At 45.8% G+C, this 103634-nt stretch overlaps 2 protein-coding genes and 1 pseudogene across 3 annotated transcripts; 2 read left to right on the top strand and 1 right to left on the bottom strand.

Annotated features, from left to right (window-relative positions):
• Positions 1 to 18507: 18507 nt before the first annotated feature.
• slc22a17 (solute carrier family 22 member 17) lies at positions 18508 to 75447 on the bottom strand. The gene is given in 11 exon segments (XM_083654668.1): positions 18508 to 21320; positions 23237 to 23348; positions 25618 to 25841; positions 26128 to 26233; positions 27375 to 27499; positions 28123 to 28288; positions 29843 to 29997; positions 47026 to 47129; positions 67369 to 67735; positions 67737 to 67921; positions 74888 to 75447. Coding segments are annotated over 10 exon segments (1749 nt in total). The 5' UTR covers positions 67850 to 67921; positions 74888 to 75447; the 3' UTR covers positions 18508 to 21043.
• Positions 38430 to 44489, top strand: LOC310791236 (polyubiquitin-B; the record flags this gene model as incomplete). Its single annotated transcript, XM_083652915.1, has 2 exons — positions 38430 to 39108; positions 44482 to 44489. The coding sequence occupies 2 exons, from the start codon at positions 38430 to 38432 to the stop codon at positions 44487 to 44489; spliced, it is 687 nt and encodes a 228-aa protein (XP_083509041.1).
• Positions 48520 to 49924, top strand: LOC310791225 (adenylosuccinate lyase pseudogene; annotated as a pseudogene). Its single transcript has one exon. The product of its transcript is annotated as an adenylosuccinate lyase pseudogene (transcript).
• Positions 75448 to 103634: the final 28187 nt, after the last annotated feature.

Genomic DNA, 103634 nt, shown 5'->3' with positions numbered 1-103634 from the left:
CCCAATTTGGGCCGTTTGAAGCCAGATTTGGGCCGTTTGAAGCCCTATTTGGGTCGTTTAAAGCCAGATTTGGGCCGTTTGAAGCCTGATTTGGGCCGTTTGAAGCCCAATTTGGGCCAAGTCCAATTTTACAATGAGATGCACCCACTTTAAACCTGAATAAAGTAATAAAACCACTAGTAAACCAGTAGGCGGCGCCTGGCCTGCTGTTCAGTGAGTGGCCTGGCCTGGCCTGCAAAAAAAAAAAAAAAAAAAAAAAAAAATTTTTTTTTTTTTTTTTGGCAGGCTGAAATATTAGGGGAGGTCCGGACCTCCCCGTCCTCATAGCTAGCTACGGCCCTGATTGTGCAGCATGGCCAAGTTGCGCATTCGGCGATTAATCGGCCCTAATTACCTCATTAAAAAATCCGGCTCCGTTAGGTCACCTGCAGGCAGTGGCGCTGGAAGTACTTTTAGGTAGGGGGTGCTGTAAGGAAGGGACTCTCGCTGAAGAAAATTTTACGTTTTTTGGACTTTTAGCCATATTTAGAGGAATATTTTATTTTAAATTAACATTAGGATTATACTGTTATATGTCATTATTCAGTATCTTCTCCTTTCCTCACTCACTTTCATGTAACCACCTGCTCTCCCTTTAGTCGTTTTACACTACAACAGACAGCAACACAGGCATAAACATTGAACTTATTATTATTATTATGGAAAACCAGATTATGATGAAAATCAAACACTTTTGAAGAGAGTGCGTATGAAATAAGATTAGAGCTGGGAAGCACAAACTGTTTTTAATGCATTTTGTTGGTGGTATAAACACAAGACAGCCAAATCCAACAATTTCGACGCGCTCCCCTCCGGAAGAGCCTTTTGACGGGAGGAGTGGAGCTCAGCGAGCCGCAGGCAGCCAGCTGCCTTCGTGTTGCCGAGCGGAGAGTGCAGCACGGCGGCCTGGAATCTCCGAAGTGCGACCCCTGACAACCAAGCTCTCGGATGCGCGCGCCATTATCGCTGCTGTAAATACAATATCCCTGGAATGCGCGTTTTAACGAGCCAGTTACATTTCTTTGCATTCTTAGAGATTATAGTTTTTGTTTTTTGTTCATGTTTCTAACAATTGGCCAAGTTAGTAGTTAGTTTATGGGATAGGAATTCTACCAGTTGACAGGCACTAGGCGCCATTTTCTACTTCATTTGGAAGAGAAAATTATCCAGAAATGAAGATTTGATTGACAGCTGCATGTCGTGATATAATTGGTTGAAATGGGGTAGAAATTTGATAGTACTAGGTGACGTCAGCAAACTGTACATTACTGTTATCAATGAAATCTTGAAAAATGAACTTTTGATGTGAAAAAGTGTGAAAAACTAAAGAAATTAGATTGTTGTGATTTTGTTTGCATACATTATTAAATAGGTGCACTGCATACCCAGTGCACCTATTACCCATTTGAACTAAAAGAAAAGAAATGTCATTTTTGGGTTCAGCTCGACTTTAAGGTTAAACAGCACAGCAGGCTCATGGAGGAAGGTGTCCTCAATTTTATCGCCCTTTGGCGGGTTCTGGGGATGGATGTCAGCCTCCTTTAGAGTTAATGTCTGCAATGAGAGCAACAAGCATACATTTAAACAATTTCCTTAATCTTCAGGTTCAGTAGGCTTTGCAATTATTCTGCCTTCCAGGCATTTATATTGATATAGTGTGGTTTCTGGCGCCCTCTATAGCATTTAGTTTGATTTTACAGAGGTTTCTAGCACCTTCTGGATGAGGTGAGGTTCTAGCGCCCTCTAGATGGTTGTTGCATGTGAAGTTCTAGCACCTTCCGGATGAATGTCGCCTAATTTGAATGTTTGCATGCTCATTGGTTGTTTGGGATCACATGGTCTGTAGTTTGCATGCTCATTGGTTGTTTGAAGTCACATGGTCCACTAGTGACATGTTAAGAGCGGCCGTGCCTTCCTCTGAAGCTAGGTAACCTCTCTAGTCAAGACCTTACCAGAGCACAGGACATTCATCTGCTGCCATCCTCGTTGTTGTGCCATATAAAGCATTGTCTGTAAGTTGGGCTCTTTTAATAAGCATTTAGCCTTTATCCTCACTAGTGCTGTGTTTATGTAGCTGTTTAATTAGTCATTTGGTTTGACTCCCTTGTTTGATTTATATTTTATGGCATTACATAACATTTAGTACAGAATTGTGCACTTTGATACTTGCCTCTGTTTACCTGTAACGAACATTACAGTAATATACTGTACTCAGTTTCACTCCGTTTTCACGTCTACATGCACCTGAGTCTGCAATAAATATTTAGTGGTTGGAGGCTATATCCTGGCTCTTCTTCTTCCTCTTCTTCCATGTCTTCTGTGAATGGAGTTTGGCTAGCTGTCTACTTTTGGTTGCTACATCTCAGGGCCGGCGCCAGGATGAAATGACTGAGGGGGCGGTTATAACTGGGGAGGGGGCTGATTTTTATTTTTTTTATATGATATTTTTATATCGTAAATCCCGCTATGCCTATTTCTGGACTTTTTAACCATAATAACCTCTGAAGCGCAATAACAACACAAGAAAGACTACTATTCAAAATCAAATAAAACATTTATTTCACAGCAGCAGATTAAGGCATTAATAGAGCTGAGCTTTGCATAACGTGAAATGCAGGACCTGTCTGGAGCACTCTGAACATATATGTCTATATGAAAAGTCATAGAATAAACAATTGCTGCAAAAATCGACAAAAAAATAAACAAAATAATAGCCAGTCAGTGCCAGGTTCATTAAATTAAAGAAATAAAGTGATCAGATGCGTTGTCTCCATCTTTCTGCTCATGGCATGCTGTGTGCTTGGGTGCAGCTGATTTCTCTCTCTGTGTGTGTGTGTGTGTGTGTGTGTGTGTCTGTCTGTTTTAATCACGTCATGATCACTACAACATGCAGTGAGGTTCAAATTTAATAAATAGCTACATCTCTGACACCTTGTGACAACCAAAGCACAGCAAATAGCGCTTCCCTGCCAATTCTGAAACAGAGCTATGTTTACAGGGGGTAGCCTACATCAACTTAAACTGATCAAATTTGATGAAGACTGCAGAAACAGCAGCCGAAACATGTCAGGTACAAACATTGCCTAACTGGCCTTTATAGATGAACTATTCTTTAATTATTATTATTTTTATTTTTATTTTTTAGTGAGGGGGCAGAAAATTGAACTGAGGGGGCAAAGCCAGCTACAACTTTTTGAAGGAATAGAGTAGTACTTGTCGAAAGTAGTTAGAGAAGTGTTTTTTTTTAGGAGAGAGAGATGTTAGTTCAAGATCTGATGGGCCCAGGTGGAGCCCGAAAAGGTGTGTTTTTAGTCTTTGCCAAAAGATGGACAGTGATTCGGCCATCCTGACCGAAGGGGGGAGCTCGTTCCACCATTGTGGTGCCAGGGACGAGAAGAGTCACTGGCCACTCACGTCCTGCACTGGTGGAGGAGCGGAGGGAGCGGTGTGAGGTTTGGAGCCTGACCATAGATTGTAGGTACAGAGGAGCTGTCTGGTGTACTGCCCTGTAGGCCAGTACCAGTGTTGATGCATGCGAAGATGGGAAGCCAGGAAAGGTCCCGGAAGAGGGGAGTGACATGAGAGAATTTGGGTTGGTTGAACACCAGATGGGCTGCAGCGCTCTGAGTGAGCTGAAGCGGCCAGATGTCAGCAGCAGGTAGGCCGGCCAGGAGCACGTTGCAGTAGTCCAGGCGAGAGATGATAAGTGACTGGACCAGGAGTTGTGTCGCTTCCCATGTGAGAAACGGACGGATTTTGCGGATGTTGTACAGGGTGAACCTACAGGAGCGTGCTGACGCTGCGATGTAGGCCAAGCAGGACAGCTGGTTGTCAAGGATCACCCCGAGGTTCTTAGCTGTTTGAGAGGGAAGCACAGTAGTGTTGTCAATGGAGATGGAGAGGTCTGTGAGAGGGCAGTATTTCCCTGGGAGGAAGAGTAGCTCTGTCTTACCAAGATTGAGCTTGAGGTGGTGGGCAGACATCCAGTCACCAATGTCTTTGAGACATGCAGAGATGCGTGCCTCGATTTGGGTGTCTGAGGGGGGCAAGTAGAGGTAGAGCTGAGTGGCATAGGCGTAGCAGTGATAAGAAAAGCCATGAGATGAGATCACATGGCCAAGAGATCTGATATAGAGAAGGAAAAGTAAGGGGCCCAGGACTGAGCCCTGGGGGACACCGGTGGTAAAGGCCTAAACATGGTCGTCCGTCCGCCTCGAATTGGAGCCATCTCGCCGTCTGGCGGCGCCAGCGAGCCCTACATGCTCGGACGCCACTACGCCCTCCCTCCTCCCACCCCCCCCCCCCTCCTCCTGTGGAAGCTCCGTGTGAAAATGGCGGAGATTGTGTGCCAGGCAGTCTGAATGAAATTGAATGTAACGTTCCCAATTCTATGTATTAAATTCTAAAAAACGACCCTCAACATTTGGGAAGGCTAAGCCACACAACTAGTTCGTTATAATCTAACGTCATGCTTTGAAAGGCGACTTTACAAAGATGAGCCAAGGCAACGGCCAATCACAACTCTCGTGCAGATGACGTCACGCACGTATCGTCGCCATTGAGTCACATTTTCGAGCAGCCCCCGTCAGTCGACGGCGGCCCCTCCCCGTAGGACGGCGCTCCACCCGCCGTCCTACGGGGAGGGCGGGGCGAGGCTCTGACGGACGACCATGTTTAGGCCTTAAGAGGGCAGGATCTGGAGACAGACCCTCTCCATAAGACCTGGTATGAGCAGTTAGAGAGATAGGAAGCAAACCAGGAGTGTGCAGATCCTGAGATGCCTAGGTCAGAAACAATAGAGAGAAGGATTTGGTGGTTAACTGTATCAAAAGCAGCAGACAGGTCAAGGAGGACAAGGACAGAGGAGAGAGATGAGGCCTTAGCAGTGTGAATGGCCTTTGTGACTGCAAGGAGAGCTATCTCAGTAGAGTGAGAAGCCTTGGAACCAGACTGCAGAAGGTCCAGGAGGTCGTTCTGGGAGAGATAGAGAAAGTTGATTGGAAGCTGCTCGTTCGAGGGTTTTGGAAAGGAATGAGAGAAGAGAGACAGGTCTGTAGTTCTGGAAAGTAGTAGGGTCAAGGGAGGGTTTCTTAAGCAGAGGCTTGACCCTAGCAGTCTTTATTGTAGCAGGAACAAGACCTGATGACAGCGAGGAATTGATAAGGGTAGTGAGGAAGGGAGATATGTCAGGGGAGATGGTTTGGAGAAGAGAGGAAGGGATGGGATTGAGGGGACAGGAGGAGGCTCGGTTAGACCTGACAAGTTTAAGCACTTCTCTGGGAGAGAAGGAAGCAAACCCAGGGACGGGGCAGAGAAGCAGGTTTGGAGTCAGGAGTACTATTATTGATAGTACCTGAAGGATGGAAGGAAGAGCTGATGTCATCCACCTTCTTAGCAAAGAAGGTTACAGAATCATCGGCAGAGAGGGAGGAGGGAAGGTTGAGGAGGGTGGAGAAGGAGGAAAATAGTTTACTGGGGTTGGAGGCAGAGGACTGGATTTCAGAGATGAAGGACGTTTTTGCTTTTGAGACAGCAGAGGTGAAGTTGGAATGGATAAGGTGAAAGGAAGAGAGATCTTCATGGTGATGTGATTTTCTCCATTTCCTCTCAGCAGGCTTAGTGGTGAGTGGGCAGAGAGAATCAAGAGCGGAGGAGAGAGAGGATAGAAGAGTAGTGGAAGCCTCCTCAGTGGACAGGAGAGATAACTCCTTGGCTGAGGGAAGCAAGGAGAGGACAGCAGAAGAGAGGGAGTTAGGTGAGAGAGTTTTTAGGTTGCGTCGGGTGGTGATAAAGTGATGGTGATAAATTCAGAGGATATTGGATTAAATAGCACAGTGAACAAACCTGAGAACCTTTTCTTACTTCCTCACTTTTATAATTTATCCAAGTAATTTCTATTACATAAATAATCACACAAGGATGAACACCTCTCACCCTGTGCAAGTCAAGTGTTAGTTGAATTTAATGAAACTATTACGAATATTATAGATGTATGAAATCTTTGTGCTATAGACTCATTACAAATCACTACCAGCCATACATCTATATTGGACAAGTTGCAACTAATAATATAAAAATCTACAAGACAGAGACAGGAGGGGATCTAAATAGGCATATAGAGGTGTTGGAAACTGTTGAGTCAAGGAGGGATGTCCAGCTGCTTTAGCTGTGACCACCAGGGGCCTCGAGACCACTTCACACCTCAGGTTTAGCTGTGACCACCAGGGGCCTCGAGACCACTTCACACCTCAGGTTTAGCTGTGACCACCAGGGGGCCTCGAGACCACTTCACACCTCAGGTTTAGTTGTGACCACCAGGGGGCCTCGAGACCACTTCCTACAGAAACAATGTTCAATTCTCACTGATGACACTACATGGCCCAACAAGTATTATTTCATGGGCTGTTGAGTTGGTCTGATATAGCTTGTCAGTAGTATAGTATTTTGAAATGATTGGACTCACTTGAACCCATTCTCCTCCTGACCTCTTTTGTCTCTGTAGAGTAGTAGACAGAAGGCTCTTTCACACACAGATCACACAAAATTGCAGTTTAGGAGTCCCGCAAAGCCAGCCGCCTCGCCACAGAAATTGCTTTCACACAGAGCCAAGCAGCACGGCCACATTCCCGTGCTGCGGTGTACTTTCAGGTGAAATCCCCCGCTCCCGGATTGAAAGGCGAGCGGAGGGATTTCCAGCTCCTCCTAGCCCAAATGAATATTTTCATAGGTATGATGAACAAATTCATTCAACAACAAGACTTCCCTCCTTCTCCTAGTCCGCTGAGCAGGGAGGATAGGTGCACTCGCATGGTGGGCGGGCTCACCTTTTAACACATTCACTGCCAGCCTTTTTTTTTTACTGTAGGTAGCTTTTGCCAGAGGGTTTTTTTGAGGATTCTGGCTCATTTTACAAGAGCCAAGGATAATTTTCTGCTTGGACTTTGTGAACACAAAGTTCACAAAAGTACTAATAGAATGTGTGCTTTCTCTGTCTAAAAGAGTTAGTTTGTAGAGTTAGTAGTTATGTAGATATTAGCCGTTGAGTACAGCATGGTTTTAGCGTCTGAGACAAAAAGCTGAGATAATCGCAGTTTTGTGAAATTCAATATCAAACAGTCACTTTAACCATTTATTTTTGGCATCAGTGAGACATCAGACATAAACAATATAGTTCTGAACAGTAATTTCCTCCATAGCAGCACCCGCACCCCCTCTCCTTACAACTCCTCCCTCCGTGGGCGTGTCTGGTGGATTTCAGCAGCGTTTGTCAGTCACAAGCCAGTCTCTCCTGCCTGTCTGAGCAGTGAGCAGCAGCCTCCCTCTCTGGCGGCCCCTCGTCGGCGAGCGTGGATGTGGCTTAATCCGTTCTTGGATTTTCGGTTGAGAGCTTTGACGAAGCCTTGTGTGACTCTAGGCTTTATGCTGCGCGCTTCAAAGTGTGCTTTCCACCCAGTCCACCTTTGGAACCCCCCACCGCCGTGCGCCCGTGTGAAAGGTTTTCGCCTACAGTATGAGAATGAGGCTCGTTCGCTTCTGGGTCCTCGGTTGAGCTCAGCTGGAATGCGTGCGTTTCTGGCCAAACAACACTCAATAGTCTGAGCACCGTCGCCACTCAGTGGGTCGGCGGAATGGATTGCACACGCCCGGCGGCTCTAACAGTATAATAGAAGATGCAAAAGGGCCAGATCAACGATCCACCGTCAAAAAAAAAAAATCGATTCTGAAAACGTGTTAACACGTTGTTGGCAGTCAACAGCTGGATTCTGAAAACGTGTTTACACGTTGTTGGCAGTGAATGTGTTAATATCAAAACGGGCTCCGCCGCGGAGTGCATCTGCCGACTTTCTGGCAGCGAAGTGTTGCATTAATTGCATTCAAGGAAAGCCAACTTTATTTATACAACACATTTCATAGAAGTAAATTCACTGACTAAGCAGATCGATATGGTGTCACCTTGTGTAATTCATTCAACAACCAAACATCGCTGATGTATGCCAGCCAACGAGGTGCAGCTGTGGAGGTGCAGAAAACACGAAAGTGAAGCATTCGCACTGTTCCGCCTTGTTGCTCCGACGCTTTCAAGTGAGGCAGGTTGCCTGCTAAACCGGCGCTGTGACAAGCTTTGCTCCCGGGACAAAAGGCGTATAACAATTTACCACCAACGCGCGTTCATGACTTTCACATCGGAGGAGCGGATCCTATTTTCCGTGCATTTTTCGGCTTTCAAGGCCGGTGTGAAAGAGCCTAGACAGACGAAGACCTCCGCCATCTTTGACACATAGGCCTTCTTGAGGAGGTGAATGTCTGTGTCAGGCAACGGAGCCAGGCAAATTACATTTGACCCCAAAGTCCAGTTCATTTGATTAGCCACAGGACACAGTACAAAGTTATGCCAAATAAACCACTTACATTATTTTTAATTGCGCTTTTTCACAGAATTAGCCGTTCATCTTTTGTGATTTTTCAAACTTTTCATCTACCCCCAAGCTACAATATGACTTCTATAGACATTTATAGACTTGCCTTTATGTGATCTGTTTTATCCCATTACTCACGCTGGTTTTACCCTTACCTTTTTCTCTTGTGGTGCCTTCTTGATTTAACTTAATGATTTATGGGTATGCTTGCTTTTATTTGATTGTTAAAGCATTTTATGAACTTCAAAAGTCTTACACAATTTAAGTTTATTAAACCATCCTTTGGGACTGACTATAACTTTTTTGTATGTTGTGATTTATCAAGTAAACACGGTTTTAATGGCTACTCCATGTAGGGCAGTAGGTCAGGGATGGATGATGAGGGTGTTGCCTGAGAATAGAGCTAACAGACTGCATGTTAGTGCCTACACCAGTCTGTCATCATGTACCGTATGTAAATATGATGTATGTTAGTGCCTACACCAGTCTGTCATCATGTACCGTATGTAAATATGATGCATGTTAGTGCCTACACCAGTCTGTCATCATGTACCGTATGTAAATATGAAAAAAGTGCTGTTTTGGGTTGTCCAGATCAAGACACAGGCAATAATTTGTTCTCATCAAACATTCATTATTGTTATCTGCCTAAAGAAATTAGTTTGGTGTGCCTTTATTTAGGTAATATTGACCTGTTTTCTCATTTAGGCAAGTTCTGGCACCAATTGCCTCAACTGCATGTTTGCCAATGTTGATAGCTAGATAGATAGATTTTTCTTTTTCTTTTTTAAGAATTACATTTTTAACATGGCCATTGTTCTCCCTCTAGCAAGCTTACTTTACGTTCTAGGATCAGCAGTAGGCTATTTCACATATAGACAAGTTACAGCATCAGCAGCAATACTTACAGTGGGCTACCTAGCAGAACAATGCATGATATTGTATAACAAAAATAACACATTACTTTGATAAATGTGTAAGCTTAACTGATGTAGCTGGATGAAGCAGAAACCATCTTGGTATTAAATGCAATTTGCGATGTAATACCTACCCCATACACACTGCACTAGTTCACAAGAAGAGCCCCTGTTTATGCCCACTGTTTGCATTAATTGGCCATACTGGATTGACATAGCTGTCTTACAGCGACTGCATAAAGACTTTACACCGCTTACTGACTAGAACATATGTAATGTACTCCAGTGGGACGCCTACAGGGTTGAGCCTGGAAGTGTTGAGTGCACTGTAGCTGTTGCTGTCCTTCACGCTGGGGAACAATGAGGTGTAACCTGAACTGTCTTGTTCACTGCACATGCTCTCCTTCCGTTTGTCCTTCAGTACAAAGATAACTCACTGACTTTCCAACACATGACGTGCCCATAAAAGTCTGATCACTGTGATGCATTTTACCCATAGCGTACTTTCCATGACATGCTTTATCAAATTCAGTAGGTGACCACTCTGTCCCGAACACCAATGCCACTGTGGCTTTTGCAATATTAATACTTTTGATTCTAGTTGAAATCGAAAACTCATATCAGCAAGCAAACCTACCCTACGATTAATGTTGTTCTTGGGAGTTTTACCTTGTTCTCATTGAGGGTTTAACGATGTGGGGTTTTGATTTATTGTTTCGTAATGTGGGCTTTTTGAAGCCCTTTGGGACTGTACTGTGATTAAAGGCTATACAAATGAGCTTGACGTGACTGATTAGGTGGTCAGGGAATACCTTTGACAGATGACATGCTGGGGATGAGAGGTTACATCAGCAAGTAAAAGGTCAAGATGCCATGTCAGTCAGCAGTCAGGATAGAATTTCCTCACACCATCTCTATTTATTTGACCTAAACATTTCAGTTGTTTAACCTTTGGAGGTATAAAAGGAAACCAGACCATTGCACTGGGCTGCAATGTTCTGGTTTAGCTCTGATCAAGGAGCATATTTAGTATGCATCCAAATACTGCTCAGATTAATACCACCCCCCCTCCCCGCCACATAAGTAACTATACTTCTTTCCTAATACTCCATGCATCTGAATTTCTGAGGTTTATTTGGTGACTGAGGAATAGCTGTTTTACGACCACACAGGGCTGAATCATCAGTAAGTAAACAGTGTTAAATGGGACCTATTATGCTTTTCGTTATTTAGTGTCATATGTTTCATTTTCATTTATTGTTTATTTGCATAGGGACAGATACACATACATATAACATTTAGCAAGAAACATCTGATGTCATGTATCACAACATTTGTAGCCTAAGCTAATTTGCAATTCCCGTCCCTAGATGTTATTAAAAGCACCTATTAACGCAAAGTACAGTAAAATACAGTAAAATATACAATAAACATAAGGATATCATAAAATCAGTCAGTCAATCACTCAATCAATCAAAACAACATAAACAGTGATACGCAAAGGATATAGAAAGGTCATCATGTTTACACCCACACACCCACAGACATAGGGTGAATAAGCCACTGACTTGTCTTATCGCTATTCTGCCTTATTGCCTATTGCTGCTTAGTATTGCTTATTGATGCCTAATTATTATTGCCTATTGCTCATTGCTTGTTGCCTATTTGTACTATGTCGTAAACGGAGTCCACAGCACAAGAATTTCACACGTGATACTTGTACCATGGAGTGACAATAAAAATCTTGAATCTTGAACATAGTCATTCGTGGGAACATTGGTAATTAGTCTTCAGGAACTGCTTTAGGTTGGTTTTAAAATGATCCCAACTACGATCCTGTTTAATGTGTGTGGGCAGTGAGTTCCACATTTGAACCCCCTGTACAGAGAGGGCTGTTTGTCCTAGAGAGGTTTTTTGAAACAGCACTTTGCAGTTCCCTGTGACAGCACCTGTGGTGGTTGTGCCCGAAGCCTCCAGAGGTTTCACCATGTCGCAGAGAACACGGGGTGCCTGATCATGGATACATTTATAGATGAGTTTTATATTAGCGAAACCAATAAAGTCATCAAAACTTAAAATATTTAGTTTCTCAATGACTCGGCAGTGGTGGAACCTAATTGGCTTCCTGTCAAGAAGTTTTATTGCACAATTGTATATCATCTTAAGAGGTCTGATTACAGTCGGACTAGCTTGGGATCACAGTTATACAATAACTCAGGTATAGAAAATCCTTGAGTGCATATAAATGTTTGCAGCATAAAATGGTAGAGAGTTCATAACCATTCTGAACATATATAGTTTTGCTTTTTCCACTCTGCTCACCATCTGAATATGTTTCTCAAATTTTAGAAGAGTATCTAACATCAGGCCAAAATATTTAACCTCAGATACCTGGTCAATAGATTAAGCATTCATTTTTAGATCCATTTTATTTACTTCATTCACTTGATGACCGTCTCCTAGACGAGAAACAAATTGACACGGTTTTCTCAATGTTCAGTGTTAGACAAGAATGTTTGAGCCATACTGCTCCCGATTCTAGATGTTTTGTCAATTGTGTAGAAATTGAGGTAGTGGTCCGACCAGACACATATATGACAGTATAATCTGCATACATCTGGAGACCTGCTCCTGGGCGTGATTCTGGAAGATCGTTCCGACCGGGAATGGACCCCTGTGGGATTCCCGTTTTGCACCCTAGTAAAGCTGATTGTTGGATGTTTATATTAAGCGACCAGATAAACTGGTATACCGTAAGATAAATTACAAGTTTTTTTAACTGTGAATCATGCAAAGCTACACTAGTGGAACCCCAGATTAAAATAATAATAAAATATAGAGATGGAGTCGTGAACTCATTATCATTTACTAAGTAAAAGGAAGGAAACTGGAGCAGCTCAGACATTCTTCCTTTTACTTCATGCTGCGTCCCTCCTCTGTGATGCACCGGACCTGCCTGCCTGCAATAGCTGAAGCGCGTTGGGACTCCCTCTACCTGTTATCATTTACTGTTGTAATTACAACTTGTCTAACCACCAAACCCTTCCTGAAAACCTTTCTCCATTTCTAGGGAAGAGCTAGTCATATAAACTCTATAATACTCTAATATTATAGTCTATATAGAGCAGGGGTGGGCAATTATTTTTCATGGGGGGCCACATGAGAAACCCAGATTGTTGCCGGGGGCCGAACAAATATTGTCATGCCGTAACCCAGGAATGGGTAACTTTGATGATAGAGAGGGCCACAAAAAATTTCCTCGCTACCAGGTTTTGCTGAGGGCCGAACGGCACCAGCGCGAACAATTTGGTGCATTTGAAGCCAGGTTTAGAGGAATAACTAATTTTAAATTAACAGTTGTGATGTCATTATTCAGTCTTAACCACCAATATTTGATCCCTTTCTCACTCACTCCTATGTCACCACCTGCTCTCAGGGCTTGAAATTAACTTTTTTGACCACCTGCCAATATCGCTGCTAGATTTTAAAGTTACCAGCCAATTAGAATTTCCACTAGCTGAAATGTTTTTCTTGAAATAAACCAGAATATGAGTGGGTTAATTTAAGTATCAGTAAGTGTCCCGGGATGATCAAAGCCTGTGTTGAGGGTCACACGAACAAAAATGCAGTCTTGAAGCTAAATAAATCCAAAACCAATGAGTTATTTGAGTTATTTAAATTTCTACTTCAATGTAGCCTTTTAGTCATAAAGATTATTGAAAGATTCCATATTCCAGACTGAAATGCTATAACAGAAGTGGAGTATTGGCCAGAATATGACATGAACATTTGGACACTTATTCAGTGGGTATCTTGCATGTTGTGTTCAGGTGCACTGTGTGTGTAAAAAAAAAAAAAAAAATTTTTTTTTTTTTTTTTTTTTTTTTCAATTCCATCGCGGGCCACACAGGTGGCGCCCGCGGGCCGCCGTATTTTGCCCATGTGTGATATAGAGTATATATGGAGTATACATTTTTGCCTTCCTACTTAAGGTTAGGCAAGTACACTCCCTGTACTTCATTCACAGCATGTCAAACACATCAGACATACTACCAAATACAATAAATAGAAATGCTGAACACCTCAGTGAAGAGTTCCTTTGCAGCTATTACTTTACTTCATACACTGAGGGCCAGTTGGCCTCAGTCTTGCAGAGCCTCACCTCCAGGACAGCTGGCAGATCTTATTTTCACAGGGAGAGGAAGGTGGATTAGAGATCAAACAGCAGTTCACACTGAGATATGTTCAGATATGTGTAACACTTATATGCACTATTATGTTACTATGTGTAGAGTATGCACTGGTTCAGAATGCAGACAGGCCTGTAGAGACATGAGAGCTTGACTCTGGCCTGAAAATACAAGACCTAAAAATAAATACAAACAAACAGAGTCTGAGAGGTGCTTTCGTGAGCCAAAAGTGGACTGAGGCAATCATTTACTACTAATAAATTGCTAAGAGTAGTGAGGTCTCTAGACCATATTTCAAGCAGAAGGCCATTCGTGCATAATCTAATCCGATCACCCCCTGACGTCAGTCAAGTTCTAGTATGACGTGGTCAGTCAAAGTCTTAGTATGACGTCTGTAATGACGTCAGATATGACGTCAGTTAATTCTCATATATATAGCAAGGGTTCTACGCCACCTCTCTCTCTCTGGCCGATCATAGCAGCAGCTAGCTTCACGGCAGTCCATCTCCCCTGAAGCCGTCCTCCGAATCGTTGTTTTGCGTTGTTTTGCACCATATCTGCAGACCGAATCAGCACCCCCAAGCCTTCTCTACCCGTGGATATTCCCCGCAGATCTCTCAACGTTCCCCACTCCACTCCTGGCATGTCGAGTTCCGAACCAGAGCAGTCCATGGACAGCGACGACAGCTTAGACATCGGTACCCTGTTCCGGATCGGCCACGGAGCGTACTTGCCTTCCGAGGCATCTGACGAAGACGTTGGCGAAGCGGCCGGACCACAGGCTGCCAACGCGGCCACGAGGAGGAGGCCCGGCGCGCGTTCCCGTGGCACGGGGCGCGCCACTGCGACGGCCCGTGGGAGGAGAGCAGAGGACGAAGCGCCGCGCCGTGGACGCCCAAGAACGCGTGCGAGCGTGCCGGAGGGAGAGGCCGCTCGGCGCAGACGTGCGAGAGGCCGCGGACGAAGATCAGTCGAGGCAGCTGCCCCGAGAGCTGGGAGCCGCCGGGGAAATGCAGGCCGCGGGGCCGCCGCGAGACGCCACGTCCTTCCTGGTCGCACTGACCTCCAGGCCGCCGCCCCGGAAGCGGAAACGGCCCCATTCGTAGCTCCGCCGAGCCGACGGGTCGTCAAGAGCCATTCTGCTGTCCCTGCTAGATGCTAGCAGATCAGTAGAAGCTCGTCTGAGGGCCCTGGAAACCCTCCCCCCCCCATTCCCCCCACGTTCGCCGCAGCCCAGCTGGCGCAGCAGCCGATCCTGCCCATGCAGCAAGCCGACGTGCCCCCCACCACCACCCAACCCGCCCAGATGAACACCCTGGCGTCCGCCACGCCCGCCATCCCATTTGGTATGCCTTTTGTTTCTCCCTGTGCCGATGTTTCTCCCAGGCTGAGGTCCAAGATTTTAAAGGGCAGAGACATTAATTTAGTTAGCATACTCCTGCCATCCCCCGAGTGTAAAAGGAAGGTTACGGGTGACCCGGACGCCCCTGTCTATTTAAAGTCGTCCGACCCCCGCCTGCCCAAAGACCTTTCAATAGGTGACTTCCTGAACACGTTCGGCGTCTACCGCGACGTGATTTGCGAAGTGTACCCAGAGCGCCGCCATGAGCTAGACAAATATCTAGCGCTAATAGGGGACCTCCACACCAACCACGGTAAACTATTCTACCAATACCATAAAGCATTTTCCGCTAAAGCCGCCCTGATGATCACTCAGGCTAATACGCGGCTTAACTGGTCCATCATGGACATGCAGATCTTCACGTCGTTGGTTAGCGGACGGCTGGCGAACACCTGCTACTCGTGCGGTGAACCGGGGCACTCTGCACAATTCTGCCCAAAGGCGGCCTTTCAGTCCGGCGCCGCCCCCTCCACCAGCGGGTCCTCCCAGGTGCACACCCATACCCCCAGCTCCCTTTGCAGATATTTCAATGAAAACGTGTGCACATATCCCAAATGTAATTTCCTGCACGCATGTAGCACCTGCGGGGATGCCCACCCCCGCTCCGGCTGCCCGCAAAGGATCCCCCCCCCACCAAAAAAGGGATATTGATTTACATTGCTTTGAAAACACCACATGTACTGTAGGTGTCCCTTGTGTTTTGATTAAATAAAGCGAGTTGATTGACAATTTATCTGGTCTGTGATCCGATCATTCCATCATTAAACGCCCACTAATAACAATAGTAATAATACAACTAAGAGGAAGGAAAAAAATAAAATAAAAAATAATACATACATGTTAAAAGCCGACAACCTCTGGGGGGAAGATCCGGATCTGGACTCGGATTCCGGACTCCTCGTTGTACATTTGGTTCGCCATACAAACCCCTAAGTCATCCAAGTCCAGCGCCAAGTCAAGTCACTAAGTCACCCAGGCCAAGTCGGGAACCCCTAAGTCACTAAGTCACCAACCCCTAAGTGATCCAAGTCCAGCGCCAAGTTGGGATATCACTAAGTCACCCAGGCCAAGTCGGGAACCCCTAAGTCACTAAGTCACCAACCCCTAAGGCATCCAAGTCCAGCGCCAAGTTGGGAAGCGCCAGCCGTAAGTCACTAGGTCACCTACCCCCAAGTCACTAAGTCACCCAGGCCAAGTCGGGAACCCCTAAGTCATCCAAGTCCAGCGCCAAGTTGGGATATCACTAAGTCACCCAGGCCAAGTCGGGAACCCCCAAGTCACTAAGTCACCAACCCCTAAGGCAGGGGTCACCAACCTTTTTGAGGTCGAGGGCTACCTGAAGGGTAGAGAGTCATGTCGGGGGCTACCTGTTGAAATTTGCTCGATTTACCTTTAAATAATGAGTATTATGCATTTAATCGAGACATACACTCTTTTCTTTCACTGTTGTGAAGAAGAACTCTTCCTCCCACTCCTCTTGAAATTGGTAATGTTTTTTCTTTCACTTTTCTGCCATTGTTCTTGCGTTCCATCATTTAGCTTAGCCGACTGATATAATCATTAAAACTAAACTTTGACCCCAGCCCAGGCGGATCAAAATAGTTAATCAATAATTAATTATACACAGACAATAAATTATACACAGACAATAAACGTTTTTAAAACGTATGCATTGTTAAACAAATTATTTTCTACATTTGTGTGTTATTGTGGGAAGGGAGGAGAAAAACAAATAAAAAATTAATTTTTCTGATTATATTTTTTTGTTTCGTTTTTTTGTTTTTTCTTTCTTTCCCCTGTGGCTGAGCCTGTTTGTCTGTTTTGTCTTGTTTGTGTAAAAAAAAAAAAAAAAAAAAAAAAAAATTTTTTACATTTTTCTGAACGTGGCTTGCGGGCGCCACAGCGCCACCCCGCGGGCGACTGGTCGCCCGCGGGCGACTGGTTGGCTACCACTGCCCTAAGGCATCCAAGTCCAGCGCCAAGTTGGGAAGCGCCAGCCGTAAGTCACTAGGTCACCTACCCCCAAGTCACTAAGTCACCAACCCCTAAGTCATCCTAACTTCTGGAAACAATCTACTCCCAATGGCTCGCGACATCAGGCTCAGGCCTCAGACTGGCCCCCGGCTCCCCTGTTCCTCATCGCACCTCGTCACCACATGACAAGATCCTGGTTCATCCTGCACCTCAAGCGGACGCCCCCGCTGGTCTTCATCAGCTCTCCAGCTACACCCGCCCGGAGCAGGCGGCCATACCGTGGCCCAAAGAACCCTCCTCCCTTAATCGCCGAGCATGGCAACGAACAGTGTCCCGGGCTTCTGTGCCAAAATGTCTCGTTGGTGGTGGCTCCCCGAAAAGCACAGCGCCCAGTAAGGCGCAGTAAATCTCCCGGATCATTTTTGGGGGGAAGAGAGAGTCGAGAGAGAGAGTCAGGGTCAGTCAGAAGGCCAAGTCATGCGGCGCGCAAGGCCCGACCGAGTTGGGAAGCGCCAGCCGCAAGTAGGGGGATCAAGATCGAAGGCCCGACCGAGTTGGGAAGCGCCAGCCGCAAGTAGCTGTAAGTCGTTAAAAAAGGTCGAAGGCCAGAAAAGTACAATCAACTACTAATGTACGAAGATCGAAGGCCCGACCGAGTTGGGAGTGCCAGCCGCAAATAGCTGTAAGTCGCTAAAAGGTCGAAGGCCAGAAAAGTACAATCAACTACCGGTGCCCGCAGATCTCAATTAACCTCCGGTAATCAGATCTTCCTTTTGGGGGATCTCCTAGCCTATGCAGATGCCCTCCTCTTGCCTCAAGAGCAGCGCCACCGGCTAATGGAGTCATGCGCCAAAGTATTTGCCATGCATGCCGATTGCTAAATAAAGTTTGTTAAATCCTACCAACTGGCCTCTCATGATTGAAGTGAGGTCTCTAGACCATATTTCAAGCAGAAGGCCATTCGTGCATAATCTAATCCGATCACCCCCTGACGTCAGTCAAGTTCTAGTATGACGTGGTCAGTCAAAGTCTTAGTATGACGTCTGTGATGACGTCAGATATGACGTCAGTTAATTCTCATATATATAGCAAGGGTTCTACGTCACCTCTCTCTCTCTGGCCAATCATAGCAGCAGCTAGCTTCACGGCAGTCCATCTCCCCTGAAGCCATTCTCCGAAGCGTTGTTTTGCTCCACCCACCTCCCCAGTCCGCCACCAACGAGTCGTGACTCCTGATCCCCCACTGGGGGGGGGGTCTCCTAGCCTATGCAGATGCCCTCCTCTTGCCTCAAGAGCAGCGCCACCAGCTAATGGAGTCATGCGCGCCAAAGTATTTGCCATGCATGCCGATTGCTAAATAAAGTTTGTTAAATCCTACCAACTGGCCTCTCATGATTGAAGTATTTTTCAACCATATTCTTCAAACTGAGACGGTTATAGGTTTTGGCATAAATGTCAAACTCTTATCCTTTGCTTTATGACTCATAGCTTAACTCATAACTCATATAGTTGCAGCAGATTCAGATTCGTAAGAAAAATTAGAAAATGGCAATGTCTTACTTTTTTAACCAGTTTTATTTTACATTAAATCAGGCTATAGTTAACATAATTGCATCACTGTCATCATTTAACAGATCACCAGTGTTGTCAGACATCTTATTACTAGAGTCAAGTTAATCATAGTGATAATTATCAGTGTATAAGTATTAAGACTTGAGTGCATTGTACAGAAAAAACTACCAGACAGAGGAAGACATCATCAGCAAAGGTCTTTGTCCTTCATTGTTCCTCCAGACTCATCATCATCAGACTCCAAATTAAACAAGCCCCACCTCCTCTTCCCATCATGACAGGACTGAATCTGTCTACACACAATACAGAAAAACTAAAAGAATTACCCAACACAGAAAACCAGCTCTGGTAATCCCTTAATGCCCTATGCCAGGGGTTTTCAAAGTCTGAGACTGTGGGCCTCCCACCAGACAAAGATTGGAAAAAGGCGCACCCTTGCTCAATTCCTGGATGCCTATGGGATCATGATTATATTATTTCATCCCATAGACCCTCAACAAATGAGCCATATTCCTGTTTGACATACCAGACTACACAAAACACATTAAAGGCATTTGTTTCTGACTCCGGAAAAGTAGGAAAAACAATCAAATTCCTCAAAACTACTGTACCTCTCAGCTATCTCTAACCAAATCACACATATTTAGGATATTCTATGTGATCTCCTTTTGATAACGAATGTAATATTTTTTCACTTCCATTCACTGAACCTCCCCTGAAACTGCTTGGAGCCCCCCAGGGGAGGCCCGCCTCCCACTTTGCAAACCCCTGTCCTATACAATATGGCGACAGCTGGAACACTGAAATGAAGAAATACAAACAAGTATGGAGGAGGCGAGGCTTGATTTTGGAGGGCCTCTTCAGCTGCCATTCAAGCCTTATATTCTCACATGGAGCATCATCATGGGGCCCTTTCCTTTCTCCAGGATCACAAACAGGAAAAATAACAGCTGGCATCTTGTCCAACTGACAAACTATATGCTAAACTATATTCACCACAAGTCGCCACTTCTGCTGTAGTGTGTACGTACCCGTCTATTTTCTTGCAGCTGAGACTGGTCATCTAGAGGTATTGTGTAACTATAAGTTTCTGAGGAAAGGGGAAAAAACAAGCCCTTCACTGCTTCCAAACATGCAGAGATGAGCAGATAGGAATGTTGTGACAATTAACAGCTGACTGCTATTTGCAGAAACATCAGAAAATGGCAACTTCATTCTGTCAAAATCTTTTCGAAGGATGTGTCATCTCAACCCAATTTAAGTCTTTAGCTTAATAGTTAAAAATGTGAGGCCTCTGCTTAATCCTTTGATTGTGTTAAGCAGACTTTGGTTAGGAAGGCCTCACAGTTCAGACCATTCTGCTTATTAATAACATAAATAGCATATAAATAATATTGCTGGCTCCAGGCCAGTTTTAGTAACTGCATTCATACAGTCTGATCAACACCTTACTGTGTTTGAGAACAAGGCCATTTTGTTATTTATTTATTTAGCTTCTGATCACACTATTGAGTTAACAGATGGTGCAATAATAGTGTTTAGTTGATTAAAGTTCACAAAACTTTCCCTTACATTTTAAGAGTATCGTCAAATTAACATCAAGCAATGTAAGTTCTGCCACCATCTTGCTAAGAGCTCCGTCATGCCAACTTTGCGCCACGTTTCCATTGAATAGTCAACATTTTCCAGCCACAGGGTCTGCTTTAACTAAACTCAGATCCTCCCAGAAGTTAAAGAAACTAAGTCTATGGTATTTACAAGGCATATTCCATAAAACGCACCCACCCCTCCAGTGTCTGTCACAACATGCGTCCAATCTCAGAACTGTAGTCCACAGTAGTCTTCTTTTCCCTACTTGGAGTACCAGATGGGAGGGTTTACCACATTAGCACAGCTGAGATAGGGTCAGGTAAGTTGTACATCACTGCAAAGTATACAAAACTGACTTGCGCATACTTTGCTTTGATCGCCTAAACTTCCTGGCGCTCATTACATTGTCGTACATGGCAAACACCACAAACCTTTCTAAGCAGGTTAAAACGAAGGCTAAGAATTACTTGCAACTAGCCAGGTCTGGTCTGGAGTCTCAGTAGTAAGCAGCTTTACATCTGTACCACAGACACACTCGGTTTGGAGGACGGGGAGCAGGGTCTGCTGGTGTGTCACATATCTCTGTGTGTTGGGCCAGACTTCCCCAGATGTGTGGGAACATTCGTACACATCTGAATGACAGAGAATGGGAAGCGGATGAAAGTCAGATGGCAGCCTGACCCAGCCACCTGCGTTTGGAATGACTAGAGGATGAGATGTTAGGAAGCGTAGACACGATTGTCATCACCTTCCTTTGTTGTCTGTACACAACCGTCTACAGAGGTGAACGGCTCACCCTTGCTTTTCTCTCTCGATCGGTGTCGTTCCTCCGCTGTGTGGACAAGGGATAGGCGGTGAGGCTGTGGCTGTATTACAGGTTAGGTGAGCAATCCGAACGTGGCCCGGCCTGGTGTGTTTTTCGGGGGGAGGCGGGGGGGCTCTTTAGGTTTCTGGGTTGGGCGTGGCCAGCAGGGGCACGTTGTCCCTCCTCCTGCGGCCCAGCGGGGGGCGGCGGTACTGCTCACCATCGGCCAGCGTCTGGGGCAGCGGCTTCCTCTTGCTCTCGGGCAGCAGCAGGATGGACAGCACGGCCAGCAGGGCCAGCGAGGAGTACACGACGTGGTGCAGGAAGTAGCCGTAGTGGTTCCTCAGGTCCATGAGGGGGGAGGTGAGGCGGCCCACGCAGCCCAGGGCAAGCACCGCTCCCACTGCGCTGCCCCTGCAGACAAACAGACAGACACACACACACACACACACACACACACACACACACACACACACACACGCATAAATTGATTTTTCAGCTTCAGCTGTCCATTGTTGCCCTTGGTGTAACAATTTGTGCATTATTTCTCCATCCATAAACATGAATCAATGTGTGAGCAAAATCCTGTAAATGAGCTGGTTTACAGAACTAGCCGGGGCAACACTGGTATATATTATCCCATTTAAGGCTGGGCGATATGGACCAAAAATCATAGAACAAAGAGGGAATATCCGCGCTTCAGCTGACAAAGCTTGCAGAGCTGATTTATGATAAATAATCCAGTAATGTGGATATAATGACTAAGTGGATGAAGGCAAATAATAGAATAGCTAGAACAGTCTGGTAAGTTCAGAAAATTACATCACTTTACTGTAATACAGCCGTTAAAACCAGGAAAAGACAACACTTATGCCATATAACGACATAACAATATCCAAAATCGAAGATACAGTATCTAGTCTCCAGACGCGCGGGAAGCTATCTCCCACGAGGGGGGCTGAAGCATATACCCGGACTTGCGCGCATAAACCCGCGCCGAGCACTTTGCGCGTGCACGTGTGAGGTGCGTGCGCGTGCACGTGCGAGGTGCGAGCACACGCAAAGTGCGCTGCGCGACGCGGCCTTGTGCGAGCATGCTGCGTGAAGTTGGCACTTGTATTGCACATTGTCTTAAAACTTGAATGGAATCAGGGGCGCCGATTTATGTCTGTGCCAGTGCGTGCCCATGCTTGCGCATGCCCGTCGCCCAACCCATCCCCCGATAAAGCGATAAAGCTGTAGTGACGCAAACGCACCATAGGAGATTTAACAGCGACCTACACACACACACACACACTTCACACACCACTTCAGTTCGACAGAATAGGAACAAGCGACCGAAGCATGCTGTAAACCACACTCATCTCAGCAACATAGAACATGAACAGCATCAGCATCAGCGACCGACCCACACAGACACATTGATTGAGAGATCAAAAGTTTTAACCAACATTAACATACACTACTACACCTCACCTGGAACTGGAAGTCGTAGGCTAAAAATCTCTTCATTTTGTTTTGGCTACTTGTGTTGAGATGTGTCAGTCTGTCACTCTCTCTCTGATACCGCTCAATGCACAAGTGTGTTTACTCACTACGTCAGCAGGGTCACGTGCACTGACTCATGCAGCCAATCAGATTGGGCTATGTTTTGATCAACTCGTTTTGTAACCCGGGGCCGCCAGCGAGCCTCGGGTGGGTGGAGTTTGCTAGCAAATCAATGTAAAGTGACTCGACCCCGCCCAGCCACAGCCTAGAGCCCAGAGCAGCGCACCCACGGGGAAATGAGGGGAGTGAGAGAGAGAGAGAGAGATGCCTGTGACACAGTCACTGAAGTTTCGCCAAATGAGGGTGGGGCTGGTGGGGGGGGGCTGGGGGGGGCTGCGTCAGGAAGGTGCAGGGGCTGAGGCCGCCACCAGGGGGGGCTGCAGCCCCGGCAGCTCCCCACTTCGAGCGCGGTTGCTAGTCTCATATCACGGTATTGATATATTATATATATATATTACTAAAAGAATATAAATAAAGCGGTTACGTGTTATATGTTATGTTGTATTCATCAGGATTGTCTCCTTTTAAGACTGCAGAAAACTTCTATTCATTCTTAATGGATTCTTCCTCTCTCCTCCCCCACACTATTTCCAAAGTTTTTCATGTTGTTCTGATTCCTTTCAGCGTGAGTTGCAGACTGACCTGCTCGTTTTTATCAGGAATTATTAAACACACCTTATTAACTATATATTAAACACATTTTTAGCAAAACCCCATGGAAAAGAGCACTGTACCCTGTACACCATCATCCCCACTACAAAGCTGGAGTGTTGGTATCTTACCTGATGACGGTGGGCATGATCTCAGCAGTGAAGAGGATGCAGAGAGAGGCGGTGGCCTGGGAAGAGAAGAGACCCAGCACAGAGAAAACTGTGATAGCCGCCTCGCTCAGATCTAAAGGGGGAAGGAGGACGACGTGACACAGGGAGAGATAACAGTTAGTCTGTGGGGCTTTGTGTTTGGATTCACTAGATTAAGTACAGTGTTTTCCATTTATTTTATTTCCATATTATGTGTCATAGTACCCTTTGGATTTGACCTGCTACCATTTCAGACACAAAAGAAATCTGTGAGAAATCGGACACTGAATCAACCTGCTATTTTATCATTTCCCTGACCTCCCCTGTAGCTACCATGAAGAGGTCCCTGAAGGTCTTCAACAGCCCAGTGACCCGGCCCCCACAGCCTCTGATGCATGATTAAAGCTCGCCCCCTGACACAGCTTTGATTTTGCTGCCACTGCAGTGTCCTACATAAACCGGGGTGTTATTACAACTGTCTGTCACAAGGGGGAGACTGAGACTCGGGCAATGATGGATGTGTGTTTCTAGAAAACACACAACAAAGGCAGTGAAAATGCATCATATCACATAGTTTTCCATGCCATGAGCAGAATGTACTGTTGTCTTTTCAAGGTATTTCAGGAGGCATCAATCACAGTAAAAAACTTGGAGGTAAGTATGCCCTTGCCAATAAAGGGGAGAAGACTTTGTAAGCTTTGGTCAGTGGTTCTCAAAATGGGGTCCGGGGACCTTGGGGGGTTCCAGGGGGTCCCCAGCAAAAAAGGGGAATCATTTATTTGCACTATAATTCCATCCATAAGTAACACAATGACAGAATGTATGACTATGTTGGTCATGTTTCATACACATTCTGTAAAGTAACATCTAAAAGCAATCTTATCAGATGGGGGACCCTGGGACAAAATCTTATCAAATGGGGTCCATGGTCTAATTTGTGTCAGTTTAGTTTATTGAAAATTTCTGGTACAGGACTATAGTCCTCTACACCAGACTCACACTCAGTACAAAAATAAAAAGAAGTCACGTTGTAATATACATTTAAAAAACAATACAACACAACAACATATAACATACATTAAAACAAAGTACCAGAGCCAAATACGTGGTCTCATAATAGAATCAACAGCCTGCCCTATAGTTATACAAGAAATCCTTTGTTAACCAATGTTTATCTAATCTGTTTTTGAACGTGTTAACTGAAGGGGCCTGCACCACCTCGTCTGGAAGTTCATTCCATTCTCTTACAGCACGAACTGTAAAAAAGTTTTTCCTCCTTTCAGAGCGACAGTTTGTTGGAAATAGCTTCAGGGAATTCCCTCTTAACACATATTTATTGTTCCAAAAATGGATAATAGGCTCGGCTGTGAAATCATATATTTTATGAACAAGTTTGTATACCTCGATCATGTCGCCTCTATGTCTCCTGTATACTAGAGTTGGTAATTGTAAGTATCTTAACCTCTCTTCGTATGATTTCTCATCCAGCCCTGGAATCAATTTGGTTGCTCTTCGCTGTACCTTCTCGATTTTTTCTATGTATTTCACTTTATAAGGAGACCACACAGAACTTGCATATTCCAGCTGAGATCTCACCAAAGATTTATACAGGGGTAAAAATAAATCCTTACTTAAATGCAAAAAGGTTCTTTTAATGATCGCCAACATAGAGTTAGCTTTTTTTATTTTCTCCAATATATGTGTTTGAAATTCAAGTGAGCTGTCAACTACAACTCCTATATCCCTCTCCTCCTCCACTTGTTGGATCTAGGGGATTTAGGGGTCCTTTAATGATATGGCTCTATGATCATACATTGCTAACATTATAAAGAGATTCTTAGCAGACTCATGATGCATGCTTGGAATAGATTTCTTGACTGGAATCACCTGGAATTCTGTTGCTAGGGAACAGTATAGAGTTTATTTCTTCAGTTATTGTATTAGCAAATACTGCAACAGGAAGTAGGGCGTCAATTTAGAATATTTATGTTGTGGAAATGGCCTATAAGTCTAACAAACTCAAAGACAGACACAGTTCACAAGGCCAACATGAGCTGCTACTGTCAGACTGTACCAATACATTTCACCAGCCTGGCTTCGGGGTCATTTAACCGAATTTGTCCTGTCCTGACCGAACACACTGACTTCTACCTTCATTCCAGTTAGGATTTGAGGGAACTAGCTCTTTAATCCTCCACAATGTCTGGTGAATAAAAGGGGCTGATGTAAGTGGAGTTTAACAGAGATGATGTCCACCATGTGAGCAAAATCAATTATGAATAGCTCTTCATGTTTGACCCTAGATTTACTCTGTGACATTGAAGAGAACAGTGACTTTCCCTGCCAACAACAACCCCACTCACACTCCATGAGTCCCAGGAGGATCAGAGAGGCCAGCCCTGTCATCGTCATGGCGAGGAGCAGGATCCCACGGCGACCGCACCTGTCCACCATCACCCAAAGCAACAGCCAGGCCCCACCCCCCGCACAGACGGACAGCAGGTACGTCCAATAGAAGCTGGGGGCAGTGCCTCTGACGTCACCCCGGAAAGAGCTGTAACAGTGACTAATGCCGTGGGAGATGAACCTGAGAGGGAGGGAGAAATACAGAGAGATGGAATCGTGTGCGTCCAAAAGATACATTTAAACAGCAGCTAGCATGTCTGTCAATAAAGTGAGTATGGTAGAGCTGCAGCAGCTAGCATGTCTGTCAATAAAGTGAGTATGGTAGAGCTGCAGCAGCTAGCATGTCTGTCAATAAAGTGAGTATGGTAGAGCTGCAGCAGCTAGCATGTCTGTCAATAATGTGCAAAAGCGGCGATTGGAAAAGTGCAGCATTGCTAAATGAAGGTGAAGAGTTGCAGATGACTTACGAGGTGAAGCCCAGCACACACATGTTCTTCCAGATGTTCCTGCTATGGAAGAGCTCGGGGAAGGACAGGCGGGGACGAGTGGAGGGCGTCGGCTCTGAGTCCAGCTCTGCAGCCACCAAACAGGGTTTGTCACTTTAATTCACAGCTCAGTAAAACAGGGTTTGTCACTTTAATTCACAGCTCAGTAAAACAGGGTTTTTCACTTTAATTCACAGCTCAGTAAAACAGGGGTTTTCACTTTAATTCACAGCTCAGTAAAACAGGACTCCATAAACCTGGCCTTTCATTTCATTCATGGCTCACAATGGATTAAATCACTTCTGAAAGATCATGAAAGGGGAAAATTTAAATTGGCAAGATTTTTTTACAGCTCCATAACACAAAATGGCCTAAAATACCTCAGTCTCAAGCTAAAAAAGAAAAGAAAGGAAAAGAAAAGAAAAGACAAATCAGTATTTTTCCTGGAATATACAGTTTAATAACTCTTTCCTTAGACCTTTCTGTTGGATCTCTGCTCTCATCTCTAATGTGAAAATGTGACTTTATCATTTATGTAATTTACAGGCCACCATAATTCAAGGGGACAGGAGGAATGAGAGGGCTTAGAGGTGGGGGAAGAGTGCTGAACAATGGCAGCAGCCTTGTAAAAACTGTGGCTTCTACAATGCCCACATGTGTTGCATTCAATTTTCATGTTCAGTGGAGACTTCAAAGTGAACTGAATCCAACTTTAGTCTCAATAACCAAGCACAGCTAGTTTCAGAGCTCAGATGAAGTGTTTCTTAATGGTGCCAATGACAATTCAGGAGGTTTCGTTTGAAGCGCTCAACTTGTGATGTGATATGGAGGCAGTGATGACATGTACACAAGAGCAAACTCCCAGTCCCCACAGCCTGGAAAAACATATTCACATATAAACTGTTGAAGAACCCCGTGAAGATCCTGTTCCTTTCTGAAAATGGGGCACATTTTGTGGTAGCAGGTCATTATGCTCAATTATGTTTCTTTTTTTCTCAGGGCACCAAGTGTCTCCAATAAACCATGGAATTGTAATTGAGGATAATAACCTGCCTTCATGTTTTGAAACGCACTGCAATAAGTCATACATAAATGATGCAGGTATCAACTTCAACCCGAAAACAGGGAGAAGACAACACAAGATGGTTAGTCCTTATTGTAAGGGCGAGGATGAGAAAGCAGCGTTGCTGTGACAAGACAATCAGATGTTTCATCTTCACCTAACTCACCTGTGAAGCTCTCATCGTCCCTCACATCTCTGTTGGAATTTCTTCTCTCGGTGAAGGCGTTCAAGTCCCCAGATCTCTCTGACAGAAGGAGCCAGCGAGGAGACTCTGGAAAAACCCCAGGAATGCTGCAGGAGCGGAAACACACAACACAAGTTAAGTTAAGTTAAGTTAAGTTAAGGTTAAGGTTAAAGTTAAGTGCAGCTCACTCATCTATCTTTGCCACCTTTTACCCAGCAGCACCAAAACACCTCACAAGTCTTCTGAAGGTGTAGCTACAACACAGAGTTGCTCTTTCCATTGCAAGCTAAGCATGGAAAAAACATGAGATCTGGGGCACCGCGTATTAGAATGTTTGTTTCCTTGTTAATGCAGCTTTTCTTTCATTACTAGTAAGACCTATAATTCGTGGGTAAGCTTATTTTAATCCCTGTTAATTTGGTTTTGAAACTGCAATAAAGGCGAGGGACTGGGGACCTTTAAACAAAAGTAGGCCTAATGCATTCTGACATGAGCTAAAAGGCTCAGTGTTGACGGGGGGATTGGAATCAATACGATCCAACAAAGCTCTCAGCCAGTCAGTTGGCATCAAGACACTTTAAACAAATGACCATCAAGTTCCCTCAGTCTCTGGTCCTTAGCCTGCGCTGTCTCAGAGAAACAAAACACACACACACACACACACGATATACTGTACATACATACACACACACACACACACACACACACTCTCAGTCTCTCTCTCTCCTACCTGTAGCTGAGGAACAGTGTTAGCGGGGCAGCCCCAGCCCCCAGCAGGCCCCTCCAGGAGTGGCAGCCCAGGGCCACGGCCAGCAGAAGCAGCTCCCCGGCCCACGTCATCAGGCCGGCCAGCATGGTGACCAGCAGCCTGAGAGATGGCTCGCAGAGCTCCAGGCCTGACACAGGGCAGACACGCACGCACGCACGCACGCACACACACACACACACACACACACACACACACACACACACCATCAGCACAGACACACCTCACGGTTCCCATCTGCGTGGTTTCGGCCCTTTTTCAGCTTTTCACTCTGCTGCATCTCAGGCCGGTTTTCACGCTCGGTGGCATAATGGAAAGCAGCCCGTGGACAAATGCCTTAGCTTCCGTTTAAACGACAATGTGTTTCTTTACTCTGATCTTGAACAAAAGTACAAAAGTAGAGTCTGCACGCATGTGTGATATTTCAAGCTGTATGCTCTCTACTAGGTCAGGTCAGTGGTGATGATTTTCCAACTGTCTTTAAGGGTAAATTCCACCAGCTCCGGAACAGATGCGGTACGGCTGCAAACAGACCCACACTCATGTAACCTGTCAGACATATGCAGGATCCGACAAAGATAGAACAGGTGTGTAATTTTTCCGTACCGCATGTATTGCCCATCTATTAACATGGGCGAGAGTCGATCCGGCAGTTTTACCGGATCCACAGCACAGCCGTAACGCATCTGGTGTACATTGCCTGTTAGTCTGATGAAGTTGTATTAGTGATGTATTGGTCTTCATGAATTTGTGCACCTTTCAGACTCTTTATTCTGCGCTGGCACCTGTCTTAGACAGGGATGTGCATGTTTTCACTCTGCTCAACTAGAAATAATCTATAGATACAAATAGCTGAATTTCCACACAGAAGACACAATCTAACGAAGAAGATATGCCTTAAAATAATCATAGAAGATAACATGCCCAATATTGTAATGGTGCTTATAATCTGGTAAGCTCAAACAGCAGAATATATGATCCTCATGTACAGGAACATTTTGGCTGTTAAGGCTGCCATTTAACTAGTTAGTCAACATGTGTTCATCAGTGGTTTTCATTACACTATTTCAGAACTTAAATTGGCTGGTGCAGTCCTGAATCGACCTAACCTGGCAAGGCAGCTGGATTCACGCGAGATCATGAGATCACATGACAAATGCATCTTGCCACGCTCCAATCTATTGGTTTGAATCTGAACCACCACTGGTTCGCACCAATCAGCATCCTATGAGGCAGCTACGGGCGGGCTTTGGTGTGACACCAGCGAGAGCGAGCCTGTGATAGACAGATGGTTCATCCAATCACTTGCAAAGTGCCTGCCCTTTGAAACGGTTTCCAGAGCAACTCGTTCCAAGATGGTTATGTGAAAACAAACCACCTGGCAGTGTCAGGTTAGAATCCACAAGCCATGTCTGCTGTTTCACAAAAAGCCAGTTTCATGCCCTGATCATAAATGTCACACTCTGGTGTTAATTCTCTCACTTTTGTTCTGCAATTAGAGTTTCTTTAGTGGGAGTTTGTGTATCTGTGTGTATCTGTCTGGTACAGCAGATGGACTGGACTGTCAGACACAGCCAAAACCAAGCAGCATTTGGACGGCGATGATTGGCATATTTTTAATAGATCTTTCAACTCAATGGAAAACAAACTTGGTGCCTATTTCACAGGCAGGAGAGTTACTCACGGGTGATGTACAGAGTGAGGTAGACCCCCGCACTAGCAGCTGCCAGGCAGAAACGCATGACGATAAAGATGGATGGGTACGGGGAGACGCACACCAGCACCCCAAACACCACCGACAGAGTCAGGGAGGTCAGTAGTGTCTTGGACCTGCCCAGCCTGGAGGGAAACAGAGGGACATGCACTGAAAAGGACCTGATGGATACATCAGAGGCACCTGTATCATCAAACAACACAGTGTTTCCCATACATAAAGGAATTTGTGGCGGGCCGCCACAATAATATTTTGACCGCCACAATAAGATGTTGACCAAAAAAAAAAAAAAATTTTTTTTTTTTTTTTTTTACAGTGCACCTGAACGCAACATGCAAGATATCCGCTGAATAAGTGTCCAATAAATGTTCATGTCATTCTGGCCAATACTTCTGTTATAGCATTTCAGTCTGGAATATGGAATATCTTTCAATAATCTATGATTTAGCTGCTAAATTGTCAAATACCGCCATCTGCTCGCTACCCAGGCATTTATGTATGTACTTAACCTAACTAACTTAACCTAACTAACTATCCGGTGTGCACAACACTGTCAGCCTAAACTCCGGCTGACACCCCAAAAACCTACAATCCGCTACAGAAAAATGTATATTGTTTGTTTATTAACTGGCCCCTCGCCTTCTATCATTTCACGAAAGTGGCAAAGCAAGTTGAGTATCCCTGACCTATAGGGAGAAATTTAGTTTGTCATTGTAAACCCACAGCACAGTAATGATGACATGTTCTTCATAGATCTAGCCTTTTAATTTTGCTCTTAAGCTTTCTCAAAGTACACCAAATTCATGCATTTTACTTTAAAATGTTTAAAAAAATCTTGCGGGGGGGCATGCGACCGCAGACCCCCTCCACCACAAATTCTCAAAATCCTGTGGGAAACACTGCAACATGATGGGAAAAATTAAAAATAACTTGTGATTTTCAGAAGCATTTAAACCTTTGAGGAAAAAGTGGGAAAAAATATATTTAAAAGTGTTTTCAAACATTTTGAGTGGAGAAATTATAATGATTCTATATGGTAGGCTAAATACAATTTGTATTGAGTCTAATATATGTGTGGCACAATTACTCCTTTTTTTACATTTTATTTTAAATTGTTTATAGAACAATATACAAACAAGACAAACAGGCTCAGATACAGGAAAAGAAAGGGGGGGAAACATACATAGATCATTGACATTCAACAATACAACGTGGTGCTATCACCCGCATAAGGTGCTTATGTGTTTATAAGATATATCGTGTGCCTGGGATCCCGCCTAAGGGGTCCATGGGATACCAGCCGGGCGAGCCATCCATCACCCCCAACCCCAGTCACTTATCATTCTTAACCTCGTCAAAGTAGGCCAAAAATGGGTCCCAGATATTTGAGAACCTTTTAAAGGGATACTCCACTTTTTCGGGAGGTTAGCTTATTTGCCACATCGCCCCCACATAACCAAGATACAGCATGCCTTACCGGCACTGTTTACAGTGAGCTACAGTCGTGAAGTTAGTTAGTATCCCCATAGAATGGAGGGTAATGGTACAGCTGTTAAAAATCTGCCAAAACACATCTCACAGCACCAAAATACATGTTGTTCTTCGGTTACTCACCACACAATGAAATATTAGGGGTGCTCCGATTACGTTTTTTGCCACAGATCACCGATTGCTGATCGACTATGGGAAATATCTGCCCAACCGATCAGAGCATGTGAGCGGAGCGGAGCGAGCGGGGGTATTTTGGCTTGAGCGGCGAGCGGTGACCAGGGGCCGGATTCACCAATGTGTTCTTAAGATAGATCTTAAGAAATGACATAAGAGGAAACTTTAGGAAGCTCCTAAGAAGCCTCTTAACTGCAATTCCTCAATATTTTCTTAGGAACAGTCTCATTTCTTACGAACTTCTTACATTTTCCTACTTAACTCATTCACCGCCAAAGACGTCTTTGACGTCTTATCAGAAATAGCCATCCACGCCAAAGACGTGTTTGACGTGTTTTTGTTTTTATGAGTGCAGCGCGTAGTTGAAACACTTACCCAGCCTCTGACATGTCATCTGGTCCCTATCCTCAAAGGGTAGCCGACAGCACGTTATCAAACACATACCGCAGCTGTTGTTTGAAACGAGGAAGAAGGAGGAAAAGAGGAAAAACAGAGAAACGCGCTTCCTTGTACAGAGGAAAAAACGCCATTGAAATGCCTCTCGGCGCGCTGCACTGCTGCCTTGCTGCAGGGCGAACCTGGATTGCCTAGTCAAACCCGTGACGAACATGATCGATCCGGTTCCAGCAGCGCCTGGTCCCAAAGCCAAGCCGCGGACCCGTTCCTGTGTCGTGTGACTCGTCGCAGCATTCGTCCCACTCCCAGCCCGAACGAGAGGAGGAAAACGAGCAGCAGAGGAGGCAAAACGCTGATGGGGAAGGAGGGGGAAGGAGGTGCGATCTAGCTGCAGGCAGCTGTGGACAGAACTCTCTCTCTGTGTGTGTGTGTGTGTGTGTGTGTGTGTGTGTGTGTGTGTGTGTGTGTCTGTGTCTGTGTGTCTGTCTGTCTGTCTGTCTGTCTGTCTGTCTGTGTGTCTGTCTGTACACTCACTCACACTGAGCAAACTGTATTGTTGAATGTAAAAAAAGCACTTCATATATATATATATATATATATATTTTTTTTAAATACATAAATGCCATTTTCTGCAATTTCTTTTCTCAGAGAGACATTTTGGGTGAAAACAGGGTGTATATAAATGGCTATAAGTAGAGTACAGAACATGCTAAAAGCTCACTTTTTTTTTCCTGGTGAACCCAGAGACGTACATCTTCATTTTGAGGTATTGCAAATCACTCTGGTGCTAATAGATAATTTACTGTGGGTCTTGAAAATGACCAACAATTATGAAAATCTTTGGCCTGTGCTAAATATTGGCAGTCCTAAACTGGCGGTGAATGAGTTAAGAACTTCTTAAAATAGGGTCTAACTTAATAAACTTTTTGAGGCTAGGAGATGAGGCTATAGGAGGCAACACAAAGTGCTTCCATCTACAAAACCTATTTACAGGTAGAGTAGGACAACTATAGGGCAAAGATTTAAACATTGGCTGGTGTTTGTTGTCTGTCATGTCTGTTGTAAATAAGCCTCTCGCTAATTGTCTTTGCTAGCTTATTGCTAGCAAAGACAATTAGCTAGATAGGCAGTATTATATTTCTCAACAGTAACTACAACTTCTACAACATAAATAAACAAACGGAAACTATTCTAAAACTTAAATGGTCTTTACTGAATGTTCTCAGTCATTACAGCATTACAGCAGTAACAGAGGCTTGCTGTCTCATCTTAACGTTGTTCTTCTTCGTTGGTTTTATTCTTCTTCTACTGAGCATGTAGGCATTCTGACGTTAATTTAAGAAATACTGCCGCCTAGTGGCCGCTTTTAGATAAAAACAAATACAACAGGCAGAGTGACCCAACACCAAATAAAGATGTACAATACATGTTCATCTTAATGTTAGGTGTAGCTGTGTAGACTTTGAACTAGAACCTACTTGTCTAAAATGTGTTTAAATATGATATTAGAGGCTTAACTTTTCACTGTAGGAATTTTAAGACAGGGGAAGGACCGTCTTAAAGTTAAGAAAAAAATCAAGAACAAATCTGAGAACTTTTATTTCAAGAATACCATTTATTCTTATGTTTTTTCTTAGGAAGAAACATAAGAAGAAAGTTAAGAAAATACATACGAACATTTTTTGAGAATAGCATTTTATCCTATTTTACTATTCTACTTAAGACCAAAGTTAAGAAAAAAATGGCACTTGAGAAGATTTTCTTTCTTAACTCATTGAGTGCCAGCCACTTTTGGAGAACGGACGCTCCCAGTGCCAGAGTTTCAGAGCGTTCTCAGTGATTTCTCGAGGCCCACAGAATATTGTGTGATATTACTATGTAAACACCGAACACGCACAAAGAACGATGAGACTCTCTTCTATCATCTGCAAAAAAAAGTTTATTGATCCCATTTTCCGTTCTTTAGTTATGAGCCGGAGAAGATAGGCTGTTTTGAGCAAAAAGACACTTTTCAAATTAGAAGCTGAGTTATTCCGCCTTTTGTGAAATGCAGCATTTCAAGCACATTCACTGAGTCTGAAGATAATATTTTCTGATGTAGTGACGTGGTGTAGTTGTGTGGTGCACTGCGTGCCCCACCCCCCTCTCCCCCCCTCAGCTGCAAACTCCTCCCCACACTAAACACAGCCTAACACGCACCCAGTCTATTTTCGGAGCGCTCCGTTTTTTTTGCGCCGGCTCCCAGCGCGACAAGGAAATGCCAAACCGGACTGTAGGGAAAGGTTTGGCCCTTCGGCGTCGGGTGCTGCCTTTCTGGCGGCTAATCGTGTGAAGAAACTATGCAGACAGACAGAGGCAGAGGGGCACAGTTGTGTGCGCGGATTGACTGATGTTCGCAGCCAACATCAGCTGCAAGTCAGAGCTGCAGCATGAGCGGTTTCTCTTTGATCACGGGCGTTTTTCCTGCTGTTTTCGGACCTTCCTCTAATCTGGAGAGCACTGTCGCCACCTAATGGGTCGGTAAAATAGGTTACACACATTCAACATGCCCCAAAATTTTACAGGAGATATATTAGGCTTTGATCCACGTCCCACCGTCAAAAAACGCAATTGACGACAATCGTCGTCTTTGGCACTCTACGTTAGTATTCGAATTGACGACAACTGTCGTCATTGGCACTCAATGAGTTAAGAAGGTTTTGTGAATCCGGCCCCACCGGAGCGAAAGTTGGAGTGGCACCGATCACCCGCTCAGTCCCGCTCCAGTTTCAATCACAACATGTTCGAAACAGAATGCATCGGTGCGTGGCTAATTGAGCCACATGTGAAATCTCCCAGCATGTATTGAGGGTAATACATTGACAAGAAATAGCAACCAAATCAGCCTAAATAGGCTAAGTGGTAAATATAAATAATGTTTATGTTAGCACAACATGCAATTGTAGAACATTTCAATATTGGACAAAATAAAACATAGAAATCATTGAGTTATAATATGAATGGAGGGAGTGTCCCTATCTCCTCCCTGTATGTTCTTTTGAAGCCAAAATCCGGCCAGATCACTGAACCAGAGTCTGCGCAGTAGCGCCCTTGATTGAGAACCTCTGAGAGCTCCACGCCCATCTGAACTTTCTTATGTAGAGCTACTGTTTCTAGAATGCGCACAGTGCGTTGTGTATTTATATACAGTCTAGCTCTGTAAATATGACAATTTAAGTTGTAATATTTTTTGTCTCGCCAAAAGTAACCAGGAAGATTCCCACTATGAGATCAGTTTATCAAAATGACGCCTGTACGAAAATCTGATTTTGGTTGTCGGAGATTTCAGGCCTCCCGGTCTGCTGCTGACTGCTGCTGCTGTGCTCTCAGCGCTCTCAGCGCGGGCCGGAAGTGGAGGCAGGCCTCACTCAAGACAACAGCCTCACTGGGGGGATTGCTGTGTTGACTAAGCTAGCCTAATGTTTTCGTGGCATTTTGATTAACTTTATGATTTAATTCCTTTTGGAGCAAATGTTGGTGTTACAAATCTAACCTTGACGCTTTACGCAACGTTGTTTGCTGGTGTTGTGGGTACTGCAGCCTGTAACGTTCTCCGTTGTCGGAGAGTTGTATCAGCCAGACAAGTCAGACCTCCGGGCTGCTCTCAGCCCGCAAGAGGAGCCAGGGCTGCTTGGCTCAGCCTCTCACTGGGGGAAATTCTTGACAAAAGAAATTGGGGCGCTACCCACACGTTTAGCTGTGTTGCTCATTCCATGAATGCACGATCCTTACAAGTTGTACCCCGTTGTAAAGGTGACTAATCAGGCTTTCCAACAATATAAAATACAATACCAATTAGTATTATTAAAGGGGAGAAATAATCGACCGAAATAACGTTTACGAACTTTTTTTGAGGAGTTTTATATATCGGTGATCTCATGTTTGTGTTATACTTTCTTCAAATCCATACATATTGTGGATGGCCAGTGCCACAAGATAGAAATGCATTTGCAACACTATGATTCCACTAGTCGTCTTTGTTACTGCATAGAGGTGTGCATTGTAAGTCGACGTGCAAATGAACCAATCAATCCAGCGCAGGGATGGGTCTTTATAATGATCAAAAGTAGAGTGCGCACATCCACTTAACACAGCAGGTGCAGGACTAAGAAGCAGCAATCACACAGTAGAGTCCGCACACTGCTTAAAGATATCTCCCAGTAGATTTATTCAGACGTTTCGGTCTCACGACCTTCTTCAGAATGCTGAAGAAGCCATTCTGAAGAAGGTCGTGAGAGCAAAATGTCTGAATAAATCTACTGGGAGATATCTTTAAGCAATGTGCGGACTCTATTTATTGGGTCTTTATAATGCCTACTGGAAAAAAAGCATGTTCAATGATCCTATGCTTTCACTCCTGTTTTTACTTTCATTTTCACACTCGCTCTCTTAATGACTCTCTTAATTGACTTTGATCCAGAATGCAGATATACAGTAGCAAACTTACTTTTCAGCCCACCGTCATTTGCAAGCATAGTAGCCTATGCCAAGCTTTCCTTCCTTTCTTTCTTTCTTTCTAGTTGTGCAGGGTGCCCTCCACGCTTGCAGCTATTCTGAAGAAACTCAAGTGGAGTTTCAAACTCGCTGCACCCCGCAGACATTCTCACAACCACACACACTATCAACAGGCCGTCACCATTCAATTACCTCGCTTGTGTGTGAGGTGGTCACAGGCATGAAAGGTGCAGGCTGGCAGCTCTGCAGTCCGCACAAAAGACGGACCATGCCAATTGCACACAAATTGTTTCTCTCTCTCTGTCTTTCCCTTCTCCCTGCCGCTTCCTCGTGGCCCGGCAGCAAATGCTTTGAGGACCGGCACCAGTCCCGGGCCCGGGGGTTGGGGATCCCTGTTCTAGATGGACAATGTGCTCTTTTAATTGTTATTATTGCACCATAACTCAAAACACAAGACTGTTTTGCTCTAATGCTTAAAACAATACAAATGTAAACAAACCATGTATGGCTTTCAGTACAGTATATCTAAAGCTCATGTTTAGCTCTTACAAACTGATATTCCTTGTATCAAGAGCTCTGTCAATGCCAAAAGATACTGTAAAATGTAAACAAGGGCAACTTCTGCCCAGGACCACGTGAGTCATGTCGGAACCAGGCGACCTCATGCAACTCAAGCCCATTTCTGGAAATTATATCTTTCAGCAGCCCAAGTTTGGTAGGTTTAAAGATGTTTTCGATATCTTCAATCTCTGGCAGATGTTCAGCTGTGTAACACTGGAACAGAGCCATCACCAAGGCAATGGCAGAACATACGCAGAACTTCTCAACAGAATCCGTTTCAGAGAAAAACATGAGGACCTTCTTAATGAAGACTTGGCCCTCTTAAACTGGAATTATGCTTCCCGCATCGGCGAGGACTGCGAGTGTCCGTGCGGAAAAGTGATGTCAAATCAGCAGACACGCCCCTCCGCAAGGCTCTGGTGCGGGCGGTTTTCGCCTGGCCGTGCACACCCCGAATTTTGTAACTACGCGGACAAAGTGGAGTTTTCAAGACTCCCGCTCACTTCCGCAAGCAGAAACCACACAGTATAAAAGCTTTTTGTTTCAACGTTTTCTCGTCAGGATTCCGTGTCTCTCATTTCCGTGCGGCCGGGCCAAACGTCAAGCATGTTTCCAGCTTTACAGTCAAGAGTCAAAATACCTGACAACAAGGATAAAACCACCAAAATTGGCATGACATCATCACTGATGACATCACTGATGAAATCATCACTGATGACATCATTCATTCATTCCTGACTGAATGAATGACTCACCCCAAAAAAGCCTTCTCTTGACCACGGCGCACGTGGTAAAAAGAGTATACCGGTATCTAAGACCCTCTACACTAAAAACAAAATTGTGTCTCTGCAGCTCCAGGCTTCTTCTTAGTCAGTTATTTTAATAGCTCTTTACAGTGGAATCTGCTTCCAATCTGCTTCTGAATGTCCCTCGAGCAATTGTGATATCATCGGTGATGTCAGTGATGTCATCAGTGATATCACTGGAGCAATTGTAATGTCATCAGTGATGTCAGTTGAGCAATTGTGATGTCATCGGTGATGATGTCATTGGTGTGACATGACCAGTGACATTTTTTTTTTTTTTTATGATCAGTGACATAATCAGTGATGTCATACACATTGTGACATCATCAGTGATGTCATAAATGCTTCCCTGCTGAGGTTATAAATTGGAGGACTCATAGCCAAAGCCACAGTAACAACATACAAACATGCAGATCTTTGTGAAGACCCTCACCGGTAAGACCGTCACCCTGGAGGTTGAGCCAAGTGACACCATCGAAAATGTGAAGGCCAAGATCCAGGACAAAGAAGGCATTCCCCCTGATCAGCAGAGGCTGATCTTTGCTGGCAAGCAGCTGGAAGATGGACGCACCCTGTCTGACTACAATATCCAGAAAGAATCCACTCTCCATCTTGTCCTGCGTCTGAGGGGAGGCATGCAGATCTTCGTCAAGACCCTCACCGGCAAGACCGTCACCCTGGAGGTTGAACCAAGTGACACCATCGAGAATGTGAAGGCCAAGATCCAGGACAAAGAAGGCATTCCTCCTGATCAGCAGAGGCTGATCTTTGCCGGCAAGCAGCTGGAAGATGGCCGCACGCTATCTGACTACAACATCCAGAAGGAGTCCACCCTCCATCTTGTCCTGCGTCTGAGGGGAGGCATGCAGATCTTCGTCAAGACCCTCACCGGTAAGACCGTCACCCTGGAGGTTGAGCCAAGTGACACCATCGAGAATGTGAAGGCCAAGATTCAGGACAAAGAAGGCATTCCCCCTGACCAGCAGAGGCTGATCTTTGCCGGCAAGCAGCTGGAAGATGGCCGCACCCTGTCTGACTACAACATTCAGAAGGAGTCCACCCTCCATCTTGTCCTGCGCCTGAGGGGTGGCATGCAGATCTTCGTGAAGACCCTCACTGGTAAGACCGTCACCCTGGAGGTTGAGCCAAGTGACACCATTGAGAATGTGAAGGCCAAGATCCAGGACAAAGAAGGCATTCCCCCTGAACAGCAGAGGCTGATATTTGCTGGCAAGCAGCTGGAAGATGGCCGCACCCTGTCTGACTACAATATCCAGAAAGAATCTACTCTCCATCTTGTCCTGCGTCTGAGGGGTGGCCAGAAAATCATTCAATCATCATTCAGTAAATCATTCTATGCTATTGGCTTTCCTTGGGAAGCTAAGCAGGTCTGGCTGTGGATACTCCTTGGATTGGAGACTGGAACTGAAAGTGGTGTTGGAGGGCCAGTAGGAGGTGCTCTTCCCCTCTGGTCTCATGAATAATCTTCCAATGTCCCAGGCCAGAGACACGGACTCTGTTCTGTGAGTGAGCACCGTCCTTCGGATGAGACGTTAAACCGAGGTCCTGACTCTTTGTGGTCATTAAAGATCCCATCGGCACTCTTCGTAAGAGTAGGGGTGTAACCCCGCTGCCCTGGCTAAATTTAAAAAATAAAAAATTCCTTCAATCATGTCCACCTAATCATCCCTCGTTACTTAATTGGCACATTCAGTCTTCAACTCTGCACCATGATAGCCTCTGTGTGTTGAGCCTCCCCTGATATGTGAAAATATTTGTGTATCTAATTTAGAAAGGTTCTATATAAATGCATAAATTAAAATGCAATAAATTATTATTACTAATTCAAATGTACATGTTTTGCTTATTTTTTTACTACGTGGTCACTAGGGGCCGAGGCGTCTATAAGAGGGACTGTCCATATGTCTGCCTGTCTGTCCGTGAAAGAAAGTCTTCAGGTCGCCGATGCAGTCATACAAGTTCTATTGCTGCATTCCAGAATCCAGACAACTCTGACCTTCGGATTTTCTGACCTACTAGAAAAAGTGGACTGGAACAGCACTCAAAATCAGAGCTCTGACTTGAAAGAAAGAAAGAAAGAATATTCTTCAGGTCTCCTGCCTGAAATGACATCCCCCAAATTAATCATGATAGCTCCTGAACCATAAGGCATATTTCTGGTCCCCTTTGATAGGTAACAAGTTAAGCAATGAATCCAGTGTAAGTAAACCGGCATCTATTACCTTTCTAGAGTAAATGGAGATACCAGGCTACTGAAGTCACAGTTAACAAAGACACAGACTCCTAGAGGCACAACATGGTTCAGCCTAAACAAGGGGCTGTGGCTCAGGAGGTAGAGTGGGACGTCCACTAATCAGAAGGTCGGTGGTTCGATCCCCGGCTCCTCCAGTCCGCATGTCGAAGTGTCCTTGGGCAAGACACTGAACCTCAAGGATGAGAGACTGGAGAAAGACGCACCAACAAAGAAATTCCATAAACCAGTGAAAAACATGCTGAATACATTCAGTGATATGTGTAAGAAGAGAGAAGTGAGATGAAGCGGGAGGGCAGACAGGTCCTTGTTTGGACACATCAAAGTGATGGCACAAGGGTGCAGTCTGTATCGAGGATATCCTTTCTCAACCCCTTGGACCATTCCCCTGGGCCCTGTCCACACCAGATGGATTGCTGAGAAAGACAAATTAAGCTACTTTGGTCACAAAATTGCAGAAAAATGTAGCAGTAGCAGAGCAACTCCCAGGGAACTCTGCTACAGTGGTTGATGGAATGAACTTGATCCAAAGAGTGAAAGGGAAAAATGTTCACTCCCAAGATGTATGTGTGTTGTAAATGGCCTCAGGTGTAGACCGGCAGACTGTGAGAACCAGGCATCCACCTCAGAGAGTGTGCAAAGTTCTGATAAAGATGAAGATATGGAAGACCTGGAAATTATTTAGATTATTAGGTTATTAAAGTATGTAAAACAAAGTATGATAGGTTTTGTATTATTATAAAAATGTTAATGTCTGTACTGTAGTACAGTAGTCTCAGTTGCCAGACAATTGGACAGTGCCGTTTAAGGAGAAGGAGAGCCAGCACACAGAATGTCCTTTCTTAGGTTTATTCCAGTTCACCAGGTACACAGACACGAACGTTTCAGCCTAACGGCCTTCTTCAGCGTGTGCACACTGAATAAGTGTCCAAATGTTCATGTCATTCTGGCCAATACTCCACTTCTGTTATAACATTTCAGTCTGGAATATGGAATATCTTTCAATAATCTTTATGACTAAAAGGCTAAAAGTAATCTCATGTGTAAGAAATGACTGTTCTACATTGAAGTAAAAATAATTAACTTGTTGGTTTTGGATTTTTTTTGCTTCAAGAGTGCATTTTTGTTTGTATGACCCTCAACACAGGCTTTGAGAATCCCGGGCCACTTACTGATACTTATGCTTAAATTAACCCATTCATATTCTGGTTTAATTTCAAGAAAAACATTTTGGCTAGTGGAAATTCTAATTAGCTGGTAACTTTAAAATCTAGCAGCCATATTGGCAGGTGGTCAAAAAAGTTAATTTCAAGCCCTGCAGGGAGAGCAAGTGGTGATATAGGAGTGAGTGAGAAAATGATCAAATATTGGTGTTTAAGACTGAATGATGACATCACAACTGTTAATTTAAAATTAGTTATTCCTCTAAACCTGACTTCAAATACCCCAAAAAAATTTGCGCCGGCGCCGTTCGGTCCCCAACCCTCAGCAAAATCTGGCCCTTTGGTAGCGAGGACATTTTTTTGTGGTCCTCTCTATCATCAAATTTCCTGGGTTACGGCATGACAATATTTGTTCGGCCTCTGGCAACAATCTTGGTTTCTGTGGCCCCCATGAAAAATAATTGCCCAACCCTGCCCTAGAGGCTACAATAACTCACCAGTCTTAGCAAACAGAGGCTCTGCTCCATTGTTTAGCAAATTAATGAAGGTTGTTCGCCAATTAAACTGACATCTTCTCCCTCACAATTCCCCCCAAAACTACAGCTTCCGCTGTGCCAGCTCAATCCGACAGCACCCCGACCGACAGAGACTGAATTCATTACGTCAATTATGTGGAGTACCTGGGGTGTGCTTGCCGAGCATGCGGCTCTATCATCAACTCCAGCAAAACTAAGCATGTGAAAAAAGCCTTACATTCTCTGGCATGAACGGCTAGGTCATTTGTTGTTGTTTTGCGATCTGTTCTATGGTTTTTGCATACAGTAGCAGGCACCAGAATTTACCCGCAGAAACAATTTCTTGGTGTAGTCGAAAGCCTTTTGAAATGGCATTTAGAAAACACATAGAATTGGCAAGAGGCATCTCTGCAAATCTAAAAGGGAGGGGGGTCTAGGACTCCCAAATGTTCTATCTTATTACTGGGCTTCAAACATTAGGATTATGACTAAAGCCGCTTTCACACATGCCTTGGAATTCGGGAGTTATCTAGAGGGCATCCAGATGGTGGTGTATGTGTGAACTAGGGTTGGCACGATGGACGATGGCATCGACCATCGTGATTGGCCGACCCCCCATCGACCTCTGAGCCTTCTACATCGGATCATCGTGATTAATTATCTGTTCGAAATAAATGTGTGCCGTTTTAATAATAAAAGAGGCCAAGTCATCTTACCGTAACGCGTGGGGGACGCGCCGGCGGCATTAAACAAGCGCGCCCAGTTCAGTTCAGGAAAGCCTCCACTCCCCCTCCTTCTCTGTACTGCTTCTCTGAACAGGGGGCGCTTGTTTAATGTCGCCGGGGCGTCCCCCGCGCGTGTCGGCTGTGTTGTTGTGAAAAAAATTTAAGACAAAGAAGAAACTTCACGTTCTTTCCTGTTTTCAACCCAAAGTGAGTACAAGTCTTCAACTGTGTGTGAATTTAACTCGCCTGGTTCCAAAGTTGAGAGAGAAATAGAGCAGCAGCAGCAGCAGCTAGGCTACTGCTAGCTGTTAGAGCAGTAGCTGCCGCTCACTGCTTGAGTCGCCTGGCTCTGTGCAGTAGCTAGTAGCCTGCCTGTCGGTCTCATGAAGAGCTCAGCTGTCCTGCTTTTAACGTGCATTGCAGCGGCGGATGGCATAAATGACGATGCCATCGTTCAAAACGATGTTGCACTGTAAAACAATCATGATGGATATTTTGCTGACATCGCACAACCCTAGTGTGAACACATTTTGGTGAGCTCTGCGCGCTCCCGCGATCCTCCTACTATCCGGAGGTAAGTGTACCTCGAGCCCTAGTATCAGAAGCGGATTGTCCCCCACCTCCTCCAGAGCTCCGTGAAGTAGCCAGCTCAGTGAGTGCATGAGGACAGAGACAGAAAGCCAGCGTGGCAGATTATTATTATATAAATAGTCGATGTGAATGAGCGAGCAAAAAAAAACATCATGCCGTTTCAGTTTTTCCAAATGAAGCTCAAACCTGCTCCGTGTGCGTCAGCCAACAGGCTACATGTTGCTGGATTGAAAGGCTCATGGCTCTGATCTGATTTAATTTCTGCATAGCTTTGCACAGCACACACATTTAATGAGCATTTTTGGACGCGAGGGTCGTCCCGCTTCCCAGTATTGGACATCGCTAGGTAGGGTATCTGGATCTGGTTGCGTTCATGCCTTTGATTTAACGTTTACACAGCGTTTGTGAAGATTCACGTGCAGAACCACAAATTCCAAGTAGCGTCAAGTCAGGCAGTAAACGGAAATTTCTGGGTATAACCTTCGCAATAATGGCAATTAAATAAGTAGTAAAGTAAATGCACGTGTAATGTTTTTTTGTGTGTGTTATCCGAAAGATACAGAACAGAGATAAACTGGAAGAATATCTGCTGCCTTCGAAAAGTCAATTTTAACCCGTAGTGAGTCGACCGTTCTGATTTCTTGTTACTAAGCAATACAACATTGATTTTATTTCGAAGGTAAAAACATGTAGCTTCCTGTATTCTGTATAATTCTAGTAGGTTTGACGTATTTTAGGACTGTTTTATTTTTAGCGCTTGAGACTCGAGGAAATCGATGCATCTGGGCGTGAGTTGTACGGTTGTTTAATTAATTACTAACGTTATGCGCAAACGATTATATGCCATGAATGTTAGGCAGTTATCGTCCATTATGTATTTTTATCAACTTGTTTTCAGACTCTGCATGTCCCCCGGGGTATTATTATTTTTTACATTTAACTCTATTTTCTACATTCATTCCCTTTACAGTGTTTATTTTCTGTTGTCATTACTAGCTGTTATTGCCATTTCCCTTGATAGAGAAACATTTCACATAATATTGAAAGGTTTGAAAATGCATGATTTGAATCTGGTCTTTCAAATGTGACTTTGAAAATAATCACACACCAAAGAAGATGGCATAACTGCTGTAAATTGTAGTGCACATACATGTAGACAGATTTGATAAGATAATACTTTGGGTGTGTTATTATGTGGTCCATGGACAAAAATGAGTTTATCACACCCGCATCGCCGTCTCCATCTCTTTCATGCTCACGTCGTGCGCTCATTTTTCCACATGAGTGATTGTGGCACACCACACGCTGCCAGAGAATAGCCGCGCCCACCTGAGAGTCACACACACACACACACACACACACACACACACACACACACACAGTCTGTGCTCTCGTGTGCTGCGGCACGCCGGCACCCCCAGGGTCCTAGCGCCCTTCGTGTTATCTCATACAGCAGGGGCACTCAATTAAAATTCATAGAGGTCCAGTTAGAGAAAATGTCCTCAAGCAAAGGTCCGGAACATTGTAACGTACAGTAGCTTGCGTTATGATTCAGTGCCATTGAACTTAGGCTACTTCAATGATTGCAGTAGCCTAATGGTACAATGTCTGTATGTAGTCAACGACTGACTGTTAAATCAAAATAAACATCAACAATGTTTATTTAGTTTTCATATTTAACTGGATTAATTATAAATAACTAGCCTACAATAATAATAAATACATGTTATTTTCTCATTTCAAGTAAAATAATGGCTGCATTTAAAAATAACATACAACAGAGTGCTTTGGGAAAATGTGCATCTTAAAAGTGTTTTAATTTGAGAAAGAAAATCTTCTTTTCTTCCCTTAACTCCACCTTTTCTCTTGAGAGAAGTGAGCTCCCTATCTATCTATCTATCTATCTGTCTCAGTGTCTGTCTCTATCTATCTATCTATCTATCTGTCTCAGTGTCTGTCTCTATCTATCTATCTATCTATCTATCTGCCTGCCTGTCTGTCTGTCTGCCTGTCTATCTGTGTGTCTGTCTGTCTGTCTGTCTGTCTATCGATCGTTCGCAATGCAAACGTCACATGCCGTTGGGCAGTGAATGTGTGAGTGTGCCCTCAGTCTGGATTTGAGTGTGTTTGCTCCTGTGGCGCTTTCACAGACAGGTTAGGATCGCATCGCACTGACATACTGCCTGGTTTTGAACTGCCCGTGAGAACAATGAATGAACATCTAGGAGTCTGCCTGCTCCGGATTAAAACAAAATCTTTGTTTTTGCGGTCTACTCGTTTCTTTTGAGCACACCATGTTAAATTACTTATATCTATCGCATATCTCCGTGTCTGACAATCTCTCGCCTGCAGCACCACTGGAACCGACTGGCGACTGGAACAGGCAGAATCGAATCGGATATTTGATTGGCTCAGTAGCATCACGTGTGATGATTTACAGCGCATGCATTGGTCTGTGAGCCTCCTGGCACATTAGACCAGTAAAGCGTAGAAAAGCATGTGCCGGCTCGGTGAAATGTAACAATTCTCAATGATTTGTAGGTTATAGGCGATTGGTCCGGATAGGACGGCGTCTGGGTCCGGATGCGGACCGGAGTCCGGACTTTGGGGATCGCTGTCATACAGCACACAAACACACAGGCAAGCAGACAGACAGGTCACAATATATATGCCTCTTCCCTTTAACCCGGGACAAGTGGCGTCCCGTACGGGACACGTCTCTTTTGACCCAAATACGGGATGTCCCGGCTAATACGGGACTGTTGGCAACCCTAAGTGCAGCTGTGTGGTTAGTTTTCACAACTCCCCATTGTGTGGTCATGCTCAAATTCCCCCCACCCCCGCCCCCTCTCTACTTTACACCTGGAGGTGCTCCACATGAAAGCAACATGCCTCATGTCTGAAAGGGTACACTTTACGTATCCCCCGGCTCAGGCTCAGGACAAGCAATCCTGACCTGACCCGGAGTTCATGTCTGATCACTTGATAAGGTGTGGTCGCCTCTAATTCAGTATCTTGCACTTGCAAAATAAAATTGGCGCTTTCCTCTCAATATCAACAAAAATACCTTTTGACAGAAGAATAGGGTGGAGTTGGGGGAGAGTCAGGAATAGAACTGAGAAACTAAGTTAATGGAGAGCTTTTTCTTTTCTCTTTATTTTTTTTCTTTATTTTCTTTATTTTCTTTAATGTTTTGTATTTGTATGTATGTGTGTGTACATGTTCAAATAAAAAAAAAAGCATTTCATGATCGAACCTATATCTGTAAAAATGTAATAGAATATACTGTATGTACATATAGTACTGTATGTGTGTATATATTGTCATGCTCAAATAAAACATATTTGAAACATGAAATGGCATTTAGGCCACTTGATAGTAAAACTGTTTGGAAGTGATACAGATGAATGAGTGAGGAGGGCTGGCTGTTCCTTTGGGCAGGGCGGCTTACACCAGCTATTGATTGGTAGGGGAAACAATATGGCTAATTTAATTTGAAACATTAACATCTACTGCTTCTGGTAAAAAAAATAGTGGGTGCATGTGTGCGTGCGCGTGCATCCACGAGAGAATGAAGAGTAAGGATCTTGATAATTTGATTAGAGCGTCTTGATGGCAATTGACGGCCAGAGTGCTAGTGGATTATGTTAATGTGTGTGCGTGTGCGAGTGTGTCATGTGTCTCCCATCCTGATTTATGTGGCAGTCCATGACTATATCAGACAGAGCAGCCACAGACAAACTGACACAATAACCTATTAACGGAGGAGCTTCTTGGGTTGTTTGTGTAATCTTTTCAGCAGCCGACTGTGCATCTTACTCACTCCTGCCAAAAACCTGTGTGTGTGTGTGTGTGTGTGTGTGTGTGTGTGTGTGTGTGTGTGTGTGTGTGTGTGTGTGTGTGTGTGTGTGTGTGTGTGTGTGTGTGTGTGCGTGTGTGCGAGTGTGTGCGTCTGTGCGTGTTACCTGTCAGCAGCATAGCCCAGACCCAGGCAGCCAGTCAGGACGCCCAGGATGAAACAGACTTCCTCCACTGGGACCAGCCAGTACTGAGCACACACCAGATCCCACTGGACAGCAGAGACACAGAAAGGGAGGGGGCAGAGGAGAGGTCAAGAGCCTGTCAGTTATTATCCACTCCGTTCAGTTCAAAATGCTACAAAAATAGGTGGTCATCGGGTAAGCATCACAACACGTCAGGAACAGCAGGAACAAAGGAATGGATGAAGGGAGGGAGGGATATAAGTATGGATGGATGAATAGAAGAGAGAGGGATGAGGTACAGTAAGGATAGGAGAGGTGGGCATGAGGGAGAGGGAATACCCTATACTAAATCTAGATGTACATCCATCGGGAGACCATTTTTCATTAATATTCAAATCAAGCAAATCATAAGCAATATAATGTCCACCCCCTCAAGTGCTTATATACAAATAGGGCCCATCTGAACTGGAGTTCATATCGCAATACGTCCAAGTACAAATACGAACCCGAGGAGCTCGCACAATCAATATCATCTTTTAAGTCACTTAACCTCACTCGATTTATTACAGAGTATTGCCTTCATGTGATGTCTTTTATCTATTTTTTTCCTTCTGATTTTCCACCAATTTTCTCCCCTATTGTACTTGGCCAATTGTTCCCCTGCTGCCCCGGTCGCTGCTCCACCATTTGCCGATCTGGGGAGAGCCGTAGATTAGCACCATACTTCCTCCGACACATGCATAGTTGCCAGCCGCTTCTTTTCACCTGACAGCGGGGAGCTTCACCGGCAGCACGTAGCACGTGGGAGGATCACGCTATTGCCACCAGTTCCCTACCGCCCCAAACAGGCGCCCCGACCAACCAGAGGAGGCACTACTGCAGCGACCAGGACACATACCCCTAATCCGGCTTCCCACCGGCAGACAGCCAATCGTGCCTGTATGGACACCCGTCGCCAACCAAGCCAGAGGTAACACGGGGGTGCATCTGTCTGTCTGTGTGTGTGTCTGTCTGTTAACTCCTCGCTGGGTTGTGTTATTATTATAACACATCATCAGTGTCTGTCATAAATAACTGATGACCTCACAATTCTTGACTGACAACACTGATGTCTATCATTGCTGATGCGTCCGTCTGTGTGTCTGTTCCCTCCTCGCTGGGTTGTGTTATTATTATGACATCATCTGTGTCTGTCATAAATAACTGATGACATCACAATTCTCGAGTGACATCACTGATGTCCATCCTTGCTGTCTCAATGTTGTCACTAAAATAAAAAGATAAAATATCGCTGTAGTGCCCCCCTACTACTATAATAAGGCGGCCCGGCATCACTGATGACATCACAATTGCTTGAGTGACATCACTGATGATATCACAATTGCTCAAGTGACCACTGATGACATCGCTGATGAGATCATCATCGAGGGCTGATGATGTTGATGATGCTGAGCAATGTCTGACATGGAGGGAGACATGGAGGGAGCTGATGAGTTCATGAAGTACTGCTCCCCGCTGGTGTCCAGATGCCAACAAGGAAATGGCCTACAACTTCAGTGATAGGAAGAAATTCACAACATGGAGAAAGCTGTGGATCTGCCTGGCCAAAGCTGAGAAGGCTCTGGATCTGCCCATCACGACGCACAGATCTCGGAGATGGAGAGCCACGCAGAAGACATTTACTTCACCATGGCGACCGAGGAAGAGCGTATGCTGAGGCACGACGTCATGGCTCACGTCCACACCTTCGCACATTGCTGCCCCAACGCCGATCCACCACATCCACTTCTTGCTACGTGGGAGACAATACCGATCTGATTATGTTGCGTGATGAATTTGATATCCTGTTGCCAAAGTTGGCCAGAGTGATGATTGGCAGACTGGCAAACTTTGCAGAGAAAAACGTTGATCTCCCCACGCTTGGCTTCACACACTACCAACCCCCCCCCCCCCCCCCCTAGTTGACCACAGTAGGGAAGCGGACCTGCAGGACTGGCCATGGACATGAGGAACCTTCAGTGAGCTCATGATGACCTGCGTTTCCACAGGCTCAAGGGGCACACAGGCCAGCTTCCTGCAGCTCTTCCAGGGGGACCCTAAGAAGGCGGAAGATCTTGACAGGATGGTGACGGAGATGGCTGGCTTCAAAAAGGTCTACCTGGTGACAGGACAGACGTACAGTCGTAAAGTGGACTCTGTACACCCTGGCCAGTTTGGGAGCTACTGTCCACAAGATCTGTACGGACATCCGCCTGCTGGCCAACCTGAAGGAGATCGAGGAGCCATTTGAGAAAGAGCAGATAGGTTCCAGTGCCATGCCCTACAAGAGGAACCCCATGCGTGCAGAGCGCTACTGCAGCTTGGCCCCTCACCTGGTGGCTCTGCTGGCCGACCCGCTGCAGATGGCCTCAGTCCAGCGGCTGGAGAGAATGCTGGACGACAGCGCCAACATGAGGATCTCCCTGCCCGAGTCGTTCCTGGCGGCTGACATCCTCAGCACCCTGCAGAACATCTACCCCAAAGTGATCGAGAGACATCTGCCACAAGCTGCCCTTCATGGCCACAGAGAACATCATCATGGCCATGGTGCAGGCTGGAGGGAACAGACAGGACTGCCATGAGAAGATCCGTCTGCTGTCCCAGCAGGCGGCAGCAGTGGTCATGCAGGAGGGAGGAGATAATGACCTTCTGGCCAGGGTCCAGGCTGACCCCTACTTCACCCCCATCCTGGGACAGCTGGATGCCCTTCTGGACCCCAAAACCTTCATTGGCCACCTTTCCGAGCAGGGTGGCCAGGTTCCTGACTGAGGAGATACATCCCCTTCTGGACCGCTACAAGGCTAAGATGGACATCAACATTGAGCTTGAACTCTTGACTTGACTTGACTGGTATTTAGCAGACGCCTTTTTCCAAAGCGACTTACAACATGATCATATACAGCACACAAATAAAACATAAAAAGAGAGATTAAAAGTGCGAACAATTAAAAGAGCATACATTTCAGAAACAAATAATTAAATTAAAAACACATGGAAAGATGGAGGATTCAGGAAGGGTCTATGTGAAGTCTGAAAAGATGAGTTTTTTAGTTTTCTGCGGAAAATGGGTAGTGATTCGGCAGTCCTGATGTCAGGGGGAAGTTCATTCCACCATTTTGGGGCCAGGTACGAGAAGAGTCTCGATCGAGAGCGGCTTCTGGGCCCATGTAGCAGGGGAGGGGCGAGACGTCCTGCACTAGTGGAGGGGCGGAGCGGGCGGTGAGAGGTTTGGAAAGTGACCATAGACTAAGTATGAGGGGGCTGTTTGGTGAACGGCCCTGAAAGCCAGTGCCAGAGTTTTGAATTTGATGCGTGCCAGGATGGGAAGCCAGTGAAGCTCTCGGAAAAGGGGGGTGACATGGGAAAATCTAGGTGGATTGTAGACCAGACGGGCTGCTGCGTTCTGAATGAGCTGAAGAGGTCGTATTTCCGAAGCAGGGAGGCCTGCCAAAAGGACGTTGCAATAGTCGATGCGCGACAAGACCAGTGACTGTACCAGAATTTGTGTTGCTTCTCTGGTGAGAAATGGGCGGATCTTGCGAATGTTGAAGAGGGAGAACCTGCAGGAGCGTACTGTTGCGGCAATGTAGGCAGAGAAGGTGAGTTGGTGATCGAGGATCACTCCCAGGTTCTTGGCTGGTCTCGGTTTTTTCAGGGTTGAGCTTGAGGTGGTGATCAGCCATCCAGACACCGTCTTTCAGGCAGGCAGAGATCCGTGACCCGATTGAAGTGTCAGAGGGGGGGAAGGAAATGTAAAGCTGTGTGTCGTCGGCATAGGAGTGATAGGAAAAACCGTGAGATGAGATGACGTGAACAAGTGAACCCATGTAGAGGAGGAACAGGAAAGGACCTAGAACAGAACCCTGAGGGACACCAGTGGAAAGGGTGCAAGGAATAGAAAGGGAACCTCTCCAAGAAACCCGGTAGGAGCGGTGGGAAAGATAGGAGGAGAACCAGAGTGCAGAGCCAGTGACACCCAAGTCAGAAATGGTGGAAAGAAGGATTTGGTGGTTAACAGTGTCGAAAGCAGCAGATAGGTCCAGGAGTATGAGAACAGAGGAGAGGGATGAAGCCTTGGCGGAGTGAAGTGCCTCAGTGATAGCGAGGAGAGCAGTCTCGGTTGAGTGAGCGGGTTTGAAACCAGATTGGAGAGGGTCAGACAGATGGTGCTGGGAGAGATAGGTGGAAACTTGACTGAAACTGCACGTTCGATGGTTTTGGAGAGGAAAGAGAGGAGAGAGACAGGACGGTAGTTGTGGATGGCAGACAGTAGGGTCGAGGGATGGTTTTTTGAGTAATGGTTTCACAATGGCAGTCTTTAGGATGGTTGGAAATAGACCAGAGGAAAGAGAGGAGTTAATGAATGTAGTGAGGAAAGGGGATAGGTCAGGGGAGATAGACTGTAGGAGGGCGGAGGGGATCGGGTCCAGGGGGCAGGAGGTGGCACGGTTGGATGTTATGAGTTGAAGTACTTCTTCAGAGGAGAAGGGGGAGAAGGTGGACAGACCGGGAATAGGGGGTGGAGAAACTGGATTGGAGATAGGAGAGATAAGTGGGGGGAAGGAGGAACTGATGTCGTAAACCTTCTTGGTGAAGTAAGATAGAAAGTAATCGGCAGAAAGGGCAGAAGGAGGGGGAGGGGGAGGGTTAAGGAGGGAAGAGAAGGTGGAGAATAGTTTGCTGGGGTGGAGGCGGAGGACTGGATTAAAGAAGTGAAAAAGGAGGTTTTTGAAGTAGAAACAGCAGAGGTGAAATTGGAGAGGATATGGTGATAAGCTGTGAGATAATTGGGGTTGAGGGACTTTCTCCATGCTCTTTCAGCAGCTCGAAGTTCCGTGCGGTGGGTTCGGAGGGGTTCAGTGAGCCAGGGAGCGGAGGGAGAGGGCCGGGCGGGTTTAGTGATGAGTGGACAAAGGGATCAAGGGCAGAGGAGAGAGGAGAGAGAGGATAAGAGGGTGTTGGAGGCGTCGTCAGTGGATAGGAGAGAGAATTGAGCAGGTGAGGGAAGGAGGGAGAGGGCAGCAGAGGAGAGGGACGTAGGTGGGAGTCTGGAGGTTGGGATGGGTAGTAATAGAGTGAGTCGGAGATGGATAGACGTTGGGAATAGTCTCTTAGAACAGACGAGTTGGCTTCCGCAATTTTCAAATGCTTCCGCCATACCGTCTGTACTTCGTGGGGGAGAATCATGCACCAACCGGAATGGGAAGTAGAAATGCGGGTTTTCCGCTCATTAGTCCAATCAGAATCGCAGAAAGGCGGGCCCTTCTGCTCATTAGTCCAATCAGAATCCAATATGCCGCATTTTTCGTGGACACACGTGTCGTGACTGGTCGGATTGTTAGGATGACGTCATCATTCCTACTTTGACGTCGTCATTCCTACTATGATGTCATCGATCACTGATGATGTCATGATTCATAGGCGTCTTTCATGCCTTTCGATGGCCTCGCTGGTGATGTCATAACACATGTGATGTCATATTCACATCTATAAGGGCCTGTTCCTGCAGGTCCTCGCGAGTGATTCATAAATTCTCATCAAGGATCATACCAATCTCTGCAATCTCTGCGACCGTTCCCAAACCTCGAACTGCGCAGCCCCAGCCATCAAGTTCCACAACACCCCAGCTTCTCAAGACCTACCAAGTTTCCCGTGGCACTCAACTACCCGCGAATAGATCCACATGTCCAACACCGGTCCTGACACGGATTCCGTCAAACTTCTTTCCTGTCTGAAGGTTTTTTTCCCAACTTCCTTGTGCATGTTCTGGGGGTGTAACGTACAGACTGTGTATAGCTGCATTCGCCGGATGTAGATGAGACAGTCTGTTTTAAGAGACTACGTTGGGAAGGGAGATAGGGAGGGAGAAGGTAATGAAGTAGTGATCCGATACAGGGAGGGGGGTGACACAGAGGGTGGAGGTATGGCGGGAACGGGTGAAAATGAGGTCGAGCAGGTTTCCAGCATTGTGTGTGGGGGGAGAAGCAGAGAGGGAGAGGTCGAAGGATGCAAAGAAGTTAAGGAAGGAGGGAGAGTGCAGAGTTGCCACCTGGACATTAAAATCGCCGACGAGTATGAGGGGGGTGCCGTCCTCGGGGTAGAGGGAGAGGAGGGTATCCATTTCATCAAGGAAAAAACTGAGCTGTCCAGGCGGGCGGTAGATAGTGATGATGGCGAGTTTGGTAGGTAGGGAAACAGTGACAGAGTGGGATTCAAAGGAGGAGATGGAAAGGTGCGAGGGAGGTGTAACCGTGTATGACCATTCAGAAGAAATGAGGAGACCCGTGCCACCACCTCTCCCAGAGGTTCTAGGTGTGTGAGAGAAAGAAAAGGCAGAAGAGAGAGCAGCAGGAGTGGCAGTGTTCTCTGGTAGTATCCAAGTTTCAGTGAGGGCAAGGAAGTGGAGGGATTGAGAGAGAGCATGGGCAGAAATTATTTCGGTTTTGTTGACGGCTGACTGACAGTTCCAGAGTCCTCCTGTTATATTGAAATGATTGCAGGGCTGGGGGGGGGTGTGAGGGTGGGGACAATGGGTAGGAGGTTGTTTTTGTTTATTCCCCTGTTGATAGGGGACATATCGATGCAGTGCTTAAAGCAGCTACGAGCAACTTTTTCGATTGTTATTAACTCATTCAGGGCCAATGACGTCTTTGACGTGTTATCAGGAATAGCCCAGAGGGCCAATGACGTCTTTGACGTGTTTTTGTTTTTATTGGTGCAGCGCCTGCAGCAAACACTTGCCCAGCCTGTCACACAGACACAGGTCCCTGCCTTCAAAGGGTAGCCGACAACACGCGATCAAACACATACCGCAGCTGTTTTTTTGAAATGGGGGAGGTGGCAAGAAGACAAAAGCCGTGAGAAACGCTTCCTCTTTGCAGAGTAGGAAAGAGACGCCATTGTGTACGGTTGTGACAGTGTGCTGAGTTGAGTTGAAGTTGAAGTTGAAGAGATTACAGTAGCTAGTAGCCTATAGTCGTCAGTTTAGTTAGCGTTAGTTAGTTGTAGTATAGTCTGTAGTTTAGTTTAGTTAGTTAGTTGTAGTAGTCATAGTCTAGTCAGTCATGGTGAAGTCAAAAGAAAAGACCAAACACCGCATCGCCCCTCGGCGCGGCGGTGCCCGAGCTGTTCGCCTTGCTGCTGGCCTTGCTGCTGGGCAGCGCACACTGGATGAGATGTTTGCGGTTGTCACACCCGTGACCACCATCGATCCGGTCCCAGCGCCTGGTCCCAAACCCAAGCCTCCTGTGTCCCAGCTCGAACGAGACGAGACTGAGTCAGAACTTAGTGACGAGGAGGAGATCGGGGGCAACACAACAGACATGATTCCCCAGGACGAGCCATTTTCCAGGGCGCATTTGCGAGACGAGACTGAGTCAGAACTTAGTGACGAGGAGGAGATCGAGGGCAACACAACAACAGACATGATTCCCCAGGAAGAGCCATTTTCCAGGGCGCATTTGCGCCGTGCAAAGACGCCCCGGGATTACATTGAAAGTGACTTTGACTCTCAGCCATCAACCTCCCATTCTTCTGAAGAGGAGATGGTCACACCGTCGCCAGCTGTCCATGTCGAGGGCGAGGAGGACTGGAATCCAATGCGACAGGACCCCGATGATCGTGGTAAGGAGTAATTTTGTTGTTTATATATATGCATATTGTACAGACAGTACCAGTACCAGTACCAGCTTCACGCACAAAGTCCCAGTGATGATGTCATCACACTCACACAAAGTCCCAGTAATGATGTCGTGTGTGTGTGTGTGTGTGTGTGTGTGTGTGTGTGTGTGTGTGACTACTGACTACACTGTCTCTGCATTCTATGATCGTATAGTTTACTGAGACACTAGTACACTACACTGTCTCTGTACTAAATGTGATTATATAGTTTACTGAGACACTACACTGTCTCTCTGTACTAAATGTGATTATATAGTTTACTGAGACACTAGTACAATACACTGTCTCTCTGTACTAAATGTGATTATATAGTTTACTGAGACACTACACTGTCTCTCTGTACTAAATGTGATTATATAGTTTACTGAGACACTAGTACAATACACTGTCTCTCTGTACTAAATGTGATTATATAGTTTACTGAGACACTAGTACAATACACTGTCTCTCTGTACTAAATGTGATTATATAGTTTACTGAGACACTAGTACAATACACTGTCTCTCTGTACTAAATGTGATTATATAGTTTACTGAGGATATGTTGCTTTTATTTCAGATGAGGACGAGCCGAGTGTTGCAGAACCCAGTGAGCCCACATCTAGTAAACAACCGAGATCAAAAGGTAAGATCTTGTTTCCCTCTTTTGTGTCTTTGTCCAAAATGGCTGATCTACAAGCTCACAATTATACATGTTGTGTGTGTGTTGTAAATTGTATTGTAATGTATGTATTTCTTTATTTACAGGCCGTGGTGCAGATGGAGAGCGAATGGAGGGACAGCAACCCAAGAAGAAGGGGAAAAAGAAAGACACCAAAGGTATGTTCATTTTCCCTCTTTGCCCAATATAGCTGATCTACAAGCTTGTGTGTGTGTGAGTGTGCTATAGTAATGTATTTGTATTTCTATATTTTTATAACACCTATCCTGTATCCAGAGCAGCAATGGTACTGCATGGATGAGGTGCCGTGGGAGCCGGAGGACATCCCGTTCACTGCTGTTCCTGGCCTGCTGAACAGTGCTGCTGCGCTGGAGTCGGACAAGCCGGTCGACTTCCTTGAACTCATCCTTACGGAAGAGCTGCTCCAGTATGTTGTGGACCAGACCAACTTATATGCACAGCAGACAATTGAGGCTGGCGCAACAAGTGTGAGGATCGAGGCATGGAAACCTGTTGACATTCCAGAACTGAAGGCCTACCTAGGGCTCCTTTTCCTGACTGGGCTCATTGTAAAGCCTGACCTAAAGACTTACTGGTCCACGAGCGAGGTGATGGAGACCCCCTATTTTGGTAAGACAATGTCCCGAAACAGATTCCAGATCATTACACGTTTCCTGCATTTTACTGACAACACAGCAGTGAGAAACAAGGATGACAGGTTGTTCAAAGTCCGCCCAATCTTGGATATGCTAGTGAACAAGTTCCAGGAACTCTACCAGCCAAGCCAGAACATCTCAATAGATGAAGGAACTTTACTGTGGAGAGGCAGATTGAGTTTTAAAGTTTTTAACCCACAGAAACCTGTGCGTTACGGTATAAAAAGTTATGTGTTATGTGAGTCCCAGACAGGATTTTGTTATAATTTGATGCCTTATTGTGGAGAGGGTAAATCTCTTGTAGATACAGTGTGTGGTCTCCTGTTGGGGCTGGAACAGCAGGGCTACAAACTGTATATGGATAACTTTTATAATTCTGTTACCATGTGTGATATCCTGCTAAATCTGGGGACACATGTATGTGGCACACTGCGAAAGCATAGAGGAGAACCACCAGCTGTACACCATGCTGAGAAGGCCACCCTGCAACCAGGGGGCAGAATTGCCTTCCACACTGACCGGGTGCTGTGCTTGGCATGGCGGGACACAAATGTTGTCAGAATGGTGTCCACATTTCACCAGGACGAGATGAGACAGGTCTTGACATGGAAGAAAGGTGTGAGGGGGAAGGTGGTGAAGGAGAAGCCTGTCTCTGTGATAGAGTATAACCAGTCGATGAACGGTGTTGATAGGCTAGATCAAATGATTTCGTACTATCCGTTCATCAGGAAATCCTATAAATGGACTACTAAATTTGTCATGTACATGTTCGAAATCTGCCTCCACAACGCCTTCGTCCTGTACAGAGCTAAAAACCCACAGGGCACAGTGCAGACCATGCATGCATTCCAGGAGAGTCTGATACAGGCGTGGACCACTGCCACAAAGCTCCATAGAGCTCCATATGCTGACCGTCCGAGTAGGCTGTCTGCCAACCTGGCAAAGCATTTCCCTGTCAGGAATGACCCCACCCCCAACAATGACAACCCAGCAAAGCGATGCAAAGTGTGTAAGACCAACGACAAGAGAAAGGAGACACGTTTCCAGTGCAACTTCTGCCGCATCCCCTTGTGCAGGGTCCCCTGCTTTGAGGTCTACCATGACACTCTGAACTATAAAGACTAGGGGTGTCACGATACACTAGGTTCACGATACGATACAATAGATGATATTGGGTTCACGATAACAATACGATACGATATTTTTTGCGATCGATTTGTAATTTGAGGGGGCATCTTTCATGCTAATTTGAGTAATTTCACCATTTTCATCCTCCGTGTCTGTAACGTCCCTCGTCTGTTCAAACAAAGCAATGAAAAGGAGAGCGAGCATGCAATCAGATGCAGATCAGTGCCACCATGTTCAGCTTATTTTTCTCGCGATATGAGATTTCATCTCAACGATACATATTGTCACGTTTTGATATCGCGATATATTGTGGGACGATATATTGTGACATAAAGAGTAAATTCCCCTCAGTGGTAGAACGAACTCCCCACTGAGGTCAGGACGATTTTTTTGCGATCGATTTGTAAGTTGAGGGGGCATCCTTCACGCTAATTTGAGTAATTTCACCATTTTCATCCTCAGTGTCTGTAACGTCCCTCGTCTGTTCAAACAAAGCAATGAAAAGGAGAGCGAGCATGCAATCAGATGCAGATCAGTGCCACCATGTTCAGCTTATTTTTCTCGCGATATGAGATTTCATCTCAACGATACATATTGTCATGTTTTGATATCGCGATATATTGTGGGACGATATATTGTGACATAGAGTAAATTCCCCTCAGTGGTAGAACGAACTCCCCACTGAGGTCAGGACGGCCGAATCCCTGCCCATCTTTCGCCGAAGATTGAAAACTCCTTTTCTTTTCTCAACTTTTTATTTTAGTTTTCAGTGAGTCCACCTTTGAAAAAAAAACTCACCTTTTCAAGCTCCACTTGAGTCCCTCCTGAACTAACCCTTTTGATGTAGCATCTCCCCCCCCCCTTCTCCACCCCAAACCCCCTCCCCCCATCCCCCATCTAGCATCTCCCCCCCCTTCTTCACCCCAAACCCCCCCCCCAAAAAAAAAAAAAAAAAAAAAAAAAAACATTGATGTTTTACTCTACTGCTGCAAGGGTGTATCTGTGTAGATGATGTTCCACAGTTGATTCCACTAATGTTGACAATGTGACATTGTAAGTCGCTTTGGATAATAAATGACGAAATGTAATCTAAAGAGACACACATGGGCCCCGCGCACACACATTCACACTCACACTGAGTAAACTGCATTGTTGAATGTAAAAAAAGCACTTCATGTGTATATATATATTATTATTTTTTTGTCATTTGTATCATAACGAATAGTATTTACATGTCTGATGTCAATACAGTTCAAAATAAAAGAATTGAGAGCGAGATCTGACTGAGATTGTCTTCTTTACAAAAATGCATTTTTCTCCTGTTTCTCTTCTCAAACAGACTTTTTGGGTGAAAACAGGGTGTATATAAATGGCTATAAGTAGAGTACAGAACATGCTAAAAGCTCACTTTTTTTTTCCTGGTGAACCCAGAGACGTACATCTTCATTTTGAGGTATTGCAAATCACTCTGGTGCTAATAGATAATTTACTGTGGGTCTTGAAAGATGACCAACAATTATGAAAATCTTTGGCCTGTGCTAAATATTGGCAGTCCTAAACTGGCCCTGAATGAGTTAAACAGTATAATTACAATATTGATGCATCACATCTTACCTATAATAGTAGCTGAGACCAACGCAGAGTAGTCTCGCTTGAACCCCGAGTGAATCGGCCAGTGTAGTCTGTCTGTGGCCAGGGAAGATCAGGAAGTGAAATGAAACGGTTTGCAGCAGCCACTTCGGCCATAACCACAAAATAACTTCCAAAAAACCTGTTAGAATATAACGAGAGATGTTCGCGAGAGTATGCGTGGCGTTCACATTGTTATGCTATGTTGCTAGGCAGCGCGAACGGGGTAGGCAGGCAGCTGCGTTTCACTTCCGGGTTTCACTTCCGCGTTTCACTTCCGGGTTTAGCCGGTCCGGCGGTAAGAGAGAGAGAGAGAGAGCCCCCTGTTGACGCGAGTTTAGACAGACACAGACTTAATAATCATCTAAGGGAGCAATCTCCAATTCACACGGCTTTGGTCTCAGCTACTATTATAGGTAAGATGTGATGCATCAATATTGTAATTATACTGTTTAATAACAATCGAAAAAGTTGCTTGTAGCTGCTTTAAAGTCATTACAGTGATGGGAATCAGAGGGGTTGGGTTACTGGGGGGATAAGGGTAGTGAATGGTGTTAGTGGGGTGAGCTGGAGTTATAGCGGAGGGACAAAGAAAAATGGGAGGCATAATGAAGCCTCCAGGCCTTGAGGGGGCGATCTGAACAGGTGAGGTGGAAATGGAATGGAGGGAGAGATGAGCTGGTGATAGGGGGAGCTGGTGCAGGAGATGGACAATGTATTGGCAGGCAAGGAAGAGATCGGGGAGTGATGTTACAGCGTGCTGGATGTTACATGATAACATTTGGCCCCCTCGCCGGTTTGGGTGAATCCCGTCGCTGCTAAACAGCGAGGCACGGTCCCAAAATAAGTTAAAATTATCGATAAAATGAAAGCTATGGGATCTGCACTCGGATTGAAGCCAGGTGTGCAGATGGAGGATGCGACTAAAACGTCCAGATCCCCGACCGTAGGAGGGAATGGGGCCACTGATAAAAACGGACATACCGCAGCCCTTTAAAACGTTGAAAAGTAGGTTGAAGTCGTTTTCGGTGCGCACGGACTCACGTTGGGATGTGTCGTTTGATCCCACATGGACAATTATTCGTGATATGGAGGATGGGAGAGAGGGTAGAAGGACTCGGAGTTTGTCTACAATGACAGGGACAGTGGCGCCAGGGAGACAATGGGTAATTGCTTTTAATATTAATGGAAATTCCTTACTATCGAGTCACCAATGATTAATGTGGTGGGGGGAAAAGTGGACGTGGAGGTGAGGGCTGTGTTTCGGTAGTCTGGACAGGTGGGTGGTTTGATGCAGAGACAAAGACAGGATTTGGGGGGGAGGCGGGTGACTGGTGTTGAGGAAAGCCGCCGATGGATAACAGATGGATAACAGCTGACATCAGCATTTTGCGGCGGGCAGAGGAGGTCGATGCCGGGGGGGGGGGGCCTTTGGCATAGGCTTCAGCTTGAGCGAGTGGTCAGCCGTCTCCAGTAGCGAAACAGTCGAATCCAGCTCGCCCGCATCTGAGGAGGCGACGCGGGGGCCCACAGAGACCACGGAGTCAGTTGAGTCAGCCCCAGGGAGTGCGGTGGCGGCAGCAGGGCAGGCGGAAAGCAGGGAGTCGAGGAACAGCTCTTCCTCCCGGAGCTGATGCAGGACATATCCTTCCTTCCAAAACTGACACTTTCTGGGTCAGACGGAGACAGCTGTCACAGCCGGATGGTGAGCTGAGTGAAGGCATGTGGTGGTTTCGCGAGGGCTACACAACGGTAGCCCACAGTGGAAGGTAGATGTAAACACACAGAGGGTCCTGGTTAGATCGAGACTTACCGGCACAGGCCCAAAGACTGGGCCTGCTGCGGTGGAACAACCTCCCGGTAAGCAGATTTCGTGGTCACTCCTCTGTAGAAGATGGTGTTAGCTCGCTAGCTAGGTGTGTAACTGAGAATCAAACAGGCTAGCTCCAGTAGCCGAACCCAGGTCGAGTGGTGGGCTAAAAAGCACAAAAACTTGAGGCCAGAGCATCCAATCGTTAAAAGCGTTTGCAAGGTTGGAGTAGACAGGTAAAACAACTCGGATCAATCATATGTAAAGTAAAAGGCGTCTTGGAAATGGGTAAAATAGATAAAAGTTTGGGGAGAAGCTGAGAGGTAAAATCTTGAGATACATGCACACGCACACACACACACACGCACGCACACGCACACGCACCCACACGCACCCACACACACACACACACACACACACACACACACACACACAAGCAGAATCTTCATCATGGTGTGTGGCTGTGGTGAATGCTGTACCCTAATAAAGAACAGTCACTGTAATGGGGAAAAAAATATGCTGAGGAATGGTGAAACATAAGTGCAATTGGAGACAGCGACGAACCAAACATTGGGCTTTAGGCGTAGCGGTGCCTGGCGGAGATCTGCACTCTACTGAGTACGGGCACTTTTCTACTTATTATTTTCTATTCCGACTTGATGACTGAATAGTGGTCTGTAGTCAAGTGGTTGAGTGCCAGTGCAGCTCCTTCCTGAGTCCATTCAGTGAGGCGATGGCTGAATAAATGAATGTGTGTGTGTGTGTGTGTGTGTGTGTGTGTGTGTGTGTGTGTGTGTGTGTGTGTGTGTGTGTGTGTGTGTGTGCGTGTGTGTTAGTTGTGATTGCTGGCAGCCTGAACTGAGAGGAAACGACTCAGACCCCAATTGGCGGCTGTGAAAGTCTTCCTCACATAGAGGTGTGTGTAGATGTGAAGCCCCGAGCCAGAATTTACACATTTTAGAAGGATACATTCTTAGCTTGACTTAACACTGTCTTGTGCTTCAAGTGGATTTGGTGGCCTATCCAAGTGGTTTATCTGCGCTGATAAATAATTATGTGATTATAATTCCAGGTGTAAATGGGGCTTGAGTGCAGGAGATGATCACAGGCTGAGAAAATGGATCAATCTGCCCATAGGACTCATTACAGCTAATAGGACTAACAGTACAGACACTAACGGCGTGCGCGCATGTGAGAGAGAGACTTCCTGAGCTCAGGCCTCTGCCTCTGCCTCTGTTACCGGTTGTAACAAGGCCTTGCATAACTGGAGCCCATGCATAGAAACAGAAAAGCCTGTCACATACTATCAGTCATCCTATTGCTGGGACACAGAGCCACAACGCTGTACAGCAGCCTGGACACAGAGCCACAACGCTGTACAGCAGCCTGGACACAGAGCCACAAAGCTGTACAGCAGCCTGGACACAGAGCCACAAAGCTGTACAGCAGCCTGGACACAGAGCCACAAAGCTGTACAGCAGCCTGGACACAGAGCCACAAAGCTGTACAGCAGCCTGGACACAGAGCCACAACGCTGTACAGCAGCCTGGACACAGAGCCACAAAGCTGTACAGCAGCCTGGCAGACGAAAGCATAGCAATACACTGTGCTCACTCATACGGGTGACGTGCTTTGGACAATAGGCAGGGGGAAATGTGCACAAACAGGTTCATAACTCCTCATACTGGTTTTGTGAATGAGACCCAGCCAGGCACCATTAGGTTTATGCCTTTGGGAGTGGACTTTGGACACTTCATCTTTTCACATTTCTGGCAGCAGATAGATTGAATAGCGACGATGCCTGGCTGCCACTTTTTAAGATGACCTTTATGGTGTTTCTGCTTGATAGCATACAGTGGAAACAGGAGAGATGGAATAGGCCTTTTTCACAGTGGCCATTTTGTGTGTTCCAGGTGCTGGGGCCCTAATTAGCGAGTTGGTTCAACGTGTGTTTTTAACCTGCCTTTGAGACACAAAATAGCGGCTGTGAAAAAGGCCCATAGAGAGTGGCAAATTCATGAAACAAAAGTCACAAGCCCGATTCAAACTCAAAACATGATTGCCAGTATATGGTATGCACATTAGCCCACTGACCCATTACTAGAGATGTTAAGTGGAGTTTGCCTCTGTGACATATTGATCAGTGGTAGAGGCCATGCTGGTCAGTGGACTTCCTGTTTCCTGCTTGGTAGACTGCCAGCTCAGCAAAGTAGTCGTGGAGGATCATCATGACGACAACGACGAGTAAAATACTGTCTGAGCTAAATCTGTCGGGGGGCCAAAATAGGTCTGTCTGTGTCTGTCCCTCCATGTCTCTATGCCTTCTCTATGCCTGCCCCTTCACTCTCAGCATGGGCACTATAATGATGGAAGCTACCCACACTATGTCTGTAACTACACCAAGTCACATCTGCAGACATGCTCTCCACCTAATGCTTGCCTAGGCAGGCTTTATGTTCAGCTCACCACAGTGGAGTGGAGGATTACAGTGAACTGCCCTAACACCACGGACTGGATAGCTGGGTGGGGCTCCCACATCAGTAGGCACAGAAAACAGACAGACCAGAGGGTCCAGTCTGGGCGGAGGAGTGGGTGGAGTTGGCATGGCTCATGCTAAAGACATTAGTCATCATAACCAGTGGGCAAGGCACGAGGTTTTCCCTCGGGGACAACGGATGGAAACTAGCCTTGTGCTAAATCCGGCGATTTTTACACTTTTATTATGTTCCAGATGTTTTTATCTGTTCCATGGTTATTGTGTTCATTCATTTTGCATTGTCCCGTCTAAATAAATAAATCAAATCAAATCAAATCGAGATAGGGATAGGTACGGTGGTGCAGTGGTAAGCACTATCGCCTCACAGCTCGAAGGTCGTGGGTTCGATTCCCGCCTGGGCCGATGTGAACACTGAAGGAATGCGTGCCCGTCCGCATGTCCTCGAGTGCCCACCACCCGGGTGGGGGTCGGCAAAATGGCCTTTCTGTGTGGAGTTTGCATGTTCTCCCCGTGCCTCCCGGGGGTCTCCTTCATATAGGAACCCCCTTCACAAAAACATGCAACATCCTGGTTGCTTATATGGTTCCTCCTCTGATCGTTAAGGGCGCCTGTTCAGAGGGAGGGGAACTGGTTGGAATAGCGTGAACCTCCCACGTGCTATGTCCTACCGGTGAAGCTTCCTCGGGCAGGTGAAAAGAAGCGGCTGACTTGACTGCCCATGTCTCGGAGGATGCATGGAATCAGTCTCGGCTCTCCCCAGATCGGCAGAGGTTGGAGTAGCAACCAGGATTGAGTAATTCAAATGAGCACTAAACGGGGGATAAAAATGGGATAAAAAAATCGGGGGGGAAAAAAAAAACATAAATAAAAAAATCAAATCGAGGACCAGGAAGTAACCCTGAAAACTGTAATTCCTCGAATGGCCACTTGAGGCAGGGCTCAGAAGTCCCGTCGTTCCCGTTCACGCCCTTCCCCATGTTAAAACGCCCCACTTTGTAACAGTGATTGAGCATCTTTACAGCCTGGTCCAAAACACGGTTTTGGTCTATAGCTAATCCCACCTTTTCATCTGTAGGGGGGTCATTTTTTATATAACTCGCCCGTTTGGAGTAAAATAGATGGTGGTCGCCTGTCCAGTGATCGCGCAGCTTGTCGATCACGGACCAATAGCAGGCAGAGCTGCGGCTCTGGAAAACCCCCATCTCACGCGAGCTACGCAAGGACTCAACCCATTCCCTCCCACACAGCTCCCACACCAGTAAAACACACATTGACGTTTGTGATACCACATTGACACAACTTTGACTTATATTTTTTAATAGTACAGTGTCTTTTTTTAGATCAGTTGATTTCTGGGCAATAGGCCAGCTACATAGCTAGCTGACCAAACTATTGTTGTTTTCTCTCCTATTTTTGTACTGCTTTTTACTGTTTTTCTGTGATTTTCCTGTATTGCATTGCATTTTACTATTTCTTATCATCTTTACTATGTTATTTTACTACTGCACTTTACTGTCTACAGTTTACAATTGCTTGTAATGTATTGTGTATTGTGTTTGGACCCGAGGAAGACTAGCGGTCGTTTCGGCGGCAGCTAATGGGGATCCTTTTAAATAAACAAATAAACTCTGCTGATGAAAAAACAAGATGGCGACAGCCACCACTTCAACTCAAAACGGTAGCCCAAAATCAGTGGGATCGCTCTGTCCATACTTTTTAGGTCAGTGGTCATAACAAGACCTATCCAATGGTCTTAAGTGAGAAAGCACTAACGAAATAGAAGTCATGTTATTCCTATCATCTTGGCTGTTGACCATACGTTGATTTATTTGTCTCCACACAACGGAATATCAGACAGGCCCACCACAAATAGTGTCCACATTGACTGACACGTTAATTACCTCCACCAAGGATGTTATGTCTTCGATGCTGTTTGTTTGTTTGTTTGTCAGCAGGATTACAGAAGAATTACTGCTCCGATTTTCATGAAACTTTGTGGAAGGGTGCAGCATGGGCCAAGGAAGAACCAATTACATTTTGGAGCGGATCCGAATTCGACTCACAAACCCAAATATTGGCATTGGCAGAGGAGGTCTGCGCTCTCCAAGTGCCCTTCTAGTCGAGTTTGTTGTATTGCATGGCTGCATGCACACAGCTTTTTCTTGCTCCTTTATTCTGTGTATTTTACCATCCCCTGCTAAATAACACCAAAAATAATCAAAGAACCTGTGGAGAAACACATGATAAGAACAGGATCAGCTCTTTCTTAAAGCTAGAAATCAGAGAATCAGTTTATCAGACTCTAATCTGCAACGCCATCAAGAAACAAGACCTGGAGCTGCACTGCTCTACTGACAAACCTACAGTACATAGATTCAGTTTTAGGATGGAAAACTTTGGCATCATCTTATAAAGCGAGTGGTGTGTTGATACAGGATTGTTTTTAAAACCTTAGTCTCAAGTCTTATGGCAGCAGGAGACAACACCATGTAAGGGCATCACTTACTATTGCATTGAACACATTACACCAGTGATACTCAACTTGCAGCCCAGGGGCTAGATCAGTGATACTCAACTTGCAGCCCAGGGGCTAGATCAGTGATACTCAACTGGGGGCCCGCGGGCGCCCCGTGTGGCCCGCGATGGAATTGCAAAAGAAAAAAAAAAAAATCACACTGCACTGCACCTGAACGCAACATGCAAGATACCGGCTGAATAAGTGTCCAAATGTTCATGTCATTCTGGCCAATACTCCTGCCCAATACTTATAGCATTTCAGTCTGGAATATGGAATATCTTTCAATAATCTATGATTTAGCTGCTAAATTGTCAAATACCGCCGTCTGCTCGCTACCCAGGCACTTATGTACATGTATGTACTTAACCTAACTAACTATCCGGTGTGCACAACATTGTCAGACTAAACTCCGGCTGACACCCCAAAAACCTACAATCCGCTACAGAAAAATGTATATTGATTGTTTATTAACTGGCCCCTGGCCTTCTATCATTTCACGAAAGTGGCCCCCAGGCAAAGCAAGTTGAGTATCCCTGGGCTAGATGCAGCCCGTGATAGGCCCCCTGACCATTTTCTAATTTACAATGAAAACAAACATTAAAGTTTGACTGAGGTCCAGCTAAATTGTCAAATATAGCCACCTGCTCACCGCCTAGGCACTTATATGTACTTAACTAAATTAACCTAACTAACTATCCTGTGTGTGCACAATTGTCAGACTAAACTCTGGCTGACGACTTAACGACTGCAACAGTCCGCTACAGAAAAATTAATATTAATATCAATGTTTGTTTATTAAATGGCCCCTGGCCTCCTGTCATTTAGGTAAAGTGGCCCCGGGCAAAGCAAGTTGAGTATTCCTGCATTACACCATGTATTCAGCAGTTATTCCCTGTTTTGCTGTAGCTAACCCTGCTGGGAAATACCAAGTTATGGAGGCAAGGATTCAGGCTCAAAGGTTAGAAAAGCAAGGAAAGTCCAGGTGAGGAAGGTGAATGACTAACACTCCCACCTCTCTCAAACAAGTACTGTAGTGCCCTTGAGCAAGGCACTAAACACGCTACAGCTGCAGTGGAGCTGCACAGCAGCCACCATTAGAAGACTGTGGTCATACTTGGGGATGAAACAATTACTGGTTTAATGATGAACCATGATAAAACTCCTGATGGTTAGCATTACCATTTCAAATTTTAATTATCATTAAAACAATGCTACGGTGATACTGTGTTGCCGTGATTACAGCGCTTTGAAAAACATGGTAAATACTGTCCATCATCAACCAAAGTTAGCGACAGTCTCCCGGACCCAGACGCCTTGGTGAAATGATTTCAGTGAGTGCATCAGTACTTTTTGAACATTTTCAGAACATTTTAACAATAACAATAGTACTGATAACCATGATAATTTTGGTCACTATAATTGTGATATGACATTTTCATACCGTTTCATCTCTAGTCTCACAATTGCAAATGTGTGTAGCTGTGTGAATGTGTCGCAGGGCAGTTGCTGAAAAAGAGTGGATGATCAGCAAAAGCCTAGTCTAGTGGATAAATACGGTAAAAAAAAAGAAACAGTGAGAAATCTTTTAGCATTTTAAAAGGCTCAACCCTTAATCCGTATGTAAACAAAGAAGGTCCCATAGAAAGCCAAAACACGAATAGGAAAACCATAATTAGTGTGCTGAAAAGATCCCAGGCTGGGTCTTTACCTCAGTAACGATGTTGTTCCTCAGCCCCTCTGTGATGTTGTAGTCCCAGCCGGCCTCACAGTCCACCACGGCCGACTGGCTGCCGTTGACGTACTGCTTACACTGGGACGGCCCCCCGCTGTCGCTGGGCCGCTCGCCCTTCTCCCAGGGCAGGGAGGCGTTCAACACCTGGGGGGACGCCGGCGAGAGCCCCGGCAGGCGGCAGTGGTGGGGCGGGGAGAGGGTGATGAGGGGGTCCGAGGAGAGCAGGAAGGCCAGGAAGAGGTTGGGCAGGATGGAGAGGGCGATCAGCACCCTCTGCTTCTTCCTCCCCAGAGCCAGCACCATCACCTCGCCCGTGGGAGGCAGCGAGGGGGGGGGGGGGGAGCGAGGAGGATGAGGGTGCCGGGGACGAGGGCGCCGGGGACGAGGGCAGGGACGGAGGGGGGGCGGGGCACGGGGACGGGGAGACCAGAGGCGGTGAGTCCGGTGATGTCATCATTGGGGTGGGGCGGGGGAAGGAGGTGTGGTGGTGTCGCTCCCCAGGTGGAGGAAGGCAGATATGGGAAAAGCTCTGCGGAAGAAAAAATGATATTGCATTATTTTACTGTTTAAATACACAATATACTATATATTGAATATAAGATTGAAGTATGTTGAAAGTCCCACTAAGTATTGCTTAATCTTTTGATACAACGACCAACAAAATGTGACACACAAAGGTTTAGAATTTTGAGAGTGTAAAAGGTTTGTTTGACATATAAATTATATATATATATATATATATATATATATATATATATATATATATATATATATATATATATATATATATATATATATAATTGCAAAACCCTCATCATTTTCCATCTGCAAGCCAAACTTCTATAAATCTGTCAAATATATATACTGTATAGAATGAGACAAGCATTTGTTTTGTGAATATGCTTAACATGAACTATCTAGTGACTAACCTGCACTCAGTTTGGCACTGATGACATCACATCACTGATGACATCATCACTGATCCTGATGACATCATTACCATTTCAACATCCCAAGTTTGGCACTGATAACATCATAGATGACATCATCACTGATGACAACATCACGTTATCCATTCCTGACTAACTGAATGAATGAATGAATAAATTAATGCCTGACTCACCCCCAAAACACCTTATCTTGACCACGCGCACGTGGTAAAAATACAAATCAAAATCTTGCGTTTTAGAAAATTGTTTTCACTAGATATGCCAGTTATGTGGTGCTGTCTGCTGGAGTGTATACACGACTTCTGACACTAACATGAAAGTTCACATTAACCTTGCATTTCATAGCAGATATGCGACAGAATTCCTGAGTAACAGGGGACTTATTTGGGTCACTTGACAGATGGGCTACACCAGGGGTTCCCAAACTTTTCTGTCCAAGTACCACTACTAGTAGAGCGGATAAGCACAATAATTGTGCACTTTTTTTTTTTTTTACACAAACAAGAAAAAAAAACTCAGACAGAGGAAAGAAAAGAAAAACAAAACAAACAAACAAAAAAACATACAACATTACAACATAGTGTTACCAGTCGCATAAGGTGCTTGTGCTTGTAAAAGATATTGCGCGTGGGATCCCAAGCAAGGGGTCCATGAAAGACCAGACTGGTGAGCCATAATTGTGCACTTTTTGAAAGAAATGTGAAATTTCACACATAGTGAGGGTTTATTTTCAGATTGGGAGGGAAGTCAGATTTGACCAAAATTCCAAGATGGCCACCATTTTCCCAGGTCTAATGTACAAATGTGCTTATAACAATTGTGCACTTCTTTTAAAAAGCACGACATTTCTCACATAGTGAGTGAATACCATAAGGTTTATTGTCAGATGCGGAGGGAAGGCGGATTTGACCGCAAATCCAAGATGGCCACCATTTCCCCGAGTCCAATGTACAAATGTGCTTATAAAAATTGTGCACCTTTTCAGAGAAGCATTAAGTTTCTCACATAAGCCTCTTCTAAACATGAAGTCTGGATCATGTCCGGCTAGCCAGCCCAGAGCAGGATAGTTTCCGGTTTTACCTTTCTAGACATGAGGAGTCTGTGTTTAGAAACAGCTGGAAATGGTCCGTATTCTCTCTGCCAGTGGGCGGGGGGAGAGGGTGCGGTAGCGTGTATCGATAACAAGAAATGTGATATGGAAACAGCTTTAGCGAATCTGTAACCAAACTCCATTCAAAAACATGCCGTTTTAACGGAGGATCCATTCCGACCATTCAGGCAATAACGAGGGGTGGCAATGTGCCAAAAATGAGCGCTTGCCTTTGTTACTTCAGCCAAAAGCCGCCCAGTCAAAATAGTGGTCGCACCGTCGCCAATCACTGTGGGTGATTTATTTTACAAGTGGCATTCAAGTCATATCTGACTAGTTTTCCATTTATTTCTCCCCACAAAAGTTAGGCTAGGCCTATGTCTTGATATAGGCTGTCAGTCAGTCAGCTCCTCTCCACAGCTGTGTTAGCTTGGACGCTCACAGTCACAACACTGGAGTGGCTGGCTCACAATACTTGGCTGCATCCAACTCGAGACAACTTTTTAGACCCTCCTGGAGACAATCTTTCTCAGAAGAGACTAACGTTAGCGACAAATCTGGAGACTTTTTCTGACATGGGATTAACATTACCAGCAAGCAGCAGTAAGCAGGCAATGACGATAGCTGGGTAAGTCCCGCTAGCATCGACATCGTGTATTGGCGATGTCAAAGGGTGGCGATTGACGATCTGACCGAGGTCAAGATCGCGCAACTCTAGTAGTAGGCTATCATCTCCTTGTTGCATTTTTAAACTTAAACTGGCAGATGGGGGACAAAGAAACGATTCAACTTTTACTTGTTTACTCACCTAAATTGTCTCTCTTCCAAATAATCCAGCCATGTAACTAACGCTACGTCCATTCATGAAAATAATGATCACTGGGACATTAATGGTTTGTAAAGTGCCACCACCCACCACCCACTCAGACATAACAGCTACATGATCCGGATCATGAGCTGCCAGTGTTAAACAGCCGCTTTTCCAATAATGCGGATCCTATACTAGGGGCTCAGATGGTCATGATCCGCACTCGCGGGAGTGCTCAGTGCGCATAAGCCGGCTAATTGTTTCTAAACATGCAGGCCAACCGGCTAGGAGCTGGTTATAATCCGGATTCCACTGCATGTTTAGAAGGGGCTATAGTGAGTGAATACCATAAGGTTTATTGTCAGATGTGGAGGGAAGGCGGATTTGGCCTCAAATCCAAGATGGCAGTCATTCCCCCAGGTCTAATGTACAAATGTGCTTATAACACTTGTGCAACTGCTTCAAAAAAGCATGACATTTCTCACATAGTGAGTGAATACCATAAGGTTTATTGTCAGATGTGGAGGGAAGTCAGATTTGGCCTCAAATCCAAAATAGCCGCCATTCCTGCCTAGTCTAATGTTCAAGTGTGCTCATACCATGATAAAACTTTCACAAATCTTAAACTATTTTTTGGTGAGAGTGTAGGGTCCCCTTGGTAATCTAGAACAGATTTGAAAAGTATAAGTGTAATGGTCTTTGAACTAGACCTGGTTTTATGCAGTCTAGATGGGGAAAAACAATGAAATCTTCCATTTTTCCATTTTCACAGATAGGATACAATTTTCACAAATCTCAAAGTGTTTCTTGATGAGAGTCTAATGGTCCTCTTGGAAATCTAGAACAGATTTGAAATGTGTAAGTGTAATGGTCTTTGAACTGTACCTGGTTTTATGCTGTATAGATGGGGGAAAACAATTAAATCTTCCATTTTTCCATTTTCACAGATAGGATAACATTTTCACAAATCTCAAAGTGTTTTTTGGTGAGAGTCTAGGATCTCCTTGGTGATCTAGCCCAGATTTGAAATGTGTAAATGTAATGGTCTTTGAACTGGACCTGGTTTTATGCGGTAGATGCAAAAAAACAATGAAATGAAAAGTAAAAATGGCGGCATCGTGGATTTGAGGTCAAATCTGACTTCCCTCCACATCTGAAAATAAACCTTATGGTATTCACTCACTATCTGATTTGTGAAACTTTTATCCCATTTGTGAAAACTAAAATAATGGGTGATTTCACTGAGATTTCATTGTTTTTTCGCAAACATCACGCAGCCATCACGCATCAGCAGCCCATCACGGGGGAAAGCACTCCATTTACTTCCATACACCAGCATCATTTTCCTTGAATTAAACATAGCTAAAAGCTGTTGTGTGGTGGGCTGCGCGGACAACAAATGTAAAAAAAATCTGCAATTAAAGTTTTTTTGTACTCCTGAGCAAAACAAGGAAGCCATTGAGAATTGGCAAGAAGAAAAATGTGGATCTAGCTGTCAAGGAAGTAAGTTGGAGTGTTTATCTTCCGTATATATGATCTTTGTGTGCAACACGTGACATAGGAGAATGCCAGGATTGGGGGGGAGTTTTTGTTTTCCCCCATATTGGGCGTGGTTTCTGAATGATGATGCGCTCCGCAGTGTCTCTATAAGGCTACTAGCTGGTTCAAAACGGACACACATACACACCTGTCAGTGTAACCGAATGAATGTGAGTCCTTGTGAGTCCCGAGTGGTAGCAAGTAGGTTGGTTAAACTCACTCCCCCAGTATAAAGGCACATTAATCAGCTCCGCCAAGGGAGCTAGCTCTCTTGGTGCAGTGGTTAGCGTGTCCAGTAAGCCGAAGGTCAGCAGTTCTAATCCACCCTTGGGCAAGCCCTTAACATGGGTTGCTGCAAGTACCACCTACACAACGCCGTTACACCAACATTAGGCTGTGAAAAAGAGGACCCCTTTGAAAATGTTTATTTTCGTCTGCAAAATGTAGCCTAACTTTGGAGTCTTATTTAGCTACCTTCCTGACAAACTATGACATGGTTGGTACAAATTGATTCCTTATGTCTTCTAGTTTGATGTGATACCAGAAACTTCACTCTGGCTTTAAAACTGAGCCTGCTGCAGCCTCTGAAAGTAAATGTTCAAAATTGTGATATTTCCCAAACCACGATATTTCCAAAAATTGGCCCAATGCGGCTACTCCTCAGGGTTAATGTGTATTATGTAAAAACTGTTGTGTGTAAAAAAAATAAAAAATAAAAATGCAATTCTCTGGCGAACCACCAGACGGAGCCCCACGGGTGGTCCACGGACCACAGTTTGGGAACCACACTAGACTATTTGGGCTAGTGTAGTGTAGGGTGACCAGACGTCCCCGATTTTCGGGGACAGTCCCCGATTTCGGTGCTCTGTCCCCGGCTGGAGCTGTCCCCGAAAATGTCCCCGATTTTGGCCACAAAGTCAAATAATAATACTGGCAAGAAACTCGATAACAGAGCATTTGCGGCACCACAAAAGCCTGTCATTGTGCACGTTGTGCAAAGTGCTGCCTGTGTGTGACAGAGTAGATCACAGAGTAGATGTCCTCCCTCTGCCCGTGCCGTGGTTTTCCCAGGACCCAGCCGCGCGCAACTGAAGCCCCAGAGGTGGCGAACGAGAGGCGGAGTCTGCTTGCTGCTTTTGCTACCGTCCTTGTTTACCGGACCCCATTCAGCGGGTTATCCATCCCAGTTGTTTTGAATAGTTAAAAGTACAGTAAAACTATCTGGTAAGTAAGTGCAGTAACTAACTCAAAACGTTTTTGCAGAGAAGTCAGTAACGTTTTTATGTACACCAAACTCCATTGAAAAAAATTACAATTTTTAACATGCTTGGCGATGGATCATTGTTATCTAGTCATTAGCCTACTGTTCCCTAAATTGGCCTTCAGCCATCAAAACTTTGATAACCCCTGGTTTAAATTAAACACAATAGGTCATATTTTAATTTTTAAAATTGCCTTTTAGTATTAACATGATTTTTTAAATTATTTTGTCAGCATTTAATATTAAATTAGCAGTTAATATGGTCATGTGGCCATTGAATACTTGAAACTGGTGAGCGACACCCTAAACTCAAGGAAAGTGTTTACTGAGGTAATAAATCACTACTGTAATGTTTTTGTTTTGTGTAAATAAATTATCCACCAGTTGGTGAGGTCAAAGAGAGAAGTTGTCCCTCTCTTCCTGCCACTCTACACAATGCGCCAGTAGCCTATTTCCCATGAATTACCTAGGCTGTCTAATTTGTGGTCAATTGTGCCAGATAACTAGTAACCATTGTAAACTGCTTCTTTTTCAATTGTTTCAAAATCACAAAGTTCTTCATAGATCTAGCCTCTTACTTTTGCTCTCAAAGTGCACCAGATTTATGCATTTTACTGTAAAATGTACACAATTTTCTAAAAGCCGGGGGGGCATGGCCCCCCCTGGGCCCCCCTAGCGGACCAGAAAATGTCCCCCATTTTCATCTGAGAAATCTGGTCACCTTAGTGTAGTGGGAACCACTTGGGGGCTACACTATTCCAAATATTCAACAAAAACCTGGCCAGGGATTCATACTGAACAACATAGGTATACATAAAATCAGTGTCACCAGACGTACTGCTAATATTTACACAACCTACTTTTCCCCCCATCCACAGAAAAAGCAGAGTTCAGTCAAATGAGATGTTCTTCAACTTTCTGAATCTGGGAGTAAAGTTGTTAGTGCCATCCTGGGACTCAGGCTTGTGAGTTCAAGATGGGTCAAGTTGGTAGGGACCCACCAGAAACAGGTACACCGGTCATTTTGGGTCCAGAGTCAGTCAGACCCCCTAGTTTATGAAATACTGAATGTTATCTGTTGGGTAATAGGTCTAACACAAAATTCTCAAGTCAAGAACCCCCAAATTGATAAAGGCCACACATTTCCCCATTAGATAATAAGTCCCAGTGCCCCAGTGCAAGACTGTTATCATTATTAGATATAATCCAACACATAATTGTATAGCTGTCTATTCTGTGGGTGGAGAGAATGAACCCTATATGATGTAAAAAATAATCAATAGTAGTGAAATTACCCCCTGTAATCCCTCAATGACCGGGAGGTTTAATAACAGATCCACACAAAAGGAATACAAAAACAATGTCTGAAAGAAACAGGAAAGGAAATCCTCCGTGATTTTTGTGTGCTTATTGAAAGAGCTGCCTGGTCTTTGCTATAATAAGCTGCACTCTGCACTGTGTCTGGAATGTGAACACCCTGTGCTTTCCACATGGTGCCCCTGGCTTTAGCTGCGTGTGGCTGTGTTTTCCTTGCACAGGGCCAGGAAGTCTTTACAATTTGCAAAAGGAATCCCAAAGGGTTACATAACAGGTTTGTTTCACACCGGGGAAACTACAGACGTGGAGGGAATAAGAGTCGCCGCTTGTGCCTTACCCTTTCCAATATAATTAACACCAAAATTATGCTAAATAAAGATGTGGTGAAGACAGCTGCTGGGGACAGACAGGCAGAGACACACACACACACACACACACACACACACACACACACACACACACACCTGCTCCGACACAGCTGATGCAACGTTGTCGCCTGGCTTTAAAAACAGAGCTGAAATGTCACTTACCCCTTTCAAATATTGTTGGATGTGTGTCGAAATCCTACTGCCCGGCGTCTCTCCCAGATATCCCAAACATATCGGGGTGAAGGAGGTGATAGATTGGAGAGGAGTTCAAAATTGAGCCCGATTTCACCGCATTGAATCCCCTTTTACTGCATCTCCTCTGCGTCTCGGTTCCAGTCTGCTTTGTCTATTAGTCCAATATCAACTGACATGTCTGTCCCGAGTCCCAGATACTGTGTTGCGTGCGTTACTGCCTGTGAAAAAACACAAGTGATGCCTTTGACATAGCAAGGACACAGGACTCCTGTTAGCCCCGAACAGACACGTTAACGCTAGCCGACACTGTGATGCGATGCTCCGGCTACTACATAGCTTGATGGCATGCTAGACTCCTGCTGCCCTCGCTGGTTTCTAACGTTTATTCATTGCTCGCTCCAAGTTTCTGTCTACACAAAATAATTAAATAACACATAATTATTTCCGACATCATCTTAAAGGGAAAGGCGTCGTCAATACAGCCAGTCTGGGACAAAGAGAGCGTGGAAAACTCAACTGCATTGTAACCTCGCGTCACCAGACTCTTCCCGAGGAGGGTGTGTGAGCTGTTCTGGCGGACTTCGGGAAAGATCGGATGAAATCGTAGAGGCGACGTCCCCTCACTGTGCGTACTGAAAGAAGCATTGCAACATGGGGAGCACGACATTTCTTTGCAACATTCGCCATACTCTGCCCTACTCTCTGATTGGGTATCATGGGTCTGCGCTGTTGTCCTATTGGTGCAAGGAGGCATTTTCAGGCCAAAATGGCGGCAGCACTGTTGTCCAAAAAGAAAATGGTAATGGCACTTCTTCTCTTGCCTTCTATACTCTTTGGTACTACTGTAAAGTTTCTCTATGGTTTCTAGAGAGACACAATCCTCCTAGTGGTAATGGCAGGCTGTGGCACGCACCTCAATTCTCTGTCCTTCGCATATCTCGAGAACCGGTGATCGGATCGACTTCAAACTTGGGGAATGCGCTGATGGCGACCTGACGGAGTGCAGTGCCCTGTTTTCGTGCGATTCGGACATGAAACACATTCAATATTAATACATTTGTCTTCAGTTCTGCGCTCCTTCAAGCCCTAAGCAACAGCTTTAAAGTGTAACTGACCCCCAAAACACTTTTTTTCAGCTTTTAACCAATATATATGACTTTGGGGGTGTTGTGTAAAGAATTCTGGTCAAAATTTCCACATTTGAGACCAAACTGTTACCATTGTACCATTTGTATCATTTTCAGCTGCATAAGTGCCCTCTATGGGTTGAACACTGCTTTTTTTGCCCTCAAATGAATGGGAGATTTGGTACATTGTGACATCACGGTGGGATTAGCACGTGCATCTCGGTGCATCTCCAAAGTCCTATGCCCTATAAAAGTAGGCAAGATGGAAAAACACTAAGGAGTCCTAATTTAGTTCACATTGGGGCAATGGACGCCCATATGATGAGATTTGGCCTCTCAGAGGCAAATCTGATTTTTTTATTTTTTTTAATGTAGCCTAGATATGATTTTGTCCAGAATTCCATATATATTAGGTTGAGAGATAACAGAGAATCCTGGAATCTTCTCAAGGACCACTGGTGGTCACCGGACCCCACATTGAGAACCACTCAACCACTTTGATTGTGTAGAGAGGAGAGAGAGAGGAGGACTCTTCTGTGCCCCTTTTTCACAAAAGCAGCCTACAGCCTAAAATGTATTTTCCTGGTTCACTTTTGACGGGGAGGAGAAGGCATGGTGAAGTGACACTCACCTCCGACTTATAGGCTACTGAGCTGCTGCTGCTGCACTGACGCTCTGCCCGCCTGTCTGTGACAAGCGGCTTGTCCAGTCGTATGCAGCAGTTTGCGCAAACAGATGCGGGATTCCCGCAATCCTGTATCCAATTTCAGACACTGATTGTGCCTGCAGCTCTGCTCTGCGCTCGAGAGGAAAACGCAGAGGTGGACTACACTTTTTGACAAGAATCACGAAAAAGGGAGAAACGAAAATTAAAAAGGGACTTCATGGCGGTGTATATGACAAGTTGGACAAGGGAATAACGTAGAGAAATCTCCCATTGTGATTACATGAGCGTGTTGAGAGCAGGGGGTTTGTCCTGACTGTTGTGCTGTGCTGCGATAACGAGTCTCGCGTCAGCAGGCTCTTTTAACGATACTTACAATAGACTACATACACATACATGGGAGTCAATGGAGTCAATTTCTAGTTCGCCACTGAATGACCAAATTGATATAACTTTCAACCATTTTGAGCAACGCTGTTTCCATACAGGCCACCAGCGTTGGCTAGTTGTTGATATTTATAAAGATTTTGTAGCTCTCATAACTTTGTCTTGTGATGTTTTGGGGAAACTGCGGGGAAACTGTCATGGCGTCGATTTCTGGAAAAAAAATCCTGAGCTGAGCACAGCCAAAGAGTATAGTGAGACAAGAGGAGACGTCATTTCTTGGTTTTTCCCATATGTTTTTTCAAATCAAGCAGCATGCCATTTTGTTACATATCTGGGGGGTTAGTCCCCCTTTAAGTAGGGTCGTTGACACTAACTGAGAAAGTAAACACAGGGTCTTCACTCTCAACGACCCTATCAACGACCCTGTGTTTACTTTGATGTGAGTAAATTAGGGGGGTGTCATCAAGTCTGTCATTCAGAAATAATATCCTCTAGGGCCACGCCACTTCCGGATACCCCCATCCTGTGTAAGTAGGGTTCCCAGAGTAAAACCTGGCCATTTTACTTTACTTGACTTTACTTTACTTTACTACAGGTACTTTACTACCTTACCAACCGCGCCTACGCCCACCTTGACAACCCGGCCAGCACTGTGAGAGTCATGTTCTTTGACTTCTCCAGTGCTTTCAACACCATCAGGCCGGCTCTACTGGGTGAGAAGCTGACAGCGATGCGAGTGGATGCCCACCTGGTGGCCTGGATTGTGGACTACCTGTCTGGCAGACCACAGTATGTGCGCCTGCAGAACTGTGTCAGACAGAGTGGTCAGCAATACGGGAGCACCACAGGGGACGGTCTTCTCTCCCTTCTTCTTCACCATCTACACCACGGACTTCACCTACCAGACAGAGTCTTGCCACCTTCAGAAGTTCTCTGACGACTCTGCGATAGTGGGATGTATCAGAGATGGCGACGATGATGAGTATCGGGATGTGGTGGCCAACTTTGTCTCATGGTTTGAGCTGAACCACCTGCAGCTCAACGTGTCAAAAACAAAGGAGCTAGTGGTGGACCTAAGGAGGGTCAAGGCTCCGGTGACCCCTGTTTCAATCCACGAGGTCAGTGTTGACATAGTTGAGGATTACAAGTACCTTGGAGTGTACATTGACAATAAACTAGACTGGGCTAAGAACTCTGATGCACTCTACAAGAAGGGGCAAAGCCGTCTTTACTTTCTGAGACGGCTGAGGTCCTTCAACGTCTGCCGGACCATGCTGAGGATGTTCTATGAGTCGGTAGTGGCTAGTGCCTTCCTGTATGCTATTGTGTGCTGGGGCAGCAGGCTGAAGGCAGCGGATGCCAACAGACTCAACAAACTGATCCGTAAGGCCAGGGACATTGTGGGGCTGGATCTGGGCTCTCTGACTGCGGTGTCAGAGAAGAGAACGTTGTCCAGGCTTCGCTCCATCATGAACAATGACTCGCACCCACTCCACGGCGTGCTAGTCAAACACAGGAGTACGTTCAGTGAGAGACTGATTCCACCTAGATGCAATACGGAGAGGCACAGGAAATCATTCCTGCCTGTGGCCATTGGTCTATTTAATGCCTCTCTTAAAAGAGCACCTCAGAGACGCTCAGTCTCCCTGAGACTGAGCCAGCCGATAACTGTGCCTGGCTGAGCCACGTGTAACGTATAGGGCAAGCCGACTTAATATAGTCCAGGGTGCAATAATGACAATTGACACGGAATGTATACTTACTCGACGTAATTTGTATTTTGCTACTTAGACATTCTACTTATTTTTTGCTTCTAGCGCATTTACTAGTTATTCTATGCTATGTTGTGTTTTTCTGCTTATTGCTTAATATTGCATTTGCATTGCATTACTACTAGGGGTGTCACAATATATCGTCCCACGAAATTTCGCGATAGTAAAACGTCACGATATGTATCGTTGAGATGAAATCTCATATCGCAAAAAAAAAAAAAAAAAAAAAAAAAAAAAAAAAAAGACTAAGAAACGTCTTTGTTTGTTGAAGTTCAATGTGTGGAAAGTAGTTCAGTTGAACAAGTCTCTGAAGAGACACATGAGAAGTTATACAGGAGAGAAACCATTCAATTGAGTTTCTGGCAAAACTGTTTACTTGACAGGAAAAACTGAAGATGCATAAAAAATAGATTAAGAAAAGTCTTGTTGTTTGAGTTTGAAGAAAAACTGAAGATGCATAATGAGAATTTATACTGCTGAGAAACCTTTTAGTTCAAAGTAAATCTAAGTGACGGTGTAACTCATTCTATTTCAAGATAAGCCTTATCTCCAATCTCATGTTTTTTCTAGTTGTTATTGTAATAACAATTTCCCACAACAGCATGTTTTGTATTTGTGCATTTCAAATAAAATACTACTTTTCCAGTCATATATTGTCATTATTCAAGTTTAAAAAAATATTGTTAAAATCGTATCGTATCGTATCGTTATCGTGAACCCAGTATCGTGATACGTATCGTATCGTGAACTGAGTGTATCGTGACACCCCTAATTACTACTGTTTATTTTATGCTATGTGTGTTCTGTGAGTGAGCTACTGTAACTTGTCCCAATTTCCCCTCGGGGATCATTAAAGTCATTCTGATTCTGATTCTGATTCTGATTTCCACCACTGCTTATGGATGAGCATCATCTGCTGCATGCCATCGAGAACCATTGGTCGGATCGACTTCAAACTTTGGGAGTGTGCCCTATGGTGCAGTGCCCTGTTTTCATGCAATTCAGCATAGCGCCACCTAGCCTGGGTAAACCCAGCCTCCAGGTGACCTGCTCTCAGACCTGCTCTCAGTCACTACACTACACTACAGTGTAGTGACTGAGAGCAGGTCTGAGCGCCACCTACTGGCAACATAAAAATGCTGTTTATCTCAAGAACCGTTCGTCCGATCGACTTCGACTTTGGGGAGTGCGCTGATAGGAACTCGACACAGTGCGGAATTTTGTGCAATTCGGCACAGCGCCACCTATTGGCCACACAAAAAGTGGTTTATCTCAAGAACCGTTCGTCCGATCGACTTCAAACTCGAGGAGCGCGCTTAGGGGGACTCAAGGAAGTGCAGAGAGCTGAATTATGTGCAATTTGGCATAGCGCCACCTACTGGCAACACAAAAAGCGCTTTATCTCCATAGCCGTTCATCTGATCGACTTCAAACTTCAAACTCGGGGAGTGCGCTTAGGGGCACTCAACAGAGTGCAGGGAGCTGAATTCCGTGCAATTTGGCATAGCACCACCTAATGGCAACACAAAAAGCGGTTTATCTCAATAGTCATTCATCTGATCGACTTCAAACTTGGGGAGTGTGCTGTTGGGAACCTGACATAGAGCAGTGCCGAATTTTGTGCAATTCGGCAGAGCACCACCTACTGGCAACGCAAAAAGTGGTTTATCTTGAGAACCGTTCATCCAATTGACTTTAAACTTGGGGAGTGTGCTCCTGGGAACTCGAAGTAGTGCAGCACTGAATTTCTTGCAAATCTTGCAATTTCCCATGCCACCTACTGGCAACACAAAAAGCAGTTTATCTCGAGAAACATTTGTTCGATTGACTTCAAACTTGGGGAGTGCGCTGCTCGGACCCGATGGAGTGCGGTGCCACATTTCATGCAATTTGGACTTATTCCAGGACTGTCTGTATGTCTGTCCTTTGCGTATCTCGAGAACCGTTTGTCGGATCGACTTCAAACTTGGGGACTGCGCTTAGGGGGACCTGACAGAGTGCAGTGTGTGCGGGGGGAAGGGGGAACAGGCACTGCACTAGTAATAATAATAATAATAATAATAATTGACAGAAATCTCGAAATAAATATACAGTATTTACTCTGAGAAATGAAATAATGAGAAAAGGAACAATAATTGATGGTTAAAACTGAATAATATCACAACAGTCTAATCCTAATGCTAAATTAAAATTAGATATTCCTCTAAATCTGTCTTCAAACTGCAAAAGAAAAAAGAAAAAAACAACAGAAAATGTTCAAGCTCAGGAGCTGCCACTGATATATATGATGATTAATACAGTGATTAATTTCTCTGAGCGATGTCAGAGGCACCTGCTCCCACTGGTTTTCTGACTTAAATCATGGTTTTCAAAAACAAAATTATATATATACCGTATATATATATATATATATATAGAGAGAGAGAGAGAGAGAGAGAGAGAGAGAGAGAGAGAGAGAGAGAGATGTTAGGCGCTTTCACACCGGCCTTGAAAGCCGCAAAATGCACGGAAAATAGGAAAGTTGTGAATGCGTGTTGGTGGGTAATTGTTGTACGCCTTTTGTTCCGCCAGTGGACCTAGTCTCAGCGCCGCGTTACCAGGCAACCCGCCTCCACTTGAAAGCGTCGGAGCGGCAAGCCGGAAAAGAGGTGCGAATGGGCGTGACATCCTGATGACGCGGGCTGTGCGCGTCGTAAACAACATACGTCACCACAGCGCGACCCACTGGGATTTAACAAGCAGGACTGTGTGCAAGCAGCATCAGTCTTCAGCTAACTTGTCTCGTAGCTACCATAATAACTCACGAACAAGAACAAGAACATGTCTGGAAATTGGGGCGACAGCGAAGTCCGGCTGCTCCTGACTCTCAGGGCCGAAGATCAAATCAACAGACACATAACCGGGACAGTGAAGGACGGCCCGTTATTGGAGAGGCTGTCGAAAGAATTGCAACAGCGCGGCTTTGCTCGTAACAGACTCAGGTCACGAGCAAATTAAAAAACTTGAGGAAAAAATATCATCAAGTTAACGACCACAATGGAAGAAGTGGTCGTGGTCGCTTGGATTGGCCATATTTCGATTTATGCCAAACAATCTGGGGGACAAGCCACTCTGCAAACCCGGTTGCATTAGTCAGCAACATGGAGGAGCCAGATGAGCCTCAACTCGCTCGAGATGCGTCACCGTCCTGCAGCCCTGAGCCCGAGACAGTGACGGAGCCAGACCCAGCACGCCCAGGCCCAGCAGTCGACCCAGCAGTAGAGGCGTTGATTCTGATGAATCAGGTAAAATGTTAAAACGTGTTATTGTTGTTGATATTGTTGTTATTGTAGTGGTAGTGATTAATGGTGGGTGTTACCTTGTGGAGGGCTTGGCTGGGTACCAGACCAGTTTACAAACAGCCAGAGCACATACTGTAGCCAACAGATAATAAACACCCCAAAAACCTTAGACAAAACCTAGACAAAATGAGCTAAACCAAGCTTTATAATGCAGGGGAAATCCTAACATGCCCCTCTATTGTTTTGTTGTGTTTGTTTGCCTGCCTGTGTCCTGGCGAAGGAGATGAAGGAGCTGTGGGCCGGGTTGGACCGTGAGGAGCAGGAGAGAGAGCGCCTCCGGGAGCAACAACAAGCGGCCCGCAAAGAGCAGCAGAAGGCAGAGCTTGCCCAGCAGCGTGCAGAGGATGTGAGCACATTCAAAGAAATGTTCCGGGACATGCAGCACGAGATGCAGGAACAGAACTCAATCCTGCAGGACCTGGTTTCACGCCAGCCAGTGCCAGTCCAGCAGAACCCAGGTCCATCTCCTTCCTGGCAGCACCACGCTCACACCCCCCAAAGGCAGTATTTCCCTCTGCAACAATACCGGCGCCATGCGGATGACTCATACGAGTCTTTCGAGCCACCTGCTTCCTCCAGCAGCTGGACTGACAACAGCTAGCACAAGACTGTATTGCCATTTTGCGCACATAGTCCTTGCATGTCCTTTGCACTAGTGTCCTCTAGAGAGAGAGTGGCGTCAGCGTCTGCTTTGCACTACAGACTTATTTTATTATCTAATTTTTGTACCTTTTTATAAAAGTGCTTTTGATCATTTTTATCTTTTAAAGCATTTACTTTTTTGTACTATTTTTGGTCATTTTTTACTTTTTAACTATTTTTTTTCATTTTTTAATGGCTTTGTTCATTACTTTTTTGATTTATCTTTGAAATAAAAACACTTTACTTGAACCCTTTGTTTGAGAAGCATAATAATATGGAATAATAGCCTATATATGGAGACAGACAGACGGGATGAAGGGAGGGGGGGCAGGCAGAGCGCTTGGCTTGTCTGGCTTTACTGAATCGCTCCGTGGAATTGGAGCTTAAAAGGCAAGCTTGTGACTCGTTTACTGCACTTCCCCAATGAGCAGACTGTGCATAATTTTACGCTTAAAAGGCGTGATTGTAATGCTTAAGGCTGCGTGTAGCGCCGACACCAAGATATCGAGTGGGCTGGTCCACGCCCACTGATCTGCGCTGCGCTGGGCGCAGTTTATAGGCTGATGCAACGATAGTGTGCCCAGAGCACCTCGTTCCGCACTTGGTGCAGACTGGTGCAGACTTGCTTTGGTCTAGTCAGTCACAGCTAGTAGCTAGCGACTAAGTAGCCTACTTGCGCATGTGCGTTGCTGCAGGAACTCAATTCATTATTTATTTTTATTCAGTGTTGCGCTAAACTATTAACCATAGTTGTGTCCTGTAAGCTTTTTGCTGGCACCACATAGCCAATATAGTCCCATATTTATGATATTTCATGTGACATAAAATGCGTTGAAATGTAGTTTTCGTGTAGACCAGATTTCAACTCTGTTACACAATAAATTGGACAAATGCCAATTCACACACTATCAATATTGTCTCTATTCCAAGCTACAACAAATGTTTTAACAACATGATTAACCAAATTGTGTTTTTTTACACGTTGACGTTGTAACCGCATTTTAGCCGGTTGAAAAGAGGGTGAAATTAGGTCTTAGATGTTCAAACCCAATATCACCCAGATTTAAACTAAAAATCAATGTTGAAAAAACGTTTTGTGCTCACTGGGTTAATACAAGACATAAATAGTGTTTAAATGTGGCTATGTACAATGTTTGCAAGGCTGAAAATGTACCACAGACCCTGATCCTTACCAGCATTTGTGGTCAACAACAGCTTGTAGGACAATGGAGTGCCAGCCCTTCCGATTGTAGGCTGGTGCGTCGACTTGGGGGGCGATGATGGGAATATGTGTGCCATCGATGGCACCAGCACACTGTGGGTAGCCCTGGCCCTGGTTCGCAAATGCGTCAATTGCCTCCTGAAGACGAGCACCACTCGGCAGGTCAATAAACCGGTTAAAGAGTACAGTCTTCAATGCTCTGGTAACTTGGTGTACCAACACACACACAGCGGAGACACCGATGCCAAAAAGGCAACTAATGGATCGATATTCACATGGGGTAGCATACCACCACAAAGCAACGGCAAGTCGAAGCCGAGGTTCCAGAGCCTGTCGCCAGTTTGTTGTCCTGCGCCTCAGGTGTGGCTCAATGAGTTCAAAAATAAAGCCAAAAGTATCTTGTGACATACGAAAATGACCCCGCCACTCATCTTCATCGAAATGGTTGAGGACATTAGCCCAGAACACGGGCCCGTGTGGTCTGTCTCTTCTCCACATTCTTCTTTCTGTGATCAGCCCACATTGTGCCAGAAGAATCGCACGTTTCCGCTTGCGGAGTTTAAGCCTCGCGCGCCTTCCTTTCTTGAACTGCTCCCTGCTTCTTTTCTGGTTCTCTTCTAACGTGGCTTCCCTTTGCCTCCAGGTAGCCACCATTCTGCACATCACGTGGAATAGGAATGTTATTAACTTTGCTTGCTTTTGCAGAACAGCTATCAAAACCAGAGCATTTGTGTCGATCGCCATGTTGTTTGTTTTGAAGCTGCCCGGCGCGTATGTTACACATCACACTAGGCGGCGATGCTTTATGTTTACGTCATGCCCTTCTCGCTAATGGTTCAAACCCCATTTCAACCCGGGAGCGGTGGCTGTTGCCTGAAAGCACACCGCAGGACGGGAATGTGGTGGTGCTGCTGGCCTGTGTGTGAAAGCAATTTCTGTGACGAGGCTGCCGGCTTTGCGGGCCTTCTGAACTGCAATTTTGCACGATCTGTGTGTGAAAACGGCTATACATAGATATAGATATATATAAATATAAATGATGTCATCAGTGGGATTGATGACATCACTGATGATGTCACAGTGGGATTTATGACATCACTGATGATGTCACAGTGGGATTTATGACATCACTGATGATGTCAGTGGGATTTATGACATCACAGTGGGACAGAGAACCAGAGAACCAGACAGAGTCCCAGCTCCCATTTATATACTGATGATGATGATGGCTAAGGCTATGGGCCTGTAGTTATCTAGGCTACTTTACCAGCTTTGTCCTTGATAACGGGCATTAGGAGAACAGACAGCATAGTGTCTGGTGGTGAACCATGGAACATAAAACCAGTAAAACAGAAAGCAAGGAGAGGAGCAGTCCTCTTTGGACTGGCAAATTTCAGATGTTCAGCCGTGATGTGGTCCAGGCCACTTGCTTTGCTATCAGCTTATGCATAGCTTGATACACATCATGTGACATAATCACCATTGAATCATTACACTTGACATTTCCTGCCTCATACAGATCACAAGCAAGGCTAGGTATCACCACTGTCATATAATTTCCAGTATAATCTGCGGACTTTTGATAATTTTGTCAATTACGCAAACTGTTTAATGTACAAAATTATCCATAATCTTGCTCCTCCTCCCCTGAAAGACTTTGTTTCACTGTGTTCAGACGTCAGACAAACAAGAGCCTACACCAGAGGCAACTAACTGTGCAGTACAATGCATTGAATTTGGATGAACAGCTTTTTCCATTAGAGCTCCAAACATCTGGAACTACTCCCAGTATCAGACAAAGCCCTAACTTTACAAATGGCTGAAATCCCAACAATCATGTGATCACCCTGATACCAAGCAGTGCACCTTTTTATCTAATTTTGTATCCGTTGTAATTTATGCTTATGTACAATAATTGTATAGGTATATGTACCGGAATACACTGTAAGTGTAACTATGTTTTATTGTGTTTTTGATGGTCATTGTATCATCTAGGGACCCAGGGACTACAGTTGAAATTTAGCTTTCTAGCTAATTCCAGGACAGTTTCTGCCTGTCCATTGTCGCTGTCAAATAAATAAATAAATAAATAAATAAATAAATAAATAAATAAATAAATAAATAAATAAATAAATAAATAAATAAATAAATAGATAAATAGATAAATAAATAAATAAAAACGTACCGTGGGGGTACGGTGGCGCAGTCGGTAGCGCTGTCGCCTCACAGTCAGAAGGTCCTGAGTTCGATTCTCGCCTGGGACACTGTGGGCGCTGTGGTTGTGTTCCCCCCCATATCTTCAGTGCCTACTGCCCAGGTGGGGTATCTCGTCGTAAGGGCCTTTCTCTCTGTGTGGAGTTTGCATGTTCTCCCCGTGCTCCCCCCAGGGGGTTCTTCCGTATATAACCCCCCCACTAAAAACATGCAGAAGATCAGATCGTCATCGTCATCCGACCAGTGACGACAACATCCGAAGTTGGTCCCCGGGCGCTGTACGAGAAAGCGAGCACTGCTCCTGGCCTGCCCCCCGGAGGAAAGGACATGCCTGGATGGGTTAAATGCAGAGGACACTTTTCACCGGCCAGCATGAGTGTGTGTTGTGGCCGCATGCATGTATTGTGGTGTTCGTGTGACAATAAAAGACGGGCTTGTCCGTTACGAGAGAGTGCCTTTTATTTGAGCTTGTCAAGCTGTATTAAAAGTATTTTTTTGTATATTCTGTTTTTTTATTTCTATTTTCTGTTTTTGTTTTGTTTATTTACATATTGTAATGAAGTATGCAGGATAACCTTTAGTAGAATAAAGATAATTCTCTATATACTGTACATTAGCACAGTATGTAAACTTTGCAATGTTTCAAAGCTTAGGTGGCCTATTTAACATTATATGTATGTATGTATGTATGTGTGTGTGTGTGTGTGTGTGTGTGTGTGTGTGTGTGTGTGTGTGTGTGTGTGTGTGTGTGTGTGTGTGTATGTATTTATAGGCATATATATATATATATATATATATACATATATACTATACAGTATATACAGTATATATATACACACACACACTACTAAATGAACATTTACAAATCCCTTCTCTCTCCAATAGCTCATTTTCCTCTTACACAATCACTCTAGGCTCACAGAAATGTTGTCTAGATCAGAGGTTCTCAAATGTTTTCAGCCAAGGACCCCTTACAAGATAGAAAATATACCAGGGACCCCCTCATTCTGATTTGTGATTTTGTTCATTCTGGTTTGTTAGATTAGAATGTAATCCATGAACCATTTTAGATTTAAAGCATAAAATATTTTCATTGAACTATGAAGCTTTTGCTTTTATTTTCCTAAAAACGTTTACGCGGACCCCTGGGGGTCCCCGGTCCCTCTGACCTTTCGACCTTTTCACTATTGGTCAATTGTAATGTTTGGAATCTTGGAATCTGAGTTTATTCTACTGCACTCCTTTTTTTCTTTTTTACTATTTTATGCCAATATATTGTAACAAGATTTTAATCATGTCAGGCCAAAAATGTAAAGGACTCAGTGTTCCAGAATGTCATTCTTTGCAGAGAGAAAAATCTCTGAAACAACATTTTGACTATGGTGAGACACTAAACTCTCCATTGAAACACAGTCTAATAAATGACTCTGACTCAGTCAAAGGACCCAGTGGTTAGGAGTGTAGCGCCCACAGTTAAAACAGGGAGGAAGTGGAACCCAAAGGAGGCAGTACAGCAAGCACAGTCAGCTCTTAGACACAGGGATATCATAGGTCAGGTGCAGCATGGGCGTGGAGGCTTAGGGTTGTGCATAGGGAAACCTGTGTGGAACAAGGCATCAGTAATAGAAAAGAGGAAGATGGTAGTTGAAGAAGTACATAGGCAAGAGGAGGCAGTAAGATGTACTAAGGCAGTGTCGCAGGCAAAGCAAGGACAGTGGGTGAACTGGGAGAGTGTAGAGAAGAGAAAGTTGAAGTGGAGAGAGTTGTGGAGCATGGAGGCCAGCAGAATTAGATTTATTCTAGGGGCTACTTATGATGTGCTGCCATCTCCCCAGAACTTAAATCAGTGGTTGGGCGAGGATGGTGCCTGCCCGTTGTGTTCTAGTGTATGTACATTGAGGCATATACTGTCAGGGTGTAAGGTCAGTCTCTCCCAGGGGCGATACACCTGGCGTCACAACCAGGTGTTGAAATGTTTGGCAGCTGCAGTTGAGGAAAAGCGGCTAGAAGTAAATTCTCTAGTTGCTAGCAAAGAGAATAGACAGATCAAATTTGTACGTGAGGGAGAAAAGATTAGACCAATTAAGGTCAGGCACAAGTTAGGGCAGCTAAGTGTAGGTGGAGCCTGGGAAATGAGGGTTGACTTGAATGAACAGCTAGTCATCCCAGCATATATAGTTAGCACCCGGCTACGTCCGGACTTGTTACTGTGGTCTGAGGTAGAGAAGAGAGTTTATTTTATCGAACTCACAGTCCCGTGGGAAGATCGAGTTGAGGAGGCTTATGAGCGCAAGAAAGCTAGGTATGCTGAAATGGCAGCAGAGGCAGAGCAGCGAGGTTGGAGGGCTCGAGTGCGGCCTGTAGAGGTGGGCTGCCGTGGTTTTGTGGCAAAGTCCGTTATTGCCTTACTAACTGAGTTGGGCATTCGGGGACGGAGCCTGAAACTTGCGGTTAGCAACATGTCTCAGGCAGCAGAACGAGCAAGTGAATGGCTGTGGATAAGGAGGAAACATGCTAGCTGGGGAGCTCGCTAAGGTCAGATTGATTGTTTGTTGTTGGTCATGATTAACGGTCCGCATCAACAGGGCTGAATCATTGACAGTGGTGGTGTAGTTAGGGATTGTTTGTTGTTGGTCATGATTAACGGTCCGCATCAACAGGGCTGAATCATTGACGGTGGTGGTGTAGTTAGGGATTGTTTGTTGGTCATGATTAACGGTCCGCATCAACAGGGCTGAATCATTGACAGTGGTGGTGTAGTTAGGGATTGTTTGTTGTTGGTCATGATTAACGGTCCGCATCAACAGGGCTGAATCATTGACAGTGGTGGTGTAGTCAGGAATGTCATACCGAATCGACCTGGATAGCTAGGCTTAGATAGTGAGGTAATATGCAGTTGTGCGGTGGTAGCATGGAGGGGGGTGTTTCCAGGACGCTGGATTACACCGTTAAGCCTTCTTGAGGTGTCGTGGGCCTAACTTAACGAAACGTCGGTGAAGGAAGGTGCCCACTTGAAAACCCCAATGACATGCTTCATACTGCTGTTGGCTAGGGTAGGTAACTGGTGATTTGTGTCTTGTTTATTAGTTTGTTAGCCTGTTAGCTTGTTTTATTCTGGATTGGGCTTCTAAATGTGTTTTTCCTTGGATTTTGGCACAAGGGATAGTAACATCTTGTCCTGTGTATTAATTAATGACATTCTTTTTGGATTAGCAGCTGCTTCAGGCAGGGTGAGGTGAGGTTACAGACTAACTTGCCATCCACTTTCACTACTTTATTAGTCAACTCCAGTCAAGTGAAGTGACTGTCGGTTTTAGGCAAACTTATTTAGCATTGTCTTGAACATCCGAGAATAAATTGAACTCTACACTCTACAGCACACATGGGCAAAATGGGCGCCCTCTGTGTGGCCCGCGGTGGAATTGCAAAGAAAAAAAAAGATTACAGTGCCTGAACGCAACATGCAAGATACCCGCAGAATAGTGTCCAACTGTTCATGTCATTCTGGCCAATACTCCACTTCTGTTATAACATTTCAGTCTGGAATATGGAATAGGCTATCTTTCAATAATCTTTATGACTAAAAGGCTAAAAGTAATCTCATGTGTAAGAAATTACTGTTCTACAGTCATTTCTTGCGGCCCTGGGGCCTGGGGCAAAATCCGGCCCCAGGGCCGGACTCAAAGAAAAACAAAACGACTCCCAAAAACTAATTAAAAGGCAGAATTATGTTAATAAATCTCATCTGCTACAGCCATTGGATTTGTATCACTATTATATCAGGAGATTAACAAGAAATTACCAATCACAACATGAGGGTTAAAAATAGGGAGACTCTGGTGAAAATCAGGAGTGTTGGCAGGTACGTATAATCTCCAATGTGTGGCCCTTCGCTTACTTGATGTAAGTCAGTATGGCCCTCAGGAAAAAAATGTTGCCCACCCCTGCTCTACAGTGTCAGTGGCTATTTAATCCCAGCATAGTGGCTGGCAGAAACTGCAGAAGGATCCTGGATCTCTGTTTTGGTGAGCACACAGCTCGGCAGTAAGTAAAAGCAACTCTCTCATACATTCTGGCTCGACATGCACAAATGGATAAAACCAAACATCTCAACATTTCCAGACTCTATCTCTAGAGACGATATAACATTTGGTATGATCTTGCAAAACAAAAATTATGAACTCTGTTGTAATGTACTTCTATGTCTAAATTCTTTATCTATGAGAACAGAATCCTGAAATCATAACCCAAATTTGTTTTCCTAAATTAATTTGTACTTAAAAAATTCCTAGAGCTAATACAAGGAATAAAAGCACATAAGCTACATGAACATTTTTAAATATTTCACCACTGAATTAGATAAATTATAACCAAAATCCCCCCTGATGTAGATTATGTATTTATTTTTTCTTGTCATTTAATGTATTTATTTATTTTTATTGTCTATCCTTATGAGTTTTTGTATTTTTATACCTTGTAAATTGTATCTTTGTATCCTGCACTTTGAGATGTTTATAACTGATCCTCCAATCTCTTTGTACCAACCAAGATGTATTGAATCTGTTTATTGCCAGGTTTGTTTTGTACAATTGCAACAACAACAAAAAGGAAAGAAAAGAGGCAACTAAAGGCAGCTCTCTAGCTCCACCTGCTGGACTGAAACATGTCTAAGGTGGCTGTATAATCCCAACTCAAGTCAGTTGCAGTCTTGCAGAGCACTTAGAATGGTTTGTACAAACTAAGCTTCTTTGCTAACAAATTACAAGTATTTAGTGATCCTAAAACTTATATTGAGTGCATTCAACAATTAAACGTGTAACATGGGGGTGGGGGGGGGTTGGGGCATTCAACAATTAAACGTGTAATATGGGGGGGGGGGGGGGGGGGTCCAAGAAAATCAACCTTCTATTTTGATTTCTACATTTTTACAGTTGCCTACTTGTTAATCCTTTCACCAGACTGCCGTAAATGAATGAATTAAAACGATCTGTCAAAATAAAAATGGGGAGTGTGGCATTGATGTGCAAGCTTCATGGAGCTAATGGGTAAGCCACAGCTTTTACTAGCAAGGCCAATCATAAAACATCATCATTAGGAACACATTGAATATTTAAACAGATATTCACACGTGAATAATACATTTTCTTTAGGTAATGGCTCTGGAGAGTTCAAACAGGTCTACCATGGAGCACCATGTTGCTGCCTTTTAGAACCAATACAGTATATAGAACTACAGGTTTTTCCTATATGCAACATTGCCCTTGTTAAGATGGTGAGCGAGTGGGTCAAAGAAAGGAAGCAAGGCTGAGGCAGGTTCAGAATTCACCACAGGAGTTTTTATTGTTGGGAACCAGGCATTTTTCACAGGTTGATAAGTTGTAAGTTACAAAAAAGAAAAATACCCAAAAATACTCAAATGGTACAAAATGACTCAAAGAGAATTACAAGAAAATAACAAAACATAACTAGGCTGGAACCTAAACATAGACTAACTTGGGCCCTATCTGTCAGGCTAGCTGTCCTGGTACTTCACCTGTGGATCAATCTGGGAACCCAGTCTATTTTTATTTGAAAAATTTACTCTGGAACAGCCCTAGCTTTTTTCCAGGGCTTCCGGTACAGCACGCCTCTCCTGCCACCGTCACTTCCTTTTCCGCGTCCGTTTCGGCTATTCGCTAATAACGTTAACGCAATAACACACTGCATAGAAGACGTCAACTCGTCTCACAACAGTGGAAAATTACTGGAGGTGTAGTTGTTGTGACTAGTAGTATCGCGCAAGTTGTTATTCAGACTGTAAACAGTGGAGCACTGATGCGGAAAAGGAAGTGACGTGGCAGGAGAGGCGCGCTGTACAGGAAGCTGGGAAAAAAGGTAGGGCTGTCCCAGTAGACTGGGTTCCCAGGTTGCCTGTGGAGTATAGCAGTATGAACCGACACAGCCATAGAAGCTTGCCATTTATATAATCTATGCCCCTCCAACAAGCACAAACCAATCAATTAGCAATTAGCTTTCAAATAACACCACATGGGTTTAACTTTCATTCTACACAATTATATACACTGGCATAACTAGCTGATCAATCTACGATACTGCAATGACCCCATCTGCATTCTAAGACACAAAGAAAGAGATATAGAAATCTAGATTACAATCAATTTGAACCCTCTTCTCAATACACCTGGCCCCAACTAGGACAACTACCATGTGCAGCAGAGAAGACAAACACAGCAGCAATTAAACACCTTAGTGGTGTCAAGATTAAATCTATTAATAAAGAAATGAAAAGTTAAAGGAAAATTCAGTTTTTTAACAACCTGGACCTTATTTCCAGCTTTAAATATGATTTTTAAGTCATCCCGATAAGTTTGGTTTGATATACAGTACATGCGCTGAAACAATAATTTGTTTTGAACTGCGACCTGAAAACGAGGAAAACGGGGCATGTGAAATGCTTGTTTCTATTTCATCCCTCCTGACCGCCAGAGGCGGTGCTTTAAGCACTGAATATCTTCGTCTCGCGCTTGCACAGGTCGAGTACCTATACCAACAAAGTCACCCGTGACCCCCGCATGACGCCGGCTTGTCTATATCTTCCGGTGTCATCCGCGGCTCTTTTCCTTTTTTCTTCTCGCTTGCAGCAGGTGTGCGGTTGCTACTCGCACGAACATCTGTTTTGAAGATTTGGATCTTGGATTTGTATTGTTGGATCATTGTCTGCAGCCAGTTGTGTGCAGCCTTGCGACCACCGGTCGGAGTTGCGGAGTGTTCGCCCTCCAAGGGCTGTGACTGGCTCACTGATCTCCGTGGATCGAACGAAAGCTCGTCGGTATCACCACGGTAGGCGCTGGTAGAGGACAGCGATTCGCTCATACTCCCAGTACGTTTAATTTGTTTTCAGTGTGTTTAGCGGCAGTGTTTTCTGCAGAAGCTAAATAGTAATTTTTCCCAAAAAGGGGGGTTTTCAGTTTGTTTAGCGGCAGTGTTCTGCAGAGCTAAATATTAAGTTCCCACCTGTGAAACGGTGGTTTTCAGTTTGTTTAGCGGCAGTGTTCTGCAGAGCTAAATATTAAGTTCCCACCTGTGAAACGGTGGTTTTCAGTTTGTTTAGCGGCAGTGTTCTGCAGAGCTAAATATTAAGTTCCCACCTGTGAAACGGTGGTTCTCAGTTTGTTAGCGGCAGTGTTTCTGCATAAACTGAATATTAAGTTCCCAGCTTGCGAGCTGTGGTTTTCAGTTCAACTTTTCTGTCAGTTCAACTTTTCTGGTGAGGACGGCGGTTCGCTCATACTCCCAATACATTTCGTTTGTTCCACCTGTGAAACGGTGGTTTTCAGTTTGTTTAGCAGCAGTGTTCTGCGCAAGCTAGATATTAAATTTCTCAGCGTGTGCTGTGTGTTTGCAGTTGTAGCAGTAGCGTTTCCGCTCAAGCTAAGCTCCAGCCATTGCTGTGTTTTCTTTTGTTTTTGCAGTAGCGTTTCCGCTCAAGCTAAACAGTAAGTGTTCCAGCTCGGGCTGTGTTTTTTCAATTATTAGCAGTAGCGTTCCGCTCAAGCTAAGTGTGTTTCAGTAAAAAAAAAAAAGAAAAAAAAGCTGTGTTTCTAGTTAGCAGTGGCGTTCCCGCTCGAGCTAAATGGTGTACCAGCCTGTGCCGTCTAAGACAACAGTGTTACTGGTGAAGGCAGTGCTCTCGCTCCCGCTCCCAGTAAACTGTTGCGACTGGACATCACCATGATGTCATCACACTGTTGTAATGCCTGTATGGCCTCTCTTCAGCCTGATGATGGCCATGATCTATGCCCCTCTTGCCTTGGCCTCGAGCATTTGAGGGAGGGCCTATCAGATGACCCGTGCATGAATTGCAGCTTCATGCCCCGGTCGGTGAGGCTGGCTAGACTGGCGGAGGTGGGGCAACAGTTGGGCGATGCTCTCACCCCATCAGAATCGTTGCCCCCAGCCCAACCCAGCCGTCCAAAGCGCCCGGCGGCAGAGACCGAGGGCGCCTCCTTCAGGAAGAGAGCTAAGAAAAGCAGCGGACTCTCTTCCAAGGTGGATCGGTTGACAACTGAGCTAAACCAGATGAAAGCACTTCTGAGCCTGGCATTACAGAAGCAGTGTGTGGACGTGGGGGAGACGGATGCGCCTGCCCTTCACACTGAGAGCGTGCCGTTCTCAGAGCAGGATGATGCTCTCTCGGTGGCAGCTTCAGCTACTCAGTTTAATGACCCTGAGGAAGATGCCTCACAGGCCTCAGGGATGGGCTCCCGTTCCTCAGGTCACAGTTCCTCACTGGAGACGGAGGACGGCTCAATGGGGGCCATCATTCGCATGGCCCTAGCCCGCTTACAGCTCGACGTCCCTCAGGCGGACTCGGCCCCGGCGAGCGCGTTTTTCAGGCGCAGTCCAGCCCCTGCCACCTTGTCTGTGCCTCCCTCAGAGGAATATCTGAGGGAGCTGCATGCATGCTGGAGGGACTCTAAAGCCCTCTCCCACCCTACATCGGACGCAAGAACCTTGGCAGCTATGCAGGATGCGCCGAGGTTTGGTCTGGGCCGCATGCCATCTGTGGAGCCTACTATCGCTTCTCTAATAGTGGCTCCGGACGAGGCTTTGAGGCCGGACGCCAGATGTCCTAGGCCCCAGTGTAGGGCTACGGATGATCTGCTTGCCAAAGCATACGATGCAGCGGCCCGCATGGGTCGTATCGGCAACTCCCTCTCCCACCTGATGCTTGCCCTCTCGACCTCCCTGCACCAGGCTCCACTGGACGCCTCGGTCAGCAGCCTCAGCGACGTGTCACTGCAGGCTTTTGCCCTAATGTCGAGAGAGCTGGGACGGGTGATGTCCACCCTGGTCCAGACTCGCCGGCAGGTTTGGATGGCGCAGTCACCTCTGACGGAGACGTGCAAGAAAATTCTCCGTAGTGTTCCGGTGGAACCAGGAGAGCTGTTTGGGTCGGCAGCGATAGAGGCGCTGCAGCGCACGGTCCAAGCTGGGCAGACCAGGCAGCAGCTCGCTGGTCTCCAAAGGAGAGGGCCCGCTCCCAGCAGGGCTGGGGGTTCTTTGGGTGCCCCGCAGTACCGCTCGCAGCCACCAGCTTACCCTAGAGGTCGGCAGAGGGCTCAGCGGCCGGCTCAGCGACCTGCTCAGCAACCTGCTCAGGACTTTCGCGTTCCCGGGCGCCCGGCGCCTGGGCAGTCTCGAGGCCCTGCGCCTGACCGTCGCCCCCCCAGAACCTTCAGAGGCAGGGGGGCTAGGTACTGAGGCATTGGGGCCGGCCGTCGGCTGCTTTTCCCAGCAGCAGATCAGTTACTGGACTGCTCACACCTCGGATCCCTGGGTGGTTTCCACCTTAGCTCAGGGATACAAACTGCAGTTCCGGCGCCGGCCCCCAGCCTCCGGCCAGGTCAGAATGACCACCATCAACGACCCGGCAAAATCTCTGGCTCTGAACCAGGAGCTGTCTGCCCTCCTGGCCAAGGGAGCCATCGAGCCAGTAGACCCTCTGCTACAGCCCGGGGGGCTCTACTCAACTTACTTTCTGGTAAAAAAGAAGGGAGGCGGACTTCGACCAATCCTTGACTTGAGGGGTCTCAACAGGTTTTTAAAAGTTATGCCATTCCATATGCTGACCACAGCAGAGGTCCTGCGAGTGGTTGCCCGGGGGGAGTGGTTCACGTCCATAGATTTGAAGGACGCTTATTTTCATGTGCCCATTGTGGCGCACCATCGGCAGTTCCTGAGATTCGCCTTTCAGGGCCGTCATTTTCAGTTCAGGGTGCTTCCCTTCGGTCTCTCCCTCTCCCCAAGGGTGTTTACCAGGTGCGTAGCGGCAGCTCTTGCACCTCTGCAGGCAGAGGGTGCGAAGATCCTGCCTTATCTGGACGATTGGCTCATCTGTGCACCGTCCCAGGCTCAGGCAGCACAGATTACAGAGCGCCTATTACTTCATATGAACCGGCTGGGCTTCAGGGTCAACTTCGAGAAAAGCTGCCTCGAACCTGCCCAGCACGTCACCTTCTTGGGTGTGGTCCTCAACACGGTAACCATGAGGGCCTACCTGTCACCTCAGCGTGTGGACGACATTCTCCACTTCCTTTCCCTCTTCAGAGGGGGCAGGGTGTTGCCCTACATCCAGTTCCAGCGTCTCTTGGGCAAGTTGACAGCTGCCTCAGGCGTTATCCCCTTGGGCTTGCTGTCGCTGCGCCCCCTGCAGAGGTGGATGAACAGCCTCCACTTGGATGCCACGTGGCACAGGCACAGGAAGGTCAGGGTGACATGGCGGTGCCTCTCTCCCCTGTCCCCATGGAGGGAGAGGTCATTTCTGATGAAGGGCATGCCCATGGGCTCCATTCCATCACGCCGAGAGACTGTCACAGCGGACGCCTGCCTCTCAGGGTGGGGCGCAGTCTGGCAGAGCAGGACCGCTCAGGGGCAGTGGTCTGTTCAAGATGGCACACAGCACATCAATGTGCTGGAGCTTCGTGCCGTAGAGCTAGCACTCCGGCACTTTTTACCTTTCCTGAGAGGGAAACATGTACTTGTTCGGTCGGACAACATGTCGACCGTTTCTCAGATAAACCATCAAGGCGGCACCAGGTCCGCAAGGTTGCTGAGGGTATCCCAGAGTCTGTTAACGTGGGCGGCTCCCCGCCTGGCCAGCCTGCGGGCGATGTATTTACCGGGAGAGCGGAACCAAGTTGCAGATTTCCTCTCCCGACAAAAGCCTCCGCCAGGGGAATGGCGGCTTCACCCAGAGGTGGTGGAGACCATCTGGGGCCTCTTTGGCAGGGCAGAGGTGGACCTCTTTGCTTCAGAGGGGTCGACCCATTGCCCCCTATGGTTCTCCTGGAGGGAGGAGACCAGTCCCCTGGGACAGGATGCCCTTGCGCACGATTGGCCAGACATTCTGCTGTATGCCTTCCCACCACTGCCTCTGATTTTGCCAACGCTTCAGAGGGTCCTTCAGAGGGGCCACAGGGTGCTTCTGGTGGCCCCCTTCTGGCCGGGGAGGATTTGGTTCCCTCTGCTGCACAGCCTCTGTTGCAGCGCGCCATGGCGCCTCCCCAACAGGGAGGATCTCCTGTCACAGTTGGGGGGTCGGATTTGGCATCCCGACCCTCGTCGACTTCAGCTGTGGGCTTGGCCTCTGCAGGGCCCCTCCCACTACTGAGAGATTGTAGCGGGGGCGTCAGGAAGACCATTCTGAATGCCAGAGCACCGTCCACTCGTTCGCAGTACGAGAACAAGTGGAAGATATTTTCTGACTGGTGTGCACGCCAGAATCAGGATCCAGTGCACTGCTCGGTGCCCACGGTTCTGGAATTTTTACAGCAACTCCTGGATGGTGGTCGGTCTCCCTCCACATTGAGAGTTTATGTGGCTGCTATTTCTTGCCAACATGTCCAGATTGAGGGTGTTACCGTAGGGGGCCACAAGCTTGTGTCCCTCTTCTTACGAGGGGCGACGAGGCTGCGTCCCCCAAGAGCTCCAGCATGGGATCTGCCCCTTGTGCTGGATGCATTGTGTTTGCCTCCCTTTGAGCCCTTGGCCCAGGCAGGGCTGAGGTGGCTGTCAATGAAAACCGCATTTCTGCTGGCCATTACCACAGCAAAGCGGGTTGGGGAGTTGCATGCCCTCTCTGTGAGTGACTCATGTCTGAGGTGGAATTCTGATGACTCAGGTGTCACCTTATGGCCAAACACGGCGTTCCTTCCGAAGGTGCTGTCACGGTCATACCTTAACCAGCCTATCCAGCTGGCACGATTCAACCCCCCACCGGAGGAAGGTGTGGGTGAGGTAAGACTGTTATTATGCCCGGTGCGGGCCCTTAGAGCTTATGTTGAAGCTACCGCGTCAATACGGCGGTCAGAGCAACTCTTTGTCTGTCATGGCGGCCCTAAGAAAGGTTGTGCTTTGTCCAAACAGCGGCTGTCCCACTGGATTGTGGACGCCATCGCCGATGCCTACAGGGCGAGTGAGCACCCCCCGCCATCCGGGGTGAGGTGCCATTCCACCAGGAGCATCGCAACATCATGGGCTGCCCTGAGAGGGGTGCCCCTGGAGGCCATATGTGCAGCGGCCTCATGGGCGTCACCAGGAACGTTTTCCAGGTTCTACAGGGTTAATGTCGCCACCCCGCATCCACTGGGAGTGGTCCTGTTGCCAAGTTCCTCTGCCTCCACGCAGTGAGGTGGGTACTTGGGATTCTTTGTGACCTTGTTGGTAGAGGTCATCCAGTGCTTAAAGCACCGCCTCTGGCAGTCAGGAGGGATGAAATAGAACGAAAGTTACTTGTGTAACTACGGTTCTATGAATCCCGGATGACCGCCAGAGCGTTCAGTCACTCAGAATCCTCATGGTTTCGCGAGAAGATTCCATAGGAAAAGAGCCGCGGATGACACCGGAAGATATAGACAAGCCGGCATCACGCGGGGGTCACGGGTGACTTTGTTGGTATAGGTACTCGACCTGTGCAAGCGCGAGACGAAGATATTATCAGCAGTATCAGTATAAATTTAGACTGGACCTAATTTAATAATATGGCATCAGCCGATCCAGTAGCTCAGATATAAAATCAAATAGCTGGTGAATAAACTTAGTCCTGAACTGCTGAGCGGGCTATCTCAAGCCAGCAGTATCAGTATAAACTTAGACTTGACCTAATTTAATTTAATAATATGGCATCAGCCGATCCAATAGCTCAGATATAAATTCAAATAGCTGGTGAATAAACTTAGTCCTGAACTGCTGAGCGGGCTATCACAAGCCAGCAGTATCAATATAAACTTAGACTTGACCTAATTTAATAATATGGCATCAGCCGATCCAGTAGCTCGGATATAAAATCAAATAGCTGATGAATAAACTTAGTCCTGAACTGCTGAGCGGGCTATCTCAAGCCAGCAGTATCAGTATAAACTTAGACTTGACCTAATTTAATAATATGGCATCAGCCGACCCAGTAGCTCAGATATAAAATCAAATAGCTGGTGAATAAACTTAGTCCTGAACTGCTGAGCGGGCTATCTCAAGCCAGCAGTATCAGTATAAACTTAGACCTAGACTACCTAGACCTGAATTAGCAGTATAATATTAGTCATCCTAAATAATCCTAATAAATTTTGATTTGACCTAATTTTATTGTTGTCTATAGAGTTAGTTCCACCTCTGCGCAGATTCCCCCGCTCTCTTCTCTCTCTCCCCCTCAGGTGTCCTTCATTGGCCTGACGTACACCCCACCGCTGCAGCCCTAGGTCCGGCCGTCATCGCCCTAGCCACCTGTCGTCACTCTAGGCCATCTACCCACTACTCCTTCTACTGTCTGACACCCCGGGCTCATCACCATCACCGACCCCTATCCTCATCATCCTGGTCACCTGCTTGCCTAAGGGAAGGGGGGGGCGCCCCCCCAGCCCCCCCCCCCCCCCCCCGCCGCCTCATCATCACCTCCAACTCCTATCCTCCCCTCCTCTTAATCATCACCTCCGACTCCTATCCTCCCCTCCCCTCCTCTTAATCCATGTCACCAAAGCGGACTCATGGATTCCTCAGATCATCCTCATGGAACTCCCAATCTTGTTACCCCTTTTTTCACCTAGCTAATTAACTAGTATTCTCTAAACCTACGAACACTTAAAGACTGCATTTTCTATTTCTTTTTGGACTCTACTTTTTAGATTTTCAACTCCCTTCCCTGATCTTAGGATAATTTAAAAATTACATTTTTATATCCCTTCTGTTGGACTTTTTTTTTTACATTTTCAATTTTCTGTTCTCTTGTACATTTTATTTCCATAATAAACCATTCACAGAGTTTCATTATCGGAAACTCTGTGCATGGTTTAGCCCGGCATCTCTCGGCCTGTCTCGGAGGGGAGTCCCCAGATGGGGGTCCGCTGCTGTGGCCTGGGTGGGCCCATCCCCCGCGTGGCCTGCTCTCACGCTCTCAGTCACTATGCTGGTGGCTGGGGGCTGGGGGGGCGGGTCGCGTGGGGGCTGGGTCCGCCCGGGCCGCAGCAATTGGCCCCTAGCACAACGACCTCACAAGGTTCCTCCTCAGCCAAGTCACTGGGGCAATCCATGTGGCGATCCATGTGTGGATTGCCACCATATGGTGGAAAGGTTTTCTTGCGTTCACTGGGGGTGAGGGGGTGCCGCTGTGTCCCGGCCTGGCCTTCCCTCCCACGCCTTATGTGGGCGGGGGCCGGGTCGGGGGGCATCGGTGCTCTTCATCACTGGTCGAGGGCTGCCGGTTGGTTTAGAACAGCTTAGGTAGGCGATAGATTAGCTACAGCCTAAGGCTGACCTGTTAGTGTTCAGGCTAAAATCAGACTAGAGCAGGGTAGGATAGGCCAGATTAGGCTGTAGATTAGCTAGATACTATGTCCCAGTTAGCTCTGGTTAATGCTTAGAGTAGTCAGTTGTCTGATCTTCTCCCCCCCCCCTCTCTTTCCCCCTTCCCCCGCTTCTTCCCTTCTTCCCCCTTCTTGTTCTCCTCTCTTTCCATGCTCTTTCCTCCCCCACATCCCACCGCCCCCCCTCCCTTCTCCTGCTCTCTCCTCATTCTCCCCCCCTCTGCTCCTTCTCCTCTTCTCCCCTATTTTCCTGAATCCCTGCCACTTCCTGCTCTCCCTTCTCTCACATTCCCCCTGCTCTCCTTCCCCTGCACCCTCCCACCTCTCCTTCTCTGCCTCTCTGTCCTCCCCCCTCTCTCACATTCCCCCTGCTCTCCTTCCCCTGCACCCTCCCACCTCTCCTTCTCTGTTCTCTCCTCCTCCACATTTCCCATTTTCTCCCCACCCTCGCCCTAATCCGGGCCCGTATCCTACTCCCTCCCTCCACCCTAGACCCTACCTCTACTCTCTGTCCTCCCCCCTCTCTCACATTCCCCCTGCTCTCCTTCCCCTGCACCCTCCCACCTCTCCTTCTCTGTTCTCTCCTCCTCCACATTTCCCATTTTCTCCCCACCCTCGCCCTAATCCGGGCCCGTATCCTACTCCCTCCCTCCACCCTAGACCCTACCTCTACTCTACCTCCCCTGTACCCTTCCACCTCTCCTTCTCTGTTCTCTCCTCCTCTCTGTCCTCTCCCCTCTCTCACATTCCCGCTGCTCTCCTTCCCCTGCGCCCTCCCACCTCTCCTTCTCTGTTCTCTCCTCCTCTCTGCCCTCTCCTCCCTCTCACATTCCCCCTGCTCTCCCTCCCCTGCACCCTCTCCTTCTCTGTTCTCTCCTCCTCCACATTTCCCATTTCTCCCCACCCTCGCCCTAATCCGGGCCCGTATCCTACTCCCTCCCCTCCCCCAACCCTAGACCCTACCCCTACCCTGGCTCTCCCTCCCCTGCACCCTCATCTCTCCTCCTCTGTTCTCTCCTCCTCCACATTTCCTATTTTCTCCCCACCTCCCCCCTCTCCTCCCTCCTCCCTCTCCCTCCCTCCTCCACTCTCCTGCTTTCTTCAAATGTTCAAATGTTATCTTTATTCTGTATATTCTTGTTACTGTGTGTTAGCTAGAATCAGCTAGACATACTTTCTGTGAAGCCCTCTGAGACATGCTTGTGAATTAGGGCTATATAAATAAACTTGACTTGACTTGACTTGATATTCAGTGCTTAAAGCACCGCCTCTGGCGGTCCTCCGGGATTCATAGAACCGTAGTTACACAAGTAACTTTCGATTTATGTCCTGTAAATAGCTTAGTATCCAAAACGCAGTGGCTCATATCCTTATTATATGAGAGAGACAATGAAAACAGATATTATATCTGTTTTCAGGGTTATATATCAGCGGTGTTTACCATGCTAGGCTAGACGGAGCTAAATAACAGCTACAGAGTAGACAACCCTGCAATTCCCCCAGATATGCTTGACACGGTGGAATGGGAGCTGCTATCTACCAATGTGACGGACAGCAAACAGAGCAGGCTGAGCCAGAACGGCACCAAGGTAAATACATTGGTAATTTTCTCATTGTCTCTATGATATAAGGATATGAGCTGCTGTGTGTCGGAAGCTATTTACAGGACGTAAATACAAACATTTCACATGCCCCGTTTTCAGGTCGCAGTTCAAAACAAATTATCGTTTCAGCGCATGTATATCAAACCAAACTTATCAGGGTGACTTATTTAAAGCTGGAAATAAGGTCCAGGTTGTAAAAAAAAAAAAAAAAAAAAAAAAAATCCTTTAAATCAGGTAATAATACTTGGCGGTGTACTTGAAGGCATTCCCATGACAGCCTGCCTTAACATCATGTTTAAATGCCCACCGATCTAAAAAGCAGCTGGTGTGGGGAACATGTGTCCTGACTTAAAATCAGTATTCTTGAAATTATTTGACTTGGACACAAGAAGACCACCCGAGAGAAATGTGCGCACTGGTGAACTGCATGAGACTCATGCGTTTGGGATCATGTCTATGTTCCCTGGGTTCTATGTTCCCCGGGTTCTATATTCCCCGTTTTTCACTAACCCTAAACCTAACCTCCCCCAGACCCTAACCCAAAACCTAACCTCTCCCACCCCCCACGCCTAAACCTAACCTCCCCCAGACCCTAACCCAAAACCTAACCTCTCCCAGGGAACATAGCGGGGAACATAGGACCCTATTTGGGAAAAGCGGGGAACATAGGACCCGGGGAACATAGGACCCGGGGAACATAGGGATGACCCCATGCGTTTCCATGGTGAAGGGACTGGTTCCCTGGGTATTCTAGTAGCAGTTATAGAGAGCCGCAGGGATGACATATTTTTGTAGTCGGAATGCGGAAGTCCCGGACTTCTTCTTCATGGTTTTTCGCTATTTCTGCCTATGGGATTTTTGGCGTGATGCTTCAAACAAGGTCTCTGGGCAACGCAAGCTTAATCAAATGCGAACCAGTGTTCAGCGGGATAATCTTCACACATGAGGACAACTTTCATGAGTTTTGAAGCGTAAATGCAAGCCCTAGAAGTAAAAAGCTCGTGCTAAAATAATCCAGAACTACACAGCGTCGCATAGGCTTCCCCGTCACGTCACCACTCAACCTGGGTGTTGTTGATGCGTGCGCTGCTGTGCACTGATTACCCCGGGCTGAACCAGGTGAGGGAAAGAGAATTCCCGTGTTCGTCCTTTGAAGTGATGACGTTATTGACGTATAATATCCCCGTCGACTCAACAGTGTAGTCTCATTTAGCCGTTTGCTAGCTAGTCGCCCTTTTAACGGCACGTAAAAGCTTAAAAACTCATAAAAGTGGTCCTCATGTGTGAAGATTATCCTGCTGAACACTGGTTCGCGTTTGAATAAGCTTGCGTTAACCACAGACCTTATTTGAAGCATCGCGCCAAAAACCCATTCAAAAATCCC

This window comes from Poromitra crassiceps, assembly GCF_964638095.1.
Source record: "Poromitra crassiceps genome assembly, chromosome: 2".
Classification (NCBI taxonomy): domain Eukaryota; kingdom Metazoa; phylum Chordata; class Actinopteri; order Beryciformes; family Melamphaidae; genus Poromitra; species Poromitra crassiceps.
The sequence above is the reverse complement of the archived record's forward strand: the minus strand, read 5'-3'. Positions and strand labels throughout refer to the sequence as shown.